Source organism: Hibiscus syriacus, unplaced genomic scaffold, assembly GCF_006381635.1.
Source record: "Hibiscus syriacus cultivar Baekdansim isolate YM2019G1 unplaced genomic scaffold, ASM638163v2 tig00116973_pilon, whole genome shotgun sequence".
NCBI lineage: Eukaryota > Viridiplantae > Streptophyta > Magnoliopsida > Malvales > Malvaceae > Hibiscus > Hibiscus syriacus.
Window position 1 is genome coordinate 397,362 of NW_024063497.1, and position 144,179 is coordinate 541,540.

The following is a 144,179-nucleotide window of genomic DNA, read 5'->3' on the forward strand; positions in this document are numbered from 1 at the left end:
TTTTATTTGACTTAATAGTTGATATGTAAAGTTATTGTGGGTATATTCACATCTAAAACTCAAGAAAACATAATACTTCTTTCTAGAAATAGATGGGAAGATAAAGGTAAAAATCGGAAGTATATGAGCATCAGTAAAAAGGAAAATATATAGAATTTGCCAGAAAACAAAATAAAGATTTCTATGCAATTTCTGAAAAAGAGTGTAATAGCGGAAAATGATTGTTCATATGTAATCATGGAACACTAAGATAAATGTTATAGCGTTAAATTAAAGTCGTGCGAATCATTTAATATCTTTAAAAGATCGATCGAAATATTTGATATCTTCAAACATTTCATCACTGCTAATAAGCTCTTACGCTATTTATCACTGTAGATTTGGTTGATTTGCATTGTCGACTATTTTTCATGAAAGAATAATGGAAGGTAGGGTCTCCAACGTTTATGTTCGTGTTCATTTATGTTCGTGTTCGTTTATGTTCGTGTTCGTTTATGTTCGTTTATTTATTAAATGAACGAACATGAACAAGTTATATTCCTTAATAAACGAACATGAACAAAAATTTTTTTATTCGTTTATGTTCGTGTTCGTTTATGTTCGTTTATTTATTAAATGAACGAACATGAACATACCTTCGTTCGTGTGCGTTCGGTTCGTTTACATGCCTATGTAATAAGATTATCGCGTTTATAAAGAAGACAAGGATATTATCAACAAATTACTATTGAATTTAGAGTTAAAGAATGCTTTAAATCTTTAATATTATATTAAAATATAATAATAATTAGTTAATATAAATTAAGCAATTTTTTATATAATTATATTAAATAAATTGAGTAAATTTTAAACTCATTGGACGATAAATTTTAAATTTATTGGACGATTTTAATGATAAAATTATTCTTTTAGAACCTATTTTTTAACATATATTAATTTATAACTACTCTAAACTATTCAAAAATGAAATAGAATAAAACAAATTTTGTCTTATATGAAAATTTTAATTTTTATCGATTTTAATGTTAAGTAAATTAACTTTTCCAAAGAAAATTAATTCATCTATATTTCGAAATCGAAAATAAATAAATATAATAATCTATGATTAAGGATGGCAAGGATTAGATAGAATTTAAATTTTAACTCTCTCAATTATGGTCCGAGAAAAAAACAATCTCTGTTTACCGCTGGCCCAACTCAATATTTTTAATGTTTCACTCGCCTAAAATTTAAAATCGAAATTCACATTTTCAATCTTCAAAACTTCTATTTGTTGATTTATCATGAAACAATCTTCAAAAATAGAGAATAAAAAAAAATCAATCAATCAAAATTTAGTCATAAAAAATTAAATAAAATACTAACAATGATTGATTCAACCTAGAAAACAATTATGAAATCACTTGTGTAGTTAAACTATAAAATTAGATCAACCATGAAATCAATAACTAATAAAAGACATAATAAATATGAATATTTAAGAAATTTTCTCTAAGAGAAATTAATTGACTTCAAATTCAAAATTAAGAAGATGGAGAACATTTAGGTGGTGTTTGTTTTGCAGAGGTAAAAGGTCTGCAGTCTGCGGACCACATCTGCAGGCATCTGCAGCAAAGAGGGATCAAAAGTCTGCAGTCTGCAAGAAGAAGATTGTTTGTTTTTTAATGTCTGCAGACTGCTAAATGAACTAAATATAAATAAACTGAAATATAAATAAACTGATTTTTTAAACTTAAAAGAGTTTTGCAATACTGAGATTTAAATAATTTTAGTTTTACAATACTGAAATAATCCATACAACTACAATAATAAATTATTTAAAATAAATCAATCCATATTTTAAAATAAATCAATTCATACTAATAAATTATTTAAAATAAATCAATCCATACAACTATAATAATAAATCAATCTATATTTTAAAATAAATCAATCCATACTAATAAATTATTTAAAATAAATCAATCCATACAACTACAATAATAAATCAATCCATATTTAAAATAAATCAATCCATACAAATAAATTATTTAAAATAAATCAATCTATACTAATAAATTATTTAAAATAAATCAATCCATATTTTAAAATAAATCAATTCATATTTTAAAATAAATCAATCCATACTAATAAATTATAAATCAATCCATATTTTAAAATAAATCAATCCATATTAATAAATTATTTAAAATAATCAATCCATACAACTACAATAATAAATCAATCCATATTTTAAAATAAATCAATCCATACAAATAAATTATTTAAAATAAATCAATCCATACTAATAAATTATTTAAAATAAATCAATCCATATTTTAAAATAAATCAATCTATACTAATAAATTATTTAAAATAAATCAATCCATATTTTAAAATAAATCAATTCATATTTTAAAATAAATCAATCCATACTAATAAATTATTTAAAATAAATCAATCCATATTTTAAAAAAATCAATCCATACTAATAAATTATTTAAAATAAATCAATCCACACAACTACAATAATAAATCAATCCATTTTTAAAATAAATCAATCCATACTAATAAATATTTAAAATAAATCAATTCATACTAATAAATTATTTAAAATAAATTATTTTAAAATAAATCAATCCATATTTTATAATTTATTTTAAAGTAAATTATTTATAATAAATTATTTTATAATAATTATTTTAAAATAAATTATTTTAAAATAAATACCTTATTAAATTATTTTAAATTATTTTAATAAATAACTATATTTTATAATTGTTCTTGAAGAGGTTTGAAGACCTTTGAAGACATAAAACCAAGTCTGCACCAAGAAGAGCTCGCGCAGACGTTTGAAGAGCTTCTGTCTTCTAAAAAACAAACAATCTGCGAAGCCTAATGTCTGCGCGTGGTCTGCGCGACGCAGACATAAGTAGTTTGAAGAGCTTGCACAGTGAAAACAAACACCACCTTAAACACCCAAGAACCATCCTATCCTAGGTTCAACTGAACAAGAAACATAGACCAAGCCTGCTGTTAACATCAAGAAGCGACAGTTTTTGTTGCACAGCTCGAAATAGGGTTTGTCTAAGAAAATCAAACTAATATACAGTTAAGAAACAGACTGATAAAAATTTTTAATAAGATAACTAACAAATCCGGTAAAGTGTTTTTGGAAATATTGACTTGCTTATAATGTTGTAGGTAGAAAACATGAAGAATTATTAAAAAATTTGGTAACCGATAAACTTTGGTTATCTGTAGGTATCGATACATACATACATACATATATATATATATATATATATATACTTACTTCACTATGAAAAACATTAATTTAAGGTTAATTTTTTTAGTGAGTTTTAAGATATTAATTTAGTAATTATAAATGTCTAATGACTTATTTTTATGCCACAATATATATTATTATCAAATTAAAAATAATAAATATTACATATTTATTATTATCTTTAGTTAAAATTGTTAAATTTAAATTCTAAATAATATTTTATAAAAATATAAATAATCAAATATTTTTTTTTTGTAAATGAAATTATTAAATTAATGTTGTAGGTGAAAAACATGAAGAACTATTATAAAATTTTGAAACATAAATTGCATAGCTTCTGTATCCATACTTACTCTAAAAGTATGTATATTATTTCGACAATAAGATATTTCCAAATATTATCCTGAAAAAGTGTCCATACCTATATTGTATGTATCAATATTGTAGTCCATTTTCGCTAGGGTGCTATTTATAATATATATATTTTTGAAAACATATATATAATATATAGTTTTTGAAAATATTTTGAAAATATATATAATATATAGTTTTTGAAAATATTTTGAAAGTATATATATATAGTTTTTGATTTTTTTTTGAAAATATATATAATATATAATTTTTGAAAAAAATATATAAAATATAGTTTTTGAAAACATATATATAATATATAGTTTTTGAAAATATTTTGAATATATATATATAATATAGTTTTTGAAAACATTTTTGAAAATATATATTATATAGTTTTTAAAAATATTTATATATTATAGTATTATATTTATTATATTATTGTAATTTATTATTTATTATTTTTTTCTTTTTTTTCTTTTTGTTATTTAGTCCAAATAGGGAGTCCAAGTTCAAGTCCAATAAGGGCATGAAGGAGCCCAACCGGGTGGCAGGCCTGAACCAGCAAACCAACCTGGCCAAGAGTCCAGCAAACCGACTCGACCCAAGTTCACCTGACCTAGCGACGTAGGGTTTTTAATTTAAGTAAAATCGTCGCACGATTCTCAACTGTGGGATCAAGCATCGATCGAACAACCCAGATCGCATATCAACTAGGGTTTGTAAAACCCTAAGAATGTTATCACGCGAAGCTGATCCTGAGCCGTTGGATATGTAGTTAATCCAACGACCTAAAACAGATACTAGTCGTAGGGTTTTCAACAACCCTCAACTGTCGAGCAAAGTGAAATTCGGCCGATTTGAAGAAGTTATCCCCTAGTGGGAAACTATTTTCTCAGCACAATCAACAATCAACCCAACGTTATTTCATATGATTCTAAACAACCAAAAGCATGTATTTCTATCCTAATGGAACTCTAAAACGAACGAAAAAGGGGACTCTTAATGCTATAAATCCATGCAAAAACAAAAGGAAAAAGAGGTTAGAAATTGAAGCAAAAGACTTGTATATTTCCAAAAAAAAGAGAATAAAAACGAGGTATTGTTTATTACCTTTCTCGGCTTTGCACTTGCATGTTGGTGTATGGTTCATTTTTTTACTCGAAAAACCCACGAAAAGAGAAATCGATGATCGAAAGGAGGGGCATGTGAAAGATCTTTCTTACATCTAGCCTTCCTCGAGGTTGTTTTATAAAAACAGTGGGGATATTTGAAAAGAGAAATAGAAAAGCTTTCGAATGGTGTAAAAAGAGGTAGGTTTCACCGCTGATGAACGCCGGCCGGCGAGGCGGAGCATGTCGGATTCTGGGTTTAGGTTGAATGTTCTTTGTGTCATGAAGAACACGAAGAACACTTCAGAGAAAATTTTGAAGCTTTGATCAGTTTTGAAGGGGGAGAGAAAAATGAAGTTTGTTTTTTATTGTTGGGCTTTATAGTCGACCCGAAAACCCGACCGTATCTCCTAAGGATCCGCATGTTTTAACACGAGTAGGGTCTAATTGCAGAGCTGGTCCCCAAGTTATTTTTAAAACCCATTTTGTGCTTTAAATTTAATTTTAGTTTCAATTTTCTCTTAAATTCACCTCACTTTATTTTATTTTTCAATTTGGTCCTTTCTTTATTTAATTCATGTTTATATTTAATTATGTTTAAAGAGTTATTATATTTTTGAGTTCTTGATTCTACATTTTTATTTATTTTATTTTTATTTTTATTTAACTGATTTTTTCTGTCTTCATTTGTACTTGATATTGCTTTTGGTATTTTTTTTAATTAACGTTTTCTTTGCATCATATTCTTCATCGCTTCATGTTTTTAATATGTGTAATTTATTTCTTCACGTGGCATGAAGTAGTTCTGTTTATTTTTTTAGCATTCCATTATGTTAATTTTATTTCTATTTATTTTTCAGCATATATATTTATATATTCTTTTTCTCTTTGTTTCGTTCAAAATTTAACTTTTGTTAATTTTTCCTTTTGATCAATTCAATATTTTATTTTACAAATCTAACATCTTTTTGACCTTTAGGGGTACTTTAATTCGATTAAAGGTAAGTAATTTGGATCGAATTTTTACTTTTTAATTTAACTTACAATTTTCTTAATTAAGACAACTAGAAATTAAATTAGTACCGAAAGAGAAGTACAAGGGTGCTAATCCTTCCTTGATTGTAATCGACCCCCGAATCTGATATATTTTTGGTAAAACGCAGATCAAGTAAGATGGTGTCCGATCAACATAAATATTTTTAAATGATCGGTGGCGGCTCTAACATGTTTTATTTAAGTTGAAGCCCAATTTCGGGCTCACCCGAAAGACGGTTGCGAAAAATTGACGACTCTGTTGGGAAAAGGTAAGTGAGTCAGGCTAAGGCTAATTTATTGTTGTCTTTTTAGGTGAAAATTGTAAGTTCAAATTTTAAGTTAATTTTTCGATCCTTATTACTTACCTTTGATTATTTTTTCAAATAAATAGTTACACTGACGTTTTTTAATAGTTTCAGGTTATTAAACATTTTCATCTCAGGCTATTTATGTAACATCCCAAATTATGGGTTAGTGACCAAATTGTAAAGTTTCAGAATTTGATGACTAAAGTAGAAGAATGAAGTAGTTCAATGATTATTGGATATATATGATGAAGGTTATTTAGTAATTATTAAAGGAAATAAAGGGTAAAATGGTCATTTGAACATTTAAGAAAAAAAATGGAATTATATACACGTGGAAAGTGAGAGAATTCTCCAGAATTCTCTTCTCCTTTCTTCTTCTTCTTCTTCACGTGGAAGCCAAGAGCAAAGGTAAGTTTGATTTAGCTTTTGATTTCTTGAAAGTTTTAAGTTGGATTTGAGTCTTTGAGGGTTATATAAGCTTAAGGAAAGCTTATATAAGTTTAAAACACCAAAGAGATAGAATTAGAAAGGAATTTCTATTAAGGGTTTATAAATGAACTTTTGTTATAGAAAGGTTTTTGAAGTTCTAAAGTTGGATTTGACTTGCCATCAGTTTAATTAAGAAGTATTAAGTGTTAGAATTGGATTTGAAACATGTGGAAAATAGGGTATGATTCTTGAAATTCCTAAAGAGGAGAGGATATTAAGGTTAAAGATGAGATAAATGAATATTAATGAGTTTAATTATGTATATGAAAGTTAGGAATATGAAAGGGGTTGAAATATGAAGGATTTAATCCAAAAGGAAGGATTTTTCGGGTTCAAAAAGAGGTTCTGGGCAGAGTGCATCGATGCATATTCATAGTGCACCGATGCATCAATGTTAAAACCCAGAAATTGTTTGAAGGTGTATCGATGCATTGGTAGTGCATCGATGCACTCTTTTAAAATAAATACATCGAATGCAATTTGTGCATCGATGCATAAATAGTGCATCGATGCATCCCATTAATAAGGAAACATCGAATGCAATTAGTGCATCGATGCATAAGGCATGCATCGATGCATAAGGCATGCATCGATGCATCCTAGTAATAATACAACATCGAATACATTTTATGCACCGATGCATCAGTAGTGCATCGATGCATACCTTCATTAAAAGATGAAATTGACTTTTCTCTTGGTCTAAAGAGTGAACCATTAGAGTATATTAGTTATGATACTGATATAGATCTATGTATGATTATGTAGATATAGAACGTGATTCCGTTCCGAATCAACTGAAGGATTAGAATCGAATCAAAGCAAAGCTAAGGTGAGTGCACATTCTCTAGTATATGAGGTTCAAGGGAAAATAAGACTTGTGATAAGTCTATTTCTAATAGTGAAAAACATGAATTCATAGAAGTATGTATTTGTTATGATTTATATGTGTGCATGGGTATATGTGTTATTGATATGAATATGGTAAGTAAAAGGGATTAATGGTGATGATAAGAATAATAATAAGGATAATGAAGTGATAGGTATATGTGAATATAGGTATTGATATGTTTTGTATGTATTGTAAGATGATATGTCTATGTGGTAACATGATAAGATGACAATGAGTTACATGCCATATGAACACATGAGAAATGTTATGAGCCATATGAAAGAGAAAGTATATGTGATACATGAGGGTGAATCCTATGTGACATATGAATATGAATTCATATGAAAAGTGACATGAATTACATGAAAGAAACTACGTGATTACAGGTATATGTGAATGAAACCATGAGCTTATATGAATATATGATATGGTTACATGAATATGTAAAAGGATATAAAAGATAATGCCCATGTTATGTGTCATGAGAGCTAGGGTATAGTTGGCATGCCAAGAGTCGAGGGTCTATGTGGTCCTTCGGGATATATATGTATTCTTTGGAACATGTGTGAAGTCTGGTGAGACACATACTTGATCCCTAGTATATGTATATGATTCTTAAGGAGTGATATGTGGTCCTTCGGGATATATATGTATTCTTTGGGAACATGTGTGAAGTCTGGTGAGACACATACTTGATCCCTAGTATATGTATATGATTCTTAAGGAGTGATATGTGGTCCTTCGGGATATATATGTATTCTTTGGAACATGTGTGAAGTCTGGTGAGACACATACTTGATCCCTAGTATATGTATATGATTCTTAAGGAATGATATGTGGTCCTTATGGACATTATTATATGGCACTACAGTGCAATTCTACGCGACACTCCGGTGCAATTCTACGTGGCACTTCGGTGCAATTATATGAGCTGTGGTGACAGCATTAGTGCACAACCTCTATGTACTCGCATATCTTTAGTTCTCACATGAGTATCATGGGCTATTAAATAGATAATATTAATAAAGTGATAGGATAATATGTTTGTTCCCTTGTGGAATTTCATGTGTGATATTGATTGTACAAATGGTAACTTATAAGACTATATGATGAAAGGAATCAATGATAGTGATAAAATAAGAAAGAAATGAAGATGATAATATAATTGATTGGGTGTACGTGTTTTATGATAATATATATATATGGTTTACATGACATGGTATGTGTATGTGCAATTGGTTATGGTATATGTTATATGATATGGACATAAGAGATCATAGGAACATGAGATAAGATATATGAATGATAAGGACATATATGTATGCATATATTCGTTACATGTAAAAGTATGAGTGGTATGAAATGATAGTAAGAATTGTTTAGGTATGATTATTAGTTACCGTTTACCTTATATGTTTATATGCCTCACTAAGTCTTTGACTTAGCGTGTAAGTGATTTACACGTAGGTTTCGAGAAGTGGAAAGAGCAATTTGGAGCAAGAAAGGTCAGTTCTCCTTACTAAAGGTCAGATCAGAAAAGATGTGAATAATATGTATTTTAGTATATAAAGTTCTAGTTGGCATGTTTTCCAAAAGAATCTATTGTTTAAGCTATGAACCGTTTTATAAATGTTTCGAATAGTTATATGGAAATAATAAGTGAAAGATACATGCTCTGATTGGTTTTGTAATAATGAAAATGTCTTTTATGTAAACGAGTCATTTATATGTTATAAAAGTTTTAAATTACTCAATATTTTATACGAATAAAGGTTTGAAAAGTCAATGTGACACTTCGGACTCGTATCCGGGTCGGATACGAGATGGGGGTGTTACATTTAATGGTATCAGAGCTACGGTTTAGCCGATTCTAGGCTTAAATCGAAGTCAGAAGTGTTTTAAAAAGTGTACATGCCAACTCAAAGTGAAAAATTCTGATCTGATAGTGTAAGGAGTATGCTGTCTTGCTAATAAAAAATAGATTATTATGTGATAATAGAAGTATGATAATAAGAGCTTCGAAAGAAGTGAAAGGTAATAAACCTGAAGGTAATAGCATTCACCTGCCCTGGCCAGGCAGGGAGAAGAGCGAACACCTCAGGAAATGCCTGTATAAAATTTGGAAAATTATTCTTCATGATTGAAGAATGTTCTGATGTGTTTTCAATTTATACTTCTTTAACTCATAGAATGAATGTATCAAATTAGTTGATAAAGTTGCGAGCACCCAAGTTCAAGTGTGGATTTGAGGAAGGTTCTATTGTTATAGATATTTGGTTGAATGATATGATAGAAGGTTTTCATTTCTTCAAAGTGGAGATGTTGAATTGAGTAGTTTTGTTACTACTTTGGTAAGTTAGAGTATGGTGGACAATTGTCACCATAAGAACGTTAAAAGATTAAATGATGTGATTAGAATTGTATAAGAGTTCAAGAATAAGTGCATTGATGACCAGTTTATAAAACAGATGAAACTGGAATACACGAGCTTGAAACAAGGGAATTACACCTTGTATGAGTATGATTATAAGTTTATTAAGCTAAGCAGAATTGCTGCTGAGTTAATTCCGACTGAAAATGATACATATGATATTTTGTTAGGACTTGCGCCTTAAATTAAAAGAGTGTTACTGGTTTTGAATTTGTTATCGTTTCAAGAAATGTTTAATTATGTTAAAGCTTTAAAGAGAAAAAGCTCAGAACGAAAAGTTTGGAGAAATAAAATCTTAGATGATTAAGAGAATTAGTGCTTCATAGAATTTTAGCACCATCAAAGAAAGGTAGAGATTCTGGTTCAACTTTAAACCAGACATGAATTAGTTGTATTCTCCATCAGAGAATCAAATCAGATGAGAGTTCGACAGACTCCAACAGTAGGGTTGATCTTGAAAGATTAAACAAAGAGTTAATTGAGGATAAGTCAGGGTTAAAGACAACCCTTGTGAATTGGGTTAAAAGCTCTTTTAGAAGTTATGTAAATCGAAGCAGAAAAAGTATTGAAATCTGGTGATTTTTTTAAACAAGTGGAGAAAACATTTATGTGTTTTAAAGAAAATTTTGAAGGAAGAAAATACAAGAAAGATACGATAAGAATGAGGTTTTGTATAAGTGAAGTTGATTAGTAAAATTATAAAGATATAATAAAGACTGGTAATCCGAGATAAGTTTAAGTGATAGGAAAAGAGTATGTGAACATGAAAGAAAGATATGATTGGCGTATAAGAATATTTTGAGTTATGAAGAAAATGAAAGGATGAAGTTTAAAGAATTAGATGTGATAAAGATTATGTTGAGATATAGGTTATAAGTTTAACCAGAAGTAAGAAAGGTATATCAGGTAATATGAGAAATTGTTTAGTTATGCAAAGTGTATGTTTAATCAGTTATGATGAAGATTTAAGGTTATGTTTCTTGGTCAAGTGGATGTAGTCAGAGAAATGAATAAAGATTTATATGTATTAAGGAAGTTTTGGAGTCAGTTAAGTAAGGATGAAATAAAAGTTTGGTGATTCTTGAAAGACAATTGAAGATTGGCAAGGAATTTGATTGATTTATGAGTTTGAGTAATAAGAATTAATGTTATTGTCTATCTGATAAGTGACATGATAGGAGATATAAAGTAAAAAGGTAGTCGAATAATTGAAAAGATAAGAACCAAGTTATTAAAGATGATACAAAAGATTAAGTTCAGAAAGCAGCATGAGAACGTTAGAAGATATGTCCTTTTCAGGATGTGCAGTGAAAATTCGAGGACGAATTTTTTTTAAAAGGAGGGGAGATTTGTAACATCCCAAATTATGGGTTAGTGACCAAATTGTAAAGTTTCAGAATTTGATGACTAAAGTAGAAGAATGAAGTAGTTCAATGATTATTGGATATATATGATGAAGGTTATTTAGTAATTATTAAAGGAAATAAAGGGTAAAATGGTCATTTGATCATTTAAGGAAAAAATGGAATTATATACACGTGGAAAGGGAGAGAATTCTCCAGAATTCTCTTCTCCTTTCTTCTTCTTCTTCACGTGGAAGCCAAGAGCAAAGGTAAGTTTGATTTAGCTTTTGATTTCTTGAAAGTTTTAAGTTGGATTTGAGTCTTTGAGGGTTATATAAGCTTAAGGAAAACTTATATAAGTTTAAAACACCAAAGAGATAGAATTAGAAAGGAATTTCTATTAAGGGTTTATAAATGAACTTTAGTTATAGAAAGGTTTTTGAAGTTCTAAAGTTGGATTTGACTTGCCATCAGCTTAATTAAGAAGTATTAAGTGTTAGAATTGGATTTGAAACATGTGGAAAATAGGGTATGATTCTTGAAATTCCTAAAGATGAGAGGATATTAAGGTTAAAGATGAGATAAATGAATATTAATGAGTTTAATTATGTATATGAAAGTTAGGAATATGAAAGGGGTTGAAATATGAAGGATTTAATCCAAAAAGAAGGATTTTTCGGGTTCAAAAAGAGGTTCTGGGCAGAGTGCATCGATGCATATTCATAGTGCACCGATGCATCAATGTTAAAACCCAGAAATTATTTGAAGGTGTATCGATGCATTGGTAGTGCATCGATGCACTCTTTTAAAATAAATACATCGAATGCAATTTGTGCATCGATGCATAAGTAGTGCATCGATGCATCCCATTAATAAGGAAACATCGAATGCAATTAGTACATCGATGCATAAGGCATGCATCGATGCATCCCAGTAATAATACAACATCGAATACATTTTATGCACCGATGCATCAGTAGTGCATCGATGCATACCTTCATTAAAAGATGAAATTGACTTTTCTCTTGGTCTAAAGAGTGAACCATTAGAGTATATTAGTTATGATACTGATATAGATCTATGTATGATTATGTAGATATAGAACGTGATTCCGTTCCGAATCAACTGAAGGATTAGAATCGAATCAAAACAAAGCTAAGGTGAGTGCACATTCTCTAGTATATGAGGTTCAAGGGAAAATAAGACTTGTGATAAGTCTATTTCCAATAGTGAAAAACATGAATTCATATAAGTATGTATTTGTTATGATTTATATGTGTGCATGGGTATATGTGTTATTGATATGAATATGGTAAGTAAAAGGGATTAATGGTGATGATAAGAATAATAATAAGGATAATGAAGTGATAGGTATATGTGAATATAGGTATTGATATGTTTTGTATGTATTGTAAGATGATATGTCTATTTGGTAACATGATAAGATGACAATGAGTTACATGCCATATGAACACATGAGAAATGTTATGAGCCATATGAAAGAGAAAGTATATGTGATACATGAGGGTGAATCCTATGTGACATATGAATATGAATTCATATGAAAAGTGGCATGAATTACATGAAAGAAACTACGTGATTACAGGTATATGTGAATGAAACCATGAGCTTATATGAATATATGATATGGTTACATGAATATGTAAAAGGATATAAAAGATAATGCCCATGTTATGTGTCATGAGAGCTAGGGGTATAGTTGGCATGCCAAGAGTCGAGGGTCTATGTGGTCCTTCGGGATATATATGTATTCTTTGGAACATGTGTGAAGTCTGGTGAGACACATACTTGATCCCTAGTATATGTATATGATTCTTAAGGAGTGATATGTGGTCCTTCGGGATATATATGTATTCTTTGGGAATATGTGTGAAGTCTGGTGAGACACATACTTGATCCCTAGTATATGTATATGATTCTTAAGGAGTGATATGTGGTCCTTCGGGATATATATGTATTCTTTGGAACATGTGTGAAGTCTGGTGAGACACATACTTGATCCCTAGTATATGTATATGATTCTTAAGGAATGATATGTGGTCCTTATGGACATTATTATATGGCACTACGGTGCAATTCTACGCGGCACTCCGGTGCAATTCTACGTGGCACTTTGGTGCAATTATATGAGCTGTGGTGACAGCATTAGTGTACAACCTCTATGTACTCGCATATCTTTAGTTCTCACATGAGTATCATGGGCTATTAAATAGATAATATTAATAAAGTGATAGGATAATATGTTTGTTCCCTTGTGGAATTTCATGTGTGATATTGATTGTACAAATGGTAACTTATAAGACTATATGATGAAAGGAATCAATAATAGTGATAAAATAAGAAAAAAATGAAGATGATAATATAATTGATTGGGTGTACGTGTTTTATGATAATATATATATATGGTTTACATGACATGGTATGTGTATGTGCAATTGGTTATGGTATATGTTATATGATATGGACATAAGAGATCATAGGAACATGAGATAAGATATATGAATGATAAGGACATATATGTATGCATATATTCGTTACATGTAAAAGTATGAGTGGTATGAAATGATAGTAAGAATTGTTTAGGTATGATTATTAGTTATCGTTTACCTTATATGTTTATATGCCTCACTAAGTCTTTGACTTAGCGTGTAAGTGATTTACACGTAGGTTTCGAGAAGTGGAAAGAGCAATTTGGAGCAAGAAAGGTCAGTTCTCCTTACTAAAGGTCAGATCAGAAAAGATGTGAATAATATGTATTTTAGTATATAAAGTTCTAGTTGGCATGTTTTCCAAAAGAATCTATTGTTTAAGCTATGAACCGTTTTATAAATGTTTCGAATAGTTATATGGAAATAATAAGTGAAAGATACATGCTCTGATTGGTTTTGTAATAATGAAAATGTCTTTTATGTAAACGAGTCATTTATATGTTATAAAAGTTTTAAATTACTCAATATTTTATACGAATAAAGGTTTGAAAAGTCAATGTGACACTTCGGACTCGTATCCGAGTCGGATACGGGTTGGGGATGTTACAATATACCCGAGCTCCAAACATTTTCTTAAGTGGAGGTGAAAGTGACACCTTCATGAGAATTTATTCTCCATATAGGCCTAGCAAGTAACTTTCGGGATTCATATACCTTATGTCTTCGTGTGAATTATTCTCTGTATAGACATAAGGGAATGTATCCTCTCAAGTTTTGTAATACCTACGACCCATATACTTATACCAATACAGGTTATAGATGTCACATGATTTACTTAAAACATTTCCCAATTCAAAAGTGGCTTGAATTTTTTCCAATTATAATAGAAAATATAAAATAATAAATCACATAATTTTTTTATAATATTTAAATATCAAATACGTCCATTTATAAAAGTAATACTACATAATATCATCCATGATGAAATAAAGTAAAACAATTTAGTTTAACCATTACAACTATTTACAAAATAGTTAACAAAACAACTAGAACATTTATAAGTACATGCCACTAAATAAGTCAGAATTACATCAAAGGATGTCTTACTGATATTGTATTATAGTCCTCGATGCCTGAGATTGCTTAGTACTCCTTACTTCTACTCCTGACGTTTACCTACGCGTGAAAATCATCACACGTTAAGTATATACTAAGTGAGGCAATTTAAAAAAAACAATCTTTTCATGCATAAAATTTAAATGTCGTCATCAAATACCATAAGATTTTCTTACCTGCGAAAATCAACATGACTTGTTATAAATATAATCATTAAATCAATAACTATAGCCCAATTTTTTAATCTATGAGGAACCCGATATAGGAGTAAAAAAATTGCGTAATAACGTTAAGGTCGAGCCATGCTCACCTAATAAATTGCACCGTAGTGCTGAGGTCGGGTCTTTCCCACCTAACTTGTACTATGTATCTTCACTATACACATTAGTACTACTTAAATTTTCACAGTTGCTAAACTCTATGGCATGCCATTAATACCACTGAACCTCAATAACATACTTGGGCATCTAGTCATAAATTAAAACATCCATGGCAACATATAACCATGAAACAAACATTACGGCAGTTCATACCCAAAATAACATTCATGTCAAAATTTCATGCTGATAAAACAAGGTAGACTTATCACAAGTCTTCCTGATGATATATAAAACATCTATGTACATGACATATAAAACATCTATGTAAATGACGTATAAAACATATATGTACAATGTCATGCATGTATTGCACTCACCTTGACATTTTATAATTCCAAAAGATTTTGCTTCACTATGCTCCAATTTAGTCCTTTTTATATTTTAGTTGTTTTGATCACAAAGTCAATTACGATCTGTACAAAATCATAAATTCATATCGATACATATGTTAGTATTTTACTAACATAAATACATTTCCAAAATAAATTCCATAATCATACTTAAATTCTATTCACCACCAAATACTTTAACACTTTTTAATTCTTTTTTTATTTTGGCACCAACTTTTCCAACTTATATAAAATGGTCATTCACCATTAAAATCATTGCACATCAAATATAGAAATTCCAACACTTTAATAAAATGATCAAATCAATACCTCAACATTTCAAACATTTATAATTTCAACTCAAACTTTCATAACTTTGGATTTTCAACCACCAAACTTAAATACATTTGTAATTCAATCTCAACTCAATATTTAATTCAAAATTTAGCATACCAATAAATTTTCCATAATTAAATAATTTACTAAAATAATGCTTCTTCATTTGACAACATGCAAACAAGTCCCCAAAGTTTTGGAACCTTTCGAATTCCACCATCTAACCATTAAAATAAATTCTTTTAGAATTCTTCTCAACTTTTCCAATTTACTCAAAATGGTCTCTTACCATTTAACTTCAATTCCAAACATCCAAAAATATATTCAAACATTACTCTTCAACTTCTAATCCATTTCTACTTAAATTATAAAATTTCCATATTCAGACAACTCGCACTACCTTTAAGGAATCAATATTCTGTATTGATATACACATTGGAATTTAATTCCGTTGAAAACTTGTTGAGTTAATCGATTGACGAAATCGGCCAATAGGGGGTGAATTGGCAATAAATGGTGGAAGCTTTTGTAGAAAATTGAAAGAAATTACACAGCGATTTAGAGTGGTTCGACTTTCTCAACCAAAGTCTACGTCCACTACGTTAGCTATCCACACTAAGGATTTTCCACAAATTCGCTAATTTGTCTTTCTTTTGAGGACAAAGAGTAACCTTACAAACCCTCAAGAATTATACCCCAAATTCTTGAGAACACTCTCTCCCAAAGAGAACAATCCAAATTTGCAAACTTATAAGGAAATCCTCACAAGGTAGATTGTTTGCACAATTCTAGAACAAAGAAAAGAACACTCAAGAATGAATACAATTGAGCACACTAAGTGTTCTTGAAAGCAAAAATGAATATTGAATGAAAAATATGCTTGAAATGCTCAAACTTGAGGTTTGATGTTTTCTCTTTGATTCTCTCTTGATTCTAGTTGCTTGATGTTTCTTGTTATTGATCAATGGCTTCTAAGCTTGCTTAAATACACCTTGAATCACTTTTGAACGTTGGGGATCATTAATGAAGATAATATAGCCGTTTTAGTGTGAAATCAATTAATAAAACAGTTTGGAGCGCGGGGGGAATCGGTACCCCTTAAGGGGAATCGGTTCCCTAAGTGTAAAATTCAAATATTTCGACTGTTAAACAGGGGGGGAATCGGTTCCCTCCGAGCATACTGGAATTTCTCGGAGCCAAACCATTAAGGGGGAATCGGTTCCATCTGAGCAATCTGGATTTTTTGGCTTTGAGATGGTTCGAAATATTTTGTAAAATCGTTTTGAAATTATTTTAAGATTAAAACTTAATTTTACACTTGAGTAAGGATTAAAAATGACATTTGAAAGATTTGGAGTATTATTTTGATATTCGAATAATTATATCGAATATACTTAGAAAATCTTTTTGGAAAATCTTAAAATTCATTTAACTTATTTTGTTATATCGAAATATCAAAATGTTTTCAACAATCTCCCCCTTTCTGATATAACAAAATATTTTAGCAATTTTAAGATTTTGAAATCAAGTTTTGAAATTACTCCCCCTTACTTTAGCACTTCTCCCATTTAAAACACTTAACACTTCTCCCCCCCTTTTTGTTAAATCAAAAAGACATTTTAAAAGAATTTAAACAAGGTTATCAAATTATTTAGCCAATTATATATAGTTTAAGATGCTAAGATCACAAGCAAGAGAAACGTTAGCCATTAGTTTCATAATCAATATTCATAATTAATGTGACATGGAAAGATTGGTCATATATCTAACATGATGTAAATGATGCAATAATGAATAAATTTAACCACACAATATATAAGTTCAAACATCCAAACAAATCCAAAGTCTAACAATCCACAAAATCAAACATTCCAAAATATTCAAAATGTTGAAACAATAATCTTTTAGTTCAAAGTTCTAAAGCTAAACACAGAATCAAACATCCGGATCGGAAGGAGGAAAACGAGCTCGCATAGCAGCCATCTCATGTGAGAGTGCATCGATACGTTCATTCATCGAAGCATTGTTTGTGCGCATCTCTCGGAGAATTTCTAATTGTTGAGCTCCCGTTGTGGATAAATGGGACTCTATAGAAGTAAAGCGCGAATGCATGGTAGCATATCAGAAATTGAATGTCTCCATAAAGGATTGAAAATATGGAGGCATTTGATGCGTTTGTTATGCTTGCTCCTCGGGTTGTTCAGGCTCATCTTCGGCTTCATCGATGTCTCGTAATAATTGTTAAAGCTCGGGATTATCGTCACCTTCTGGTGGAGCTCGTGAAGAACTAGCTCCCGGAGTATTTTCAGACGATCGAACCCATTCACCGGTTTCCTTATCCTTTATCCATCCCGCTCTCGTTAAGGAAAGAAGATTAATTTATTTCTATAGAGGAAAGGAGGCATCTAAACCAACTCTAAGCCCGGCTTTAGAAAATAGATTACTCAAAATGCAACCGTAAACTAGAGATGAACAAAGTTTCTTGTTAGGAACAAGATTTATGGTTTCAACTATTTCAACAAAAATGATCTGAGGTAGGTTAATTTTAATATTGTTTTCGAAACAATGTAACCACCAAAGATCCAAGGCTGTAAGAGTAGAATAACGACCTTCGTATGGTCGAAACCACCAAGAAATCATTAGATGAAGAAAACGTTCATGAAGGTCTAAGACACTCGCACTATCCCTTCTTTTATAATGAGATCCTAAAATTTGTTTTTCATTTGAAATACCATCGTTATCTAATCCTAATGCCTTGGCTATGTAAGCTGAGTTAATATGAAAGAATTGTCCTAGGAGGTAGGAACGAACTTCTATGGTTTCGGGTTGAGCTCGGTTTTTGACACAAACGACATTAGAATAAAAGATGCGAACAAGTTGATGATAAACTATAGGTTCAAGGTCAAAAAGTTTATCAAATTTCCACTCTTGTAAAAGAGGAAGATATTTAAAATTAATATCTAACATAGCTTTACGAGAAGAGATACGTTCTTCTCTAATTTTGTAAGAGTCAAAATATTGATAATACCAAAAACGATGATTTCTGGGACCATGATGATTGAAGCATGAATTTTGGATAGTTAAATTGGGATCAACTGGATTAGGATTAGGAATTGGAATTCCAGGAATAGGAGGAGGATTTGGAGGTGGGTTTGGTTGACGGTGTGAGCGACTAGATGATGACCTAGCACGCTTAGGATTGGACATGGTTTAGGAAATCAGAATAAAATGGATAACCTGCAATTTAGAAAACACATGTATGCAATTCAATCAATCCCAAAACTCAATTGAGTCCTCAATATTTCAAGGTTCTCTAAATCAATCCTAATGGGAAAAGTTTTTGAGCACTTTTTGAAAAATACAGTTTTGAGAAACAATATATGTATAGTTTTCATAACAACAACATTATTCAATCAAAACACAATAATTTGAAAAATAAATTTTATTTATTTATTTATTATTTTGAAAATTTCAAATATTTTGGAAAAATCTTGTGTTTTTGATGAAATTAGTTGTAATGTCTAGTTTCTAATCACTAAACAATCAATTCCCGATCACTATTTCTATCTAGAACTAGTTAAAACTAGTCCTATGTTCAAAATCAATGAAAAAGAGATTTTTAGAAAAATTTACCTTGAAAGATGATATTGAGTGGATTTTGATGTTGTTTGCACAATTTTAATGATGCTAGCAAGTTTAGAAGATGATATTTGAATTGAATTCCGATTAAAATCGTTGATTTGAGGCAAAAATGGAGATTTGAGAGAGTAGAGGGAAAGAACGGCGGCAATGAGAGAAAGAAAGGTTTTGAGCCAAAACCAAGGGTTCTGCCCGATAAAACCAGAACCCCAGGGGGGTATCGATTCCCCTGTGGGGGAATTGGTTCCCCTTCAAAGGGGGAATCGGTTCCCACATGGGGGTATCGATTCCCTCTGCACCAAAATGCTAAAATCCGATTTTAAACACACAAAATGCTAAATTAATTTTCTCTAGTGGTATTGGTAACTCATATATTGAAAATTAATCATGTTCAAACAATCAAATTAATCTTTAAATGATATTTGAACATAAAATTAATTTTTCATCAAGAATCATAAACTCCCCCTAACTAATAGCAATGAATGCAATCAAATATTAGCATTTTTCATTTAGTCTTAAAAGTGATAAAATTATTTTAAACACTAAGTGAAGATAGGTTGGTCAAACCTAATTCTCTCCTAAGTGTCCAAAATCTTTCCTTGTCTAAAGGTTTTGTAAAGATATATGCTAATTGGTGCAAAGTATCAACAAATTCTAGAACTACATATTCCTTAATGACATGGTCTCTAATGAAGTGATGTCTTATTTCGATGTGCTTAGTTCTAGAGTGTTGGATGAGATTTTTAGTGAGACAAATAGCACTAGTATTGTCACACTTGATAGGAATGGTACCTACTTCAATTCCATAATCAAAAAGTTGTTGTTTCATCCATAAAATTGTGCACAACAACTACCAGCTGAAATGTATTCGGCTTCAGTGGTAGATAATGCAACACAATTTTGTTTCTTTGAAAACCAAGAAATTAGCATATTTCCAAGGAATTGGCAAGTACCGGAGGTGCTTTTCCTATCTAATTTGCATCCTCCATAATCCGCATCAGAAAAGGCATGCAAGCTAAAGCTAGAGTCTCTAGGATACCAAAGTCCTAAACTAGGAGTGTCCTTATGGTATCTAAAGATTCTCTTAACAGCTAGTAAATGTGATTCCTTAGGACATGATTGAAATCTAGCACATAAGCAAACACTAAACATAATGTCCGGTCTACTTGCAGTTAGATAAAGCAAAGAGCCAATCATTGACCTATATAATTTAACATCTACACATTTACCTCCTTCATCTAAGTCAAGCTTTGTTGAAGAGCTCATTGGAGTGTTGTGAGGTTTGCCATTTTCCAGTCCAAACTTTTTGAGCATATCTTTGACGTACTTAGCTTGATTGATGAAGATGCCATATTTTCTTTGCTTGATCTGGAGTCCCAAGAAAAATGAGAGCTCCCCCATCATGCTCATTTCGAATTCACTTTGCATTAGCTTAGAAAATTCTTGGCAAAGAACATCATTAGTAGAACCAAATATTATATCATCAACATAAATTTGAACTACTAATAAATCTTTACCTTTATGCTTTAAAAAAATGTAGTGTCAACCTTCCCTTTTGAAAAACCTTTTTCAATTAAAAAATTTGACAATCTTTCATACCAAGCTCTAGGAGCTTGTTTTAAACCATAAAGTGCTTTTGTCAATTTAAGAACATGATCCAGAAATTTTGAATCTTCAAAACCTGGAGGTTGTTCCACATACAATTCTTCCTTTATAAAACCATTTAAAAATGCACTTTTAATATCCATTTGATATAATTTAAATTCATGAAAACATGCAAATGCTTATAACATTCTAATTGCTTCCATTCTAGCTACGGGAGCGTATGTTTCATCATAGTTTATGCCCTCTTCTTGAGTGTACCCTTGAGCAACAAGTCTAGCCTTATTTCTCACTATATTACCACTCTCATCAAGCTTATTCCTAAATACCCATCTAGTACCTACGGTAGATTTATTACTAGGCCTTTCAACTAATATCCATACGTTACTTCTCTGAAATTGATTTAATTCTTCTTGCATAGCCATAATCCAATGTTCATCTTTTAATGCTTCTTTAATATTCTTAGGCTCTATGCATGAAATGAATGCAACATAATTACAAATAGTTCTAAGAGAAGATCGAGTTGTTACCCCTTTGGATGGATCACCTATAATCTCACCATCCTTGACATAGTTATACTCTCTTGGATAGGATACTTCCCTTTCTTCAATGGTTGGATTCTCGAGGGGATCATAAGTTTCCTCATCTTTCGTTTCTTCCTTCGATGATGATTCTCCAACGTCATGTCTAACGTCATTTATATTTATAATCCCTACATCATCGTTAACACAAGAATCCCTCCTCGGAAGGGGATTATCATCGAAAACAACCTGTATAGACTCTTCTACAACTAAAGTTCTTTTATTAAATACTCGATAAGCTTTAGAATTTAAGGAATAACCCAGAAAAATTCCTTCATCACTTTTAGCATCAAATTTGCCAAGGTTTTCTTTATCGTTGTTCAAAATAAAACATTTACATCCAAAAGGATGAAAATAACTAATGTTAGGCTTTTTATTTTTGAAATTTTCATATGGAGTTTTCTTTAAAATTGACCTAATCATTACTCGATTTACAACATAACAAGCGGTATTTGTGGCTTCCGCCCAAAAATATTTTGGCAAATTATTTTCACAAAGGATGGTTCTAGCCATTTCTTCTAAAGTTTGATTTTTCCTATCAACAACTCCATTTTGTTGAGGGGTTCTAGGTGCTGAAAAATTGTGACTAATACCATTAGAATTACAAAACTCAGTAAATCCAAGATTTTCAAATTCAGTGCCATGATCACTCTTAACACTAGTTATAGAGTAACCTTTATCGTTTTGGATTACTTTTGAAAATGTGATGAATTTTTCTAATGCTTCATCTTTAGTACTCAAGAATAGAACCCAAGTATATCTAGAATATTCATATACCAAGACAAATGCATATTGTTTTCCACCCAAGCTAGTAGTCCTAGCTGGCCCAAAAAGATCTATATGGATCAATTGTAATACTCTACTAGTTGATACGTCATTAATGGATTTAAAAGAAACTCGCTTTTGTTTTTCTTTAGCACAAGCATCACAGATTTTATCATTATCAAATTTAAGCTTAGGCAACCCTCGAACTAAATTACCTTGAATTAGCCGTTGCAAAACACTCATACTAGTATGTCCTAGTCTCCTATGCCATAACCAGCTATCATGTTCATCCTTAGCAACTAGAAACAAATTAGTCATATCAATAGAATCTAAGTGCACCATGTATATGTTTCCTATTCTATGACCAACAAGCATAATCCGATTAGATGCAATGTCAATGACTTTACAACCATTAATATCAAACATGACATTGAATCCCTTATCACAAAATTGACTAATACTCAATAGATTATGCTTTAATCCATTCACATATAAAACATTCTTAATTTGTATGGAAGAGGTATTATCAATAGTACCAATACCTTCAATGTGACCTTTTGAATCATCACCAAAAGTCACTTCTCCTCTATTTTTGGAGTTAAGCTCAATGAACCGGTTTTTATCTCCGGTCATGTGTCTCGAGCATCCACTATCAAGATACCATGAATTTGGATTTGTTTCCCGTGTCTTGTAGCAATGCTCTTTTTCCTACAAACATAGATTAATTTCTAATTTTTGGTACCCAAATTCTTTTGGGTCCATATTCATTAGTTTCCAAAATCCTAGTCCCCTTAGGTATCTATTTGTGTAGAATATCCTTATCTTTAGTAGTAATGAGCTCTTTAGGAACCCATATACTTCTAACGATTTTTCTATTAGAGGTTCTTTGGGGACCTCTATGAATGTAGTTTTTAAAACTTTTTCTAACAAAGTTGGATTTTGAATTTTCTCCATTTTCAAAACGTTTTGTTCCAACTTTATCAAAAGAAGTTTTAAGATCATCAATTTTCTTTTGATGATCATCATTGATCTTTGAAAGTAAATTTTGCAAATCCAAATTTTTCTTTTCAAACTCTTCTAGTTTGATTTGCAAATCTTTGATTTTACTTTCATGATCGTTGTTGGTTTTGGATATGAGTTTATTTTCATTTTTCAATTTTGAAACATCATTTTTATATTTTAAAAATAATTTCTCATAATCCGTAGCCAACCCATTATATTCCTCTAATAACTCATCATAGGATAAATCATCAAAATCAGATGAGTTAGAGGTTACCTTAGAATCTTCCCCGAATGCCATCAAGCATAAGTTTGCTACTTCTTGTTCCTCTTCATCGGAACCTTCTTCATCGCTCCATGTAGCCATATGAGCCTTGTGCTTATTTTTTGATTGATCATTTCTCTTCAGTTGTGGGCAATCATATTTGACATGCGCCAGCTTTTTGCATTCATAGCAAATGATCGGGTTCTTCTCTTTTGGTTCATTTTTTAGGCCTTCATTTCGTTTGAATTTTCTTCATCGGTAAGGTCTCATCATTTTTCTGAACCGTTTGGCAAACAATGCCATTTCCTCGTCATCGTCATCTTCATCCGAATCACTCTCATTTTTTATGGATTTTAGAGCAACTCCAATGTTTTTCTTCTTCTCATTCTCCTTTGGTGTCTCTTCAATCTTATCAAGGTCCACCTCATCTTCAAGCATCATTTCATGAGTGAGGAGTGAACCGATTAGCTCTTCAAGAGTTAAGGATGTTAGATCCTTAGACTCGATGATTGCCGTCTTCTTTGATTGCCACGATTTTGGGAGGGAGTAGACTAACTTTTTCATAAGCTTTTCATTTGAAATGATGTCTCCATATGATTTGAGACCATTGAAAATCGTTGAGAATCTATCCGTCATAGCTTTGATATTTTCATTTGGTTTCATCCTGAAATTTTCATAGCTATGCGTTAGAATACTAATTTTAGATTTCTTTACCTTATCGGTACCTTCATGAGTGACTTGAAGTTTGTCCCGTATTTCTTTGGCGGTTGTACAAGATGAAACTCTTCCGTATTCATTTGGTCCAAGAGAAAAAAATATGATATGGATGGCTTTGGAGTTGAGCTGGAACATTTTTGTCTCTCATTCACTCCATAATCTTGGATGAGTGAGAGGCTTGAAGTATCATTCTTCTACGACATTCCATGCTCCCATGTCACTTGCTTGAATGAAGTACATCATCCTATTTTCTCAATAGGCATAATTAGCCCCATTGAAGAAGGGAGGCTTGTTGACGGGCATCGAATCGAGACCGGAGTCGAAGTTTGAAGTAGAGGCCATTGATGACTTTGATTATCGATGTAACTCTTCCCGAATCGACTCAAGAGACGATTAAACCTTCAAATGAGTTAGGCTCTGATGCCAATTGTTGAGTTAATCAATTGACGGAATCGGCCAAGAGGGGGTGAATTGGCAATAAAAATTTTGGTGGAAGCTTTTGTAGAAAATTGAAAGAAATTGCACAGCGATTTAGAGTGTTTCGACTTTCTCAACCAAAGTCTACGTCCACTACCTTAGCTATCCACACTAAGGATTTTCCACAAATTTGCTAATTTGTCTTTCTTTTGAGGACAAAGAGTAAACTTACAAACCCTCAAGAATTATACCCCAAATTCTTGAGAACACTCTCTCCCAAATTTTTTATTCAATTTAATAGAAATTTCCATTTTTACCATTAATGAAACTCCATAACTATAACTTTGCCACTCTATGACATTATCCCTTACCTCATCATTTCCAGAAAATATCTTAATTTTGATTTTATAATTCTATCCTTGAAATTTTTGAAAGTTGCAATTTAGTCACTAAATTCCAAATTTTTGGCTTAACATGGAAAATCGACCTCAATTCCTTTGATCCATGTTAAATTTCACTTTTCTAAAATATATAAATAATATTTCCAACCATTTTATAAAATCCTTCAAATTTTCGTAAAATTCCAATTCGATCCGAATAGTTGATTTTAATACTGAACTTTACTGGTTTATAGCTTTTAACATAATTCTCGTGCCAAAAATATGATTCCAACTAAAATCTTTGTTTTAATCCAAACTGTTCATTTATAGGCTAAAATATATATAACTTTTAAAAATTACAATTTTGCTCCCTATATTTTACAAAGTTTATACGTTAGCCACTAAACTTTTAAAACTTACATTTTAGTCACTGGTCAAAATTTGGTGTATTACAAGTTTGGTCCATATGAGCTTGTAATGGGCTTAGAACTGAGGGTCTGTCAAGCCCAAGGGGGCACCAGCAAGGAGAACTCGAGTACCTTTTTTAGAACCTAAATCGGTAGACTACAGGGAATTAGAGCCCACCCAGAAACTCCATTTCAAAACCTATGATGTTTTACTTCCTGTTTAAAACATGCATTTTATCATTTTTTACTTATTATTATTTTTATATTACTAACTGATTTTTCTTTCATGATTATTTTTTTTATCATTTGTATCATAAAAAGAGATAATTGATCCACAAAAAAGTGTTTGTTATACACAAATAATCTGTATTAATGGATAAAGGGGTTGTAATGCAAGAGGTGAAAAATGTCCAGGTACGACTATGGTTTCGAAAAGACTCAGAAAGAAAAGGGATACAATCTGCAAGGAAACTATGTGATAGATCTGGTTTGCTATACTTCTATCAGCCTAAAGCAGAATGATGTTCAAGAACTACAGAGCATTTGGGACAGTTGGAAAATTGACCAGAAAATGAGGTTCTGCCAGCGATATGGTGATATTGCACTTTTACTCTATGTCAAGATAATTGAGCCCCTAATTCGAGCCTTAGTATAATTCTGGAATTCGGGGTACAACTGTTTCACATTTAACCAAGAAGAAATGGTACCCATAATCAAAGAATACACCAGTTTGCTGAATTTCGAGGGAATCAGAATGGATCGGGTTTACATCAAGCACATCAAAAGTCAGTCTTTCAAGAATGGGTTAGCAAAAGTGGCGGGTAGATGAGAAATGGGTAACTGACCGGATTCAATATGAAGGTAGCGGGGAATGAATTGCTTGGACCCATATCAAGCAACTAATGAAAAATCACCTCGATGAATGGAAGGCAATGAACTTTTTCATGTTGGGCATTTATGGTTTGGTTATCTTCCCAAAGACTTTAGGATACATTGAGGCGGTTGTGGTAGAAATGTTTGAATAGCTCCTGAAATGAGTAAATCCAATACTGGCAATTTTAGCTGAAACTATTCATTCCCTCAACCATTATAGAAAGACTGGCGGATGAAGATTTATAGGGTGTACACAACTTCTCCAAGTTTGGATCCATAATCACTTTTGGAAGGCTAACGAGATTTCTTACCGCCAATTCAGCACAACTTATTCTCCTTTGGGGCAATTCCTCACCCTGAAATGGCAAGAAGGTGTCCCAAAAGAAAAATGAATGAAGGTATCCATGCACTTTTAGGATAAGGATATTTTCTGGAGAGCCCCCTGGTTAACCCATAATGACATTCTTTTTCGTTGTGGAGACTCAGAAACTATGACATTATTTGAATTATGGAGAGGAGTCGGATACTCTCCACTTTTGGCATTTCGACAGTATGGGGCACACCAGTTTATCCCAACAACACACGGAATATCTGGATCATAATTCACATATCATGGGGACAACTACAAGAAAATGGTCAAAGAAGTAGCTGAGTCATGGAAGAAAATGTTATGTATGGATTTCATGGCCGCTAGGGACATGCTTACTCTAGACTATTTAGAATGGTGGAGGTTAAGGAAAAATGACACAATCCCCGTGCCAGATTATGAAAACACTCGAACCATGAAAGAACATCTTAAGCATGTTCCCTCCGAACTAGAGATAGCAAGGAATTAATTTGAAGCTGAAAAAATAGGAGCTGAAACAAAGTCTAAGGGAACTCGAGGCTGAAAGATTCCAGTGGAAGTTGGATGTTGATACCCAAAAGGATCGGACAGACAAGTTAGAGAGAGAACAAAAGAAAATTTGTTTTGAACTTGAGGATTTGAATTATTTGAATTATTTGAATTATGGAGAGGAGTCGGATACTCTCCACTTTTGGCATTTCGACAGTATGGGGCACACCAGTTTATCCCAACAACACACGGAATATCTGGATCATAATTCACATATCATGGGGACAACTACAAGAAAATGGTCAAAGAAGTAGCTGAGTCATGGAAGAAAATGTTATGTATGGATTTCATGGCCGCTAGGGACATGCTTACTCTAGACTATTTAGAATGGTGGAGGTTAAGGAAAAATGACACAATCCCCGTGCCAGATTATGAAAACACTCGAACCATGGAAGAACATCTTAAGCATGTTCCCTCCGAACTAGAGATAGCAAGGAATTAATTTGAAGCTGAAAAAATAGGAGCTGAAACAAAGTCTAAGGGAACTTGAGGCTGAAAGATTCCAGTGGAAGTTGGATGTTGATACCCAAAAGGATCGGACAGACAAGTTAGAGAGAGAACAAAAGAAAATTTGTTTTGAACTTGAGGATTTGATAAAAGGATATCAAGAACAAGTCTAGAGTAATTCTAATTTGAAAAGCTTTTCTGAGTACTGAAAAAATGAAGTTGGTAGCCTGAAAATGAAGTTTGAAGGACATGATGAAAGAGAGACCTTGAAAGAACAACTAAAGACTTCTTAGAGACGTTTGTTAGACAACCAGTATCAGAATAAGCATTTGAAGATCCATGTAACTTATTTAGAGAAGTCTCTTCAGAAACAACAAGAGCATGATGACAAAACCATAAATGAGTTGGAGGCTATTGTGGACGGGTTCAAGAAACAAGCAAGTGAGCTTTAGATAGTTCCTTTTGATGGAGGATTTCAGTGGTATTTTCGTTGGGAACGAGCCCAACAAAGGGTGAAAGCTAAAGATGTAGTCATCCGAGATTTCTTGGAACAAGTATAAAAAGCAACTCGTCACTTGCACGATTTAGCAAGAGAAGCTGGAGTGGTCCGACAATGTATTTAACCAATGATAGATAAAGGAAGAAGACTTGTCAACTTGTTAGAAGTTGTTCGGGGTTTAGAGGACTCAGTTAGAATGTACCTTTATGATATTTTTGTCTCTTAAAAAAATAAAAAACTTTTGTCTCAATAATGATTATTTATAATAACAGACATGTTTCTAGATCAATGCCTCTAATTCTCATGCATCATTGTCATACATTGCATTTTATTTTTATTTTCCATGTTTTTACATTCACATTAACTAACAGAAAATGTCTCATTAGAAGAGAGAACAAGCACCGGGTATACCTCCACAAGCCTTGGACACACATCATCCTTACAACACCCACACAAATAAAAGACAAATAGAAGTCAAAATTGCTCAACTCAAAGAGAACATGTTGAGGTTACAAAGGGAGTTAGAAGAGAAGATAAGTCAGAATAATCAAAGTACTCTAGAAACGATCACTAAGAGCCAAGAGTCTTTGGTCAATCAGATTGTTGCCAAGTTATCCGGCTTAAATCAAGCAAGTTCACATTGGGCAGGTTCGTTTGATAGGGTAGTTATGCCGCCTACCTCGCAGGTGGTTATCTCACCTAGAATTTTACTAGGGCTTCAAGGGGACTCGTTCGCTGTAAAAGCGAAGGTCTGGTCGGCTGTAAAGGTACATACTTTTATATCCAACCCCGAGAATAATCCAGATGATTACCATATACCAGATTTTGATGAGGAAGATAAAGCAAAGAAGATAGAAGAGAAAATCAAGCTGCTGGAAGACCAAATAAAGGTAGTTAAGGGTGTCATGATTATTATGGAGTCGATGCTCTAAAGCTAAGCTTAATCCCAGATTTGGTGCTCCCACCAAAATTCAAAGTTCCAGAGTTTGAGAAATTTGATGCGAACAGTTGCTCTTCAGCTCACATTACCATGTTATATCTGAAGATGACAGGATATGTAGGAAATGATCAACTCCTAATTCATTGCTTCTAGGAGAGTCTGTCTGGTACAGTCATCCGATGGTACAATCAGCTGAATCGATCTCATATCAAGACCTGGAAAGATCTTGCCAAGTCATTCTTGGAATAATAAAAAACATATAAAAGATATTAGACCAGATCGATTCATGTTACAAGGCATGAAGAAAAAGCATAACGAGAGTTTCAGACAATATGCACAGAGATGGAGGGATTTAGCTGTGCAAGTTCATCTACCCTTGGATGAGAAGCCTGAAGATTCCTTACTTCAGGCACCTAGTTTCAATCACATCAGGAAATTTTTCAGACTTAGTTATGGCCGGGGAGATTATTGAAATTGTCATAAAACAAGCAAGATCTAGGGAGGGGAATCAAGCAAGAAACCTCATATGAAGAAGAAAGATTGAGAGATTAATAACATCAACACCTATAACGCCAATAAAGGTGTTACAATCTCCAACTCAAAAACAACAGTAGTTGTATCGTCAGGTACTTCTAGTCAAAATTCGAGGGAACCTAGGAAATAAAGAGAAAATGAGCATTTCGATCATATTCCCATGACGTACAAGGAAATGTATCAACAACTCTTTGACAGTCATGTAGTGTCACCATACCCAGTGGAACCTATGAAGCCTCATACCTCAAATAGAATGATGAGAACTCTCACTGCGAATATCATGGTGGTGTTCCAGGCACACTATTGAGAATTGCCTCGCATTCAAGAGGATTATTCAAAGAATGCGTAACAAGAATTGGATTCACTTTGACTCGGGAGCACCAAATGTTTCACAAAATCCTTTGTCTAATCATCAAGAGGTTGGATTAATGCAGTCACCATAGATAAAGGCAGGAAAGTTAAAACTGGTGTTTTTTGAAATAAAGTCTCATTTGGCTTGGGATGGAGATAAATGGTGAAAGTAGGGTTTCTAGTACCACATTTTGAAACATCAATGAGTGGAGATGATAACCACTGTTGTTACGACAATGAAGAATGGCATAAGGTTCATCATTGCCCGAAGTTTAAAGATTTGATCCAGCTCATGATGGATAGGAAAGAGCTGCAATTATATGACGAAATCTAAGACTCTCCAGAAGTAGATGTTTGTACGACTAGAGAGTCATCCGAAAACGAATATGGCAGGTGTCATCCTTTGGTAATTACCCCTAAAGTGATAGTAAAGAAAACACAAGCAAATGTGGTGATCACAACACCCTGACCTTTTTTCCTACAAGGACAGCAAGCAAGTGCCTTAGAAGTATGAATGCCAAGTAAGCACCCTGAAGGAAAATGATAACAAAGTGGGGTATGCCATTGGGAAACGCTACTCCCAAGAGGATAAGTCCCCTCAGAGACCATTTGAACCCTTCAAAGGGGATGTGCTGAAAATAAACGAGCCAATAAAGAAGGAAGAAGCTATAGAGTTTCTGAAATTTTTAAAGCATAGCGAGTACATCATCGTAGACCAATTACATAGCCTATCGATACGTATTTCAATGTTAACATTTCTGTTAAGTTTAGAAACACACATGTAAGCACTTTTGATCATTCTAAATCAGACGTTTATGCCACAAGACATACCAGTCAGCAAGATGGATCGAATGGTTAACAATATTCATAGTGATAATCTCATCTCATTTTCTGATGATGAGATTTTGTCTAGAGGAAGAGGTTGAGCTAAGGCATTACACATCACCACTCATTGTAACGGGCACGCCTTACCAAGTGTATTAATTAATAATGGTTCAACCCTTAATGTAATACCTTTGGTTACGTTCAAAAGGCTGCCAATAGATGCTTTCCACATGAGAACATGCCATAGTTTGGTCCGAGCATTTGACGGGATGAAGAGGGAGGTAATTAGCAAGATTGATGTGTCTTTAACCATTGGACGTGCTACTTACAATATTGAATTTTTTATAATGGACATCATGCCTTCCTACAACTACCTTTTAGGAAGGCCCTGAATCCATCAAGCTGGAGCAGTACCATTTACACTGCACCAGAAAGTCAAGATTTTCATTGATGGTGCTCTTGTAATTGTTAATACTGAAGAATATATCATAGAAAGTGTGACTATTGATGCCTCATACATATAAATAAATGATGATGTGGTACAATGTTTATTCCACTCCTTAGAGTTTGTGAATGTCATATTTGTGGCTGAAGGACGAAGGATTTCCAAACCGCGACTCTTCGAATGCACTAAAATGGAGATCAAGCAAACATTGGGAAGATGTGCCATGGTAGGAAGAGGATTTGAGAATCTGTTGCAAGGAAGGATCAACCATGTCATTCCTATAACAAAGTTAGACCAGTTTGGGCTTGGTTTTCAGCCCAGTCAACAACATAAGATGAAGGAAATTCAGAAAGGCCGAGACAGAAGGTTGGCTAGATTGAACGATAAAGATTTTCATTGGGAACCCATGGTTTTTCCACCTCTTTATGAAATATTTAAATCTGGTGGTTATGAGTTTGATACTATCTCACCAAATTTGGAGGTTGTTTTGAAATATTGGAGTATTAACGTTATAACCACATAGGATGCCAAAAATACGGACAGATCAATAATCCGCCCTTTGCCACCTGGGTCGATGTTTAGCATTTGGATGACATAAGAATTACCTGTGGTTTACAAATTTATTTCAGAGTAATACTCAAACTATCCCTATTCGCCTATACCTGGGCAATAGGTGATCTTTTGTAAGGGTGAATAAATTTTTTTTAATTCAATAAAAGATATAGTTTCTTTCATGGCAAACATTTTTCTTATTTCATTTCTTTTGAATTCAATTTTATTTCATTCAGTAATTTGTTTCATTCTCTTTTGAATTTAATTTTTGGTCATTCCATGTGGTATATTTTCCCCTTACACATACACATTTCATTTCCCCTTCAGGTCCCAAGCGCTGATGATCCTGTCCCGGAAGTGGATTTTGAACAGTTCGATTGTCTAGAGGAAGTTGATGAATATGACAATGAAGATAAGTGCAATTTACCTTCAGAATTATTAAGGATGGTAGAAAGAGAAGACAAGTAAATATTGCCACATGAAGAGAAAATCGAAGTCCTGAATCTAGGTACGGAAGAGGAAAGAAAGGAAGTCAAAATTGGCATAACTCTCTCGATTGAAGAAAGACAAAACTTAATATTCTTACTTCAAGAATACAGAGATGTGTTTGCATGGTCGTATCAAGACATGCCAGGGCTAGATACAAATATGGTAGTCCACAAATTACCTATCAAACCAGAATGCAAACCCGTGCAACAAAAGCTAAGGAGAAAGAGACCTGAAATGCTCCTTAAGATCAAGGAAGAGGTCAAGAAACAATTTGATGTCGGCTTCCTTCAAGTGGCCAAGTATCCGGAATGGGTGGCTAACATAGTGTCGGTTCCAAAGAAAGATGAGAAAGTACATATGTGTGTTAATTACCGAGACCTTAACAATGCAATTCCCAAAGATAAATTTCCTCTACCGCGCATAGAGACTTTGGTGAATAATACTGTCGGGAACGCTTTCTTCTCATTCATGGATGGATTCTCAGGATATAACCAGATTAATATGCATCTTGAGGACATAAGAATTACATGTGGTTTACAAATTTATTTCAGAGTAATACTCAAACTATCTCTATTCGCCTATACATGGGCAATAGGTGATCTTTTGTAAGGGTGAATAAATGTTTTTTTAATTCAATAAAAGATGTAGTTTCTTTCATGGCAAACATTTTTCTTATTTCATTTCTTTTGAATTCAATTTTATTTCATTCAGTACTTTGTTTCATTCTCTTTTGAATTTAATTTTTGGTCATTCCCTGTGGTATATTTTCCCCTTACACATACACATTTCATTTCCCCTTCAGGTCCCAAGCGCTGATGATCCTGTCCCGGAAGTGGATTTTGAACAGTTCGATTGTCTAGAGGAAGTTGATGAATATGACAATGAAGATAAGTGCAATTTACCTTCAGAATTATTAAGGATGGTAGAAAGAGAAGACAAGTAAATATTGCCACATGAAGAGAAAATCGAAGTCCTGAATCTAGGTACGGAAGAGGAAAGAAAGGAAGTCAAAATTGGCATAACTCTCTCGATTGAAGAAAGACAAAACTTAATATTCTTACTTCAAGAATACAGAGATGTGTTTGCATGGTCGTATCAAGACATGCCAGGGCTAGATACAAATATGGTAGTCCACAAATTACCTATCAAACCAGAATGCAAACCCGTGCAACAAAAGCTAAGGAGAAAGAGACCTGAAATGCTCCTTAAGATCAAGGAAGAGGTCAAGAAACAGTTTGATGTCGGCTTCCTTCAAGTGGCCAAGTATCCGGAATGGGTGGCTAACATAGTTTCGGTTCCAAAGAAAGACGAGAAAGTACATATGTGTGTTAATTACCGAGACCTTAACAATGCAATTCCCAAAGATAAATTTCCTCTACCGCGCATAGAGACTTTGGTGAATAATACTGTCGGGAACGCTTTCTTCTCATTCATGGATGGATTCTCAGGATATAACCAGATTAATATGCATCTTGAGGACATGGAAAAGACCACATTCATCACAATGTTGGGAACTTTCTGCTATAAGGTGATGTCCTTCGGATTAAAGAATGCTAGGGTAACATATCAAAGAGCTATGGTGACCTTGTTTTATGACATGATGCATAAAGAAATCGAGGTTTATGTTGATGAAATGATTGTCAAGGCATAAACCAAAAATGAACATGTCGAGAATCTGAGAAATCTCTTTCAAAGATTAAGAAAGTTCCAACTAAGACTAAACCCCAACAAGTGTACCTTCGAGGTAACAACTGGAAAGATGTTAGGTTTCATGGTAAGCAGGATAGGCATCGAAGTCGATCCAAATAAAGTCAAAGACATCCAAAATTTACCTCCCCTGTAAACACAGAAAGAGGTTCAAGGTTTTTTGGGCAGGTTAAATTACATAGCGCGGTTCATATCTTAATTGACCGACAAGTGCAACCCAATTTTCTGCCTTCTTTGAAAAAACAACTCTGGAATATGGGATGATGTTTGCCAGACTGCATTCGAGAAAATAAAAGAATACTTATCTCACATTCATATCTTAATGTCCCCTATCCAAGGCAAACATCTATTCTTGTATTTGTCCATATTCGAGAATTCAATGAGGTATGTTCTGGGTCATCATGATGAATCCGGGAGGAAGGAAAGTGTCATTTACCACCTGAGTAAGAAGTTCACTAATTGCAAGGTCAGATATCCTCCCATTGAAAAGGTTTGTTGTGCTTTAGTCTGGGCTACTTGTAGACTCATACAATACATGTCGTACCACATCACTTGGTTGATATCCAAATTAGACCCACTAAAGTATATGATAGGTGTGTCTGCTCTCTCTGGAAGGTTAGCCCGATGACAGATGTTGTTATCCAAATTTGACATTGAGAACGTGAGCCAAAAAACTATAAAGGGAAGTGTCATATCGGATTTCTTGGCAAGTAGAACTGCTGAAAATTATGAGCCACTGGACTTTGACTTCCCAAACGAAGACTTGATGGCCATATCCTTAGAAGAAACAAGTACTTCCACATGTGATTCCTGGAAAATGCATTTTGATGGTGCATCAAATGCATTAGGACATGACATTGGGTATTGGTTTCCCCTTGAGGAAATCATTGCCCATTCACTAGCAAACTAAATTTCGATTTCACCAATAACATGGCAGAGTATGAGGCTTGTTTTTTTGGGATTCAAGCTTTTATTGGACAAAATATAAAAGACTTTATGGGTAAATGGAGATTTAACTTTAGTGATCTATCAGCTCCGTGAAGAATGAGAAACGAATGATGTAAAGCTGGTGGAGTACTGAAAGCTAATATTGGATCTACTCGAAGAATTTGATGAAGTCTCTTTCCATTATGTGCCTAGAGAAGAAAACCAAATGGATGATGGGTTAGCTACATTGACAGCTACATTCAAGTAGGCGGGGGGTCTAATATGATGTCAATTGACATGCAATCGTATAAGTGCCCAGTTCATTGTTACCAAATCGAGGAAGTAAAAGACACTAAGCCCTGGTACCACGATATTCTACAATACATCAAAAACCGAAGTTATCCAGAGAAAGCCACTGAAACTGATAAAAGAACTATTAGAGGGATGACGACTGGATAAGTTCTTGATGGAGAAGTCTTGTACAAGAAAAGCCATGATCAAATACTGTTGAGATGTGTTGATCCATAAGAGGCAAATATGATATTAGAAGAGGTACATAATGGAGTTTACGGAACGCATGCGAATGAATATATGATGTCAAGGCAAATTATGAGATGCATATATTTCTGGTCCACATTGGAAAGAGATTGTATCAATTATGCTAGAAGATGTCACAAATGTCAAATCTATGGGGATAAATTATTGTTCTACCTCAACCTCTTCATGTAATGATCGCACCATGGCCATTCTCAATGTGGGGCATGGTTGTTATCGGGCAAATTCATCCAAAGACATCAAATGATCATCGTTTCATTCTTGTAGCAATCGACTATTTCACAAAATGGGTAGAGGTTGCATCGTATGACAGTGTCACTCAGTCTATTATTTATAAGTTCTTGAAAAAAAGAGATCATATATCGGTATGATTTACCTGAAAAAATCATTACCGATAATGCCATGAACCTAAATAATAAGATGATGAACGCTGCTTGTGAACAATTTAACATAAAGCATCACAACTCTACTGTTTATAGATCGAAGATGAATAGAGCAGTAGGAGCGGCAAACAAAAACATCAAGAGGATAGTGGAGAAAACAACTGAGATATACAAGGATTGGCATGAGAAATTACCATTTGCTTTGTTTGCTTACCGAACCTCGGTACAAACTTCGACTGGGGCAACCCCGTTCTCATTAGCATATGGGATTGAGGTAGTACTGCACATTGAGGTAGAGATTTCGTCACTCTGGGTCTTGTCAGAAGATAAACTAGATGATGCAGAATGGGTCCAAACTCGATATGATCAGTTGAACCTAATAGAGGAAAATAGGTTGAAAGTCATTCACCATGGTCAACTCTACCAAAACTGAATGATTCAAGCACATAATAAAAAGGTGCACCCAAGAGTATTCCATGAAAAATATCTTGTGCTAAAAATGATTTGGCCAATTCAAAAAGATTTCATAGGAAAATGGATGCCAAACTGGGAATGACCTTATGTTGTAAAGAAGGCTTTCTTCGGAGGAGCACTGATTCTGACTGAAATGGACGGGCCAGAACTGCCAAATCCTATTAATTCAAATGCAGTCAAAAAAATATTTCACTTAGGGTGAAAACCCGAAAGGGCACCCTAAGTTAAAAAAATGTTTAAGGTGAAAACCAGAAAAGATGCCTTAAATTAAAAAAAAAAAGTGGGTCCAAGATGAAAACTCGCAAAGGGCGTTTTAAAACCAAGAATGGATCCAAGTTGAAAACCCAAAAGGGAAATTTGGATGAGGATTCAGGAAAGATTCTGCGTCACGGCATCCAAATCTTCTGCAGACTTAACGATTCGAAGAAATGTTACACTTCCGAACTTTGTCGCATTTTTCGAAGTCCCCTGACAAAGGTTGTACTCAAAAGTCACCTAATGACATATCAGTTCAAAAGCACTTGCATTATTAAGATCTAAGGCATCTACTTATATTTCTTTTATGTATTGACTTTCCAGAATGTTTGTCATATACTTTGTTCCTTTTTTTCCTTATAAATAATTTTCCAGAATGTTTGTCATATACTCTGTCCCTTTTCCCTCATAAATAAATATGGTATTTTCTCTAAGTCAATTCCTTTTAAGCATCTTGGGTTGAATTTAAACTTAATGATTTATTCACTTTTGAAAAGATAATTGCGTATTACTGTATAAAGATTTTTTTTTGAAAGGTACAGATATTTGAAAGTTGATCAAGGCTTATGCACCATACTTGAGATAACTAAAAGGCATTGCCCAAACCAAGACTAAAAATAACATTCTATACATCGGATTTAATCATAATGAAGAATCCAAGATCAAGATAAAAAATTCAAGATTCTAGAATCAAGAGTCATCAAGATTGGCAACCAAAGATTGAGATTTCTCTCCAAATCCTAAAATAACATATTTCACATATGCATTTTAGGCACACATAAGAGCATTGCATCCGTAGCATCGCATATATGCATAATTTTACATATTCTTGTTAAAGTCAATTTCAACTTCACAACGAAAGATATTGAACTCGACGCGATGCAATTTACAAGATTGGATTTCAACTTCACAATGAAGGACATCCAATTCAAATCTCAACTTCACAGCGAATGAGCCATCCACAATTTCAACTTCACAATGAAAGATATTAAACTCGAAGCAACATCCAATTCTAAGCTCAACTTCACATCGAATGAGTTATCCATGATTTTAACTTCACGAAGAATGATATTGTATGGATTGACAAAATGTCACAACAAATGAGTCATCTACAATAACAAAGGGTTATCTCTCAGCTTAGTACATCATAACTCAAGGTGAGAAGAGTTATATGTTAATAAGAAATTTCGAGTTCGATTTCATTCAGCTCGAGGATGTATTTACTGGAAAGTAACAGCAATGAGCTACTTTCCGATCAAGTTTTCATGCCAAGGTCTTTAAACCGAGAAAAAGGCCAAGGATTACTAAGAAGCCACTTTCCTATTCAAATTTCAACTTCACAATGAAGGATATCATTGTTCACAACAGGAAATCGTCCCCCTCTATTCTCAATTCCATAGCGGAGGGTAGTTAAGAAGAATTCAACGACAACCTTAAGTTGAAATTTCAAGCTCAGAAGTTAACCATTATCATAGAAGCAGATCGAACGAAAATTTGTGCCTTTTTGTCTTTGCCCTATTTTCGTTACACAAAAATGGGCAAAGAGGGGCAACTGTAGTCACTCATTTTCGCTCGGGGTGCTATTTAATATATATAAAATTTTGAAAACATATATATAATATATAGCTTTTGAAAATATATATAATATATAATTTTTGAAAATATTTTGAAAGTATATATATATATTTTGAAAATATTTTTAATATATATATAAAATATAGTTTTTAAAAATATTTTGAAAATATATATAATATATAGTTTGTGAAAACATTTTTGAAAATATATATATATATTATATTTATATATTATATATAATTTATTATTTATTATTTTCATTTTCTTTCTTTTTGTTATTTGATCCAAATAGGGAGTCCAAGTTTAACTCCAATAAGGGCATGAAGGAGCCTAACAGGGTGATAGGCATGACCCAACAAACCAACCCGATCAAGAATTCAGTAAACCGACCCGACCTAAGTTCGCCTGACCCAGCGAACTAGGGTTTTCAATTTAAGTAAAAGAACTGCACAATTCTCAGACGTGGGATCAAGCATCGATCGAACGACCCAGATCACATATCAACTAGGGTTTGTGAAACCCTAAGAATGCTATCACACGCAGCCGATCCTGAGCCGTTGGATCTGCAGCCAATCCAACGGCCCAAAACAAAGACCTATCTTAGGGTTTTCAACAACCCCCAACTGCTGAGTAAAGTGGAATTTGGCCGGTTTGAAGAAGTTATCCCCTAGTGGGAAACTATTTTCTCAACACAATCAACACAACGTAATTTCATAGGATCAAAAAACAGCCAAAATCATGTATTTATATCTTAATAGAACTCTAAAATGAACGAAAAATGGGACTCTTAATGCTATAAATCCCTGCAAAAACAAAAGAAAAAAGAGGTTAGAATTTGAAGCAAATGACTTGTAAATTTTGAAAATAAACACAATAAAAAGAAGGTATTGTTTGTTACCTTTCTTAGCTTTGCACTTGCATGTTGGTGTTTGGCTCATTTTTTTACTCGAAAAACCCACAAAAAGAGAAATCGATGATCGGGATGAGGGACATGTGAAAGATCTTTCTTAGATCTAGCCCTCCTTGAGGTTGTTTTGTAAAAACAGTGGGGATTTTTGAAAAGAGATATAAAAAAGCTTTCGAACTGTGTAAAAAGAGGTGGGTTTCACCGTCGATCCATGACGGCCGGTAAGGAGCATGGCCGAATTATGGGTTTCGGTTGATTGTTCTTCGTGTCATGAGAAACAAGAAGAACACTTCATAGAAAATTTTGAAGCTTTTTTTTATCGGTTTTGAAGGGTAGAGAAAAATGAAATTTGTTTCTGATTGTTGGGCTTTATAGCCGACCCAAAAACCCGATCGGATACCCTAAGAATCCGCGTGTTTTCACATAGGTAGGGTCTAACTACAGAGTTAGTCCCCAAGTTTTTTTTAAAACTCATTTTGTGCTTTAAATTTAATTTTAGTTCTGATTTTTTCTCTTAAATTCACCACTCACTTTAATTTATTTTTCAATTTGGTCTTTTCATTATTTAATTCATGTTTATATTTAATTATGTTTAAAGAGTTATTATATTTTTGAGTTCTTGATTCTACATTTTTTATTTATTTTTATTATTTATTTTGTTTTTATTTTAATTTAATTGATTTTTTCTATCTTCATTTGTATTTGATCTTGCATTTGATATTTTTTAAATTAACATTTTCTTTGCATCGTATTCTTCATCGTTTCATGTTTTTAATATGTGTAATTTATTTCTTCACGTGGCATGAACTAGTTCCGTTTATTTTTTTAGCATTCCATTATGTTAATTTTATTTCTATATATTTCTAAGCATATATATGTATATATTCCTCTTCTCTTTGTTTCGTTCAAAATTTAACTTTTGTTCATTTTTCCTTTTGATCAATTCAGTATTTTATTTTACAAATCTAACATCTTTTTGACCTTTAGGGTATTTTAATTTGATTAAAGATAAGTAATATGGATCTAATTTTTACTTTTTAATTTAACTTACAATTTTCTTAATTAAGACAATTGGAAATTAAATTAGTACCGAAAAGGCAGTACAAGGGTGTTAATTCTTCATTGACTGTAACCGACTCCCGAATCTAACATATTTCTGGTAAAACACAGATCATGTAAGATAGTGTACGATCAACCTAAATATTTTTAAATGATCGGTGGCGGCTTTAACATGTTTTATTTAATTCGAAGCCCAATTTCGGGCCTACCTAAAAGACGGTTGCGAAAAATACTTATATTTAAAACTTAACCGGTTAAAAATAAAATAGGTGTTATCTATTATGTTAAAATACCTACCGGTTTGTTTGAAGATTGCTAATAATGTAAACAGTAAAATAAAATAGGCGCTACCTATTACGTTAAAATAACTACCAGTTTGTTTAAAAATTACTAATAATGTATATGGTAAAATAAAATATGCTCTATCTATTATGTTAAATAGGCGCCACCTATTACTTTGAATAAGCGCTACTTATTATGTTAAACTACCTACTGGTTTGTTTGAAGGTTACTAATAATGTAAACGGTAAAATAAAATAGGTGATACCTATTACGTTAAAATACATACTGGTTTGTTTAAAGGTTACTAATAATGTAAACGGTAAAATAAAATAGGCGCTACTTATTATGTTAAATAGGCGCTACCTATTATGTTAAATAGGCGCTACCTATTATGTTAAATAAACGCTACCTATTACGTTAAACCAGCTATTGGTTTGTTTAAAGGTTAATAATAATGTAAATGGTAAAATATATACAACTTAACCGTTTGAAATATTTTTTTAAAATTCGAAAGTATGGATACTTACTCTAAAAGTATGGATATTGTTTCGACAATAATGTAAACAGTAAAATATATACAACTTAACCGTTTGAAATATTTTTTTAGAATTCGAAAGTATGAATACTTAGTCTAAACGTATAAATACTCTAAAGGTTAATAATAATATCTCCATAATAATAATGTATCCATACTTACTCAAAAAGTATTGATATTTGCTAAAGTATCAACCATCAGATCATAGTAGCATCGATATTTATTTTAAAAATAATTGTCATCTAAATATACGTAATATATTAAATCCTACTGATATCATTAAACACAACTTTAATATTCTAGATTGCAACATGCTTCTTTATTCAAAATAACATTATTGGGCTCAACCTAATATGTTAATATTTATTTATAACAAAATAAGAAATTATCAAATTTTGTTGTCACGAGATTTTGAAGGCCCCATCTACTTAAACTTTGGTAATATTTTAGGCGCTACCTAATATGTTGATAATATTAATAACAAAATAAATAATTAATACATTTTGTTATCGTCAGATTTCTAATGTCACATCAGCTTAAGCTTTGATAATATTTTAGACGCTACCTAATATGTTGATAATATTGATAACAAATTAAGTAATTAACATATTTTGTTACCGTCTGATTTCTAAGGTTCCATTAACTTTAAAAATGCGCTACGTATTACATTAAATAAGCACTAATTGTTATGTTATTTTGGTTGATAATGTTTCCAATAATTAACCTATTTTGTTATCGTTGTATTTCTAAGGCTCCATCAACTTAAACTTTGGTAACATTTTAGTCACTACCTAATATGTTGATAATATTGATAACAAATCAAGTAATTAACCTATTTTGTTATCGTTGAATTTCTAAGGCTCCATCAGCTTTAAAAAGATGCTACTTATTACGTTACATAAGCGCTACCTATTATGTTATTATAGTTAATAATGTTTATAATAATTAACCGGTTATGTTAAAGTAAATATTTTTTACACATTTTACATACGTCGATAATATTCCCGGTTATTATTATTATTATTACCAACACAAATAATATTCGGTGAAAACATATAACATTTCCAGTAACACTTTTAACCGGTCACCTATTTAAACTGTCACACCATTTTTTAACCATATATTAATCCATCTCACCACAAAACCTCCCCTCGAAATTAACCCACCAAAGACACAAACTTCACTATCAAAACCAGATTTAAAAAAAAGGGCGACGACTCACCTCTCATCGGCGGCGTGACTCACCCCTCTCAAATAACCAACCCATTAAGTGGCAATCCTTGTTCTCACTTAAAAGAAATTCAGTTCCCAATTATTTTTATACATTCACGACAATCAAATACGTCGATTTCCAATCAATATTATTTCAGTGCTTTTCGACCGTCCAATTATCCGACCATGACGCTATCCGCTTGAGATTCCTTGCTGGATACTTTACCCGTTGGTTCAAGATTTGTGTTGATGATTTGATGAAACAAGTTTTACTTTACTGGGTGAATATGTTTATCTTTTGACAGGCAGTGGGAATATTTTTTTGTTCGCTTCCAATAATCAAAAGGTAGTTATTGCGATTACTAATCGGAAAGGATCAATTGCAGTAATTTTAATATACGGTTAAAATAATATGTTATCGATTTTATTATTATTTAAATAATAAAATTACCGAAAACATTATTATACTATCAGTTTTGTTATTATTAGATATTTTACCGATTTTGTTTTTTTTCTATCGGTTTTTTTATTGTTAAGCACTTTACCAGAAATGTTAAAAAATATTGATGTTTTAAGTAGAAATAATGATGTTTTAGGTAGAAATAATAATATTTTAGGTAGAAATAATAATGTTTTAGGTAATTTTTTATCGGTTTTGTTATTTAAATAATAACAAAACCGATAACACATTTTTTTAATTGTATATTAAAGATGTCGCACCGTAGAACTTTCCGATTAATTTAATTAGTAACTACAGCGGTTAAGAAGATCCCTCCCTGCCCATTAAGTCCACGTGGCACTTCTTCGTGGAGGAGATCCGGGATGAAGCTGATGCCCGAACCATCGGGTTCGGATGATCATTTCCTGTTTTTGTTCGTCGAGTTAGTGTAGACCACTCCATTTGTATTCGAATACAATTCCAAGACCCAAAAATGGCACTACAGAGAGGCAAGGGAATCAAATGGGAACATCCCGAGGAATGATTGCATGCTTCTCAATGCACTTAATAGTCCTCGCGAGAGTTTGGTGGTCGCGATCGGATCTGAACACACCTCACCACTTATTCTACGACCAAGACTCGAAAACGGCAAGCACCAATCGGCTACAACGTTCAACGATCGAAGATATGTGTACGGCGACGGACACATGATGGTAATGAAATCATCAGTGTGGATGGCTCGGACCATAAGAGGGAGGCGAAGGTGTTGAGCAGCATAGAAATGTGGGAGATAAGCCTAAAGAGTGGTAATTGGGAGCATAAGTACAAAATATTTTTTTTTAATATTAATTTTTTAAACGCTTACATTAATGCGAGATAAAAATAATTTTTTAAAAATTATTGTTTGTGTGCCTGAATCGTTACATGTTTGACTAACGGCTTTGTAATGTCATTGAACTTTTAATTAATAAAATAATATATAAATGATTACCAAATAATTCTGAAATAAATTTTTTGTTATTAAATCTTTGAAAATTGTAATATACTCATTAAATTTATAAATTATTATAAAATAATATATGTTTTAAAACAAATATAAATTTTGGAAAATCTTAACCAATCATTTTATATTAATTTAATAAAGTCAAATAATTATTTTATAATCAATGTCAAATATTTTTAAAAATCTATATTTTATAAAAATTTCCTTTTATCTATAATATAAACATGATAAAACCTATTTATTTTAAGATCGCAATAAATTAAAATTCTTAATTTATTTACTGTGGTGAAATGGAGGGTCACATGAAATGAAATAACTCTAAATTATTTACGAGGGTAAACTATATAAATAATCACTAATGTTTGGGTAAACTATATAAATAATCACTAATGTTTGAATATTTTTTCCTTTTTCTATTGATGTCTTAAAACTAACTACTTGATTGCTAACGTTATCGATTTTATAACAAATCGATCACTAGCCGTTAATAGTCATTATTGGAATGTTACCGACTAACCTGACACGTTGATTGATAGTTTGACCGACCATTTGATTCCCCTCTATCCCTATGTTCATCTATTTCCTCCTTACTGTTTCATCTTCTAATTTCATTTCTCCTTTCATTGTTGATCAATATACTTTAGTAAATGATTGTTCTTCTTTATCTCTGTTGTAAAAAAGAATCAAAGCAAGAAAGCACAATCAACATGAGTTTGATTGTTTTTGTGAAGGTTACGTTTAAGATTTTTATTTTACTTCTGGATTATTTTTCTTTCTTTGTCTTCAATTCTTTATCCTGATTTTTTTTAAACATTTACTTTATTTTTGTAGGGTTGAAGACAATCTTTGGACAGTCTCTGATAGTAAGTGGAGGGAAGCTGAATGAACTATTATTTTGTGAATTATTATAGAATTATAGTACATGTCGTTAAGTATCAAACCAATCAACCATATATGTATCATATTTTGTCCATATATATCATATTTTGTCCATATATATCATATTAGACATTTAATCAAACATATATGTATCATATTAAATATTTATCAAACTATAAATATCAAATAATTACTTTTATTTTATTCAAAAGCATAATCAATTAAGTGTTTTTTTAACAAAAAAATTAAGTGTTTTCTATAAAGATTTCATAATGGTAATATAATATAAATAAAATAGGTTCGAGTTAAATACGGTTATATACAAAACAAATAATTTTTCTTTTAATTTTTGTCAGTCAAGTTGCAATTGCATATGTAATATCTAAAAAATAAAAAAAATCTTTCCATATCTCAATTGATGTAGACTGATTTCTATTTATGCTGTTACTTAAAAGTCAATTATGTAAATAATTTTCGTAGTACTTACTTTAATTTTTTATATTATTCTTTTAAATTTTTTAATATAAAAATAATTGTTCAATTTATATATATCTTAAGTTAGTTTTAAATGTTAAAAGAATATTTTTATTAAAAATTTATGTCTAATATATTTTTATAATAATTTTTATACTTATATAATAATTATTATTAAAAAAATCGTTAAATTATACATGTCTAATTTTTATTATTATTATTATAAGCACGCATCATGTATCATCAATAGATAGATTTCATTTTAATTTTAAACTTTTCACTACTTTTTTCTTTTATTTTTTATCCTCGTCAATCGTCATGATTGTATATTGCTAATACAAAGGGTTCATAAATTTGACCTTTAAATTTAAGGTTACATCTTCAAGTCCCGTCAATATTTAATATCTTTCGAAATCTTATTTATCAAATAATATGATAAGACTATATGCGCCCTCTTTAAGAGTGCAAATACTTTAGGAAAAATTATTAATATTTCGATTCATTTTCTATTGATATTAATTTGTAAATTAATCTCGAAAGAATTAAAAGATTTTTCAGCGATAAAAGATACGAGCATATAAGAATGACATGAAATCTCAATATCATATGCTCAGATCTTATTAAACATAATTTTTTAGGCAGAAATTACAATTTAACTTGTTATCATAATTAAAACTGATAAAAATTATATCACGACACAATCCTCTGAACGTTTTCTGCTGTTCCGTTGTCTGGGCGGTGGTGGTCGCTTTCATCACCACCCTTGCTGATTCACGCTATCCTCTTAACGTTTTCTCTCAAGACCTCTAAAGGCCAACACAGTGTCGCTGAATCTCTTTTTGTTCTTTGAATATGGGATTGGTCGGCCCAGCCCTGGTGTTTGTTGGGGAGTAAGGTTCGTTTGGCTTCCGTCCCCAAAATTACTATTCAAATGTTTTGGGTGTTCTTTTCTTGCTTGGTGAGATCGCTTCTTTTTCTACCAGCTGTGATGTTATCCCTGTTTCTATTTTGATTGCTGGTTCGTGCTTCAGATATGGTTATTGCATGTAATAGTTTCATAGTTTTGAGTATCTGCGTGGGTACTAGTCAGCTCCTGGAGTCAGAGCACGTTAGAGTTTTTTGCATGCAAGCTGTTTGTGTAAATGTCATAGTGAAACTGCCTTTTGCTCGCTTGATATATTACAACATGTGGGGGATTGTTTCAGGTCTACGTCAGTTTCTGTTTCGTTTGTGTGGTTATTCCTTTTATACTCTTCTTTGGTAAGGTGTATGGCAGAAAGTGGGTTACAAAGGTGAGGTTCTGAGTGTGTTATTTCAGAGAAGAGGAGTCGAGTACGAGTGTGGTGTTGTTTGTGAGGGGTTGTGAGGCTTTAGGTTATGGTCTTGAGGATGTTTGTCGTGGTGTTTAGAGGAGCTGGAGTAGTTTTTAGAAATAGTTTTTAGTGTTGGTTTTTAGTAGGTTATTTTAGTGTTAGTCTGTTTGCAGTGGTTTAGTTTTTTGGCAACAAGCTATTTTCTGGTGGATTAATTCATATCTCTATTTCCTGTTTGGTGGGCGTGGTTGCCCAGTGGTGGGTGGTCTTGCTCTTGTGCTTTGGTGATCTACCGAGTTTGAGTGTGTGTCGTTGCTGTAGTCGTCTTGTGTTTGCTTTGGATAACTTTTTGTTCTTTTGGTGTTGCTTTTAGATGATGTCCACTGTCCGTTCCTGTGTGTGTGATTGTTGGTGGTGGACAATGGTGTTCAGTAGCGGAGGAAGCATGTGAACGTCTTCGTTTTGTTGAGTTATGGGCTCACGATTTAGTTCCCCAGATAGTGCGTTATGGGGTAGCTGCGCATGTTTTCGTTGTCAGAGAAGTGGCTCGTTTTTTGCTTTGGAGGTGGATTTGTGTGATTCTCTAGAAGACAAAGTGCTTGTTGTGTCATGTGTGCCCATTGTTGGGCTGTCGAAAAAGGGTGCTGATGATAGCATGGAGCGTTTAGATGTTGATTCCCAGACAATGCGTTATGGGGGTAGTGGAGCATGTCTTTCTTTGTCTTTGGGTGTTAGTGTGAGTTTTTGTTGTGGTTTGGGGCATATGGGTGTTTGTGTGAGTTTTGTTGTGGTTTGGGGTATGTATGGGTGTTTGTGGTGTTTTGTTATGTTTGGGGTATGTATTGTTTGTTGCACTGTGGTATCCTTGTATATGTTCTCTTTCACCTCTTGGTTCACTCTTTTCTCTCCATTTAGGACTAGAGATGTTTTTTAATGAGGGTCTTAAGGTGATGTACTTTGCCGTTGTTTATAATATAAAGTACCCTCTTTAAAAAAAACAACTTGTTATCATAATTCAATAAGATAACTTTTAAAAGAAAATCTAGTATAAATAGGGTTGAATTTTGTAAATGGTTAGGAGTATTCATGTTATATTCAGGTTTAGAGTAAAAAATCTCACTGAAAATAATAATAATAAAATTTTATTCTATATATGTAATGACAATTAATATAATACTTCTCTCTAAATAAATAATTCAATTATGTCTCTATTTTATTGAATAAAAATAAATTTTTATATTTATGTTAGGTTTGATACAAGTTTAGCCTTAATACTTGAGTCGAATTTTAAATCTTATTAAAAATCAAATCAAATTAAATAAATATACTTTTTAAGTTAGATTGGATTAGGCATAAAGCTAATCAAGCTAGGGATGAGAGTCCAATTGAGTCGAGTCGAATTAAAAAAATGTAGAGTTATTTGAGTTGACGAGTCATATTTTATAACTCGAACTTGATTTGAAATATTTATAATATTATGATATTATTTGATTATAGTTTAAATGTTTTTTTATAATCATATTCAATACATATATATTTCTTCATCTATTTTTTTAAATATGATATACATATATTATACAGAGTCGATGGACTCAACTCAAACTTAAAAACTAATCTATTAATTAATAAAAATTTTGAAATATTCGAGTTATATTTTATAATTCGATTTGAACTTGAGATTTTTTTTCGAGTTGAGTTAAGTTTATGAAATTACAATTGAATTTCCGAATTAAATCTAATAAAAAATTAAATTTTCTAGTAAAATTATTATTTGTTCCTCCTAAATTAGACTGGTTACGATTACTACTCTTGAATTTCTCTAAGTAGGCTCATTTCTTCCGATAATACAAAATACTTTCAATATATTTTAAACGAGTATTATAGATAAAATATTGAAACTAATTTTCTCCTTCGGATTTATCTAAAAATAAAAATAAAAAGGTCCGTACAAAAATGGTTGTCTAGAAAGAGAGGTAGTGCTCTCTCACTTTCCGTCTTCTCTCAAATCTAAAGCTCTTCCCATTTCATTAAAACTTCTGGTTTTCATAGCTTTTCCAACTTTAATTTCTTTTAGTACAAAAAGGAAGAAAAACGAAGAAAATAAATTTAATTTGAATCATGTCGCTCCACGACTCTGCATCGTCAGCAGCGGGAAGTAGCAGTGGAAGCTCTTCCTCGTTATCATCCTCGAAACCACCACCGTCTTCGCTGCAGCAAGATATCGTTAGACATCTCGCCGGTGCTGGCTACACAATCCGGTCGTCGGACCTACCACAAGTAGCTCAGCGACTTGAAAGACTCGAAACCGCTATGGGCAGTTCTCCCGCAGATTTCTTTCAACTCGCTTCCGACGCTATCCTCTATAACCCTTCTGATCTGGCCTCCTGGGTCGACTCGCTCCTATCCGAGTTCACTCAGCTTCCTACTTGCTGCTTTGAATTCATCTTGGCTCCCGTAGACAACGCGTGGACCACCGCAGAACTTCATGAGCCGCGAGTGCAGCAGAATATTACTTACGAGCAACAGAGTTTGGATCGTCAGTTGACGGTTGTAACGGCCATGGAAGAAGATTCCGATATAAGGCTGGTCCACAAGTTGATGGCTTGTGCGGAGTGCGTCCAACGTGGTGATTTCTCATCGGCTACTTCATTGATCGACGACATGCAAGGGTTACTGGCTCGTGTCAACACCGTTTGCGGTATCCGTAAAGTTGCCGGACATTTTATCGACGCTTTAAGCCGCCGTATTTTCCTAGGAATTGGCGGCGGTTCCGTCGACGGTTGTGGCTCCGCTTTTGAGAACGAGATTTTGTATCACCATTTCTACGAAGCTTGTCCGTACTTGAAATTCGCTCATTTCACGGCTAATCAGGCTATTCTCGAAGCTTTCGACGGCCACGATTGTGTACACGTGGTGGACGTCAATTTGATGCACGGCTTACAATGGCCAGCTTTGATACAAGCACTCGCTTTACGTCCCGGTGGACCTCCTTTACTCCGTTTGACCGGCATTGGATCGCCGTCACCAGATGGCCGTGACTCGCTTCGCGAAATCGGTTCACGACTCGCTGTGTTGGCTCGTTCCGTCAACGTCCGCTTCGCCTTCCGTGGAGTCGCGGCTTCCAGGCTCGAAGACGTTAAGCCGTGGATGCTTCAGGTGAATCCAAAAGAAGCGGTGGCTGTTAACTCCATCATGCAGCTTCACTGCTTACTCATATCCGACCCGACCCTGAATTCTCCTATAGAAACGGTTTTAAACTGGATCCGTGACTTAAACCCGAAAATTTTGACCGTCGTTGAACAAGAAGCGAACCACAACCAGCTGGATTTTCTGGACCGGTTCACGGAAGCTCTTTATTATTATTCGAGGATGTTCGATTCTTTAGAAGCTTGCAGGGTGCAGCCGGAGAAAGCTTTAGCGGAGATATACATTCAGAAGGAAATACGCAATGTGGTGAGCTGTGAAGGGTCGGCTCGAGTGGAAAGACACGAGCCACTGGCAAAGTGGAGGAGACGGCTAAGTGGAGCTGGGTTTATGTCGTTACCTTTGGGGTCCAATGCGTTTAAACAAGCTAGCATGTTACTGACTTTGTTCTCGGCGGAAGGGTATTCGGTCCAAGAAAATGACGGGTGTTTGAGTCTGGGTTGGCACAGCCGCCCTCTCATCGCGGCTTCGGCTTGGCAAGCCATGCCTGAACCGGGGAGCTGTGTTTCCTGCCTTGAATAATCATCTGTCATGCTCGTAGTAGGGCAAATAATCCCATAATTTTATTCTCATAAGTAACTATATATCTTGTAAACTACTGCTTTAAAAAAGTTAGGTTCATGTCATCTTACATTTTAATAATCGTCGGGTCATATCAATTTAACGAAATGTCAATCTTATTTTCTATTCGAATTAATCAAACATTACTGCAATATAATATACTCTATAATAGAAACTTGAAAACCTAGTGCAAGTGAAGTACTTAAATACAAGGCAGTGGCAGGTATGCAAATGCAATGCATGAACATATATGAAATATTAGACACACGTGAAAGGTATGGCTTCATACATGTTTGGTATAAGCAAAGGGGGGTCCACGGGGTGATGGGGTTTGATTTCTTTCATATTTTCCACTTTGCTCAAGAATTTAAAGCATGTGTATGTGGATGGAACCATATAAATCAATAACAAAAGCTGATGATGATTGATGATATGCATGCATGTGGGATTTTTCCAGTCTACTGAAAAACAGAAGATGAAAATTAGGGGGGGGGGGGGGCGAAGGGGACCCCTTTTACCCAAATAATGAAAACACAGAGAGAAGGGGCAGACATATTAGATATAGGTCATAGTTGGCAAAAGAGTGGATCACTGAGTTGACTACTCACACGAGTGGATCTGCTATCTGTATAATGTCCCGTTCCCTCCCCTCTCTTTGCTCAATGCTATATTTTTTTTTATTAAAATTTTCTATTAACTCACTTATTTATCTTCAATCTATCATCCTTTAAATTGTTTAGTTTAATTTTAATATTTCTTAAATGATTTTATTTTTAATTATTAATTTATATATTTTGATAGTTGTTTTTAAATAATTAATTAGCGTGATTTAATATACTTTGATATATTCTCAAAGCGTAAGCGTGGAAGTTGGTGATCCCAAATAGCCAAGAGGCCCCTCTACTAATTAAAGAAACCGAAGAAACGGGTGAGGCCTGGTTTGAATTATTGACATATAAAAAAAGTTTCAATTTATTATATCCGAATTAATAATAATAAAAATAAAAATAAAATTGAATTAAAGATAATTTAAATATTATATTTCTCGGGTCAAGGTAATTTATTCTCAAAATTAATCTAAACTTCAAACAATATAAAACTAAAACTTAGTCAAATTCAAATGATATGAAAATTTAAAGGGTAAAATATATAAATGGTCCCCTGATTTTAAGACGTTGTTTTGCCGATTTTTCCGACCATTTAAAGTTATAAATAATCTCCCGACTATAGGGTGTTACTTTATTAAGTACCAAACTATTAAAAGTAACAAAATGATATATACTGGTAAAATCATTGTCTTCAAGTCAATGGCAGATCCATAAATTTAAGAATGGAGGTCCAAAATTTTAATTTTATTTTCTTAAAAATAATGGGTATGCAAAAATTATAATTTTTTTTCTTTTTTCCTTAACACAGTAAGCTAAATTTAACCACTTTTCCAAAATAATGGGATGCACTTGGCCCCTATGGGGGCTTAGTGCATCCGCCACTGCTTCAAGCATTGTCTCGACAATATAATTATTTAAGCATTGACTTAACAACATAATATAAACATACTAGATCCACAAGATACAACTCCAACAATTCTAAGATAAATTTTATCATATTTCAATAATCAGTCCAACTCATACAACTTTCAATTTTTTAAATAGAAAATGACGAGTTTGAAATATATGAATAATCGATTGACTATTATGTTACTTTCAATAGTTAAGGGACTTAACAAAAAACTACTCTATAGTTTGGGTACCATTTTTGTGCTTTACCCAAAATTAAATTAATTGGATTATTTGAGTTAAAAATCAACTCAACATTTCACTTCATCTAAAATTATTTCTACCATTCACGTGTTGATATGAGCATTGGGATCTTCGAAAATCGAAGTGGGCCAAAAATTTAAAAGGATAAAAATACTTATTTAGTATTTAAAGTTTAATTTTTTTTAAAATCATATGTAACATTTAGTTTTTGTTTTATTTTAGTACACTGTTAAAACCTTAACGTTATATGTGGTTTCGAAAAATATTAAAAGTTTAGGTATTAAAACAGATAAAAACTGATAGTTTAAGTACTAAACATATAATTTAACCTTCAAATTGAAAAGATTAAGATGGGACCCTCGTAAATGCTGATTCATTGGTTCAAAGAATGTCCATGTGTCAATTTTCCCACGTGCCGAGAACACTGTCTGCCCATATAATTTCTCGGGTAAACTACGCAAATAGTCATTGAAGTATGAGTAATTTTCTCTCCTTCTCATTGATGTTTAGAAATTAATGATTTAATCATTAATGTTATCGATTTATAATAAATCAATCACTCTACCGTTAATTGTCGTTATCACAATCACATAAATCTGATATGTAATATTTGGACAACTGAGTTTGCATTGTTTTACCATACTAAATCCCCTTTACCAACCTTTCACTTTTAAAAGATACTACTATAAATCTTGTCTGTCAATATGAGAGTTGATGAGCATTCTCAACCATGATTGAGAATCTTCCTATAAGTTTGATGCAAAAATAAACGCAGAAAAAACAACACAGTTACTGGAGAAACTTGGGAACAAAGACAATAAAATCAGAGGGTGGGTGTTCTTTCAGCTGTTCCAGCAATGACAGTGAGCAATTTGTTGCCAAAATGATCATTGAGGTGCTTCGCAAGGTTCTCGACAGGACCTTCTCCGGTCACGTAAGTCTAGAAGTAGAAGACTAACACGAGGAACATCGGGAGCCTACCATACCACATCAGCACTTCTTGATCTTTTTTTTTTGTACTCTTACTCATATTGATATATGATATCACTTTGTACGTCATACTATTACTTGAGATGACATTGTTGGGAGCAAGATTAGCACTCATGATAATCCTGCATATAACTAATATTACAAAGGTTAGATTCTTTTTGATGCTCCATAACAGGAGAAGGATTATTTTTTAGTGTATTTTTTTTTAAGATAAAGGTGATGCAAAAAATAGAAGTAATAAGATGTAAAATCATGAAATTAATGTCGTCATACGAAGAATTTGCAAAGGCACCTCATTTGAAGTTAATGATAACTCCAAGATTAATGTTGTCGATATTGTTTAACAACACTGCAGTTGTGCCTTGTGGAAACCAACTGGGCTTCGTGCGATTGTTGTCTGTAATTGCCCAAGTAGGAATGTGTATTGTTCAAGGTACCTCACAGTAGATAGCTTCTGATACATGCAGGGAGCATAAATCCTGCACGAAGAAGATGATGATAAGCAGATAATGCCTCCATGCATCTCACGACCATTAGGTCAACAACAGAAGAAATAAGACGAAATAAAAGCCAGGGAATCATCAGAATATCCGTTTCATATGCAAGGTAAGCGTACAGGGAGCATTTATCTCTTGAATGTATGTATAACGCTGTCCAGCTTTCATGTCTATTTCATGTAATTTTCAGCTCCTTTGGACTAACTACATTTGCGTGCCATAAATAGGTGTCTTGTTCTTCGAAGTCGCATTTATGTATTAGGATAAAGTATTGTTTTATTTTCATATATATAATTCAGAGCTTTTGTAGAACAAGGATACGAGACAAGTGCATTTACATACTGAATGGATTAATACAGAGGATATGTTTTAAACTAATTTTTCTGTTGTTCTTATCCACCTTGCATTGCCTGAAAATAGTCGTTGAAGCAGCTTTACGCCCATCTTGCATTTCTATATGGAAATACTCTCTAGTTCGTTTTGTCATGGTTTCTTTTACTTTTTTAAAATACTTAGCATGGCATCTAATGTACGCTTTTACGCTAATAGCAAATGTTTTTCCAAGTAATACTGGTAGATAGCTCCAAGAACAGCCAAAACGCAGCCTTTTCGGATTAGTTGTACAAACCCTACTTTCCCAGGTATCAAAAGCTTTATAGTTTAACTTATTACATTTTACCCCTACTTAAATTGAGAAATATGATCGACATCCACGCAACCAGCACTTGATAGTGGGTTCGAGGTGAATCCAATCCCTATTTGTATCCCGATACCAAGTAAACAACTGGTTTAGATGTCAGCCATTACCCCTTATTTCAAGATTCTTACTTGATTTGTGATCCTTACTCAGTAAACTCCAACACCTCTACAATTCTTTTTCTTCTCCAATCTTTCTACACTTTCTAAATTAGAGTTTTTAAATTAGGGATTTCTGTTCTTTAAATGAGAATCAAATGGTCGGTCAACCGTGTTCTTAGGTGACCAAAACGGTGCCAAGTAAGCAAACCAAACTACTAAACCAACCTTTAGTGACTAGAATAACGACTGTTAACAAATCGTTACATTTAAAATATTAGTGGAAAAAAGAAAAATATATTTATTTCGCTGTAGTATATGTTGCGGAATACTGCTATTGGATAAAGCAAAATCGCAACTGATAATTTGAGAAAATAAAAATGAAGACAAAGAAGATACAAATTTTATGTGGAAAACACCTAAATAATATAGGGTAAAAACTGTAACACCCCCAACCCGGATCTGAGTTCGAGGTGTCACATCAACTTTTAAATCTTTACTTGTTCAAAATAATGAAAAATCTCCGTTAAAGAAAACTTCATATTATTTCAAAATAAAAGTTTTCACACTTATCAGAGCATATACAATTCAAATCGTTTATATTATATGCCAACTACATCTAAAAGAATAAAATACATATCAAACATTTCTTTTCTGATCTGAACTTTGTAAGGAAGATGCTGACTTATCTTGCTCCTCTCAGCTTCTATATTCACTTTCTGAACCTGCATGTGAAAAACTCACACGCTAATTCGATGACTTAGTGAGGCATAAAACATATAATAGAACTCTAATGCGTGACCATGCATGAACCATTTCTACTAACATATTATATACAAGCATAATACACACACATATATATTTATATACACTTCATATCATCTCATATATTCTTTTATAAAACATTTACTTATATACACATGTCATCATTTACGTATTTATCACACTCTTATATTATTATCCTTTATATCTCTTGTCTATTTACTTCTATAGTCTCTTACATTCATATTCTATATCTCATAACAGATTCTTATATCATCCTATAAGTCATTTATATTCATTAACATACATTCATGTATATCATGTAACAGATGCAATCACCCATAACACACATATATCATATCATACAATTCATATTACACATCATATATACATATATATATTACATACGTTGAGTTATCCCTTTATTAGCCAATGTACACATGTGAGAACTATAGATATGTGAGTCTATAGAGGTTGTTCACTAATACTGTCACCACAACTCGTATAAATGCACCGAAGTGCCACGTAGAATTGCACCGTAGTACCGCTTAGAATTGCATCGTAGTGCCATATAAGATTGTCCCTAAGGACTACGTAGAAAATTCCTTAAGAATCATATACATATGCCAAGGATCAAGTATGTGTCTCAAAAGACCACACATATTCCAAAGAAAACATATATGTCCCAAAGGACCGCGTAGACCCTTGACTCTTGGCATGCCAACTATACCTCTAGCTCTCATGTCACACAACATGGGCATTAATATTTATGTTATCATACATTCACATATACACATAGTCTCATAGTTCTTTCACATATACATATAGACACATGGTTCACTTACGCGTAGAACATTTTCATATGATTCACATATCACAGAGCTTATCACATATAATTGTATGCTTTTTCATATAATCACATAGTCATATAATATTTATATGATCTTATAGGTCATATCACATTGATACGTATTCAATACTCATAATCACATATCTTATCTTTTGTTCTAATAAGTTCATATTTATCATTTAACACAGATTTTTATTGCATATTTTATATCATATTCTTATACCACTAATTCATAATATAGTTTAGGTCAATGTCGCTTAACTTATTTTGCTCTTTCACTTATTCATATAATTTCATTACCCTAATTTCTATAATTATTACAACATTATGTACTCCTTTTCGTATAATTGATACATTAATGTCATATAATTTATATTTCAAATTCCTATAACAACCACTACAGCAAAACAGGCTTTTTGTGGCGTTTTTTACCTTTAGCGGCGTTTATAAGCGCCGCTAAAAACACATGCGGCATTAAGACAAACGTCGCGAAAACCGTCGTTGAAAATAACATCGCTAAAGTTCGCGGTGTTTTTTAACAAAAAATGCCGCAATAGGTATTGATATTTAGCGGCATTTGTGTGACAAACGCCGCAATAGGTGTTGATATTTAGTAGCGTTTGTCATAAAAACGCCGCAATAGGTATTGATGTTTTGTGGCGTTTTTCTCACAAACGCCGCAATAGGTATTGATGTTTTGCGGCGTTTTTGCTAAAAATGTCGGTAAAGGTTTGTATATAGCGGCGTTTATAGGATAAATATGCCTCTAAATGTATGGTATATTGCGGCGTTTATTGTTACAAACGCCGCTAAATAACACATAATTTAACAATCCTAAAAATTATGCTTGATTACCCCAAAACTATTTTTTCAACATGTTCCATTATCCAACAAACAAAACAATAATAACATCAAACTCTATATCCATAACAAACAACATCAAATCCAATATAATAAATAAAAGTTTTCATTAACGTAATATAAGTTCAATTAAACAAGGTTCAGTAGAATGCTCATAACATAAATGAGACTACGATGGTGGATTCTGAGGTTACGTTTTCTGAATCATCAACATCATATCATTGAGTCGTTTTTCAAATTCTTCACATCTCTGCTGATATGTTGCTTCTCTCTGTGCTGCCGCTGCTTCTCTCTGTGCTGCCGTTGCTTCTTTCTCTGCTTCTGCTGCTGATCTGCCTGCTTCTCCTGCTGCTCTCTCTGATTCATTTGCTTCATTTTCCGCTTTCAAGTTAGCCATTTGTTGATCCATCTCAGCCAACTTTTCTTTTAAACGACTAACTTCTTGGTGGGAAGATCGAGACTGTGATAACATGTACTGTGATGAACTGAATCCAAAATATTTGGTGGGAGTAACGAATGATCCTTGACAGCGCACCCGACCATATTTTTCAGGACCCAAAACGTCATTAATAGCTTGGTTTTCAATGTCATCATCATTAACAATACCTTGACTCGAAGAAGTAACATGATACTCCGCCTTTTTCTCCCTCAATTTTTCCTAATAAAGTGAATAATTAATTAAAATAAAAATGTCATGGTACAAATATAAATAAAGCCAGGTAAATTTAAAACATCTACCCAAAAAACGTACCATAATTTCTGCAGCGTCAACAGTCATAGGAGTGTCATCCTTCTTCGTATGTGTCATGTCGAAGAGTTGGATTCGACCAACTTTAGAACCGGATGTATTTTCCTAAAATGTACCATAATATAATTACTATGAGTTAGTATGTACATGGAATACAAAAAACTATTTCAATAATATATAATACCTCCTCATGAGCTATACAAGCAAAACTCTTCGATCAAGCCGTGTGTGTAAACTTTTGTTGTTGCCTGCTAACAACACCAATATGCTCTCGGTTCTACAATGTCAAACAACCACTTTTAATGACGATTTACAATTCGTTACAATTATTTATGAAAAATACATTATACCTGTCCTTTTTATGAACTCTAAAATCTGACTGCATTTTCCCATTGGTACCTGAGCATTCCTGGTGGGACTGTTGGCAACTTCTCTTCAAGGCTGAGATCATTCTTGAAGTATTTATTCTTTAAGGAGCTCTTGTGATCCCTCCATCTCTTCCCTAACGTTTGCTTCACATAATCGTCAGAGACCTCTAAAGAAAATTTCTCCTATACAGCAAATAAGTGTGCACTGTAAGTATAAATTAGTATTGAATTTCTATAGAGTATGTATTATAATGACATTATTACCTTAACAAAATCCAACGCTTGCTTTTTGTTACTATTAGGCATTTCGCGTCATGACTCGTAATTGATCGATAATAGATTCGCATTACGTCCAACTATGCCTAAGTAACCTGCTAGAAGACGTGATTCTGGGCCAATAGGTTGACCGACATCGTTTCTTGAAACTTTGACACGATGCCCAGGAGGAAGTTGGTATAATTACTTCAAAGTTGTACGTCCTCGAGTCTTGCGCGTTCCAGCATTTTCAACTATATAAGAAATTATTAAATGCCAGTTTTGAAAATGAACAAAGTACTAAATAATGTTTCGAAGATTACTTTGAATTTTTACATCTTCTTCAACAGTTTTCAAAACTTTGGAAGACTCAAGTGCATTCGATTCCTCGTTATTTCTTTCTTCATGGTCTTCAGAAGCTCAAATAACCCACAAATCATTTATTTTTCTCCTCAGCATGATATCTATAATAAACAAACATGAGTAATAAAAAAATGAATTAATTAATGAATATATTGAAAGACAACATGTTAAAGGTTATAACATTATAAATAAAAAAATGAAGATATAAAATCATACAAAAGTCTTATATAATGTCAGTTGTCATAAATATCTTCATCAACGTCCTCCCGAACCCATTGAAATTGTGTTGTATTACTGATAGTTTCATCTAAGTTTTGTGGTAGTAGAGGTAAACTTTCTGATATAGTTTCAATGTCATCTCTACTTCCATCCCCGATGTCTATCAAGTCTCTGGGAGTGTTTCGAAGCACAACATACCAACCGTCATCCATTGGATTGTGACAATAAAATACTTGTTTCACTTGAGAAGAAAATACATATGGTTCATCCATCAAACGTTGACCCGTGTGAATTAATCGAGAGAAATTCACCATTATAAACCCGAATTTATCTCTTTTTATACATCTGTTTACATCAACCCAGTCACATTGAAACAACACAACCTTTCATTTTCCATAATAATCTAACTCAATATTGTCCGTAAGATTTCCATAATAATCGACCTCTCCTGTGACAATAAAATACTTGTTTCACTTGAGAAGAAAATACATATGGTTCATCCATCAAACGTTGACCCGTGTGAATTAATCGAGAGAAATTCACCATTATAAACCCGAATTTATCTCTTTTTATACATCTGTTTACATCAACCCAGTCACATTGAAACAACACAACCTTTCATTTTCCATAACAATCTAACTCAATATTGTCCGTAAGATTTCCATAATAATCGACCTCTCCCTTCTGCGGATTATTGTCCCTTACAGTAGCATAACTTGTAGTTGACGAAGTAACTACGACTCCACGATTTTGTGTCATTCTTAATCTTTCACGAGATTTCGTGTGGAACCTGAACCCATTAATGAGGAAGTTATTATATCTTTTAACTTTCTATTTGGACCTTGAGAAAGCCATTTAACTTCTTCACTAACTTCTCTCCCACTCCAAACCTATTACACATGAATGGTGAATTAATTTGTATTGACGTCAATGTAAAAAGCAAGACGTATATAATTTATAAGTGTTCCGTAAGATTTAGTTGCTTACCGTCTGACCTAACCATTCATGAAAAGTTTCTGTGAATAACTTATGTAGCTCTCGCTGATTTAATCTTCGAGGGCGTGATCGAGATCTCAATACTTCTTTAAACTCACTATAAAGAATATTATGTCGTTAAAAATTGATAAATATAAAAGATAAAGAGATTTCATTAGGATTGGGTCCGAAAGACTTACGTGCGAAAGGGATCTATTGAATCGTGATGAAAAAGAACATATCGGTGTGCTTGTACCCAAGACGTGTCATCTAAGTGTGCAATTTCAACTTTCCCTAATGGTTGACCATAACTTCCAAAGAAATAATGTTGAGGTAAGTCATCAGTACTTAACACGTCATTTTGATTTGGTCTATTCCATCTTGTTTCAACATCTTCCAAATATCTAGAGTAAAATGTCATACATTCCTCTGCCAAATACCCTTCAGCAATTGATCCTTCCGAATAACGCTTATTACGACAATAAGACTTCAACTTGCCCAAGAACCTATACACAAAACAACATACTACGTAAATACATTTGAGTGAGAGGTATAATCAGTTGTAATTTGAAACTTGTAATTAAAATAACACCTCTCTATAGGGTACATCCATCGATAGAAAATTGGACCACCAACTCTTGCTTCGTGAGGAAGATGAATTAGTAGATGCACCATAATTGTGAAGAATGAAGGTGGAAATATCTTCTCCAAGTTGCATAAAGTCAAGGCGACTCGATCTTGTAGTTTATCAAGTTCTTCAACCATTAGAACTTTCCCACAGATGGCTTTCATTATATTAGAAAGTTCAATGATACAAGACGCCACCTTACTCGACATGCAACCGCGAACAGCTACTGGCAGTAAATCTTGCATTAATATGTGATAATCATGTGACTTTAAACCATAAAGTCTTTGATCTTTAACACTGACACATCGAGAAATGTTTGATGCATACCCATCTGGGACTTTTATATCCTTCAACACCGTGCAAAACACTTCTTTTTCTTTCTTTGAAAGAGAAAAAATAGAAGGCGGTAAGAAATTTCTTCCATTTGGACGTAATTGCGGATGAAGATCATGCCGAATTCCCATGTCCACTAAGTCAAGTCGACTCTTAAGATTATCTTTAGATTTTCTTCCATCATTCAAAATGATCCCAATAATATTCTCATAAACATTTTTCTCAATATGCATTACATCAAGATTATGTCTCAAAATCTGCTTTTTCCAATAAGGCAACTCGAAAAATATACTCCTCTTTTTCCACAAGTCTACCTCGTTTGGATCATCCTTTTCATCAGACTCATCATCAGTTTGTTCGTCAACTTCAACATCTTCATTGACTTGCTTTGCCTTTTTTCTTTGATCGTGCACTACTTGGTTGATTCATCTTTCCATAAGTAAAATTGATATTTTTCAACATTCTGAATATTTGAGAGTCGATTGTTTGGTCAAGAGCAATTCAAAACTATTTATCACCATCAAACATATTTTTTTGACTTTTAAATCTATAATTATCAGGTAACCATCGATGATGTCCCATATAAGAGAACTTATTTCCATTAACCAACCACTTCGAACATGTTTCTACAGCACAACAGGGACAAGCGTAACAACCTTTGGTACTCCAACCCGATAAATTTGCATACGCATGAAAATCATTAATTGTCCATAATAAAGTCGCGCATAAATTAAAGTTCTCATTCGTCAACACATCATACGTTTAGCGGCTGCATGAAAATATCAATATCATTTCCAGTGCCTTTCTCGCCGGTGATTATCATGGATAAGATGAAAGATAATTGTTTCATGCAAATCCAGGGAGGCAAATTGTATGGAACAAGTACAACAGGCCAAGTACTATACGAAGTACTCATGATTTTGAATGGATTAAACCCATCAGTTGCAAGACCGAGCCTGAAATTTTGAGGATCTCTCGCAAAACTTGGATACTTGTTGTCAAATGACTTCCAAGCTAAAGAATCCGCTGGATGCCGTAATAATCCATCATCGGTTCTGCCATCATGATGCCACCTCATAGACTCAACAGTCTTTGAGGACATAAACAATCTTTGTAGCCTAGGTATGAGAGGAAAATATCACAGAATCTTAATCGGTTTCTTTCTTGATCGTTCTTGAGCTTCATCCTCAGTAACATTTTTTGCCTCCCTAATCATCCATCGAGATTTTCCACATATATGGCAAGAGTCCTGATTTTTTCGATCACCCCAATACAACATACAATCATTTGGACAACTATGAATTTTGTCATATCCAAGACCCAAATCTTTTATCATTTTCTTCATATCTTTGCATGATTGAGGGATTTTTGCAAAAGGAAACACTTCTCGTAGTAACTCCAACAATTGCGTAAAGGAGTTACCAGTCCACCCTCCTAGGCATTTTAAGTGGAAAAGACGAATGCAGAAAGAAAGCTTTGAAAACTTTGATCCCTCATAAAGTTGTTCATTCATTTCATTCAGCAACTTGTAAAACTTTGCCGCTTCTCCATTTGGCTCTTCAGCACTTCCAATTCTTACCATCTCAATGAAATCATTAACATCATTCTGACAATAATTTTCTGTAACATACGGCTGATGAATGTGCATATTAAATGCATCTCGTAACATCCTTTTCATGTCATCTTCTCTAAAAGTTGGATAGTGAGAAGGAGCAGGATAAGTCGAATAACTCGTGGAAGCAGATCTATCTAATACAAACTCTCCATGAAAGATCCATTTTCTATACCCCAAACAAATCCAAAAATAACTAGATGCTCGTACACAACTTCACGAATGTGCCAGTTAATGTTAACACAATTCTTACAAGGGCAAAAAATCATATTCTCTTGGCTTGCATTCAGAAAAGCTAAATTTAGAAAGTTTTTGACTCCATTTCGATATTCGACGCTTACCCTTGAGAAATCCATCCAACTCTTATCCATTTCGTATTTCTGGAGTTTCAAATTCGAATGTTAATTGCTAATATTATAGATAAATTTAGAACCTAAACATAAGCATTACATTGAATTCTATCACCGTCTCTCTTTGTGGATAATCTGTAAATTCTAGAATAAATTCCAATTAGGTCTTAGATATACCCTGACCCTAAACTGGAAGAGTCACCCCTGACCTAAACATTTTTCGATCAAACCTTTCAACCTCGACAATTAGTCACCTTTCCTTTTCCTTTTTTATGTGGCCGGGGCTGGCTTACTAAAGGGGCACCTTTGTAGGTCACCGTTATTATAGTTTGGATTCAATCTTATCAGGATACATCCTAAAGGCTCGATATTATAAGATAAAGTTGGAAATAATAATTATATAATAAAAGAGGTATTAAGATTTTACGTAGAAAACTCTAAAATAAAAATATTACGAAAATAAGATAAAAAGTTTTACTAATATCGAGAAAAAAGAATCATGAATATGCTTGACTTAACCAACTTACTGCATAACTTTAATCCATTTTATGTGTTTATAGGTATAATTACTTAATTATAGAGAACACTTTTAATAGAGAACACTTGTGTAGTATGAATTTTACTCCACTTAGGTTTCACACTTTTAATAAAACCTAATACGATAAGTATAACTGTGTCAAAATAAAAATTTGCGTTAAATTCGAACAAGTTCCACCTTGACACGAATTTTAAAAGTATAAAATAAGATGAATTTTTTTAATATGGATCGAAAAACAAATTCTTCATCATGACAAATAAGTTCTCCACCTCTTTCACTAAACACTTTAAAGGGTATTAGTACGCAACAAATGTCAAACGTATCCAAGTCGTGCTCAATCTTGGATGTATAAAATAACTCATTCTTTCCATAAGTAAAATCATTATAAGTATCAACTTTACTAAAAAATGTATCACCGACAATATTACCTATAACATGATCTCAATTATCAATGATAATTTTCTTTAACCATAATGAGTCAACCTTATTAAAAATTTACAAAGTTTTGTCTTTTTTTTCTATGCATGTCTCTAGTAGAACAATGTTGTGAACAAATAATTCTGTCTCTAGCATTATTAATAAAAATATAATGCATAATTAAATAATTAATGCATAATGAGTCAACCTTATTAAATATTTACAAAGTTTTGACTTTTATACTTTTATTAGAACTCTATACAATCATTTGTACTGTATGAACTAATCACTCTAAAAATTACTAAATCTTTATATTGATAATTAAAATATTCTTATCTTTAATTGTGGAGAGATTTAAATACAAATAATAAAATAACCTAACAACAAGTTATGAAGATATAACGTCCATTTATCCATGCCATGGTGAGTTGGTTAATTAGGATCGATTCTAATCATCTAAGAGTCTTTTTGATTATTTGGACGTCTCGAACAATTATAATCAACCTACTAAAAAAATTAGATAAGTATATATAAAATTTAGATCAAATCATGAATTAAATTTTACAATTTTACCATTAAAAGAAACGAGGTTCAAAGAAACAAACCTGGGTAATGTTCACTAAAACTCTCTGAGAATCAACCTTTCAAGAAAAAAAACAGTAGACAAGTGCAAACAAAGGGTCCACAAATGTAGTATTCAATTATTTTGAGCTTTAAAAATCCTAAATTCACAAACACAAATGATTATCTAACATCAGTACAGGACTAACATTAACAAATTGAAAATAAAACAAAGTTCTAAAAGCATACACATTCAAACAAGAAAAAGAATAAAGTCCAAATTCTCAAATGTTACTTCAAGGATTTTATGGTAACAAGCAAATAAGAGTTATGGATTTAGGCTAAGTTCAAGTAACAGTATAAGAAGTTCTTCATCCAAATAGAATTATGTGGTTTGAAAAATATTGTTCGCATAGCAAAGTACATACATAAGAAGTTCTTAAACCGATATAGCATGAAGAGAGATTGTTGTTTCGAACAATTCAGGGTCAAAATACGAATCAAGTCATCAACCATGACTAAAATCAACAAGGTTAAGGCCTGTAGTGTTCCTCGAAAGCTGTTTAAGAATCATTGGCTAACCAGAGCATGTAGAAAGGAAAATTGTGTGTTTATGAAGCCATGCAAATCAACAAGGTTAAGGCCGGTGGTTTTGGAAGTTTATGAAGCCAGAATTGTGTGTTCCAAGGTTCTTCACCCCTTCCCTTAATTCTAACCCCTTTCTATTACCTCTCTGCCCACAGATTTTATTTCGACAAAAAATCATATTCCTTTTTCAATCCAATTTTCCTTTTTTAAAATCGTTTGATTTCATATACCATTAGCATTACCATAATTGTAATATTGCTTTCGTAATATTTTTTCTTTTTCTATTTTTGTTATGTTATTTCGAGTACGGAAACATATTACACCACTAACTTTTCTTTACTAATTACTCTATCTCGACTTAATTTTTTTATCACGAAAACAATATTCACTAAACATAAATATCAATAAAATCAGATGATGGCCCACAACACAAATTAGGGGTCGATACGTCATTAATAGAAGAACAAAACAAAAGCAATACAACCTTACTACACAAATCTAATTAAATATAGACATGAAAAAAGAAAACACATTCAAAGTATAGACAAACGTTACCGCAAGATCATCTTGCTTTTTCTTAGTCCTTTAGGTAGTGAGAGAGCTCCAAGTCAAAAGACGTTTTTTCATCTGTAAAGAACAATCACCGTAAGATCATTAATAAATACATGCAAATTTAAAGATAATTTAGAAGAAAAAATTAACGTCAATTCATTTGATTGAAGGTAAATTTCTTTCCTAAAAGAGATCATACATGTTTAGGATTCTCGTACTAATTAGAAAATAACATCAAATCACGAACCAAATAACTTCCATAGTAAATGAATTGTTATTATTCATTGACGACCCAAATTCGAGCACTATAGATGTCAGGAGTGTGAATGTAAAATATCAAAAGGTTAAGAGTTATCTCTAATCAAATATTATCTTGTATTTACCCTAAACTAATAAAAAATAATACCAAACATACAATGATAATACTAACAAACAAATTATGAACTATACATCAATCCATAACAAAAAATCATCTTAAATTTTTCTACAAAAACTATGATGAGAAAGTAAAATGACAAAAATATTTTAAAAAATAGTTGTTTAAAAAAATCACCAGAGCAATTAAATCATTTGAGAGAAGCTAATGCATTATTAAGAGAAGAGATGGACTCTCAAACCTGTAAAATAAACAAGAACAAAAAAAAACTAGGTTAACGAATTACTCGATGGAAAAAAGAGAGAAAAAAAACAATCGCATATCCTCCTTTTAACCTCTTTGAAATCTCACTGATGTAAGGAGTACTATATCACTCGGCATAAACGAATCTTCAAAAAGGTTGAAAATGGATCGAGAGAGGTAACTTCCATCAAATAACCCCAAAAAATCATTTCGAATTGATCCAAACAAAATGAAAAGAAGAAAAATAAAAAATAAAAAAAATTAAACAAGAAAAAAAGGTTGATCAACACTCGTGAATGCTCCGTTGGAGAATGATTCTTCCTAAGTATAATATGAAAGAGAAAAAAACTTAAAATCAACTCAACTGATAGGAGGTAAATTCTTTTTTTTAAAAGAGACCATATCTGTTTAAGGTCTTCCTCCTAATTAAGAAACAACACCAATAATAGCAACAAAGGGTTATGAACTAGTCCTCGAGCGATAAAAAAATCACCTTGAAATCCTCAATGACTCCGATGAGAAATTAAAATAACAAAAAGATTATTTAAAAATTTTGAATAAGAATTCACCAGAGCAATTAGATCATTCGAGAGAAGCCAATGCATTATTAAGCGAATAAATAGGCCTTCGAACCTGCAAAATAGAAAAGAACAAAAGGAAATTAGGCTAACGAATGGCTCAGTGGGAAAAAAGAGAAAAGAAACAACAACATATCCTCCCTTTGACACCTTTGAAATCGATGCAAGGAGTATTATATAGCTCAATGCAAGCTAATCTTCTAAAGGGGTTGCGGTTGATCTTAGATTTTGTAGTTTTACTGTTTCCTGAAACACTGCGGAGAAACCTTGATGGCGTAACCTTGGAGGTGTAGACGGCTTCAAAAATCGACGAGCAACAAGTGATTTAGTACTCTCTATCACCGGATGAAAACGATGTGAGGCAGAGATACTGGCTAAAATTTTAGGTTAGGGATCAAGATATTTATTAATTTAGGGTTTTAATAGAAATTTGTAGCGTTTGTAATCCAAACGCCGCAATCGTTATACTCTATCGCGGCGTTTTCATAATAAACGCCACTAATGTCTACTCTATTGCGGCGTTTTTACTATAAACGCCGCTATTGCTTAACCCTTCTGTGGCGTTTGGCCTAAAACGCCGCTAAATGTCTACTCTATTACGACATTTCTAATTATAAACGCAACTAATGTTAAAAACATATGTGGCGTTTCTTGCCAAAACGCCACTAATGTACGAATAATTTGTGATGTTTGTTACTAAAACGCCGCTATATGTGAACCATATAGCGGCATTTTTGTCAAAACGCCGCTAAAGTACTAATTTGTTGCGGCGTTTATTAAAAAACGCCCCTATATGTCTAAAGATAATGACGCTTAAATAAAAAAAAATCTGCGGCGTTTTTTGTCAAAACACCACTAATGATTTAAATAATTTGCGGTGTTTGTTACCAAAATGCCGCTATATATGAACCCTCTTGCGGCGTTTTGACAAAAATGCCGCTGTAGTACTAATCTATTGTGGCGTTTATTAAAAAACGCCGCTATATGTCTAAAGTTAATGACGTTTAAATAAAAAACATTTGTGGTGTTTTTTGACAAAATGCCACTAAAGTACGAATTATTTGCGGCGTTTGTGTCAAAAACGACGCTATATGTCTAAAGTTAGTGGCGTTTGAGGTATAAACGCCACTAATTACCTTTATTTAGATAAAAATAAATGATTTTACATATTTAATTTCTACTCTACATCAGCTAAATTTACTGATATATGTAGCTTTATCTATTTAACAACAATCATACATTTTAATTAACCCACAAGTTATGCAGAATAAAACCTAACAACAAAATAAATTAAAATTGATAAACATTAAATTAAATGTATGGTTGAATGTTGTAAAAATGCAACTATATATGAACCTATAGCGGCGTTTCTTGATACAAACACTGCTAAATTTATTGATTTATATAAGATTAACATTTTTTAAATATTTAATTTACGCTCTACATAACATAAATTTACTATCTTGTAGTTTAACCTAATTACCAACATCCATACATTTCAATTAAGCCATAAGTTATGCATAAATATACTTAACAACAAAATACATTAAAATTTAGAAACATTAAAGTTATGCATAAACAGTCTTCATCATATTGTTCACTAGAATATATTTAGTTATGCTCATTCGTGGGGAAAAGACATAGGAAAGTTGTTTTCCTTGTTTGACGACGTATTGTTAAGTTTTTCCTCCCTGTAAACACTATATGGAGAAATTGTTCATCCATTTCACCAAATAAATCTCCTACCTCTGGTTCACCAAGAAGACTCTTTGCGCGCTTCAGTGCTTCACTTGAAACAGATAACGAACTTCCACCTACACTATGAAACTTGATTGGAGGTGGCTTGGGAAATGAATCAAACATTAAAATAAATTTAAGTAGATGATATAAATGTTTACTTTGAGTAACAGTAGAGGCAACATCGTCTTCACTGAGGATAGATATTGCTTTTACAATTGAAGATTCTTTCAACGCCACAGAGTTACCAAATTCGGTTCTAAACATCGAATATTTATCCACTCCTCTATCATCGTTCTCAATAAGCTTCGAAGATCCTACATGCGTACGATCTATGAAATTTTAGTGACCATAGAAAAACAATATATAGCAGCTTAAAGATTTATAGATTATTACCTTCAAGTAGGAGATCAGCCATGGAAGGGTATGGAGCAATAGAATTTCCTTTCAGGTCATCATCGAGTTTCGATGGCGAGATCGGACCGATAGCCTCCCAACGATAATTTGATCAATTGTCAGAGCAAAGACGCCACGTAGACATTCCTACGATAATTTCTCTTACTCAAGGCAACACCTGCTCCTTTTTTCTTTAATACGTTAGTTTTCAGGGTTTTCCCCATTTTTAGAATACCCAGAAAAACAAAAATGAAAAATATCATTAATGATAAGAGGGATCAAACCGTGCAATTGTGTTATAGTTCGTCGATCAGAGGGTCGATTTGGTCACTGAGACATTCAAAAGACAACGTTGCTTGGAATCGTGCTAAGCCTGTTATTGTACCAGAGAAGAATGTTTGAGGGAAGAAGAGTTGAAATGATTTTAGGGTTCAGGTAGGAGAAAAATAAGGACCATATATTTAACATTTTGCAACGTTTAAAAAAACGCCACTAAATCACATACTTTTGCGGCGTTTATAAAAAAACGCCACTATTGATTAACACTATTGTGGCGTTTATCTAAAAATGACGCGAAAGTATTAATAATTACGGCGTTTGAGGTATAAACGCCGCTACATTACCATTATATTATGGCGATTTCTGTAAAACGCCATAAACTTTCTTCTCTATTGCGGCGTTTGTTGTTAAAACTCCACTATATGTACACTATATTGCAATGTTTGTACATAAAACGCCACTAAAAATAACCATATTACGGCATTTATAAAAAAAACTCTGCTCCATTAATACTCAATAGCATCATTTGTATAAAAACGCCGTTAAATGGCTACTCTTTTACGGCGTTTTTTGATAAAACGCCACTAAAAATAACTCTATACCGACGTTTATGCCATAAACGCCGCTAAATTACCACTATATTGCGGCATTTTTTTGTAAAAATGCCGCTATATTATCATTTGGCGGCGTTTGGATTATAAACGCCGCTATATTTCAAAATATTATGGCGTTTACTCTCCAAACACCGCTAAAAACGCTGCTACAGAGCACTTTTGCTGTAGTGATCTTCACATGATTTCAAGTACTTTGATACTATACTTCATATCATATAAAAACCTAACAGTTTTAGATCATTGTTCCATTTAACATATCGACCTTCCTATATTATTTATCTAACATATTCATATACTCATATCACATAATAATTTCATCTGTCTATATCTTATATTCATTTCATGCTTAAATCATATAATATCTAATTTACCCATATATAGTTTACGCTACATATTCAAATAATCTTATTTGAATCTTATAGGTAATTGCTACTTATCTTATCTCATTTCCCTTTTACCAATTTACATAATTTATAACGCTAACCTTTATAATAACATACGACTTATATCACTTATCTCACAATATTTAAATACTAGATTATTCCATTTATTTAATTCAGTTCCATATAGCTCCTATAATCCTTATCATAGGGATTCTATTATTCTTCATTTTATAACTCATATATCATAGTTTCTATAGTGCTTATCCTATAGGTTCATTTCACTATTATATAGTCATGCACACATACTAATAATGTAATACATATAATCACAAATAGCACATATACTCATCTTACACCCATGATCATGCTCATGATTTCATGCATACTACCATAGGAAATAGACTAATCGCGAGTCTTGTTTCCATTCATCATACATCACTAAAATACACTCACCTTAGCCTTGCTTGTTTTGATTCGATCATAATCTTTCGATTGTTCTGGAACAATATTACTTTATGTATCTACATAGTAATACATTGATACATATCAGTATACTAATTAATATATTCTAAACTATCATTTCTTAGTATAAAATAAAGGCTATTTTCATCTCTTAATGAAGGTATGTATCGATGCACTACACAATGTATCAATGCACTACACAATGTATCGATGCATCCCTTAACGTGTGCATCGATGCACTACCTATGCATCGGTACACAAATACCATTCGATGTTTGTATTTTAGGGGGTACATCGATGCACTCCTTATGCATCGATGCACTAATTGCATTCGATGTTCATTTATTTGAGAGTGCATCGATACACATTCAATGTGTACCGATGCACACAACCCAGAAATGTTATTTTGAGCACGAAAATCCCTTCATAATCCTCTCAATACTTCATATTTCACCTCCTTTTATATCCCTAAATTTACCAAAATTCTATTTTGGTCATTATCCCGGATTTCGGGATGTTACAAATCTCCCCTCCTTTAAAGAAAATTCATCCTCGAATTTTCACTGAACATATCAATAAGAACATATCTTCTAATGTTCTCATGTTACCTCCTTAACTTAATCTTTTCTCCCTTTATTTCTTCAACTACCTTTTTCCTTTATACATTCATTTACTATCACTTATCATTTAAACAACAACCAGTAACTTCAATCCATTTCTGTCTTTTCTCTCATTCTATTACGCATTTTCCTTTGACCATTTCTAAAATTTCATATAATGTCACTAATCACGTAAACATTAACATCCATTTTCATCACTTAACCTCATAAATCCATCTCTAATTACCTTATAGCAATAACCAAACTCGGTTTCCATCATCATTTGACCAAGAAAACAACCTTAAATCTTCTTTAAATATGATTAAAGATACACTTTAAAGAATCTTTTCACATCACCTTGCACACTTTTCTTACTTCTATATCAAAATTATCATCTACACTTCCATATAACCTTTATCGTATCTGATCCTTTAACTTAATCCCTTTCATTTCTTTATTCCATTATTCCTTTATTTATTCTTTATACACAAATCATATCTTTCCTTCCATGTTCACATACTCTTGTCCTATCACCTATACTCATCTCTGTGTACCAATCTTCATTGCATCCTCATAACTTTGATAACCTCATTTACTTATACAGAACTTCATTCTTTATCCTCTCTTCGATAGTGTTGATTTTTGTGAGATATGAATTCTCTTAATCCTTCTGAGATCTCTCTAGATCTCTAACACAATTCACCACTTCTTGAAAAGAACAATTTCAATACCAATAATATTCTTTTAGTCTAGGCACAAGCCCTTCAGACTTCACTTACATACATCATTTTCCTTAAACATACAAATCCTTATCTCCTTCACTACGTCACATTTACATAATCGATATACACAACTATATCCATATCCATTTCATATTTGGTTAACTTATCCTGACAATATCTTCAAATCTTTTAACTCCAATACATTTTCCATCTTTTCTTTTCTTTGATTATACACTTACTTTTGACCATTGAAGATCCATATCTTTTCTTGTTATTTCAATACTCTTTTATACTCATCCCTGATGATCAATCTTTATCGTATCTAGAATGCAAACCCTTATCGTATCCATACTCTTTCTTAACCATAGTACTATCATTTTGTCTCAAATTTATAAACTCTATCTCCATATACCTTATACACTTGTCACTAATGCATTTATTCTTGAACTCTTATACAAATACTCACCACATCCTTTGGTTTTTTTAACATTATTATGGTGACACTTATTCACCATATTATATTTTATCTATGTACTAATAAAACTAATCCATATCACCTTTCTGATTCGAAATAATGAAGATCTTCTATCACTATTCTAATATGATTTCAATTTTCTGAAATCAACTTTTGATCTTGCGAGGCACTTCCTGAGGTGTCCGCTCTTCATCATGCCTGGCCAGGGCAGGTGAATAGCTATCACAGTCATGAATATCACCTTTCACTATACTTCGAAATTATCATAATCATACTTCTATTATAACTTAATAATCTAATTATATTAGGAAGATAACACATTCCTTAACGATCAAATCAGAAATTTTCACTCTATGTTGGCATGTACACATTTTTAAAACTCTTTTACCTTTGGTTTAAGCCTAGAATCGACTAAACCTTAGCTCTGATACCATTAAATGTAACACCCCCAACCCATATCCGACCAAGATCTAAGTCTGAGGTGTCACATCAACTTTTAAACCTTTACTTATTCAAAATAATGAAAAATCCCCTCTAAAGAAAACTTCATATTATTTCAAAATAAAAGTTTTCACACTTCTCAGAGCATATACAATTCAAATCGTTTATATTACATGCCAACTACATCTAAAATAATAAAATACATATCAAATATTTCTTTTCTGATATGAACTTTGTAAGGAAGATGTTGACTTGTCTTGTTCCTCTCAGCTTCTATATTCACTTTCTAAACCTGCGTGTGAAAAACTCACACGCTAAGTCGATGACTTAGTGAGGCATAAAACATATAATAGAACTCTAATGCGTGACCATGCATGAACCATTTCTACTAACATATTATATACAAGCATAATACATTTATATATATATATTTATATACACTTCATATCATCTCATATATTCTTTTATAAAACATTTACTTATATACACATGTCATCATTTACATATTTATCATACTATTATATTTTTATCCTTTATATCTCTTGTCTCTTTACTCCTATAGTCTCTTACATTCATATTCTATATCTCATAACAGATTCTTATATCATCCTATAAGTCATTTATATTCATTCACATATATATTAACATACATTCATGTATATCATGTAACAGATGCAATCACCCATAACACACATATATCATATCATACAATTCATATTACACATCATATATATATATATATATATATATATATATTACATATGTTGTATTCAAAGTTATCCCTTTATTAGCCCATGTACACATGTGAGAACTATAGATATGTGAGTCTATAGAGGTTGTTCACTAATACTGTCACCACAACTCGTATAAATGCACCGAAGTGCCACGTAGAATTGCACCGTAGTACCGCTTAGAATTGCATCGTAGTGCCATATAAGATTGTCCCTAAGGACTATGTAGAAAATTCCTTAAGAATCATATACATATGCCAAGGATCAAGTATGTGTCTCAAAAGACCTCACACATGTTCCAAAGAATACACCCTCGACTCTTGGCATGCCAACTATACCTCTAGCTTTCATGCCACACAACATGGGCATTAATATTTATGTTATCATACATTCACATATACACATAGTCTCATAGTTCTTTCACATAGCTCATTGTCATATAAATCACATATCACATATACATATAGACATATGGTTCACTTACACGTAGAACATTTTCATATGATTCACATATCACAGCTTATTACATATATTGTATGCTTTTTCATATAATCACATAGTCATTTAATATTTCACATGATCTCATATGTCATATCACATAGATATGTATTCAATACTCATAATCACATATCTTATCTTTTGTTCTAATAAGTTCATATTTATCATTTAACACATAGATTCTTATTGCATATTTTATATCATATTTTTATACCACTAATTCATAATATATTTTAGGTCAATGTCGCTTAACTTATTTTGTTCTTTCACTTATTTTGCTCTTTCACTTATTCATATAATTTCATTACCCCAATTTCTATAATTTATTACAACATCATGTACTCCTTTTCCTATAATTGATACATTAATGTCATATAATTTATATTTCAAATTCCTATAACATCCTCACATGATTTCAAGTACTTTGATACTATACTTTATATCATATAAAAACCTAACAGTTTTAGATCATAGTTTCATTTAACATATCGACCTTCCTATATTACTTATCTAACATATTCATATACTCATATCACATAATAATTTCATCTGACTATATCTTATGTTCATTTTATTCTTAAATCATATAGTATCTAATTTACCCATATATAGTTTACGCTACATATTCAAATAATCTTATTTGAATCTTATAGGTAATTGCTACTTATCTTATCTCATTTTCCTTTTACCAATTTACATAATTTATAACGCTAACCTTTACAATAGCATACGACTTATATCACTTATCTCACAATATTTAAATACTAGATTATTCCATTTATTTAATTCAGTTCCATATAACTCCTATTATCCTTCTCATAGGGATTCTATATTTCTTCATTTTATAACTCATATATCATAGTTTCTATAGTGTTTATCATATAGGTTCGTTTCACTATTATATAGTCATGCACACATACCGATCATATAATACATATAATCACAAATAGCACATATACTCATCTTACACCCATGATCATGCTCATGATTTCATGCATACTACCATAGTCGCGAGTCTTGTTTTCATTCATCATACATCACTAAAATGCACTCACCTTAGCCTTGCTTGCTTTGATTCGATCCTAATCTTTCGATTGTTCTGGAATAATATTACATTCTGTATCTACATAGTAATACATTGATACATATCAATATACTAATTAATATATTCTAAACTATTATTTCTTAGTATAAAAGAAAGGTTATTTTCATCTCTTAATGAAGGTATGTATCGATGCACTACACAATGTATCGATGCAACCCTTAACGTGTGCATCGATGCACTATTTATGTATTGGTACACAAATCCCATTCGATGTTTGTATTTTAGTGGGTGCATCGATGCACTCTTTATGCATCGATGCACTAATTGCATTCGATGTTTATTTATTTGAGAGTGCATTGGTACACATTGAATGTGTATCGATGCACATAACCAGGAAATGTTATTTTGAGCACGAAAATCCCTTCATAATCCTCTCAATATTTCATATTTCAACTCTATTTATATCCCTAACTTGCATACACCTTCTTAAACTAATTATTATCCATTCAATACCTCTAAAACTTAAAATCCAATCCTCCATATAGAATTTAAGAATCTCACTCAAATTCCAACATGTTCTAAACCTAATTCTAACACTTCATATCCCTTAATCAAGTTGGTGACAAGTCAAATTCAACTTCCAATTTCATTTAAACCCTCTTATTCAAATTTTCACTTGATCACCCCTTATATTAAATCTTCCATAACTTCCTTATCTTTAGTTTTCTTTCTCCTTTTAAGTTCCCTTAATCTTTCCTAATGTTCCATCAATTAAAACCATTCTTTTAATTACAAGAAAATCAATTGAAAATATAACTCACCTTAGCCATGAAGAGCTCATGTTAAGAGGAAGAAGAAACTGAAGAAGACTCTGGAAAAATTATCTCATTCCTACGTGCTTATTACCCTTATAAAAGGAAATAAAAATCTTCCCTGAAAAATGACCATATTACCCTTATTACTTTCAAACTTTGTTATTAAATCCATCATCAAAACTTTTCATTTAAGTCCCTAAACTTTCCATCTTTTCTGAAATTGGTCACTAAATTTACCAAAATTCTATTTTGGTCATTGTCCCGGATTTCGGGATGTTACAAAAACAACGGGCAACGGTAGAAGAATTTCACTATGAGAAAATAGGAATTACAACTTCTCTCGATCTAACAAGGAGAAAAAATAACAATTCTCTCTTGATAAAAATGAGAAAAACTCTCAAGAAAACTCTCTACATTCTCTTGTATTGGGAGAAAGCTATAATGATTTTGGATGGTTTTGAAGCTAAATGGGTTAGGGTATTTATAGTTGAAGCTTAATGACTAATCTTTTAAATACCCTAAAGTACAAGGACTAAATTTAAAATTTTCTCATTACCCAAATTCAACAAAATCAGCTACTTTTGGGTGCCCCTTTTTTAATTCATTCGGTGACCCTTTTTTTAATTCATTCGGTGCATTAACTTTGCACTTTCGATGCATAAGTCAAGCTTTCAACAATCTCTCCCTTGAATATTTGATTGGAACAATCTATCTTTACACCATTCTTTCTACCTTGTACCTTCATGTTGCTTACGTCTCTGACAAGCCACAGGATGATCGACACCAAGGGATGATCGACACCAAGTAAATTATCAGCATTGATCATATTTGACATGAAATATGCTATATTGTCTTTGGTATGGATCTTCTGCATATCTATTATCCATTCTTCCACCTTTTCACGAATGAAGTGGTACTGAACTCGTATGTGTTTTGTCCTTGAATGAAATGCTAGATTCATTGCTAGATGCAATGCGCTTTGACTGTTACAAATAGAGAGATATACTCTTGATTATGCCCAAGCTCCTCCAATAGCATCTTCAACTAAATTACTTCTTTACTGGCTTATGTAGTTGCTACATATTCTACCTCTGTTGTGGACGTAGCCACAACTGAATACAATTTTGAACCCAACTTACAGCTCCACCAGTAACTTTAAACATATATCATGTAGTAGATTTGCTTTTTGCTTATGCAATTCTGGTCTTGTGCATATCATAGCGAACATTAAACTTCTCACTACCGATGCATCCATACTTGAGACATATCCATCCTCTCTTTTTCACGGATAGGACTCATACTGGAGGATAATTTGAAGTTAACAGGAAGAGGGGTAGAAATTGGCTTACAATCTTGCATGTTGAATTGTGACAAGATCTTCTTTAAGTAATTCTTTATGAAAGCCAAATCTTCCTACTTCTGTATCAGTGAATTTGCATCCTAGATCTTGTTTGCCGATCCCAAGTCCTTCATTTCAAATTCCCTAGCTAGTTGTGCCTTCAATTCTTCAATATGATCTTTGTTGGGTCCTGCAACCAACATGTCATCCACATACAACAATATAACAAAATCGTTATCACCAAAACTCTTGAAATAAGCACAAGGTCTACGTAAGTCTGTATATCCAAGGCACATAATGAAGTAATCAATCTCTTATACCAACACATTGACGCCTGCTTTAGACCGTACAGAGATTTGTCAACCTGCAACCAAGTTCTTTTTTTCTTTTTCTTCAAAACCTTCGGCTGGAATGTAAATCTCTTCTTCAGATTTCCATGAAGAAAAGATGTTTAACATCTAGCTGCTCTATATGTAATTCAATGTAGCATACATTGCCAAGACTACTCAAACTGTTGTTAGTCGATCGAACCACAGGAGAAAAGATTTCATTGAAATTAATACTTTCTTTTTGAGCATATCCTTTGACCACCAGTCTTGCATGTTACCTCTGCACTTGATCGTTACCATTTTGCTTGATTTTGAAGACACATTTATTACTAATTGGCTTTCTTCTTTGTGGTATAGGCACAAGGTCCGGTTCGATTTCTTCTTGTATCACAGTGAAACATCTGAGCTGTTTATTGCCTCCTGGAATGTTGATGGCTCCGTCCTTTGTTAAAAGGCAATATGCAATATTTCCTTTTATAACATAATCTGAGTGCCAATTGGGACGTCTTCTCACACGATCTGATTGACGAGTTGTTGGAGCTTTAGAACTCTCTGCTCTTGTTCATCATGTGATGGTTCTGCTTCAGAAGAATCTCCTTGTTCAAACTCCATTTCCACATGTATCTGTGTAGTCTCTAACTTTTCTCTAACTTTCAGCGCTATCATCATCTTCTTATCTTCTTAGTTTATCTTCTACAAAGATAACATCCCTGTTGATGATCACTTTATGAGTAGTGGGATCCCACAAGCGATACCCCTTTACATCATCACCATACCCCAAGAATTTGTATTTCCTGATTTTGGATCCAGATTTGAAATTTCTTGGGAGTTGTACATCACGTACACAATACTTCCAAATACATGGAGGTTTGAATAATCAGTTGGTTTACCAGTCCACATCTTCATTGGTTTCTTCAGCTCTATTGCAGTTGATAAAGCTTGATTCACCATATAATAGGAGATATTGAATGTTTCTGCCCAAAATGATTTTTCTAGGTCTGCAGCCCTCAATATTGCTCTTATTCTTTCTAACAAGGTTTTGTTTATCCACTCTGCCACTCCATTTTGTTGAGGAGTGTTCTCCACTGTGAAATGTCTTTTGATGCCTTCTTTCCTGTAAAAATCATCAAATTATTCACTTGTGTATTCTTTCTAACATTGCTCTTATTCTTTCTAACAAGGCTCTAGAATCAAGTTCCACTCGCGCTTTGAAGTTTTTGAAAGTTAAAAACACATCTGACTTCTTCTTAATAGGGTACACCCAACGTCTCCTGGAGTAGTCATTAATAAATGAGATAAAGTATTTTGCTCCACCTAGGGATGTAATTGATGCTTGCCATATGTCAAAATGAACCAATTCTAGAACACTTTTGCCTCTAGAATTTGACGTGTTGAATTTCAACCAGTGCTACTTACTTGTTATACAATGCTCACCAATTCTAGAACACTTTTGCCTCTAGAATTTGACGTGTTAAATTTCAACCAGTGCTACTTACTTGTTATACAATGCTCATATAAAGTAAGTGATACATTTGTTATGCCTGAAAGTAGCTTTTGCTCCACAAGGACTTTCATTCCTTATTTTGACATGTGTTCAAGTTTTTGATGCCATAGCATTGCAGAATCTGAACTACATGAGGCAACAGAGGTTTCTACTTCTCGCAAAGTCTCTCCCTTCAGCATGTACAAGTTTACTGCTATCTTTTTGCCTTTCATCACCATAAGCACTCCATGGAACACCTTCATGATTCATTTGCTCGCATTATTATGCAACAATCCATAGGATAATAAATTTTTCTTCCGACCTTTTACGTGCACATCTCGAACAACTTTAATTGTTTCATCATACATCTTTAATTTGATGGTTTCAACGCCAACGATCTTTAAGGCATGATCATTACAACTATACACAGATCCTCCCGAGACAGGTTCATAATGATGGAACCATTCTCTTCTTGAGGTCATGCGATATGTTGCTCTCGAATCAATGAACCATATCTGTAAATCTTTTTCTACCTTCCACGGTGGTTGACGCTTCACAACATAGAACATCTCCATCATCTGAAGTGCTTGCGGTATTTCCTTGTGAATTGGAGTTTTTACTTAGACTCCAACAATCATCTTCAAGTGACCATTCTTTCCACAGTTGTAGTACTTTAAATTCTTTTTGCTTATCAACTTCGATCTACCATGTTTGTGACTGCTGCTTTGACTACATTCTGTTGATCTTCTTCTCATCGTTGTCAATGCTACTACTTGTTGCAGATTTATTTGTCTGTCTTCCTTGTTCTTGCACTAATTTTCTTCTTATCGAACAACAGCTACAACGTCATTGAAGACTAGACTGGTGACATTATTGTTTGTCAAGTTGATGATGAGTTGATCATACGAATCAGGTAGACTTTGAAGTAAAAGTTCAGCATATTCTTTTTCTCATATTGTACATCTTAAGGATGTAAGCTGAGAAAATAAGTGTTCAGTGTGTTTAAGTGCTCCGTCACTGAAGTAAATTCTGGCATACGGAGAGTGTACAATTTCCTCTTAAGGAAAATTTTATTGTCAACGATGTGGCCTCGTACAATTTGGTGAGATGACCCCATATATCCCTAGCTATCTCCTCCTCCTCGATGCTTGACAATACTTCATCTGCTAATGCTAGATGAAGGTTTTCCATAGCATTACCGTCTATCTCGTTCCATTTGCTGTCATCTATGAAATCTACCGGCCTTTCACTGATAGCTGCTAGACAATGTTTTTCCTTAGGATGTCATTCATCTTCAATTTCCCCAATGAGAAATTTCTCCATTGAACTTTTCAATATCAAATTTCGTTGTCATAGCTTCTAATACGGATAGCTCCCATTATTTCACTATCGTGAATAGTTTTCTGAAACCTTCAAAGAATGGGTAATACCTTCTTACTTTCTTATGTTGGAGGATCCACCTTTTGGTGACAACCACAAAGACAATAAGTATATATTACACGCTGTAATCTGGCTCTTGATACCAATTGTTGCGGAATACGGCTATCAGATAGAGCAAAATCGCAACTGATAATTTGAGAAAATAAAAATGAAGATAAAGAAGACACAAATTTTACGTGGAAACCCCCCAAATAATATAGGGTAAAAACCACGGGCAACGATAGAAGAATTTCACTATGAGAAAATAGGAATTACAACTTCTCTCGATCTAACAAGGAGAAAATAATAACAATTCTCTCTTGATAAAAAAGAGAAAAAACTCTCAAGAAAACTCTCTAAATTCTCTAGTATTGGGAGAAAGCTAGAATGATTTGGGATGATTTTGAAGCTAAATGGATCAGAGTATTTATAGTTGAAGCTTAATGACTAATCTTATAAATACCCTAAAGTACAGGGACTAAATTTATAATTTTCTCATTACCCAAATTCAATAAAAATCAACTACTTTTCGGTACTTTTTTTAATTCATTCGGTGCATTAACTTTGCACTTTCGGTGCATAAGTTAAACTTTCAACATTTTACACTTATTCTTCTTTCCTCTAATCCTTCCCTCATTTGCCCTACTATCATGGTTCGGTTGGCTTCTCACTAATACGAGTATTATATTATCATTAGATATTTGATTTAATTTAGGTTTAAAAAAAATCATTCGACTCAAATTATAGGTAAAAATCTGTATCTACATTAAACTCAACACAAATATAAAATATATTTTTTCTATAAAATGGCAATTGAATTAAAAAATGAAGGGATGATGTATATTAATTAGGGAACAAAATTCTAAAATTTTAGAGACGTACGGAACTTATAAAATTTTAAAGATAAAAATATATTATCAATAGAAAATATAAAAAAATTAAAATATATAATAATTAAATTTTTTTAAGGTAACGATCACTCCGCTCAATCTATTATTGTATATATACAAATAATTAATATCGCATACTTGTCTAGTTAAGCTAATTAAAAGGCAGCTTAATGGAGCATAAAGGGTCATAATAAATAGTGGAAAAGTTTAGGTGGGAAAAAAGATAAATGTCAACTGGGAAGTCATAGTCATTGTAATATAAAGGTATCCATTTTGCCTGTAAAATTAGGTGACAAATGTGGTGGAATAAATCACCCTTTTCCTTAATCAGATCAAACTCCATTAATATCCACACGATTTTGGTTAATATATAGGTTTAAGCCAGGGGACCGCTAAATTATTGATTTAAGCTGCTGCCCAATATGAAAACTTAATCTAATTAGCTTAAAATGAATTTATTATGGTAATAATTTTTTAATTTTAATTTTAATTATTATATCAATAATCAGTTAGTCTAGTAGAATGAGACATTAGATCCCTTAAGGAATGTTAGAGGTTCGAATCCTGGTGTTTATGAATTAAACAAATTGGGTTGAGAGGGTTGCCCTTGTATCTGTCGTATCCAATCTAAATCAGTCGATCAATAGATTGAATATCAACGGTTATGTCAAAAAATATTCAAATTTTAATATCATTTAAAAAAATCTAATATCTTATTCTATCAAATTAATTAATATTTTTATTTTTATTTCATTTGTGTCATAATCTAATTTGAATTGTCCATCTAGCTCAGTTGGTAAAGCGTAAGACCCTTAACCTTATGGTCGTGGGATCGAGTCTCACTGAGGCAATTCATAACGGAAGTCTTTCACGGAAGCTGCTCTCAACTTGGCGTTTGGGGCAGCCTACTACCCTACCTCCCCCTTACCCCATTACATATAGGAATAGGATCAGCTAAAATTTGAATTTTAAACAATGAGAAGTTAAATTTTGAATTCAGTTCATAATTTATGGGAATGATATATATATATATTTTTTTTGTTTAAGCAAATGGTATCTTAAGAGTCGTTTTCTACATGTTATATTCTTCATGTGAAGTATTTAATGCTTACCTCATATATGATTAAAATAAAAGAAATAAGAATAATATATTAGAAAGTTTTAAAAAGCAAAAAATTGTACAAATTTATTAAAAAGGAAATGAAAAGTATGAGTCGACCAATCTGTAACGTGCATATATAATTTCGATTTCCAAAAATTCAATAAGCACAAGTCTAAAATATTATATTTAAACATATAAAAAATGTATATAATAAATTTGAGATTTGAGAATATAATAAAAAAAATTTGTTGATATTGAGATGTCAAAAATAAATTTTAAACTTAATAGGTTTATATATATACACAAAAATTAAAAATAATTTAAATACTAAAATCTACATATTTTAAAAATAAGCGCATGTCTAAAATATTATATTTAAACATATAAAAAATGTATATAAATAAATTTGAGATTTGAGAATATAATAATAAAAATTTGTTGATATTGAGATGTCAAAAATAAATTTAAACTTAATAGGTTATATATACACAAAATTAAAATAATTTTAAATACTAAATCTACATATTTTAGAGGTAAGTTATACAAGATTTACTTGGGAAAACAATGACAAATATTTGTTTAATAGGGCAAGGCACGGGAGGTACTTCCCGCTAATCTATCCTAAAATATTACACTTTCAAAAGAAGAAGAAGAAGAAGAAGAAATACAAAATTTTGAAATACAAGAAGGAGAAGAAGAAAAAGAAAAAGAAATACAAAATTTTGAAGCAAATTACAGTTCACAGCTAATCTATCCTAAAATATTACACTTTCAGAATAAGAAGAAGAAGAAGAAGAATGAGAAGAAATACAAAATTTTGAAGCAAATTACAGTTTGTGAACTTTAGGCTAAGGTGGGGTTCTCGTTCCAGTGGGCGGAGTATGACCGTCCGATCCTTTTGAAGGATCATTGGACGATTGTATCAATCCAAGCAAATTACAGTTTGTGAACTTTAGGCTAAGGTGGGGTTCTCGTTCCAGTGGGCGGAGTATGACCGTCCGATCCTTTTGAAGGATCATTGGACGATTGTATCAATCCATCATCAGTTTCGCCTCGATTTATATCTTCAATCATGCGTAACACTTGTTGCATGGCAGGTCTTTGATCATGCACCACCGATACACACGTCATCGCAATTTGTAACAGCTGCACCATTTCCTCTTCAATGTTGTGATATCTCATTAACTCCACGTCGAAAACCTCCGCGCTCCATTCCTCTTGAACCACAGATTGGATCCAACGAGAGAGACCGATCCCTTCTTCCCCCAACGATGCTTGATTAGGTTCTTTGCCCGTTAATAACTCGAGTAATAAAACTCCAAAGCTATAAACGTCGGATTGGAACGTAACCTTGTTAGTTTTGATTATTTCGGATGTTCGATAACCTGCGATGCGACTAGGTGGGGTGGTGTTGCCAAAAAGCGTGCTGAGACCGAAATCATAGATACAAGCTTCATGGTCTGGTCGGAGAAGGATGTTGGAGGATTTAATGTTGCCGTGGACCAGTTTTCCTGAAACATGGAGGTGTGCTAGGCCTCTATCCACGGTTAATGCTATCTGTTGAAAGTTGGCAGCAAGGTGGCACCAAAAATTGGCAGAAATTGTTGAAAAAAAAAGAATTAAATTTGTCAAAAAAAAGGGACACCGAATGAAAGCTAGTCAAAAGGGGATGTTTTGTAAAATTTTGGTAAGGGGAAATTAGTAAATTTAGTCCATGTACTTTAGAGCATTTACAAGATTAGTCCTTAAGCTTCAACTATAAATACCCTAACCCATTTAGCTTCCAAATCATTCTAGTTTTCCCCAATATTAGATAATTTAGAGAGTTTTCTTGAGAGTTGTTTTATTCTTTTTATCAAGAGAGAATTGTCATTGTTTTCTCCTTGTATATCGAGAGAAGTTGTAATTCCTATTTACTCATAGAGAAATTCTTCTACCTTTGTCCGTGGTTTTTACCCTATATTATTTAGGGGTTTTCCACGTAAAATTTGTGTCTTATTTACCTTCTTTTTTATTTTCTCAAATTATCAGTTGCAATTTTGCTCTATCCGATAGCCGTATTTTGCAACAATTGGCATCAGATTCAGATTTGAGTGTGTAATATCTATTTATTGTCTTTGTGGTTGCCACCAAAAGGTGGATCCTCCAACATAAGAAAGTAAGAAGTTATTATCCGTTCTTTGAAGGTTCCAAAGAACTATTCACGATAGTGAAATAGTGGGAGCTATCCGTAAAAGAAGCTATGGCAACAAAAATTGATATTGAAAAGTTTAATGAGAGAAATTTCTCATTGTGAAAATTAAAGATGAAGGTCATCCTGAGGAAAGACGGTTGTCTAGCAGATATCAGTGAAAGGCTGATAGATTTCACAGATGACAACAAATGGACCGAAATGGACGGAATGTTATGACAACTTTCATCTAGCATTGGCAGATGAAGTATTGTCAAGAATCGAGGAGAAGAAGACAACTAAAGAGATATGAGATCATCTCACCAAACTGTACGAGGCCACATCTTTGCACAATACAATTTTCCTTAAGAGGAAATTGTACACTCTCCGTATGCCAGAATCTACTTCAGTGACAGAGCACTTAAACACAATGAACACTTTATTTTCTTAGCTTACATCCTTAAAATGTACAATAGGAGAACAATAACCTGTTGAACTTCTACTTCAAAATCTACCGGACTCGTATGATCAACTCATCATCAACTTGACAAACAGTAATGTCACCAGTCTAGTCTTCGATGACATTGCAGCTGTTGTTCTACAAGAAGAAAATCAGCGTAAGAACAAGGAAGACAGACAAGTAAATTTGCAACAAGCAGAAACGTTGACAGGGAGATCAACAGAACGTGGCCAAAGCAGCAGTCACAAACATGGTAGATCAAAGTCGAGAAGCAAAAAGAATTTAAAGTGCTACAACTGTGGAAAGAATGGTCACTTGAAGAAGGATTGTTGACTCTAATCCACAAGGCAATACCTCAAACTTCAGATGACGGAGATGCCCTATGTTGTGAAGCGTCAACCACCATGGAAGGTAGAAAAAGATTTGCATATATATGGCTCATTGATTCAGAAGCAACATATCACATGACCTCAAGAAGAGAATGGTTCCATCATTATGAACCTATCTCAGGAGGATCTGTGTATAGTTGCAATGATCATGCATTAGAGATCGTTGGCGTTGGAACTATCAAATTGAAGATGTATGATGGAACAATTAAAGTTGTTCGAGATGTGCGACATGTGAAAGGCCTGAAGAAAAATTTATTATCCTATAGATTATTGGATAATAATGCAAGCAAGATTGAAACACGGAAAGGAATCATGAAGGTGTACCATGGAGCGCTTGTGGTGATGAAAGGTAAAAAGATAGCTGCAAACTTGTACATGCTGAAAAGAGAGACTTTGCTAGAAGCAGAAGCCTCTGTTGCCTCATGTAGTTCAGATTCTACAATGCTATGGCATCAAAAACTTGGACACATGTCAGAACAAGGAATGAAAGTCCTTGTGGAGCAAAAGCTACTTCTAGGCTTAACAAAGGTATCACTTACTTTGTGTGAGCATTGTATAACAAGTAAGCAGCACTAGTTAAAATTCAACACATCAAATTCTAGAGGCAAAAGTGTTCTATAATTGATTCATTCTGACGTATGGAAAACACCAATTACATCTCTAGGCGGAGCAAAATACTTTGTCTCATTTATTGATGACTACTCCATGAGATGTTGGGTGTACCCTATTAAGAAGAAGTCAAACGTGTTTTCAATTTTCAAAAACTTCAAAGCGTGGGTAGAACTTGATTCTGGAAATAAGATCAAGTGTTTCCGAACAGATAATGGAGGAGAATACACAAGTGAAGAATTTGATAACTTTTGCAGGAAAGAAGGCATCAAAAAACAGTTCACAGTGGCGAACACTCATCAATAAAATGGAGTAGCAGAGCGGATAAACAGAACCTTGTTAGAAAGAACAAGAGCAATGTTGAGAGCTGTAGGCCCAGAAAAATCATTTTGGGTTGAAGCAATCAATACCGCTTGTTATTTGGTGAATCGAGCTTTATCAACTGCAATAGAGCTGAAGACACCAATAGAGTTGTGGACTGGTAAACCAACTAATTATTCAAACCTCCAAAATCCAGGAAATGCAAATTCTTGTGATATGTTGATGGTGTAAAGGGGTATCGCTTGTAGGATCCCACTACCCACAAAGTGGTCATTAGTAAGGATGTTATCTTTGTAGAAGATAAGCTACAAAGAAAAGAAGAAGATGATAGCACTGAAAAGTCAGAGACTACACAGATACATGCAGAAAAGGAGTTTGAACAAGGAGGTTCTTCTAAAGAAGAAGCAACACATGATGAACAAGAACCAGAGAGTTCTGAAGCCCCAACAACTCATCAATCAGATCGTGTGAGAAGTCGTCCCAATTGGCACTCAGATTATGTTATAGAATGAAATATTGCATACTGCCTTTTAACAGAGGACGGTGAGCCATCAACATACCAGGAAGTAATAAGCAGCTCAGATGCTTCACTGTGGATGATAGCGATGCAAGAAGAAATTGAAGCCCTTCATAAAAATAATACATGAGACCTTATGCCACTACCACAAGGAATGAAGCCAATTGGTAACAAATGGGTCTTTAAAAATCAAGCGAAATGATGACGATCAAGTTGAGAGGTATCGTATAAGACTAGTGGTCAAAGGATATACTCAAAAAGAAGGTATTGGTTTTAATGAAATCTTTTCTCATGCGGTTCGACTAACAACAGTTCGAGTAGTCTTGGCAATATTTGCTACATTGAACTTACATCTAGAGCAGCTAGATGTTAAAACAACTTTTCTTTATGGAAATCTTGAAGAATAAATTTACATGCTCCAGCCTGAAGTTTTTGAAGAAAAAGAAAAGAAGAACTTGGTTTGCAGGTTGAACAAATCTCTGTACGGTCTAAAGCAGACGCCGATGTGTTGGTATAAGAGATTTGATTCCTTCATTTATTTGCCTTAGATACATCAGACTTAATACAAACCCTTGTGCTTATTTCAAGAGGTTTGGTGATAACGATTTTGTTATATTGTTGTTGTATGTGGATGACATGTTGGTTGTAGGACCCAACAAAGATCATATTGAAGAATTGAAGGCACAACTGGCTAGGGAATTTGAAATGAAGGACTTGGGATCAGTAAACAAGATTATGGGGATGCAAATTCACCGAGACAGAAGTAATAGGAAGATTTGGCTTTCACAAAAGAATTACTTGAAGAAGATCTTGTCAAGATTCAACATTCAAGATTGTAAGCCAATTTCTACCCCTCTTCCTATTAACTTCAAATTATCCTCTAGTATGAGTCCTAGCAGTGAAGAAGAGAGGATAGAGATCTCTTGAGTGTCGTATGCATCGACAGTGGGAAGTTTAATGTTCGCTATGATATGCACAAGACCAAACATTGCACAAGCAGTGAGAGTGGTTAGTCGGTACATGGCGAGTCCAGGCAAAGAGCATTGAAATATAGTAAAGATGATATTGAGATACATCAAAGGAACCTCAAATATTGCATTATGTTACGGAGGATCAAACTTACTTATCAATGGGTATGTTGATTCTGACTATGCAGAGGATTTGGATAAAAATAAATCTACTACAGGATATGTGTTCAAAATTACTGGTCGAGCTGTAAGATGGGTTTTAAAATTGCAGTCAATTGTGGCTACATCCACAACAGAGGCAAAATATGTAGCAGCTACACAAGCCAGTAAAGAATCAATTTGGCTAAAGATGCTATTGAAGGAGCTTGGGCACAATCAAGAGTATGTCTCTCTATTTATTGATAGTCAAAGCGCCTTGCATCTAGCAAGAAATCCAGTATTTCATTCAAGAACAAAGCACATACGAGTTCAGTATCATTTCATTCGTGAAAAGGTGGAAGAAGGGAAGGTAAACATGCAGAAAATTCACACCAAAGATAACATAGCAAATTTCATGACAAAGGCGATCAATGGTGATAAATTTACTTAGTGTTGATCCTCTTGTGGCCTGTCAGAGACGCAAGCAACATGATGATACAAGGTAGAAAGAATGGTGTGAATATATGATTATTCCAATCAAATCTTCAAGTGGGAGATTTTTAAAAATTGGCAGCAAGGTGGCACCGAAAGTTGGCAGAAATTGTTGAAAAAAAAAGAATTAAATTTGTCAAAAAAAAAAGGGGCACCGAATAAAGGCTAGTCAAAAGGGGTTGTTTTTATTGAAATTTTGGTAAAGGGAAAATTACCAAATTTAGTTCTTATACTTTAGGGTATTTACAAAATTAGTCCTTACGCTTCAACTATAAATACTATAACCCATTTAGCTTCAAAATCATCCCAAATCATTCTAGCTTTCTCCCAATACTAGGGAATTTAGAGAGTTTTCTTAAGAGTTGTTTTCTCTTTTTTATCAAGAGAGAATTGTCATTGTTTTCTCCTTGTTAGATCGAGAGAAGTTGTAATTCCTATTTTCTCATAGTGAAATTATTCAACCTTTTCCCGTGGGTTTTACCCTATATTATTTAGGGGTTTTCCACGTAAAATTTGTGTATTCTTTATCTTTATTATTATTTTCTCAAATTATCAGTTGCGATTTTGCTCTATCCAATAGTCGTATTCCGCAACACTATCTTCATCAGGTTCTCCCAATCTAATGTAGTTCGGTCTGAGCCTCTGCTGCCTGCAATATTTAACACAACAATAAACCTAAAATTAGATGCTACAGTCAATAAAATTAAATTACAGCCCCAACACAATATAAAAGTCGTATTGTAATATTTTTTGAGATCATCATAATATATTAATTACATTCGTATTTTATAAACATAATTATTTTTAAGAAGTGAATCATGTTGTAATGTTAGTAACAATTACAACTATAATAATACAGCTTTATCGACATGAGCAAATGAATAAAATGAATTGAGACAGAGGCTGACCGTGAAGTAGAGCATACAAGCTTCCATCATGCAAGAAATCGTAAACAAGTAATTTTTCGTCTTTAGAGTAATAAAACGTTCTTGAGGGAACCAAATTTTCATGCTTGACTTTACCGATAATTTCCATCTGCATTTCAAACTCTCTTTTATTGGCCGCCACGTCTTTCAGCCGTTTAACAAGCACCGTCGTCCCTTCCTCCAACACCGCCTTGTACGACGCCCCCACACTGCCTTTTTCCAACACCTCCATCGATGCTCACAACAAACTCTCCAAATCGAAAATGTAAACCCCACATTCAATGAACACCAACTTATTCCTTTTCATTTTCATAGCTTATTCATTTCCCTTTCCATGGATGCTCCCGTTATTTCATCCTTCGAAGATGAAGTTCCCGCCTCCGTCAACGGAACATCTCATGTCGTCACCGGCATTGTCGGCTTCTGCTGTGCAGGCCGTCGTTGCCGTCTACGGAGGTAGAGAATGAGGAATAATGATAACAATAACGTTGCAAACGCGGACCTCACGGCAATGCCAATAATGACGCCGGTGAAAAGTCTCCTGGAGTTTCCACCGAAAGTAATCGGTGGAATGGGAGACGTCGTTGGAGAAGGGAAGAAAGGGTTACATGGCGGTAGTGGGCCTCTGCAAAGACCAAGGTTTCCAACGAATGAAGATGCAGAGAATTTGGATAAGGAACCCGGAATTGAACCGTTAAGGTTGTTATTAGCAACATTGAAATCATCCAAACCTACGGAGTTGATGCTCTGGAGCGAACTGGATAATGTGTTATTTTGCAAGAAGAGTCACGCCAATTCAGTTAAATTGTTTACGGCGAAAGGGATTAGACCGGTGAAATTATTGGATCGAGCCATACCAAGCGAGTTTAACGAGTCATACTAGGAGGGAACGAGCCGGTAAACTCACCTTGCAAATAAAGGCTACGAAGGAGAGTCAAGCTGGAGAAGTCGGTAGGAATCTCACCGGATAAACGGTTCGCTCGTAAGCTCAAAACCTGAAGTTAGCTCAACCGACTGATTGTGTTGGGTGGAATAGAACCGACGAGACCCACACCTGGGAACCGGAGAGTGAAGACGAAAGTACGGTTAGTGTCGCATTCTACGCCAATCCAGTCGCAGACTGAGGTCGATGAGTTCCATTGAATTCAGTTCTCATGTTTGGTTTGTGAAAGGAGAGCTTGCTTATCTTGAACTGGTTCCGAGTTCACTCCAAAACATAGTATCATAACTGAAACTAAAAAAACACAGACAAAATTTACGATCATTTTGATATTTGAGTTGAATAATGAAACACAACAAGAAATGATGAAAAATGGGGATTTATTTGGTTGTTGTTTCGGCCGGCATCTGGCAAGGAACGGTTTGGACAGAAGTCACATAACCGAAAATGATTTTCCGACGAGAAGCCATAAAAGAAAGAGAAACGGGAGAGTGATGGCAGGGGAAGCTCTGTAAGGAATCACGAGTTTACAAAGGTGAAAGATAAAAGGCTTAATATAAAAAAAATCTCAAACTGTACCCTTTTTTCTTAAATGGTGCCAATTTTTTTCAATCCAGATTACCATTTTAATTGCCTCGACGTTAACAGTCATTAAAAAAATAACAAATGTTGCATTTTATTAAATTTGAAATTTTTATTTTTTTAAAAAATAAGTATTATTATATTTGTACGATGACAAAAGCGGAAGTGAAATCTGACGATTGATGGGTGGGCTTGGACGACAAGAAAATGGCGACTAGCGGATAGGGCTAAACTCACGATATAATGCACTCAAAATAAATAATTCACGAAATAACGTTCTCCCAAGATTATTTGTTGAAATAGGGCGAAATCAACAGTGTGGCCGTAGGTCGCCATGCCTTCCGGGCGACCTACGACGTGGCTTGCTTCTGTGCATGGGACATGCACAACCCAACCATAGGTCGCCATGCACTCCCAGCGACCTCTTAGGTCGCCATGCATGCCCGGCGACCAAGGAGGTCGCCATGCACTCGGGGCGACCAAGGATTCATGCATGGGGAGATCGTGCCATGCACTCGGGGCTCGGTTCATGCATGGGGCACTCGAGGCGACCAAGGATGACGAAGGATCGGTTCATGCATGGGGCATTCGGGGCGACCAAGGATCGGTTCATGCATGGGAAGAATGAGGAGATCGTGCATGTGTAGGTCGCCATGGAGTCCCGGTAAGGTCGCGAGCATGCGAGCATGCAGCAGGGGATGTCGCCGCGAGTGCATGGCGACCTCCTTGGTCGCCGGGCGTGCATGGCGACCTAGGAGGTCGCTGGGAGTGCATGGCGACCTACGGCCACTGTTGATTTCGCCCTATTTCAGCAAATAATATTGGGAGAACGTTATTTCGTGAATTATTTATTTTGAGTGCATTATATAGTGAGTTTAGCCAGCGGATAGTGCTGCTACGGTGTTGGAAATATTGTTGGGGCTTGTCTCCATCACTATCGACGACGATGGTATTTCCCTATCACCGTTGGACTCGTTGAGAATGACTTTGGTCAACTAAATATTAATATGGTGGGTGAAATTAGAGATTTAAGGAGTTTGGAGTTTTTTTGGTATTTAAAAAATTGGAGTTTTTTTTAAATAAAATATTTTTAACTTTTTTTAAATAAAAATTTTAAATTTATCGACACATATCACTTAACGGGTTTTTTAACTGTCGTTAAGGTTGATACACTTAAAGTGGTAATGTTTGTAATGTTAGACACTTTGATTGACCGAAAGAAAATTTATGCACCACTTTAGAAAAAACGATATAGTTAATACATTTTTTTATATTAAGCGTTATTATTATTATTATTGTCTCAATGCCGTAAATTGAGTTTTTTTTAAAAGTAAGTTATAAGATAAACAATATCAAACATAATCTTAAAATATCAAACATAATCTTGAAAAGGTCCAACTCTTTATATGCTTGTAAGTTGTGATAGTGTAGTCCTTGGTTTTGGCCTTTACCATACTGGAGTTATGTAATATAAGCTTGAGTTGGCAGCATAATTAGAGCCTGAAATTCTATACTATAGACGATGTTGTTGTTAAGCTCAAAGGGTTGGAGAGTATATAGATAATGGAGTTGACAACATCGTCTTGTGTTGGTGGCCATCCATGTTTACTTTATACCCAACCGAATCTTGCACATCCCACTAACACACATGGGTGGACCTGTTGCTTTTAGGCTTTTGAGCGCTTTTTTGCCAACCCCCCAATCCATGTTTTACATTCTTGGCTGCCTAGCTAGTGTTTTTGCTTTCCGAGTTGAATGGTTGGATTGACTAGCCGAGGGTCATTCATTTGACTGCAGGTATCCATAGAAACATTGTCTTGGTGTGTTGTTTGCAGTTAGTGTTGTTTGCATGGCGCTACGAAACTCTTTTCACTCTCATCTTCATTTTTTGTTCTTAAGTAAAAGACATGCCCGCTGGCATTATCTTCCACTAACATTCTCCTGGTTTTTTCTTCCCTTCATGCAGGTGGCCTTGGAGGAACACACCAATTCCTGTGGATGATAAAGATGATTTCATGGAATCACTGTCTATCACTGGTTTTTCCTCTTTTATTTCTTTTTTTTTTATCAATCTCATCTTTATAGACAATTTTTTTTCAAGGAAAATTTTCTTGTTTTTTGAATCAATAATTCGAATTCGGATTAATTTCAAATCAAGACAACGTCTGTCCTCATTAGTTTGTATCTACACCTGCGGTGGGACTTCCTCAACCTAAAATCTATCATTATCTCCGACCGAAGAATCAGAAGCAAGAAGATGAAACTGAAATCTCATGCATGCAAAGAGATAGCCTTCTGTTTCACCTCCCAAGTGAGAGAGCTGACCTTCGAACATTCAAGGGCCAGGAAGCAATTTTGATGACCACCGTTCTAGCATCACCTTCAAAGATCACTCGCGGAAAACCCAGGTCAACAACAAGCTCAACCGCATAAACAACAGCTCGAGCCTCCGCCTCAAACACAGTGGTAACTCCATCAATGTTAGAAATATAACTCAACTTTGTAACCATATGTCAGCAAGAATTATGTAGAAGCTATTAGAATTGAAACACGGGAAATGAATTGCAGCAGTAGCTTAAGAAATGGAGTTTGGCATCATGTTACACAAAGGTTGAAAAGTCAAAGGTGACTAATAATGTATGGATATGACCCACGTGGATAATAAAGTGGCAGTAGCTTGAATTGCAAAGAAATGCTTAATTATTAAGAGAAGTGAGGCGGCAAAACAAAGTAAAAAAAAGACTACAATAAAGGAAGAAAATGGCAGCTTCTAAAGGCTTCAATTAGTCTATTTAATTATCTTATAAATATATGTAATGTTTGAAATGTAATACAAGAAAAAAAAAAATAAGAATGAGTGAAAGCTTAGAAAAGCTAGAGAGAATCGAGGAATGCTTAGCAAAGCATAGAATAGTGAGATTGTGTTTGTAAATTAGCCGCAACTAGTGTTTTAATATTGGGGTAACGTCGTTGTAACATATTTTGCTTTATATCAATAATAGTTTGAGTTATAAAAATTATTGAGTGCCCACCTACGCTTCAAATAAGTGGTATCTAGAGCTTGGTTCAAGTTTAACGTGGTGGAGAAGATGACCAACATGATTCAACCTCAAATTCCGAAATTGACAAAGACGAATTATGGCAATTAGAGCATTCAAATGAATGTGTTACTAGGCTCCCAGGATTGTTGGGATATAATCGAGGATGGTTACACCGAGCCTGAAAATGCAGCAGCAGAAGCAGCCCTGACTAATGAAAAAAAAAGTATTGAAGGAATACCGAAAAAAGATAAAAGAGCGTTGTTCTTTATTTTTAAAGGAGTAGACAAATATACCTTTGAAAAAATTTCTGATGCGAAAACCACAAAACAAGCATGAGAGATCCAAGGTGCCAAACAAGCGAAAAATGTACGCTTACAATCTCTTAGAGTTGATTTTGAAATGTTAAAAATGAAAAATACAGAAAACATCAATAATTACATTAGTCGTGTAAAAGCGATAGTGAATGAAATGAAAAGAAATGATGAATCACTCGACAAGGTTATAGTGATGAAAATATTTGCAGTCATTGACAAGAAAATTCAATTATATTGTTATGGCAATCAAAGAATCGAAAGATTTATCCTAAATATCGATCGATGAGCTTGTGGGTTCACTTCAAGCCCTTGAGCAGAAAATAAAACAAAATGAAGATTCTGAAAATTTGGAGCAAGCTTTACAAAGCAAGATGAATGTCAATGAAGGAGAAGCTAGCAGCAGCTACACACGAGGCCGAGGAAATCGTGGTGGTTATCTTGGAAGATACAGAGGATTCAGAGGCCAAGGTAGAGGCAGATATCAACAAAGAAATAAATCTCAGGTACAATGTTATAATTGCAATAAGTATGATCATTATAATTATGAGTGTCGATCAACTCCTAAAAAAGAAGAAAGAAATAACATAGCAGCAGCTGATGAAGAAAAAATTGAAAAATCTCATGTATTCCTCACTTATAAAGCAAATGAAGAATTCAAGAAAAATATTTGGTATTTTGATAATTGTGTCAGCAACCATATGTGTGGTCGAAAGGAATTGTTTGTGAAATTAGATGAAACAATCCATGGGCGAGTAACTTTTGGAGATGACTCGCACGTAGAAGTAAAAGGAAAAGGTGAAGTCATGATTACTTAGAGAAATGGAGAAAATAAATACATTTCAGATGTTTATTATGTACCTGCTTTGAAAAACAATATCATTAGTCTTGGTCAACTTCTGGAAAAATGATATGAAGTACAAATGAAGAATCACTCGCTTTCCATTAAAAATAAAGAAGGATAATTGATAGCCCAAGTTGATATGACTCGAAATCGTCTCCTTATAATTGATATCGAGTCGAAAGAAGTCAAGTGCATGAAGATCGCGATCAAATATGATTCATGGTTTTGGCATCTAAGATATGGACATCTTGGATTTTTCGGATTGAAGTTGTTATAAAAAAAACAAGTATGGTGAAAGGACTACTAGAGATCAACCCTCCAAATCATTTATGTGAAGCTCGCATAAAAGGAAAGCAGCATAGAAAAAACTTTGAAGCTGGTATATCCTGGCGTGTCTGAAGACCGCTAGAGATAGTACACACAGATATAGCATGTCCTTTTGATATACCATCTCTTGGCTGTAACAGGTACTACCTAACTTTTATTGATGATTTTAGTAGAAAATGTTGGATTTATATCTTGAAAGAAAAGTCAGAAGCGTTAGAAAAATTGAAAGAATTTAAAGCAACGACGGAAAAACAAAGAGGTCAATATATGAAGATAATCAGATCAGATAGAGGAGGCGAATATACATCAAATTTATTTGAAGAATTCTATAAAGAGCATAACATCATCCATCAGCTCACAGTTAGATACACACCACAACAAAATGGAATACCAAAAAGAAAGAACCGCACAATTCTTGACATGGCAAGAAGCATGATAAAAGGTAAACATCTACCGATAAATTTCTGGGCAGAAGCAGTTCGATGTGCAGTGTACTTATTGAACCGATGTCCAACAAAAAGTGTGAAGTATATGACGCCAAACGAAGCATGGAATGGTCAGAAACCAGGAGTTGGACACCTCAAGATTTTTGGGTGCATCACATATGCCCATGTTCCTGAACAGATTAGAAAGAAGCTTGATGAAAGAGGAGAAAAATGTATTTTTATTGGCAATGACGAAAGAAGCAAAGCTTACAAATTATATAATCCTCTTACCAAGAATATAATAATTTCAAGAGATGTCGAGTTCAATGAAGCAGAATATTGGAGATGGAGCAAAGAGGAAAAGAAAGTTGAAGGACTATTTTTTAATGAAGATAAAGATAAAGATGATGATCTTATCAATCAAGATGAACAAGCTGATAATCAATGTCCTAAACAAAATGTACCAACGTTATCAAGCAGCAACAACGATGCTAGCAACATAATAGAAAATTCTGAAGCACCTCCCACTAAAGTTCGAAGATCCACAAGAGAGAGAAGAATACCATAAAGGTACAACGATTATGAATTAAATAATGTTTCACTATTCAGTCTCTTTGCAAAGAGTGATCTCATAACAAATGAAGAATCGATTGAAGATGACAAGTGAAAAAAAGCTCGAAATGGAAAGTCGAATTTGAGAGGGAGTGTTATAAATCAAACTCAACTTTGTAACCATATGTCGGTAAGAATTATGTAGAAACTATTAGAATTGAAACATGAGAAATAAATTGCAGTAGTAGCTTAAGAAATGGAGTTTGGCATCATATTACAACAAAGGTTGAAAAGTCAAAGGTGGCTAGTAATGTATGGATATGACCCACATGGATAATAAAGTGGCAGTAGCTTGAATTGCAAAGAAATGCTTAATTATTAAGAGAAGTGAGGCGGCAAAACAAAGTCAAAAAAGACTGCAATAAAGGAAGAAAGTGGAAGCTTCTAAAGGCTGCAATTAGTTGGTTTAATTATCTTATAAATATATGCAATGTATGAAATGTAATACAAGAAAAAGAAAAATAAGAACGAGTGAAAGATTAGAAAAGCTAGAGAAAATCGAGGAAAACTTAGCAAAGCATAGAATAGCGAGATTGTATTTATAAATTAGTCGCAGCTAGTGTTGTTGTGTTGTAATATTGGGGTAACGTCGTTGTAACGTATTTTGTTTCTTATCAATAATAATTCGAGTTATAAAAATTATTGAGTGCCCACGTACGCTTCCAACAATCAACTCGTCGCCGACACACTCTAAAACAAATCCATTATTGTCTCTCAAAGTAACTGCTGACCAGGAGATGTTTCCCGATTGCATATATCAAGCACCGAAGTTCGCTTTAACAAACAACCTCGATGGAGGGAGCCAACGAACTTGACTTGTCGGAGCAACAACGAACAAGGCCACAAAAAGCTTTGATGAAGGTACAGATCTCAGCCCCGCTAGACCTCTTCCCCTAGCTCGTGTAGCAACTTATTTCGCCCAGATCATAACACTCATGATTTTGTCATGCTTTGTAAAGTGATTGTGTTCAAATAACCAATTAAGCTGGAAGTCAAATTGATTAACCAATGAAGGCCAATGGAAGCTCAATGAGGTCCATACTGATTTAGCCAGTTCACAATCGTGAGCTATGTGGAGGCCGGTCTCAGGCATGGTTTGAAAAATCTGGCAGAATTGATAAGTGACAATACGACGAGCAAAGAGGTTTCGTCTCGTGGGAATAAAATTCCGGGAGAACTTCAGATTTGAAGTTTAATTTTAAGTTAATAATGCGCACCCCAAATTCTTATATATAGGGAACGAGACCGGGGGATTTTTTTTGAATTAATCACTGGTATCCGATTTATTAACCGACTAATCCAGATCAGGTATTGTAGAAATGAGGGCGACCCTCCCAACCCAATTTGCTTCATTCGCAAACGTCAGAATTAGAACTCCTAACCTTACTTAAAGGACCTCTTTAATTTGTAGCAAAAAATTGATATCCACTTCGAACACTATGTTACCCGACCGCTCACCACATAATATCCTGCAATCCTCCTGAGTGACACGTGAAAGAGGAGTTCAAAAATTGACATTCGAATCTTCCATGCAAAAATTGTCGAGAACAACCTCAGGCTTCCAGATTCTTAAAACATGGTCTATTAAATCTGAAATCATCATGATTCCATCCACACAGGAGACACAACCTTCACCGGAGGGGACGATGGCAGTCAAAAATCGTTCTCGACGGAAATCAGCATTCCCGTACCCACCTTCCAATGCATGCCCTTTTCCAGTAGGCCCTTTTCCAGCAGGCCCTTCACCATTATGTATAAATTTTAAGAACTGAAACTATTATGATGTCAAATCATATCATTATTTCTATTAAAAATTGAAATTTGACAATTATTGATCAATTTAAAATAAAAACGTAACATTAGTAGTGAATTTATAGAAAAAATAATTTGGTATGCAAAATATAAATAGTTATAGTTAGGGTGACCAAATAGAAAATTTACCCAAATTTTATTGTTTTATCAAATAAATTAATCTTTTCCCAGATTTTGTACCAATCCCCAGAAACTACTAAACAATAAATCTACTTTTAGAGTTGTCGTATTAAGAATAAACATAGTATAAATATGACGTGGAATGAATAAATAAAATTAATTATATTATAAACATTTTTTTATATTAATTATAATATAGAATTAGTATAAAAGTAAGAGACGCTGGTTGCGTGAAAGTGTAGTCAACCATTTCTTAAACCATTTCGGCATTTCCTCGCATGATTGAACACTCATTGCTTTAGATTGCCTAACCAATTTCCTTGCATTGTTTAGGGGTTTACGGATTTTAAAGACCCAACTTTCCTAAACAAAATTCTACAATCATGTAGCAGACTAACTGGGAAGCAGATAAAATGTAAGTTATTTTTCCCGTGTTTTTTGCTTTTTGGGGTTCTTTTACTTCATCTTCTTATTTTGAGTATGGGTTTCGAGTTTTAGCTTCACTGTTTGATGGGTTTTAATGAAAGTTTTCATTTAGTACGATATACTGATTTAGGATTTTGTTGGAGACCAATGAAAATGGTTCTTAAATTTCCCCATTGTTATATTTTTCACCTTTTTTGTTAAGAAAATCATACTAAATGGAGCAGAACTGAGAGCATGATGTTTTTTTGGTAAATGCTTTTGAATTCGAATGAAGGGTTGTGCTTGTGAAAGCTTCTTGCATTATGTAGTAATATATTACCTTTTGGCTAATGAAGGTATGTTTTGAATCTGAATTTACTACCTTTTACTGTTTTTAAAATCTGAAAGCTCAAATTTTAATGTTTGTTCCTTATGAGCACAGGCTGGATGTGTATGTATATGATTACCTGATGAAGAGGAAGTTAAATGCTACTGCAAAGGCATTTCAAGCCGAAGGGAAAGTATCAACTGATCCAGTGATGTAGAGGGATCCGAGACATATGATACTGAGCTGTCAGATTACACCTTGATGGCGCTGAGATATTATGAGTTGACAGATCAGCGCAAAGGTAGGAATTGATTGTGATATGTTCTTCATTTTGGCCGTTTTAGTGTACTTCAGTCTTTTGATTATAATTTTGGCTATCGATGTCAGAATCGCGCATAAGATCCTAATTCGGAAAGCTCTTTTCGACGCTGTTCACATGTGGCCTTTTTTTCGACCTTAAATTCTACCGTTTTCCCCTCTAAATCACTAGTTTTAAATATTTTTTACTATTTATTATAATATTTCGATTGTCAATTAGAAAGTCATTTTAAATACGATTTCGACCGGAATTTTTTCAGATTGTTTATTTTATTTTGAATTTCAATTTAAAGTGATTTTCGAGATTTTGTTATTTTTAGTAAAATTTTGATAAACAAGATTTTTTATTATAACAGTCCGGCTTGTGGATTGATTTTGAATAATTTTTTATTTTATAATATTTTATTAAATTCTAAAAAAAATTTCACTGATTTTTTGAGAGAATTATCTGTTGTGAATCTCCTGTTAAAATTAGTCTACAGGATAATCGTGGTTCTTTATCCGGTAGGTACGATGTCCCCGATTTTTCTTTTCTTTTCTTTTCTTTTCTTGCTTTGATAGATGACTTTTTAAAATCTTAATGATTCTGATTTTTTATTGTGTTTCCCAGCTATCGATGCGCCTGGTGGTTTTCTATTCGAGTGGTGGTCTGTATTTTGGGATATATTCATCGCACGGACAAACGAGAAGCATTCAGAAGTTGCTGCGTCTTATATCGAGGTGTGTTTCTGCATCTTGCAATTGCTGTTTTCTGCGAGTTAGTTGAGCAAGTTTGTGCTGTTTAATTAATTGTTTAAGAATGGCAGACTCAAATGGTTAAAGCTCGAGAACAACAACAGTATCAGAAGCCTCAGCAGATGCAGATGCAGCAGCTCTTATTGCAGAGGCATGCTCAGCAGCAGCGAAGAGAAGGGACTCAGTTAGCAAAAGATGCTGCCAATGGGCTTGTCGGTGAACCTCTCATAAAGGATAGCACTACGGGTGCAATTTCCGTCACAAGAAAGATGTATGACGAGAGTTTCAGGTTTCCACGTCAAAGGGATTCCTTGGATGATCCAGCTCTGAAGGTACATTAGCTTGATAGGAATTGGTTCCATCCTTTTTCGCCTATTCTTGCATTTTCTGACATCAGATAAGTTGCAGCAACTAGGTGATAATTTGGGCCAGCTTCTGGATCCTAATCAAGCTTCAATTATGAAAGCAGCCTCAATGGTTGGCCAACCTCCTGGGTACTTCTCAATTCTCTTGTGGTATTTTTTGTTTTAAAAGGATCATTTATGTTTTCTTTATTTGCTTTGTCATGTTTGTGCTGTGTAAAAACTGTTAGTGATATACTTGCAGGCAAACACTGCATGGAACACCTGGAAATATATCAGGAAGTCTTCAGCAAATGCAAAATCGAGGTCAGCAGGTTTCAGTTCCCGCCCAGGTACTTAATTGTCATTTTATCCTTTTGTGTATATTTTTGTTTTTAACTCAGATTGCAGTTTTTGTTAGCCTTTAAATACTTTTGGTTGTTTTATATTCCGTATGCTGATGCAGGATTCAAGGAGTGAGATCAATTCAATGTTGACTCAAAGAGTTGCTGGTCCTGATGGATCATTAGTTGGAGTTCATGGTAAATTTTTCACCTCAAGAGAGATGCTTCTTAAGGTATAAATTATTGCTTTTATTAACTTGTATCGTTCTTCAAGATCAAATCAAGCTGGTGGCAATTTGACACTGAAAGGATGGCCTTTAACGGTAAGTCTTTTGACATAGAGTTGATATGAAGTCGCTGTTTCCTCCATATTCACAGTTTCATGTGAAGACGATGAATGTTCTTGCTAAATGATGGAACATGCTATTGAATAAATCATTTGCTAAGAGCACTTGCGCATCTCATCCTGAATACAAACATAGCCCATAGAATTAAATATTATTCTTCTAAATCCATCTTGTGGCAAGGAGAGTGGAGTATAACAACGAAGATTATTAAATCCTTTTATCTACGGTTGAAATCTTATATGATTGTTGACACTACTGCATAAAAGTGTATCAGGTTTATTTGTGGGTTTGTTGTTCAATTTTGTTAGTTTATAGTAAACTTAATAAGGCTTTCAAGATCGATGTACGAGCTCCTTTTCTAATTGTATCTTACCAATTGTAGGGACTGGATCAACTACGATCAGGGCTTCTCCAGCAGCAGAAAACTATCATTCAGTCCTCTCAGCCATTCAGTCAGCTTCAACTACAGCAACAACTTCTCCTTCAAGCACAACATAACTTATCATCCTCATCGGCAAATGATTTTGAAAGCAGAAAAATGCGTATGCTTCTGAACAATCAGATTATGGGTCTTGGGAAAGATGGCCAACTAAATTCTCTCGGCAACGCGGTTCCCAAAGTTGGATCACCTATGCAAATTGGCTCTCCTGTGTTGTCTCATGGTGATGCTGATATGTCTGTTAAGGTATCTTTGTCTGTGCTGCGCATCATTGACACTTTTTACAATTCTTGATGGTTGCATTAGATTTGGAGCTGTTGTAGGCATGTAGCTTCCTCACCCTTGATAAATGGTGTTCATATGTTTCAGTTACAGCAGCAACAAGTGCATCAAACTCATCCACATTCACAACAATTTGCACAGAATCCACTTTCAAGTCAGCAGTCTCAGAATACAAATCCCCAGCTCCAGCATCAAGATAAAATGGTTGGTACCTGCAGTATGATGCCTGATAGTAGCATATCAAACACCTTTAGTGGAATGACCGGGTTTAACATATTAAACACCGATATGTTATTCTCTCTCTCCCCCCCCCCCCCCCGGTTTTGTTGTTTGTAGATTATTCATTCTCCCAAAATATCTACAAATTTTGGATGCATTACTATAACCACTTCATTTGTATGTAAGGTGAACCCCATTTCGAATCAATATCCTGCCAGCATTTCTAACTTTAATATTACATCTTTGCTTAAGGCTTCAAAAAATCAAGTTGGCCGAAAGAGGAAGCAGCCTGGGTCATCATCAGGTCCAGTCAATAGCTCAGGAACTGCGAACACCACTGGACCATCTCCAAGTTCACCTTCCTCACCTTCTACTCACACACCAGGAGATGCTATATCAATGCCCACTTTGCCACATAATAGTGGTTCCTCCAAGTCGTTGCTTATGTTTGGCTCTGATGGTTGGGTTCCCTTGCATCAGCTCCTAATCGATTGGTAAAAGCTCCTATCCATCATTGATTAACATTGTGTCTTGCTTTTGTATTTTCTTTAAGTTCTTATTTTCCTGCAGTGCTGAAATTTAGATTTTGGTTCTTATCATTTGTATCGAAAGTTCCTGGAGCAAATGAGTTGGAAACCTAAGTGTATATATCATATGCTTGCCCTGATTTTGGTATCACCTGAGAGGAAGCAAGAAATATAGTTAGAACCTCCTAGAGGTTAAAAAGTATATAGAATAGACAACATATTAAAGAGATGTCTATTTTGGATAGGCTCTTTAACTTAAAGAAACAAGTTAAACAACTTGATTTAAGAGGAGATGCTATCAGAAGTGAAACCATTAAAATTGACAATCTACTCGTTAGTCCTAGATTGGATGCATTAATAGGAAGAAATTTATGGATTGCTTCTAGTTATTTTGATTGATATTCCATTCTGCTGTGGGGTAACTTGAGATAGTACATCACAGGTTGATATAGACCGTTTCATGGATGATGGGTCTCTAGATGATAACATAGAGTCATTCCTGTCTCATGATGATCCAGAGCCTAGAGATAGAGTTGGTCGGTCCGGTGATATCAGCAAAGGTATGTTAATGTTAGTTTTTTTAATTATCGGGACATGTCTTCCCCCACAGAATTACCAGCAATTTCTTACAATGAGTGGAATGTATAGGTATTTAATAATATTGTAATGTCATGTTTAACATTTATGGAAGTCCAGCTCATACAGGCTAGTACAAGTAAAGTCGAATGTTGTCACTTCTCAGCAGATGGGAAGTTGCTCGCAACTGGTGGGCATGATAAAAAGGTACAGCCGTAGAGGATTGTGAACTATTTAAACCTTTTATTCCAGCTGAAGTTTTTAGTTTTTCTAGAGAATAAAAAATAAACGTGTTTGCTTGATAACATCATTGCACAGGCTGCACTGTGGTGCACGGAGTCTTTAGCATTGAAGTCAACCCTTGAAGAACATTCTCAATGGATAACTGATGTTCGTTTCAGTTCAAGTATGTCAAGACTTGCTACCTCTTCAGCTGACAGAACAGTCAGGGTCTGGGATGCTGATAATGTAAGCAAGCATGCATCCTTTTATAATGGAATGTCTCTTGGTCACATTGAAGCTTGGTCTTTATTAGATAACATTCTGTAGTTGCTTCGCAAGTGACCAATTTTGCTGTGCATTTTTTGGTTTATTACTTTTGGAAACTGCTTCATTATGCAGTTACTGTATGACCTAAAAGAGCTGACCGCCAGGCATTGAGAACATAAAGACATTTTCTTTAAATTTTGTCATGCGAAGCGATTTGCTCATCGGAATTTGCAAGTGAAGTTCTCTCTTATATTTCTTGACTTAAGAATGCATGGTTCTATTTTGCAGCCTTCTTATTCACTGCGTACTTTTATGGCACATTCCACAACTGTCACATCACTCGACTTCCACCCGACCAAAGATGACCTTATCTGCTCATGCGATAATAATGAGATTCGATATTGGAGCATTAAGGATGGTTGTGCTGGAGTTTTGAAGGTATATAACCTTACTATTCATTCTCAAGAAATGGTTATGGAACCTTGTTTTACTTTTTTCTTTTGCAGATCTTATTTTTACAGTTAATACTTAATACCTTCCTTTTTCCCCTTTTATCAGGGTGGTGCATCCCAGATAAGATTTCAGCCTCGGTTGGAAGGTTTCTGGCAGCTGCAACTGATAATTCTGTATCCCTACTTGATGTAGAAGCCCAAGTTTGCAGGGCTAAATTACAGGTTAGTTGGGACTTTTCTAGTTATTTTCTATTTTTATTTTAGCCTTTTGTCCTACAGTGAAATGAGGTTTTGGTCATTGTTAATGGAATACACTTACATTACACCCTAGCCTTATTGAATATAGAATAAGAAAACTAATTGATCATGATGTTGCACGGTCTTGGTTTTTTTGTGATGCAAGTTCTTCGGAGAAGTCTTGACTAGAATGAATGTAGTGCTTTAAATGTTGAACGTTTGTATATGCTTTTTGCCACGAAGGCTTTAGATGAATACGAGTCGACATGTTCTAAAACTTATACCTCCATGTTGCACAAACTTCTCTATTCAACGGTTTGATTTAAACATTTGGCATCCTGTATGGTGCTATTCCCTTTGCTTCCTTCTTTAACTACCCTCTGAGCAAGTCGACATTTTCTCCGAGTTGTATGACTTTGGATATGGAACAAAAAAATATCTTTTAATTTTGCTTCATTTTTTCTTCTCTTTGGATATTTTATACGGAGTGCCGACTTTTGCCTGAAACAGTACACACATTAAGCCTCAATTTTAATTAATCATTGCAGGGGAAAAAGCGCTGTCCATTCTGTTTCCTGGGATGCTACTGGCGAGTTTTGGCATCTGTAAGTGATGACTTGGTGAGAGTGTGGACGGTTGGATCTGGTGGCAAAGGAGAATGTGTTCATGAAAGCTGCACTGGCAGTGGCACCAAATTCAACACTTGTGTTTTCCATCCTTCTTATTCTTCCCTGTTGGTCATCGGCTGTTACAAGACTCTGGAGCTGTGGAACATGATCGAGAACAAAATATTGACCCGCCATGCCCACGAGAATCTAGTGTCGGCATTGGCAGCATCGAATAGCTCTCACATGGTAGCCTCAGCTAGCCATGACAAATGTGTGAAGCTCTGGAAGTGATCAACTCCGGGCGGGGCATTTTCATATTTGGTATTGTTAAACCGGTATAGTTCCTTACACTATATATATCATATATAAGAGGGTTTTCTGTCATGTCAACTAATCTTGATGCAGCAAAAATAAATGGGGTTTTTAGAAATTTTTTTGCCAAGAGAAAAAGAAAATGTCACACGTAGGCCTAACAAGTGAAGGTGAATGTTGTTTGTTGGATAGAGAGGAATCACAGTTTCTTTAGTTCACTAATGCTTTATCCACTCGTAAAATTCTATAAGAATTATTTCTGAAAACTGGTTGTTGTTCCAACGGATTAAATAGAGAGTTAATGCTATGCATACAAGTATACATATTCTTTTGGAACCATGTATTGTCAACGAGATGTTTGATTCCTTAATAGTTCTCACCTTTTTTTTTTTCCTTTCAAGTTTTATAATTTTTATAAATTTCACAATTTTTAATAATTTAATATCATATGTATATTTTATTTTTTCTAATATTTTTTTTACAAAAGGACAAAATAACTAATTTCAGTCTTGACATACAGATAAAATAATTGGTATCGACTCAACGAATTTGATACTTTTTTTCCCTCGGTTATTTAATCAAAATTAAAATATATTGTTTAAAAAAATTGGAGTGATAAATATCCTTACACAAAAAAGTATATACAATTTTCAAACACCAAGTATCTAATGCGATGATTTTCAATGCATTAGCCATTAGGGTCATTTTTCTTAATCTGGTTTACATTGACATTTAACTATTGAGATATTGAATTAATTTAGAGCTGAAATTTTAAATGTATCTTGTAATTTATTTATTTCTTTTCTAAATTACAACATTTTTTACATTAAAAAAACAAAAATAAAAGATTTCACTATCGAGCCAGAAATATAATGTAATTCCTATACGGAGTCATGCTTACCAGAAACCTGAACTGCATGAGATTATAGACGACATCATGCATACTCTCCCTCGGTTCAGGTCAGATCAAAATCTTGTCTATCTCCTCTGGAAATTGAAGGCTTTGATAGCAAAACCGAAAATCAACGCAAAACAGACGAAAGAAGCGACCATTACAGCAGTTACACCCAAGAAATCCGATACCCGAACACTGCCTTGAGTAGCAGTCGTGTAGGCATCGAGTCTACTCCGTTCGATAGCTTCACCATCTTGTCATCATCTCCGTATTGCGAAATCACGAGTCCATACAAACTCCAGGCTATGGGGTTGGCCCAGTAATACCATCTCCACCATATAGGGATTCTCTGGAGAATTACACGATCTCAGTTATTTTATACATGGCGGAGTAGGCAAAGGTGGAGAAACGAACGGTCATTCATTCGTTACCTTGTGGGGAATCATAAAGCCGCTGAAAAGGTTCCAAAGCATATAAATGGAGAGGCGATGATAGCGGCCACATTGTGATTCGGTGTGACGGCTGTCGTCATCATTCCGTAAAAGGTGAAATATAACAAAGTTGCGTACATGAAGACAAGTACCAAATGAACTTCAAAGCATTCCATTCGAATGAGGCCAGGGAGTAGAAAATCGAACAGTAGTTACTGATTGTGCAAACACATAGGGGAGCTCAATGGCAACCTGCGAAGAAGTAGCAGAATGAATCAAAGGCTAATTTCTAGAAAATTAAAGGACACCCAGTTTTGGATCATGTGTAATGGCTGGGAATCAGAGATTGACCTGAGCGAACGCGAAGGCTAGGCCTGAATACATTCCGGCGGCTTTTTCACGGTATGAAACAAATCTCTCGATGGAACAACGGGTTGAACCGCTGTTGCATTTGTGATACCAATGAAGAGGACTGCGGCATACATGGACCCCATGGCATTGAATAAATCTTGCTGGCTCTCCCTGCAAGTGAACCAAATTGAAACAACAGAGTAGAGATGAGCAAACCATAATGGAAGATGACATTCAAGGCACGAAAGACAATCCATGAACAGACTGGAAACGCATAAAATAAAAATGATCTGTTTGTCGTTTTCGATGGACAATCGGATTTAAAAGGATGCTAAGTATTAACCTTTTCGAACCGAATTTCCAGCATATTGTTCCAAGCATCAACGAGATGACAACAGTATAGAAGAATTTAACTGCTGTATATTGGGGGTTTCGCCAATAAGATAAATTTTGCTTCCAAAGACATGTTAAGAACTGTTCATAAACGGAATGGGAATACTTGGATGGAAATTTCAATTCTTTTGTATTGCTATTTTGCTTGCTTAGGTTTTCAACCAACTCCCTATTGCGCCTGAAACAAAGTAGTCCAACGAAATTAGATCAAGTTTTTGAAAAGATGGTTAAACCTAAACACTAAATGAATAATCAAATGCAACAGCTGGAATTCCAAATAAGTATCCCTTACTGAAATAGATTTGATCTTCGATAAATTTCTGCGAAGTCCACCGCCAAACGATTTTCTTCAGCTGATGAAGTAACCTCAAGCATCCAGGTAGCAGGATTATAGCCAGGTCTGATCTTAGGCACTCCTTCAACTGCCTAGAAGACAACTATAGAGTCAGCATGAATGAGACCAACCTCCTTTTTTCTTTTTGACAGTGGCCAAGTTCATAGTTCAGTAAACATGAGTAAACATTTAGGAGATAAACAATCACAATCCTACCTCAAATACTTTATGAGTTCGCAAGACTTGGGGCCAAGTGGACCAGCATATATGAGCTCTCCTCCGCGCTTCATAAATAAAAGCTGCAGTCATAGATTAAATAAGAAGCTGAATGAGGAAGGATCAAAATGGTTAAATAATGGTGAAGTACAAAATACTTGTCTGTGGCACAGAATAATTTGCCAATTTGTGATCATTTCTATGTGTATGTATGTGCGTGTACATAAGGATAGATCATCTCTCATCCAAAATTTTAAAGAGAAAAATACCTCATCGAAGGATTCAAAAATGTCTATGCTGGGCTGATGGATAGTGCACACGATTGTTCGTCCGGTATTCACAATGTTTCTGACAGTCCTCATTACGATGGCAGCCGACCTAGCGTCCAATCCTGATGTGGGCTCATCCATGAAGACTATAGAAGGTTGGCACCAGTTCAACAGCAATAGTGAGCCTCTTTCGTTGTTCAGTAGACAAGCCATCAACTCCTGGCAGACCAATCAATGCCCCAGTTAATGAGTAAGCTCCACAAGTTCCATCACCTCCTCAACAAATGCCTGAAAATTCATCCACAAGTCAATATGATAGACTAAGCTGATAAATATAATTAAAATGAAAAAAAAAGCAAAATAAATGTTTTCTATATTTACCCTTTGTGTCTCGGCATCAACATCTGATGGTAACCGAAGCCAAGCAGAGAATAGAAGCGATTCCAGAACAGTCAAACAAGGAGAATGAATATCATTCTGCTCACAGTAACCTGAAATTCTTGCAAAAGTTTCTTGCCTTTTAGGATAACCAGAGATATGTATGCTCCCTTCTGACCCCTCCGTTTTTCGACCAGCTAAAACATCCATGAGTGTTTTACCAGCACCACTGACACCGACCAAAGCTGTAAGCACACCAGGTCTAAATGCTCCAGTACATTGACCAATAGCTGCAATCTGTCTTCTGTTATTCCTTGTTGCTTCAATTCTGAAAAGATCTATCGATAAGAAATTGACCAATGTATCTCCACAAAACAAATAAAAGGGAAAAAGGCCAATAGACTATACCGCAGGGATATCTACAAAGTAATTTATATTGCTGAAAGACATAGAAAGTTGTTGAAATGGGAGAACCATTCCTCTCTGCTTGAAATATTTCCTGCCCAGCAGTTGAATGGGAAACTTAAATGCGGCTGAATAATGATACATAAAGATCTAAAATGTCTATTATTTACCATTTAGGGAGGCTGAATTCTGCAAATAATATCTCAATTCAGTTACAACGCTTTCACCCTTCCTTCTCCTGTTTCTCTCTTGCAGCTCTTCCTTGGAGAAAACAGCCTGTTGCTTCCCCAGAGCTGTAGTAAATGACAAGGTATAAAATTAATTATATTTAGACCAGATATGTTAAATGTTTTGCTAAGAAAGGAAGTTCAGGATCGATAAAGTTTGATGGAACAGGATAGCTTACGGTTAAAGTTAGCCAGAAAGAACGTGAACACAGATTCAACAAAACTGTGTATCCCAGCAAGCACCAATACCTATCCAATACCAGTAGCTCTCTGGAAAATAACTTCGTGCTTTCAACAATGCCTCACCCAATGATAAGTTTGTGTAGTTTCCAGCTCTCTACAAGCAAGGAAATTTAGTACAGTGGGCTTCATTTTTCAAGTTTCACCCTAGACCAATAATGCTGCAACTGTAAATTAAGAAACAACTTTCTGTTGCTTATATCCAAAGTTGATCTACTTACATAAATTCAACCCAAATCCAACTTGAATCATCTCACAGTTCATAGAACGTATTTCACACATGACAGAGCCCAGAGAACAACAAGACAAATATTAATATAGAGAGCCTAATTTTAGCAAAATAAACAGATGGAGTTCCAAGAACCATTCTCACGAGCTTAGACATGCATGGACATGGCACCATTAAACATTGAAGTATGAAGTATCAACCCTTGTTCAACAGTTATTTCTGCTGATTTTATTCTTCTCCACGCATCATTACTATTGCCACAATGATTAAGAAACATGCATCAAATGTAATAATAAATATTTTATGATATTACCTTATGCCAGGAATTTCCAAGGAACTCATTGACAGAAGCTGCATTTTGAGCATACATCAAGGAGAAACCCAATAACCCCAGATCCACCATCTAGGTATTTGATCTGTCAGATTGAACAAGAGTAAATAATCTTATAGCATCAGCAATTACTATACACACACACACAAAATGGCAAACATGACTGTCTAATTACCTCTTGAAATGATATAGCCTCCAGAGCCATGACGACCAACATAGCAAAAGATCCAAAAGTGTTGGCAACTATCATATTTCTACCCAAAGATCCCATCACACGGAAAAGAGCTATAGACATCTGGTGCAGACAGAAATACAACAAGAACTGTCGAGAAATCTGCATTGTTTAGAATTAAAATGACAATTGACTCTCTAAACTTCCATAACACAAGCCAAAATTTATTTGAAAGCAAGATTACCTGGTTACATCAGGATCATAACCAATCACATAGTATGTAATTGCCACCCAGAAGCCAGACTCATAGAGTGATGTTGGAATACTTAACAGCCAAGAAGGTATGTATAAGCCCAGCTTGGATAGAAATGCAAATCCCTATGCTTGTAAGAACGGAAGTTTTGCCACCAACATTGAAACCTCCGTAAATCCATTAAAAAGAATAAAACCATGGAAAAGTACAGTGCCCCTAGATACAATCCCCCATCATCAATTGTATTATGGTGCAGTGTCGTCCGCATGAGAACACTCATTGTGATTAAGGCAACAAAAAAGCTGGGAAAGAGAAGACAATGTTAGTAAATCAGTTTAAATCTCGTGGAAATTCACTTTGAAATTAGTTGGTATGACGAAGATAAAATACAAAACAGATTGATCTAATGGATCAATAGATATGTGCTGGTATGTTGCGGATAAAGTTTCAGATTTACCTGAATAATTTGAAAATATAGATAGCTTCAGCAATTTTTCCTGGTGGAATGTAACAATAAGGGCGGAATGGAACAGACCAATACTGCTCTTGATCCTTTTTCGACAAAACCTGCGTGCAGAAAACTTGAGCAAACACAATACTCTTTGCTTTATGTTCACAAAGCTCTAGCTTCATACCTCTTGCAAGAAGTCTGCCACATTCTTTCTTTCCGACATTTAAATCCCACAAAAGAAAAGAAATCAAGGGCTGCATCACGAGGACCCTGGTATAATATCTCGCCTCACATAAAAGTATAATATCATCAAACACTCATAGGTTTCTGGAGCTGGCTGAAGCAGAGAAATTACAGTAGTTCCATCCAGTGCAGAAGTTGAGTGTCTCAGATATTTAATAATTTGATAAGTAGTAAACTATCAAGCCCATTTGATATTTCATCCATGAACAACATTCTAGATGGCCCAACTAATAATTCACCTGAAATAATAGTTGTGACAAATCAACATGAATGAAAGGCAGATAGCTGCTTAGTAAGCAAGAAGAAAAAGTAAAAGAATAAACCTGTTGTGAGCCGCTTTTTCTGCCCCCTGATATACCTTTAAGCATTTCATCGCCCACCAATGTGTCGGAACATATGTCCAACCCTAAAATCTTTGTCAGATGAATGAGATATTAAAAGACAGAATGGGACATGATCTTGCAGTGATCAGCATCTAGGGAATACCTTCATGATGTATTCTACCACAAGGCTTGTTTCTTTGCCCCCCAAGGCCAGTGACTAGAACCAAGAAAAACCATTAATAATTTCTTAGCATACTGAAATAATAAAATGATAACATAACAACCCAAGTAAAGTTGGCAACTCATGGCACTTACCTTCATAAAGATATCGAGATCTTCATCAGGTTTTATCCCAGCATTCTTTTCCCTTCTTGCAAGTTCCAAAAGCATATCTTTTGCAGGTATGCATAAGTAAGCAACGAGGAATTATGAGTTAATGACATAAAGATGATTTCTCAATGCTTACCATATTTAAATCCACACCTTGACACCGTCGAGCAAATTCAAGTGTTTCCCTCACAGTCATTTCAGCCACATGCAAGTCCTGTTGACTGACATAAGCAGATGTCCTCGGAGGAACAAATTCCTTTAGTCCATGTCCATTATATGTAATTTTCCCAGACATCTTCAAAGTAATAAATATAATAACTAACAAGAATGGAATAACAAAGGTAAATATTTGTAGAGAACTAAATTCCTCAGTGGAAGATAAAGAGAAAATATACATTAATAATATCACCAATTATGTCAGGTTAAATGGGACTGACATCAAGCTGAATGGAATTTAGCTCCATACTAACCTAATGATCCTACTCTTGATTCTTACTGTTAATTAAAAAAACATATTGGCAGCCCAATGACATATTCTGTGCCCACTTAAGGACATAGGATCACTAAGACCATCTTCATGCCTTACTTCACTCACTACCAGACTACTACTATCCTATCAATTCTTAACAATGTAAACGGTAGAAAATGCAAGTCTTCTGTTTTTTGCCTTTATTTTCCCCGCTTTCAGGTTTAGGACTCTAATATGGACCAAAGTAATTGGTAGTTTGACAGTTAACATAGAACCTTCCTAGTATTCGAATACCTGCAAATGTGATCCAAGGCGTCCAGCCAAAGCCAACAAAAACGTTGTCTTTCCAGAGCTTGGAGGACCCAATAGTAGAGTTAATCTGCATTTATTAAAGTAATAAATTATGTTGTACTTCAACATAATTCTAACCCATTCAGAAAAATAGGAAATAGAAACTCGTTTAAACACACCTTGAAGGCCTTATAATCCCGCTACATTCATCTAATATAGTTAACTTGCTTCTTCTTCCTTGATATATACGCAACTGTCTCAAAATGCCTGAAAAAAAACACTTTAATATTAGCTCGGCCATTAAGAAAATAACATTACATGTGCTTTTTGAAAGGGATTATTTTTTACCTCAGCCATGTTAAATATAAAATTGGGAATGGTTGGTAATGCAACATGGACAAAAGATTCAACAGTCTTCTGGAACCGAACTTCAATCTTCGGGAATTCCAAATCCACTCTGCAACACCACAAACTTAAACAACAATGAAGACCACTCCGGAGGAGAAAAATAAGAAAAGCAACCTCAACCAAGAACATCAAAATAAAATGCTGAAAATTTTACCAGAAGAAATGTAAATTCCAGCTTTTGTTCTAGTTTCCGGAAAATGTTTAAATTATAAAAACGAAAAATGTGTCGGCATTTAATTAATTATAAAAACCCAAGAATATAAGGTATCTTTTTTCTAAAACAAACATGATAAATACAGTTTACTCGACTAACGCAAATAATAACACGGTAAAATTGCAGAATTTAAATGTAAAATATCTATACTCATTATCATTTACAGAGAGTTCAATAAAATAGGGAGACTGATTTCAACTTTAAATGAAAATCGTCGCAAAAGAATTTTCTGTTAAAAGATATTTCCATAAATTGCCATAGCTTAACCCCAGTTAAAACTTACGGTCAAGCTAACGTCAGATTTTTTAAATAAAAAAGCGCAAAACTCTAGAAATCTTGATTTTCTACTCTCATCAATGTTCTATCATCACAACAAAAATTCTCTTTGTTCTTTCTGTTTAAGTTAACAAACATTAAATAACACGCAGCAAAAAAGCAATTAATAAGAGGGAGCGGGCAATCATTACGCGTCAAATCGTTTCCTCATACGATCGAAGAACCGTTCAGGATCATCATCAACAGAGCTAACGAGCCGTTCGAGTAAAAGCTTCTGGTCAGTCATCTCGAGCTCGCTCACATTCATTTCTTTGGAGTCACCAACTATGTTCTTGAATATCCCCCTTCGAAGTCTCGAGTACGTCGGCAGCCTCTCCAGCGCCGCCCACCTTAACGCCTCCTCGTCGTCGCCGTCCTCCCTGAACGACGCCGCCCTGGAGAACACGTTTTCCGCCGAGTTCCACATTGCCTCTGATCAAAGATCTAAAAACACCAAAAAGAAGACGAGAGTTGAATGAGATTTAGAAATGTTGCGGAGCTTCAATGAAAGTGAAAGAAAGAGAGCTTACATTGGTCTTATAGACGGGTAGTTGAGTTGCGGCTTTGTTTTTCCTTTTTCCTCTCTCTCTCTCTCTCTCTGTTTTACTAAATTTTCTTTAATTTCTTTTGTTTTGAATATTTTTCAGCTAAACTTGTGGTTCACTTCGTTGTTTATATATATATATATATCCGTTAAAGTTGTGAGAGGGAAGGCCTTCGCGAAGAAGAAAATATTAATGACGATACAGCCTTTCGAGTACATAAACTGTGTACTCGCTCCATTTTTGTGACACGTGTTCAAGATATGTATGATCGCTGATCTGATGAGATCATTTAGCGGGAGACTACGCATGTGGTGAATGGTGACGGGTTTCATGATCGGTAGACCTGCGAGTGCGGCTGGGAATAAATGTGTTGCTGCTTTGAAATTAAAACTGTTAGGGAAAAAAGCTAGAATTTTTGCACCGTTAATTTTACCGCTCTTCTTCTTACCGGCAAAACGGGGGAACACGCCAAAACCAATATAACTAATTATCACTTTTCATGAATAAAGAACCTTTTAATCTATTTTTTTCAATTTTTACCCCTAAATTTTTTTTCAGAATATTTTTAAAATTTATTTATTTTAGTATGATAGCCAATATCGGGCGATTTTCTCGATATATCACCGGTGACTGGTAATATTATCGATCTAACACTGGTCAGATTATATTTCTCGATCTAACACCCTTAGCAGTAAAGCGCGCCCCTGTACTGCGCTATACGATGATTTGGCGCCACGTGGGGTATAGTGTGCCCCCTGCACCGCGCTATACGGTGAGTTGGCGCCACGTGGGTATAGCGCGGCCCCTGCAGCGCGCTATACCTGTATATTTGACACGTGGGATATAGCGCGGTGCAGGGGGCGCGCTATACCCCTAACTACCGACCCCTCCTCCCTATAAATACCCCAATTCTCAATCAATTTTATCACACCAAATTCTCTAAATTTCTCCCAAATTCTCTAAATTTCTCTCAAATACTCTCTTTTTAAGATATATTTTATAATATTTTTACTATTATATTTTTACTTTATTTAATATTTTACTAATATAATTCTTTTACAAATATATAATGGAAGGCAGTCTACTTCTCTCGGATGGAAATCATATATATCTACACTTTGTTGATACGGTAACATTTTAACGTTTTAATTTAATTTAAATTATTAGTAATATTTAGTTATTTATTTAATGCATGATTATTATATTAATAATTAAATATCTCGACACTTTGCTGATACGGTAACATTTTAACGTTTTAATTTAATTTAAATTATTATTAATAATTAGTTGATTCATTTAATGCATGATTATTAGATTAAGAATTAATTTTTGTAATTATTTATTTTTAGGAGAAGGACCGTGTATTAGATCATTTGATTAGGAATCTTAAGTTAGTGATACCCAGTCGTGTCTTGCCGTATTTAGTAGAGGCTGGATTCGGTTACATAAGTAGATATCAGGGTCACTGTAAAGATAGAGCCAGACTTGATTTCTGCCTTAGTAGAGCGGTGGAGGCCGGAGACCCATACATTCCATCTTCCGTGCGGAGAGTGCACGATCACGCTTAAGGATGTTTCTATGCACCTGGGGCTTCCGGTGGATGGAGATGTGATATCGGGGATAGCTTCCGGTTCTTGGACTGCTTTGTGTCGGGATAGTCTACGACGTGTCCCGGAAAATTTTATCGGATGTAGGATACCGTTAAATTGGTTAGATGCCAATTTTCGGGAGTTGAAAGCAAACGCCTCTAGGGATGAGGTTAAGATGTATGCACGGGCATGCATACTGCAGCTGATAGGAGGGTTGATGATGCCGGACAAATCGCGCAACCTAGTTCATTGCATGTGGTTGCGACATCTTAGCGACTTTCGTCTCGCCGGATCATTCAGTTGGGACTCGGCAGTTTTGGCTTTGCTGTACAGGGAGATGTGTGGAGCCACTGACTACAGGCGTAATGCTATCGGCGGATGTCTCCTGCTGCTGCAGTCTTGGGCATGGTATCGATTGCCCTTTTTATGTCCCGTTGTGAAGAACCCATTCGTATTTCCACTACTTCTGAGGTAATTATAAAACTGATTTTGTATATTAATAATTTTATACAACGTATAACAATTGTTTTCCTTGAATAGGTGCTCTACTGATAGGAAAAATCATCAGGAGCTACATGATGATTTAGAAAAGATTAGGGTGCTAATCGATCAGAAGGATGGCATACAGGTATGAATTTTAATGTTTAAAAATGGATTTTAGATTATAGTTATATAATTAGATTATTATTTTGATAAAAATATATTTGTTTTAGTTTGAATGGGTGCCATATTTTACTGATGATGTGAGGGCAGTGATCCCACCTGAGTTGAGGGGTCCATTAGATGTTTGGATGGCTATGGTCCCTCTGATCTGTTATGCGACCGTCGAGTGGCACTCCACTGATCGCGTGCTCCGACAGTTTGGTTGTTTTCAACCAATTTCGGAAGCACCTCGCAATATGGATGAGTTGCATACCTTAGATAGACACGGCAAGACAAATACAGATTGGCTGGTGAGGCATCATGAGTGGGTCGTGTTGTGGGAGGATCGACATCGGCGCCTTCCACGTAGAGAGCCCATTTTTACTGACTTCTTGATGTATGCTGAGGATTATTATAAGTGGTTCTGTAACACCCCCAACCCGTACCCGACCCGGATACGAGTCCGAGGTGTCACATTGACTTTTCAAACTTTGACTCTTGACAAAATTCAAAGAAAATTTAAAACTTTCCTTAGAGTAAAAGCAGTTAGTTACATAATTTGACCGCAATAACCAAATCGATCAGAACATATTTAACTCAATCAATTAGTACATGCCAACTATATTCAAAATAACAAAAATCATTTAACTCATCTATTTTATGATCTGAAATCTTGTAAGGGAGATGCTGACCTGTATTGCTCCTCATAGCTTCCATATTCACTTTCTGTAACATGCGTGTGAAACACTCACACGCTAAGTCGATGACTTAGTGAGGCATAAAGAAAACACATCTAATGGAATTCATACCCACTAATCATGCATGACTGTTTTATGCTATCAAATTATACAACTTATTTACATATACATCAACATATATTCATGTATATTATGTAACAGATACCATAACCCCTATCACACATATATCATATCATGCACACATCATATCACACATCATATACATATATCACATACATTGTTCTCATATCACCAACCTGTTTATCCTTACTAATTCCCTTGTCATTACTTCAATTCCGTCATATGAGCATATAATGAATATAAACATATTATATATTTTAATAAACCACAATACATTACTAATTTCTATAATCATATAATATATAAACACATAGCATCTCATATCACCATGACATATATGCACTTCTATCATGTCACGAGAAACACACATATCATTATATCAAATTATGTTCTCTTTTCAAAGCCCATGTACACATGTGAGAACTATAGATATGTGAGTCTATAAAGGTTGTGCACTATGCTGACACCACAGCTCGTATAATTGCACCGAAGTGCCACGTAGAATTGCACCGGAGTGCCGCGTAGAATTGCATCGTAATGCCATATAATAATGTCCATAAGGACCACATATCACTCCTTAAGAATCATATACATATACTAGGGATCAAGTATGTGTCTCACCAGACTTCACACATGTTCCAAAGAATACATATATGTCCCGAAGGACCACATATCATTCCTTAAGAATCATATACATATGCCAATGATCAAGTATGTGTCTCACCAGACTTCACACATGTTCCAAAGAATACATATATGTCCCGAAGGACCACATAGACCCTCGACTCTTGGCATGCCAACTATACCCCTAGCTCTCAAGACACATAACATGGGCATTTTCTTTTATACTTATCATTTCACATAACACATAGTTCAATTACTCATAGAACATTTTCATATGAGTCACATTTACATGTCACATAGCTTATATACTTTCTCACGTAGTTACATAGATCCATATCATATAACATATATCCCAAAGTGCACATAATCACATATATCATATCATATAGCTTAGATCATTTCTCGGATATTCATATAAACATACATATCATAACTTGTTCACATATGATCATATATGCTTCATATAACATATAGAAACACCTATAACACTTTCTCATAGCTTATATCAATTTTCAGAGTCCTTTCATATTACCTGATGACATATATCATATAGATATATAATAACGGATATCATATTATCTACCTTATGCTCCATTTCTTTGTATTCCCTTAGATTATAAATTATGTCGTATTTCTAAACATATATCATTTAATAGTATTTTTATTTAGGTACTAATTTAATCTCTTTACTTAATTCAATTTCATATATTCATTATAATCTTTTCATATAGCTCCATTATACTAATTCTCATAATAAATCATACCACTATGTACTTGTCAAACTCATGTTTCCATTATGCATATACTGTTACCCATGTTTACCTAGTTCATATCACTTCTCATAAACTTTCATCATATTTTCCTATTATTACATATTTTATCTCATAACCATGTATTCACATAGTCTTATATTTCATTATCATATTACTTATATTTATTCTCATATGACTCTTAATAAACATCTATTTCTATTTCCCTACATCTCTCGACTTATCTTCTATATTCCTATAATTTCATAACTTATTTTATATTCTCTTAATAACACTTAATCGTGTTTTTACATAACCACATGGCACATACAAAACATATCAATTCAGATAATCAAACATACATACACTCATATTCAACTCATGCCTTTAATCATGAATTCATATGTAACACTTCAGGAAATAGACTCATCGCAAGTCTTATTCCCATCACACCATATACTATTGAATATGCACTCACCTTGGCCTCACTAGTCAATTCCAATCTCTTATCTTTCCCTTGATCGATCTTACTTGCCAAATGTTCTGAAATTGTTTTACGCGCAGAATCTACATAAATGTACATTTTAAGGCAATCATTAGATACCTACACCTTGTAATTGGATACTAGCAACTTAAACGAACTTATTAAACCCATATTCACAATTTTCCTTTAGGGGGGTTATCGATTCCCTACTGGGGGTATCGATACCCTCATGACATTCTGTAATTCTGTCATTTGAGAGGGTATCAGTACCCCTTTGAATGGGTACCGATTCCCCCTAACCCAGAAATTATTTTTCAGCACAAAAATTACTTCATTTCCTCTCAAACACTTCATATATCATCCCCTTTCTTATTCTTAACTTACATATACATGCTTAAACTCATTACTACTCATTCAATACATCTTTAACTTCAAAATCTAATTCTCTACATAGAATTCAAGAATCACACTAATTTTTCTTCTTGTTCTAAATTCAATTCCATCACTTCATATCTCTTAATTCAACCATTGACAAGTCAAATTTATCTTCCAATTTGAGTAAAGAACTCTATTCCAGAATTTCATTCAAAAACTCTTAATCTTTAATCCCTCTTAATTCCACCATCCTTTGTTTTAAGATGATTTAAGCTTTCCTTAAGCTTAATTATCATCCAATAATCATAACCAAACCTTTAGTTGAACAAATAATCAACTAATGAAGAAACTTACCTTTGCTTATGGCTTCACGGTGGAAAAGAAGAAAATGAAAAAAAAAGTCTGGAACTCTCTCATATTTCCCACGTTTATAATACTCAAAAAGGAAGATAAAAATCCTTCCCATGAAAAGACCATTTCGCCCCTTTAGTTCATCCATCTTTGCTATTTAATCCAATATTAAAATTCTTTACTTATATCCCGAGACTTTTAATTTCATTTCTAAATTGAACACAAAACTTTCAAAGTTTGCAATTTAGTCACTGACCCTGATTTGGGATGTTACAGGTTCAACAGTAATGGGAAACCGTTTCTACTTCCCGAGGATGCACGAGGGCTGACCTTTCCACGATGTCGACAGAGACGTTCACCGACACAGTACCATCATCCCCTGACTCGTGGACGGAGAGCAGGTGCTTCCGGTTCATCCTCAGTTGCACCAGCAGGACCTTCCCAGCAGCCACCGTAGCCATATATGATGCCGCAGCCATATATGATACCGCCATCGCCTTTCCATTACCAGATGCCGCCGCCGCCGCCTTCACCCGGTTTTATGACCCCGCCACCGCCACCGTCACAGATGACCCCTCCTGGAGGCTATTATGGGTCTATGTTTACAGACCCGACTTGGGGTTCATATGCTAGATATTTGGCGGGTTCAGCCTCATCACCCATGGCCGCAGCACAGACACCGCCTCCTGTACAGTTTTCACACTCAGCGATGTCTGGGTTTTATGACTTTTCCCAGTTTTCGTAGGCCGGTGGGATAGTCAGTCATACACCTCCAGGGTCCTTATTCTACGGAGGTGCTTCATCATCATCAGCTCCTCATGTACCTGCGCAAGACGACGACGACGACGACGGTGATGATGATGACATCGAGGAGTCAGAACCAGTGATACGAAGAAATCCTCCTTGAGACCGACGGCCACCGCCCTGCGGAACACATTCGCGTCGCAGGCATCGATAATTTTTTTTTATTATATTTGTATTTACTTTATTTTGTTAAATTGTAAATTTTTTATTATTTCTCATTTAATACTTACTTTATTTTGTTTTTTAATGTATTTCAGTTCGTTTTTTTATTACCATTTAATATCAGTTATTATAATTTGGTTATCATTTACCATTTAATACTTATTGTTATTAATTTGTTAAAATTTAATGATTGTGTTTTTTTTAATCTTCATCGGTGATTATCAAATGACATTAACTTGAAGTAAATGCAAATTAAAGTAGAAGAATTATTATTTGATAATAAAATACATCATTTCCTCATCAATTGTTACTTGATGACAACAGAAGTGAACATGTTTTTCTAGTGTGTCCTGGGTTTCTACAATGCCCACATCTTCTGTCTTGTCTAGATCTTTCTCTAATATCCATATCGCAATGAATTCGATTGGATTTTGGATGACCACGCTCCCTCAATAAACTCGGATTTGGTACAATCGAAAGCCAATCTTGAACCTCATCAGGGTCTTTATCATTACCTATGGGGGGAAACTCAAATTCGTATACCTTAAAAACTTCATATAGTAGGTATACGGGATCCACAAAATGGTTATAGTCTTTGACGTGTATGCGAGCAAGATGCTATCACATGAGAGCATGGATACTTCAGAGCTTGAAAAAACCCGCAGTCACACGTTCTGTCCCTTAGATTTACTCTTAACAACACAGCTTCAATCCCTTGAAGAGGTCGCGGTAACTCTATGACACAAAACATTTCATGCCTTCTAGAGAAGCTTGTTACAGACATTCCATTTGATGCAGCAATTTTTTTTCTGTAGATCTGCAACTAATCTAGGGTGATAGACATAACCACCTTGCATCCAGGTTTGAGCTTGTCCCCCGAGTTTCGCAAAAAGCACCCCCAAACAAAAATATGTAGTCTTTAACAAAAGCCGCTACAGGTAAATGACATGCACCCTTTAAGGTTGAATTGATTGCCTCTGCCAAGTTGGTCGTCATGTGTCCATATCGATATCCACCATCATATGCGTTCATCCACATTTCTTTATCGATGAGGCTGATGTAATCATATCCTTCCTCGTTCTTTGCCCGCAACTCTTGAAACATTGATTCAAACGTTTGAGGAAGTAGTTCGTAACCTGATCAAAAAATATATAACTTACTAACTTGCTGTCTTTGCAAAATTAAAACGATCGAAAGATAACAAACTTGCTAAGTTTCACTTACCCATGCACACAATTAATTGACGCTCATCATTCTTCTTGTACCTTCCATGGTAGTTCGCGGCAATGTGTCGAAGACAATACCTATGTTGGACAAAGGGTGGTTGCCACATTGGACCCAAAGACTCCATTGCTGCTTTGATCCCAGCTCCGCGATCTGAAATGACACAGATGTTTTCCGTCGTGATAACATGTGCCCGTAAATTTCGGAGGAAAAAAGCCCAAGAAGCTGTATCTTCTCCTTCGATAAGAGCAAAAGCAACTGGAAGAATGTTGCGATTTCCATCTTGGACAACTACCAATAATAAAACTTGCTTGTATTTTCCATACAAGAAAGTTCCGTCGATCTGGACCACAGGCTTGCAGTATTTGACAGCATTAACGCACTGTGGGTAACTCTAAAAAACCCGGTAGAATTGGCATCGATCGCGAAGAACTAGATCATTATGGTATGCATAAGAGGTTTTGAAGTCCACAATTGTCCCAGGATTCAACGTCCGCACCAGCCTAAACCAACCTGGAAGTTCGTTGTAAGATGCATCTCATTCGCCATGAAGTTTGACAATGGCATTTTGTTTTGCCAACCAAGCTTTTTATAGGAGACAGTGTACCCATATTGCGATTGTATAGCTGAAATCAACACTGCAACAGCTATATGAGAGCTTGCTTTGACCATGGGCATGATGGCTTGGCATATCACTTCAGAGTCCAAGTTGGGATTATCTTGGTTGACCCCTCCAACACAACATGTGTGAGGACCGTTGTATATTGTTAGTTCCCATCTGTTTTTTTCCTCTTCCTCTTCGATACGCGAACCATCCAATTGCATCAGTTTTCGCGCTGGGCACAGTAGCATACATATTTTTCGGTCATGGAGCGGTCTACTCTAGATTGAACAGAATTACGAATATTGTAATTTTTTATAACCATCATCGCTTCTTCTTTGCTTGAAAACTCCATGCCTAAATATAACTCACCATTATTTATTGATGAGTAATACCCATAGTCTCCGAGATGAGGCATATCCGCAAATTATGGTCCGTACATTGCACCATAATCAGCTTCATACATGTGTGCAGGAGGGTCAGTTTGTGCCACATTTCCTGGAACTTCATCATCATCGGAGTTGAATTGCGGTGATTCTGGGTCAATGAACAGTCCAGTCTCAGCACCATCCGCACCAGGCTCACGAAGCGTTTCTTCTAGTGGAGATGATGGTTCCTCCATGCTCTTCACATTTAGGTCGAAGAACCTACTACTTGCACACCTTCCCCTTGAACTAGAAGGCATATCAATATTGAGATCGAAAAAGCTCGCAGTCGAATGCCTCCCCCTAGAGCTTGAAGCCATCGCGTTAAATGGAAACTGCACAGATGGTTGCGTCGATGGCATCTCCATATTAAGGTCAAAAGGATTTGCAGATGAATGTCTTCCCCTTGAACAAAATGTGCATACATCTCAATAGCGGCGTCTGAATAATTTCTTTGAACTTCAACCATCATTTCAACATCATCATTGTTCTAAAGTTTGAACGCTGTATAAGTTAATGGCAACAATGATGTTGGAAATCTATACTGCAACGACGATACTATTCTACTACTTCCAACATGAATCTTCCTCGAAATCTTCGTTATAAGCTCCTCAAGAGTTATGTTTCTCTTGAATGATATTTTAACACGCTCATTTGATACGAAAACAACGCCGGTTTCATCTTCTCGAATTTTATCATCATAATAAACAATAGTTGAAAGTCGCGCCATTATTTGAGTTTAAAAGATCGGCACTATTATATCTGAAAAAAAAAATAAATGAAACAAACCTGATTTAATAAATTATATATGAACAAACATATAACACAATAAAATTTTTACACATCAACGTAAATAAATTAAATAATATAATTTAATATTATTACCTGCACCGCAAAACTATTTCGACGAATGCTCCCGCTTTCCAATTTTACAAACACAAAAATTAATTGAAAATAATTAGTATAATATTTTTTTCAAATAATCATAATAAACAATAAATATAAAAAAAATTATAACAAAATTACCTTATAACGAAAAATCGCACGAACTTCTAAATAAAATATGAGAAGATTGTCAGAATTATTGACTCGTTGACAGAATTATTGTATTAATTTATAAGTTGAGATGAGAGATGTGAGAAATTAACCGGCGTAGAATGGTATTTATAGCGAGGAAAGTTATACAAAACGCGGTACCTGCCCCGCGCTATATAAAATTATGGAGTAAAGGTATGTCGCGGTACCTGCCCCGCGCTATATAAAATTATTATGGCGTATAGCGTGCTGCAGGGGCCGCGCTATACCCACGTGGCGCCAGCTCACCGTATAGCGCAGTGCAGGGGGCGCGCTATACCCCACGTGGCGCCAAATCATCGTATAGCACGGTGCAGGGGGCGCGCTTTACTGCTAAGGGTGTTAGATCGGTAAATATAGTCTGACCGGTGTTAGATCGATAATATTATTGGTTACCGGTGATATATCGAAAAAATCGCCCCAATATCGTACTGGTACGGACCGTACCAACCTATACCACTCGTACATGTCTTAAGTCCATATCAAATAATTTAAGATTTATTTCAGATAAAATTTTTGTACATTTCAATAGTTTGAATTTTTTTTAAGATAAAAGGTTGGTTTTTACAATAGCAATTATATTTAGTTGGTTGTCAATATGTTCATTTTTATTTTTTATATTTTTTCAAGTCATGAGTTCTAAATTTATTACGATCACTCGTCTTCTTTCTCTTATAGTCTCTTATTTCCTTTCACTCTAAGTAAAATTAAAATTAAATTTATTTTTTTTAAAAAGGGTTTTCATAAGTGTATGCCAACCAATGACGTTTGTTATAAGATTTGAATATTTTAAATTAAATTTTATATGTATTTTAATTATTTTTACATTTTTATAATTATATATAAAAAAAATATAACAACTTAATTAAATTATTAGATTAATTAATATTTTTAAATTATATTTTTATACAAATATATATATATATATGTATGTAATTGAGGTATAATTATATTATACAATATATGTAGAATATTTAGATAAATAACGATATATTTAAGAATAGTACATCAAAACACATCAAATATTCTTATATATCAATATTAGAAAAATATTATATTTATTAATATTGTGCTGAATATTTTAATTTTTAACTATTTGATGATGACATTCTAATATTGTAACACATGGTATAATGTTAGAGTATTATATTATAAAAATAAATAAAATTTAAATCTAAAATTAATATAAAAATCTTATGAGTTAAATTAAAAATTTGATAAATTTAAGAGTTAATTTTCTTTTAATAAATTTAAATCTAATCTTTATTTTATCTAAAGAGAGAAGGAAAGTTTTAAAATAAATAAGGGTCGTATTCCGATCCTAAAATTCACGATAGTTAAAAGTTGATTTATCTTTTAGTTTCTTCGTACATAGCTCTTTAACTTTAAGTCTTTAACCGTGCATTAATCTACGCAGGGTAACGCTTACATCCACTGTTCCACATGATAATTTATATAATTTACAGTATAATAGCTGCATATATTTTATATTTCTAATTTTTATATTAATGACACGTATTAAATACGTTTTGAGACATTTAGATATTCGTGCTATTATTTGTTTAACCGTCTATTTTAAAATTCTAATATTAAACTTTTTACTTCAATGTCATGTGACATGCATCATGTATGTATGCTTCAATGGATTGGAACAAATTATCTGTATTTCAAATTTCCAGTGCATTTTGCAAATTTGAAATATATATTTAATATGTAATAATTTACACACATGAAAAAAATGTTAAATTCGTTTTTGTTAGTTTAATGTGATTACAAGAGGTAGTATCTATTTAAAATATTATCAATCATTTAATAATGAACGTTTAAACACATTTATAAAATGATATGTTTGAATTCAAAATCTCTAAAGATAATAATCATTCTTTTAATTACTGATGTCATTTGATTAATGCAAAATAATTATTTTTTTAAATTAATTAGTATTTATTATCTCTTGAATATTTACCTTTTTTTTTTCTTTAGTTTTAAGTTAGATTGGATGAGCCAAAAACTTTGTTCAACTCGACATATGTTGTCCGTAATTATAAATGGAAAGGGTCATAACCCTCAATTTTAATGGTTTAATTGCATTTTAAACAATACATAGTTTTGAAATCATTGACATCAATTATCAATTTATTCCCAAATTTATAATTTAATCTTTTTCAGGACATTATCAGTTTAAAAGTTAATTCGACAATTAATTTTCCGATTAAAGATTTTTCAATTTAAAAATTAATGATGTTAAACCTCAACTTTCATATTTTTGTTTAATTATTTTTAAGACATTATTTGTTTAATTAACTTTTTGTGCTTTAATTATTTTTAAGACATTATTTGTTTAAAGTTAATTAATTTAAATCTCTTGTACTTCAATTATGACCAAAACAATCCCGAACATTTTTGGGACCCTAAGCGAAATTTTAAAATAGGTTCTTATAGAACAACAATATATTATATTATTTTCAACCATTAATTTAACATTATATAAATAAATCATAAAAAATGATTAAATTTTGTCAAACATTATTTCCATTGTTTTGTTAAGTAAATATCTTAAATATGACTAAGAGAATAAATAAGTAAATAAATAATAGTGTATTATTTTACCGTTAGATTGATATTGGAGAATATTAGGAGTTAAAGAATATTTGATAATATGGAGAGTGCAATTTGAAAAGAAAAAAAAGGAAAAATATGATTAGATCTGATTCGAAATTAAATAAAATAATGAGAGAGATGGAGAAACGGACACAGAATTAAGAATTTTAAGGAATTTAAAAGATTAGGGGCATCAATTATAAAAGCAAAAAGAGAATTTTTTTTTAAAAAAAATTATAGTCCTCAATTATAAAAGTAAAAGGTGGGATTGAAAAAAATTAAAAGCCTCAATTATAAAAGTAAAAAATGAGATTAAATAAATTATGAGCCTTAGTCATAAAGGTAAAAAGTTGGATTAAAAAAATTATAGGCTTCAATTATAAATATAGATAGTGAGATTGAAAAAGTAAGGGACCTCAATTATAAAAGTAAAAAATATGATTAAAAAAATAGATGCCTCAATTGTAAAGGTAAAAAAAATGAGATTGACAAAAATTAAAAGTATTAATTATAAAAATAAAAAAACTAAAATCTCAATTATAAATATAAAAAATAAGATAGAAAAAACGAGATCCTAAAATATCACTCAGAATGTTTCCTATTAGTCTGCTCCGATCATGACTTCGTCCCTGAGGACAAATAATACAAATATAACGTGATGTAAAAGTGTCTAAAAAATTCTGAATACATGTTATTATACACAAGCTGATTCATGAATGATCAATTCTATATAATTGGATGTAGTGATAAATTACATTGTTATTTTTAAATTTGAATTCTAAAAAAATATTATTGGAGAAAACATAAATAGTAAAATAAAAATAAAATACATTAAAAAAATCAAAGTAGGTTGGAACTTTCAAAGGATTGAGCAAACATGCATTAAATTCTGGAGACAAATCTAGTTCCACCTAATGCAAATTCCATGGCCAAATCAAAGACTGGAACATATGGATTTCTTGTTTACCTAAATTTTGTTTAGTTGTTCATTTCAATCATGACATTGGTCGTGCTTGTTGCTTGACTTTTGGTCACTGCTACTCACTATTTTCAATCATGACATATGCTTCTTTATGAATTATTTAAAATAATATCTTTTTTCCCTAAGTTTATTCATTTTTAGTTATCAAACCTACCAAAGAATTTCATGGAATATTGTCCGAACTGTTCTTTAACTTCACGTATACTCTATTATGTTCTTCTCATCATAATTATTTTTAATTTATGTTATTAAGAAGTTTTCTTTTATAAAATATTTAGATAATATACAATTATTATTTCACACGTTCATATATAAATAAATATTTTACAAGTGAGATTGTATTGATATCATTTGTCCTATTTAGAGTTGAAGATTTATGATTATATGTTTGGAATTTAATTTAGTTATAAAATTGATACGTAAAGTGAAATTCGAAGGAAATAAACGACCACATGATCATATTTTTAATGATTTGACGACACGGTAGCTTAATTTGACATCAAATTAAAATAATTTAAAATTTAGTGATAAAAATTATAAAATAAAATAATATTCAATGATATTCAACATAATTTACCGTTTATTTTATTACAGCTGATTTGTTTGTTGCAAGTTGCAACCATAGATTGAGCCATTTTCCCAACGAACCAACACAACAAAATTGAAGTTCGCTAAGAATATAGAAAGCTTGTATCACATGTAATGAGTAAGTTTATAATTAGATTGTTATATTTTTTAAAATTATAATTAGATTATTTTATTTACTGATTGTAATAATTACATTATTTTATTAAATATATAAAAAATGTTGATTTTTTAATATTCAGATTATTCTATATATAAATTGTAACAATCAGATAATTTGAATATAATTAAAAAATTAACATTCATTACATATTTAATCACAAAATGACTTATTATTATAATCTATAAGTAGAATTCAATTATTTTAAGGCCGCGACCACTTCCATTAGTTTAATGAGCGTGGAATGACTTATTAGTTATTCCCCATATTCGGAAATAAATGAGAACGAGTAATTTCCCTATAACCAGATTAGTGAGAATGCGAAATAAAAGCGGAAAAATAATACCCGAAATTGATAACGGAGTTCAGCCAATTATGCCTACGTCTACGGACTGCTGCAGATCTTTTGCTAAGAGAGAAAATTTACAGGTGTTTACAAAACACTCACTACTCGTAAGAAAGCTCTCTAGTATTGGGATAAAAAAATGATTTGGGATTTTGAGATGATTTTGAAGCTAAATGAGCTTGGATATTTATAGTTGAAGCTTAGGGACTAATCTTTGAAAATACTCTAAAGTGCAATGACTAAAGTGTAATATACCCATTTCAAAAATTCAAAAATATTTATTGCACCGAATTCGGTAGAATTCGGTGTCCCTTAACCGCACTAATTGACTTCCCCCTTAGCTAGCCGCACTAATCGGGGATTGTCTCAGGAAAGGCGGGTTAATATATGGCTAATATACAGCATTACCGGATACATTAAAATGTATTTAATAAATTCGGTTTAGCGGTACCTATTATGTTGACAACTAATAATGTTTTAGGTAGAAAATATGAAAAACTATTAAAAAATTTGGTAACCGGTAAACTTTGGTTATCGGTAAGTATATATCCTTTTTATAAAAGTGTCCATACGTTTAACATATCAAGTAAATTTTACCGGTTTTGTCATAATGAATCTGGTTTTGTCATATTTTTACCTGTTATATTGTAAATTATCTATCATTTTTATAAAAGTGTCCATACTTATTTCACTGTGAAAATATATTTATTATTATCTTTAGTTAATATTGTTAAATTTAAAATCTAAATAATATTTTATAAAATATCAAAACAATCAAATAATTTTTTGTGTAAATGAAATTATTAAATTAATATTGTAGGTGGAAAACATGAAACACTATTAAAAAAATTGAAACATAAATTACATAACTTTCAAAAAAGTATATATCATTTTTATAAAAGTGTCCATACTTATTTCACTGTTGAAACATATTTATTATTATTTGGTTAATATTGTTAAATTTAAATTCTAAATAATATTTATAAAATATCAAAACAATCAAATATAATTTTGTGTAAATTAAATTATTAAATTAATATTGTAGGTGGAAAACATGAAACACTATTAATAAATTGAAACATAAATTACATAACTTTAAAAGCAGTTTTAAATCCTAAAAAGTGTCGATACTTTTAAAAAATATATCGATCCAAAACGATATACCAGGTAAAAATATGATAAAACCGGTAACAAAATGATAAAACCGGTAAATTTAAAAGTGTCGATACGTTATATAAGGATCGACACTTTGTGAATTTAAAAGAGAAGCAGTTATAGCGCCTATAATGTGTCGATACTTTAAAAAAATATATCGATCCACAACGATATAACAGGTAAAATATGATAAAACCGGTAACAAAATGATAAAACCGGTAAAATGATACCGGATATATTGAAAGTGTCGACACTTTCGTAAGTACGTGTAATAAATTATCGACACTTTCAAAGAAATAGGTAATTATCCTTTCGAAAGTATCGACACCTGACATAAAAGTATCGACACTTTTGTATTTGTATCGATTAAATATAAATAACATATCCGATGAAAATATAAAGGCCATAGCTAAATATCCTCTGAAAAAAGATAGAACGGACGAGTTTTTGAAATCGAAGAGTAATTGTTGCTGCATTTCAGAAGGCGTTTCTAAAGCGAAGTTTGTTTGTTTGTTGCTGCAGTCGAATCGAAAAGTATGTTGTCGAAACCCTAATTTTTTATTATTACAGTAATCGCGATAGGGTTTTTTATGTGTTGTTTGGGGTTTTGGAGTAAGGAAGCATTTGGGACCGATTGCAGGTAGAAATAGATATTCAAGGAAAAATATAAATGTCGATACTTTTATTAATATATAGGTAGAAAATGATATTATAGGTTGTATAAATGTGCCGACACATTTTGGTGTGGCCATTCAAATTCTTTTGAAGAAAACCGTTTTACCACAAGAGTAGTTATCTATATTTGTATATTGAAAAGTGTATGTAACAAAATAATTTGATTTGCGTAAACTGATATATGAAGGAAAATGGAGTCAATGGGTTGGAAAATTGTTGGTGGAGCAGATGACTTTGAAATTGAGGCCGAGACTCGAAAGCAACCAAAGGGTGGATATATGTACTTCTAGTAAGTATCAATGTCTTTTTGTTATTATTGTTGAAATGGTAATTGGATTAAAGTATCGATAAACTTTAAATTGATTACAAATTTTAAATGTTAACAGTATGGCCGAATGCAAAAGGATGAAGGGAGATGGCACACAGAGCGGTTCGGTATGTAAAATGAAATTGACATTGAGTAGTATTAGTATTTAGTGTTAATGTATTGATTAAGAAACGTTTATGTTTAATATTAGGTGAAAAAGATGTGAGGTCCAAATGGAATTCAATGAGTGATGCTGAAAAGGAACCTTACATCACACAGTCAAGGAATGATAGTAAGAATACAAAGAACGGAGGAAAGCACATGAAAATAAGGTATTCATTAAACTTGTAAATACGTTGATACAAAATATATAAGAACTATAACATTATATATTGTTAAAAAATGTAGGAAGTGTCGACAAGGTGCAGCATTAAAAGGGTGAATTTATTAATTAAACACCTTAAGGAGAAGGGTCAGTTGAATGTGCTGGGAGAAATAGGTTTTGGATCGTTGATCGGAGTAAGGGATCGACCTATTCGGAGGGAATTGTGTCGATCCTTGATGGCACAATTTGACGTCAGTCAATGTATGGCTAAGTATGGTGATTATTCATTCCCTCTGGGGGTATCGACTGCTGCAGCCGTATTGGGGGTACAAAACAAAGGCAAAAGTGTTATAGAAGTCTGTAGGAGTAAGAACTGGAAAGCACTTGCCTCCAAATATGGTTTGAATCATAAGGTGACATATACTGAAGTTGAAGAGGATATCAAAAGTGGATCTTACTTGGGGATGAGCTGAAGGCCCGAGTTCTATTGTACCTTGTCGGGATATTTCTTTGTCCAACGGGTGATACGTCAACGAACAAGGAATATATGAAGCTCATTTGCGATGAAGGCTTGAAGGGTGAATTCAATTGGACTGAATATATCCATTCGAGATTGATTGAATCAATAATCACCTTTAAAAAGGGCAGCCAGAGATACCTCAAAGGGTGCATAGCAATCTTAGAGGTAAATGAGTTGAATCACTTTTTGTGTTTTTATATAAAAATATAAATTTTATTATAAATGCAGGTTGCACTGTTCGATTTTTGGTCGGGCTGTGAGGCAGTGCCGCTTATGAAAGAACCGGAGTGGCACGCATTCGTGCATGGGGGAAGGAAGAGGTGGTTAGAGTGATGGTGAAGTTGAAGTTGGATAGAGAGAAGAAGCAAGAAATGGTAATAATGTAATTAAATAATATTAAGAATATAATCAATGTCTTAATATTGTAATTTAATTTTTGAAGGTTATTGGCAAGGATGTAGAGGAGGCAGTGGAGGCAGAGGAGAAGAAAGGAGGGATGGTTGTATTGGGGGATGAAGGTGAGTGGGACGACGGTGAAGCAAACAGAGTAACTTCGACATTTTGATGTCTGAATTGGCTGATATCAAAAAAATCCAATTTGAAATCATGCAAAGACAATCAAGAGTCGAAGAGAAACTTGATCAAGTCGTAGAGAAACTCGAGAGAGTCGAAGATACACTCGAGAGGAATAGGGGTAGTGGAAGGAAAAATAGATGGAGTGGTGAAAGAAGTAGAGGTGTTGAGGGGTGAAGTGGTGAAAGAAGTTGGGGTGTTAAGGGGTGATATTAAGATGGTGACGGGAGAAAAATTTGAGGGAGTGGTGAAGGAGGTTGTTGATTTGAGGAGTGAACTTACGGGGTGAAGGGGGTGGTTGATAAATACTCGGATGAAGGAGCTCAATTGAAGGGTGAAATAAAAGATATGAAGAGCTATGTAGAAAAAAAGTACGATGAACTGAAAAGATATGAAGAAGAAAAGAGGGAGGAGGAAGAAGAAGAGATGGAAGAAATGAGGAGGAAGGAAGTCGATGTCATGTATACACCGGAGAGTGTTATAGCAGCAGTTTTGGATTCGGAATGTCCTGCACCCCAGAAGAAGAAGCAGAAGGTAAGTTTAATAAAAGAATACTTAATTTGATTTTTATTATGTTGTTGTGACAAAAATTTGTATGCAAAATTGTAGGTTGAAAAAGCGGATATTCCAACCGGAATCGATGACATCGAAGCTGCAATTTGTGATTATTTATGGAATAGCGAGTTAGAATCGGGGTAAGTGAAATATATTGTTTTGTGAGTGATATTTAAATATTTCATGACAAGATATTAATCCTAATGATTCATACAGATATTCTGTAATATCAATGGGAAATCATTCGCTACTGTATACGACGTTGCAACGTTGAAGCCTACGGAATGGGTTGGCGGTGTGTGGTAAGTAGAAAGTAGAAAATAAATAAAACTTATTGAATATGTTCTGATTGTGTAATTAATTTTGTTAGGTTATCGATTTGCTCGCCTGGACCATATGCTACGATTCTCAAAAGTCACACCGGAGGATTGGCTACCTTCCATACCTCTTAGTGGTGAGTTAAATTAATAAATATTGAAAAGTAGTGTTATAGACGGTAAATTAATAATGTTTGTTGCGTAATTACAGCAACAGGCGTTGGAAGCCAACAACAAAGAAAGTGTTGAGAATATTTCTACCTTCTGGGGTGTCATATTGGATAACTATGTGAAATTCACCGACTGTGAGAAGGTAAGACACCATACCAATTGCAAATGATGTTTTCGGATATAGAATGTTGAATTTTGTCAAATTGGGTGTGAAATTTGTTGCAGATAATGATCACAATAAACTACCATAATTCACATTGGTATCTGTTGGTGTTGGATATGGTAGATCATCATGTTTCTTATAATCAAAGTAGGCAATAAGCGCATTCACATCCCCATCGACGATTTCCTTTGCTTTACCTCTTTGAAGTGCATTGTAGAGGTCTTTATGTGTAAATCCAACATTATGATAGCCCCCTGCCTGCTGCGTTAAATAGTTCATTACTTGTGACGTGCCAACACCGACCTCTTTCAATGTTGTTGCCTCATCGATATCAGCCTTACTTACAGCTCGATTAGAACGCATAAATGGTGTCATAGCAGATGTGCACAATGCATGATTATGTTTCTGATCAGACTTACTTATAACCCACTGATCGTTTGTATTTGTTGCTGTAACTACGACTCTAGCCTTACATCCTGTTCTTGTGACTGGCGTATGAGCACGTTGACGATCAACAGTATTGACTTTTGATACTCGAAACCCTTCTTTGGAACAACAAAATTCTTGTGTCTTCACATTCCCTTCCACGTCAAGCCGTGTTGTTCCCTTACGTGCACTAAACCCATGTTCCCGTGCGAATCCCTTGTAAAAGTGCCAAGCTTGATCACGTGAACAGAAGAGCTGACCAACCAATCTGTCAGATTCATCAACATTATGTACTTCATGGCATTCCTCGTTGGCTTAACATTGTCTACATCAGTATTATCCATGGCAAAAATTTTGTTGTGCAAGTTCAGTGCTCCAGGAGTTGATGGATATGTAAACGAAGGTTCATTTTGAACATGTTTCTGTCGTGCTGCTTTCAATAGGATGTGGCATTGGTAGTGGTAGTTAAAGGGTGGGTACAACATTAAATTCGCAGTACATATTTAGGTATGTACAATAACTACAAGTATATTATCATTTTAAATTCGCAGTACACTGTTAAAAAATTGAAACATAAATTACATAAGTTTTAAAAAAAGTATCGATCCTTTTTATAAAAAGTATGGACACTTTCAATATAATAGGTAAACATATGATGTAATAGGTAGCCCTTATATAATGTAATAGGTATCGTTTATATAATGTAATAGGTATGGTTATATTGTAAAGTGTCTATCATTTTTATAAAAGTGTCCATACTTTTTTCACTGTGGAAAACATTAATTTAAGGTTATCTTTTGAGTGAGTTTTAAGATATTAATTTAGTAATTATAGGCGTCTAATGATTTATTTTTTACGTTACGGTATATATATTATTAAATTAAAAATTCTAAATAATATTTTATAAAATATAAAAACAATCAAATAATTTTTTGTGCAAATGAAATTATTAAATCAATATTGTAGGTGGAAAACATGAAACACTGTTAAAAAAATTGAAACATAAATTACATAACTTTTAAAAAAGTATCGATCCTTTTTATAAAAAGTATGGACACTTTCAATATAATAGGTAAACATATGATGTAATAGGTAGCCCTTATATATGTAATAGGTATCGTTTATATAATGTAATAGGTAGTTGTTATATTGTAAAGTGTCTATCCTTTTTATAAAAGTGTCCATACTTTTTTCACTGTGGAAAACATTAATTTAAGGTTATCTTTTGAGTGAGTTTTAAGATATTAATTTAGTAATTATAGGCGTATAATGATTTATTTTTTACGTTACGATATATATTATTATTAAATTAAAAATTCTAAATATTATTTTATAAAATATCAAAACAATCAAATAATTTTTTGTGCAAATGAAATTATTAAATCAAATAATTCAAATTGAAAATTAAACAACAAATCAATTAAACATGTTGTGGGTACATTAATTGAACATTGTTATGGGTACATTATTTGGATTAATTTCGTTGAGATGGGTTATGTATAACAAAACAATCTATCTCGCATGTGAGTACTTTATTCCAACCATGTGACAAGTGTGACAACTCCATCAACTCACAACTCAGCTTTGAACTCAATCAATATTGTCTTTTAGCTTGATGGTTCATAAAGCATGTTACTTGAACAGTATGAATCAATTATGCAATTTCATGTTCAATTTAACACTGCATTTCAAATTCATTTCATATGTAATTGGAGTTTGAATTTAAATTTCAATTTGAGTTTGAATTTCAATATATATTTCGGCTCCACTATAAATATTAGCCCAAGCCAATATGCATGTTATCATTGATTATTCCTAATTTCCATTGTTTTTTTCCAACGTATAAACGCGAGGGAAATCCCGACCATTTTATTTTTTGGTCAACTTTAAAGCGTCAGAAACGTTTCGGGCGTATGATCTGGGTGGTATACAAGAAATGTAACAAATAGCAACTAAAATCATAAGTTGAGTACCACCCAAATCATAAGTCTGAAATACTTCCGATGCTCATCAAAATCCAAAGCTCATATGGTGCCAAGCAAAAGGAAATCAAAATCCAAATCTCATATGATGCCAAGCAAAAGGAAATCAAAATCCAAATCTCATATGATGCCAAGCAAAAGGAAATCAAAATCTACAACTTGAGTTTGAACATTGATATGATATGTTCAGTTGTTATCATGTTGGGATTTTCTCGTTTTTGATTGCTTGGATAGTTGTTCTCTTGCTTCTTCAAGTGTTCTTAAGGTTATCCTTTGAGTGAGTTTTAAGATATTAATTTAGTAATTATAGGGTCTAATGATTTATTTCTTACGTTACGATATATATTATTATTAAATTAAAAATTCTAATATTATTTTATAAAATATAAAAACAATCAAATAATTTTTTGTGCAAATTAAATTATTAAATTAATATTGTAGGTGGAAAACATGAAACACTGTTAAAAAAATTGAAACATAAATTACATAAGTTTTAAAAAAAAGTATCGATCATTTTTATAAAAAGTATGGACACTTTCAATATAATAGGTAAAAATATGATGTAATAGGTAGCCCTTATATAATGTAATAGGTATCGTTTATATAATGTAATAGGTAGTGGTTATATTGTAAAGTGTCTATCCTTTTTATAAAAGTGTCCATACTTTTTTCACTATGGAAAACATTAATTTAAGGTTATCTTTTGAGTGAGTTTTAAGATATTAATTTAGTAATTATAGGCGTCTAATGATTTATTTTTTACGTTACGATATATATTATTATTAAATTAAAAATTCTAAATATTATTTTATAAAATATCAAACAATCAAATAATTTTTTGTGCAAATGAAATTATTAAATTAATATTGTAGGTGGAAAACATGAAACACTGTTAAAGTATCGATCCTTTTTATAAAAAGTATGGACACTTTCAATATAATATAATGTAATAGGTAAATTTGCAATGCTATCGGTATAAATATACCGGTTTACTTATAAAATAGGTAAATATAAGCGCTACCTATTACATTATTTAAGCGCTACCTAGTATGTTATTGTACTTTATAATATTTCCGGTTAAATAATATAACATAACCGGTCTAAATTTTAACCGGTCACTTGTTTAACCGGTCACGCCGTATATTAACCGTTTTTTAGGCGCCGCACCGCAGAACCACCCCACTAATCGACTTCTCCCTTAGCCACACTAATTGACTTTACACCCCATTCTTTGTTTTCCTTTTTGGTCAAATTACAAACATTTACAATGCAAACACGATACTACACAAAATGCACGCAGAGTTAAACTCGAATTCAATTAATAATCAAGTTGAACTAAATTAATTGAATTAACCAATTTTTTTAAAGTTTTAATAATCAATTGAATCATATTTAAAAAAACTAATTTTAATTAATTTGATCTATTTACAATTCATTAAAAGTTTACTATTAATTTATACGAAAACAAAATTAAAACTTTTCTCGACCATACAACAAAAGATGAGGTCAACATTAAAAAAATAAATTATACGATTTAACCTAATAATTAAGTGTTGAACCCTTACTTTTAGGTCTCCGTTTTAATTTCTATCGATCTCAATTACTTTTATCATAGTAAGTAGTTTCAATCAAAGTTTAGCGTAAATTGTTTTATTCGATAACAATATAATAATTGAATAGTTTTATCTAAAGGCTAAGTGCTGAATCTTTATTTATGTCTTGAGTTTGATTTTTTTATTTTTAAACTATAAAGGAGTTGGAATATAAAATTGAGAATGTTGAAGCTAACCTACTAGCTCAAAGAGTTAATAGTGGTGTTTTGGATGAGATTAAGAACCTCAAAGCATTACTATGGACCAAGTATAGAAGGGAAGAAAGGGAGTGACTACAAAAATCTAGATTGAGATGGTTTCGTAAGGGAGATAAAAACACTAAGTTCTTTCATTTAACAGCTACTTTGCGCGGTCGTGCAAATACTATTCAGTTTATCAGGTGTGGTGATGTGCTGAGGCGGGATACAAAAGACATTTTTGGGGCTTTTGAGCAACACTTTTGGGATAATTACAATTTGGTGAAAACCATACTAATTAAAAGGTTTGAGGTTCAATTTAAGAAATTGGGAGCTACAACCAAAAATGCGATTGAAACTTCGTTCTTGGAAGCTGAAGTTTGGGCAGCCATTTGTGCTTTTGACGAATCTAGAGCGCCAAGCCAGACGACTTCAATTTAGATTTCTATAAAAAGTATTGACCCTTACTGAAAGGAGAGACCATGCCTTTTTCGATTCATTTTACAAAGGGATCCTCAAAGAGAGAGTTTAATCAATCTTTCATTACGCTAATTCCAAAGAAAATTGCTCCGGAGTGAATAGACGATTTCAGACCTATATCTCTCGTTAGTATTTTGCACAAGATTTTGGCCAAAGTTTTAGGGAGAGGGCTAGCAGGATGCACGAGCGAAGTGGTAGGCGAATATCAATTCGCTTTTACAACTGGCAAGCAAATTATGATATGCTCCCTAATACCAAACAAAATAAGATTTGAATAGAAGGAAACGTCAAGCTGTAATTTTCAAGGCCGATTTCAAGAAAGCCTATGACACCGTTGACTTGGATTGCTTAGACTTTGTTTTGAAGAATATGGGTTTCGGGCCGAAGTGGAGAAAGTGGATGAGAATGTGCATTTCTTTCGCTTCTATTGCAGTATTGGTTAATGGATCTATGTCAAATTGGTTTAAGATAAGACATGGCCTTAGGCAAGGATGTCCATTATCACCCTTGTTATTTAACTTAGTGGGAGAGACTCTTAGCAGTCTGTTGAGGAAAGCCAAAGAGGTGTCTTTGCTAAAAGGCGTTTCGGTAGGTTTGAGTGATGTAAGCATTTCCCATATCTAGTTCCTAGATGATCTGATCATATTTTTCAATGCGAAGCTTGAATCAATGGTAAATATGAAGAGAATTCTTTGTATTTTTGAAGTGGTTTCGGGTTTGAAACTCAACCTCTGGAAATGTAATCTTTATGGGATTAATGTTGAGGAGGGTCGTCTTTCTCGTTGGGTTGTATTCTTAAAATGTGGTCATGATAGGTTTCTTACAAAATACCTGGGGCTGCCCTTAGGTCTTACAAGAAATTCGGTCGAACTTTGGAAGCCTGTGGTGGATAAGTTTCTTTAAGACTTGATGGTTGGAAAGGGAAGTTGTTGTCTTTCGAAGGTCGATTAATATTGGCTAAATCAGTTCTTGCTAATTTACCGGTTTATTATTTATCGTCGTTCCAGATGCCCGCGTTAGTAACTTACAAGCTGAATAAATTGATTGCTAATTTTATCTGGGGAGCGAACTCGAATAGAGCTATCCACTGGGTTAAATGAGAGAACATCTGCAAACCCAATGAGTTTGGTGGCTTGGGCATTTTTTATATGAGACTGAGAAATCGTTCCCTACTTAATAAGTGGGCCTGAAGGTATGGAAGGGAGTCGGAGAACTTATGGCGTAAAATTATCGATGCCAAATATGGATATGATAGTTCGTCTTTGGTTCCGAAACTACTGCATCCCAGAAAAATATCCTGGCAATGGAAGAATATTATCAGCCCCTTATCTGCCAATAATGATGCATTTTTAAAAATATCAAGCTTGTGGTCAGTTCTTTCTGATAATCATATTGACTTCTAGAAGGATAGTGGACTGAGGTGTCGCCTCTTAGGCTCTCTTTCCCAGAATTTTCAATATTGCAGTTACAAAATCCAGCAGAGTTAGTGAGTTCGAATATAGTATTGATGGTGTATGGGTTTGGAATATTACTGTTAGGAGATCTTTTTTTTTAATGGGAATTAAGTTTGTGGGATAACTTCTTAAATACAATTAATAGAGTTGTGTCGGCTCAGCATGCAGAGGATGGTTGATCTGGATTAATGACACATCGGGGTAATACTCTCTGAGTAATTTATGTCGTTCTACGACAATTATGGATTGTGGGAAGGATCCAATATGGAAGCTGATTTGGGCTAACTTGGCACCCCCGAAAGTTGAAGCCTTCGTATGGAGGGTTATGCAACACATAGTTCCGGTTCTTGTGGAACTGCTGAAGAGGGCCGGTTCTTGTGGAACTGCTGAAGAGGGAGATGTTTAATGTTGTGTCTACAGTGCGTCATTTTTGTAACATGGATCAAGAATCAGTAATGCACTTGTTTTGCCATTGCAAGGTTAGCTGGGGAGTTTGGAAAAAATGGAGTTCGATGTGGAGCAGTCTCGCTTTTCGTCAGTCGGTTAAACCAATTTGGAATATGGTGTTTTTTGTTTTATTTGGACTATTTGGCTTTGTCGTAATGAAGCCATTTTTATCGAGAAAAATGGTGTTTGAACCATTTTTTTTAGCTCTCTTAAGGATTGGTTTCTGGGGTAGATATAAATGACCATTAACCTTTTCTCATATTGCTGATTTTGTTCATTGTCCTAAAGTTATTATGACTAGTGTTTCATGAATAGTCTTGACAATCAGTGTACACCCATGCTTATGTTGTTGTTTTGGAGAGGGAATTAAGTGTTGCGGGTTAGAGACAGGTTTGGTTGGTGTTTAGGATTTTCTGGTATTGAAGTGATTATGAGTTTTTGCTTATATGGTGCTTAGTTGTGGATTCCGTTGATACATTTCTAAATTTGCATTATGGTGGCTGTCATTTTAGTAGTTATTGCCGTTGTTGGTTTTTTGCATTTAGTTTTCTAATAAGATAGTTACCCATGGTGGTAATGGCGTGATGAGGTCTCTTTATTGATGTTCTTGCCATGACTAGAGTGCCTTTCTTTTCTTTGCAACATGCTTTTAGCTATGTGGTCGGTAGTTAACCTTGGGTTGTTTGATTGTTTTTACCGTTGTTGGTTGTTTTATTAGGCCTTTGTTTATACAAATTTGTTTTAACAATTCATGGTGCACTCTTTTTTATCCATTTAGGTGTAGGAAGGTTTTTTAACGAGACTCATGTCTTGTTCTATTTTGTACGTGTTTCAATTAATACCATACAAAATCCTTTAAAAAATATTTTATAGCAAATTTCAAGAACAAAATATTTTTTTTAAATAGTCTAGCGTGATTACAAAGTAACATTAGTTTATAATTTTTTTTAATCATCGACATCGTCTACATACACCATATAGATAAAACTATTCAAACCTAAAATCTCAATAAAGAATAAAACTCATTTTAATTACAGAATCATTCAATGAACCGGAAGAAAGTGCATTTTAATAGAAATAGAATCCGCAATTTATAATTGTGACAAACTTATTAATATTGATTCAAGGTTTATATGGCCCAATGGCAAATAGGAGAAGGAAACAGAGTAGTAGAATACTTTGAACTCGATTTCAGGTTTATATGGCCCAGTCGACTCCTACTTTCCCCTTTTTATTAGCCTCGACTCAAAATCAAAGGCGCTAAAGAAACAACAATGGAGGGCGTCGCGGCTTCTGCATCTGCTGAAGCCATAATAGATACCCTAAAGACCAGAGGCTGGTGTTTAGGGGATCTGGACCAAGTCAAAACTCTCGTAGTACTATTCAAAGCTTTATCCGACGACGTAGACTTGTCTTCGATCGCCGATAAGGTTGAATCGGAGCTCATTAACACGGACCTTAGATCCTACGGTGGAGTATCCTTACCCGAATCCAGTCTTCGGAAATCTTCTCATATTCTAGTCCCAAAGTGCTCCAGGTAAATCACTTCCTCTTCCTCGTTCTTTTGGATTTTGTTTTGGCATAATTTTGAATTGATTTTTGAACCTTTTTTTTTTTGCTTTAGATTTCGTCAGTTAGGGATATATCTAAAAGCAGCATAGCCGAATTTTCGGGGAATTCAAATGGTTCACGTTTGCTGAGATTGGGTCTGACTGATGGGCATAGTGAGATAACTGCCATTGAGTTCACTCATGTTCCAGCCATTCCAGACGATGTGGTTCCTGGTACCAAGGTATTATTACATTTAATGTTTACTGAGGCTTGCTCTATTTGTTCCTATGATCATTGTGTAATTTGAAACTCAAGTATAAGGGATTTGTTTGAATGCTACGCAAGTAAATCGGCATTGACTTCTTTAATTAAAGATAATTGAATGTTCAGCCATCGTTTATATATTTATTTGTGAAGTAATGCTAAATTATCGTTATGATAGCTTCCTGTAATTTGTTCATTCTCTCTAGAAATTCTTCATGATACATTATGCACCTAACCTGAAAAATTTTAATTGTATCTCTTATTGTTTTTGAATTATGGACTATGGTTGGCAGATTCGCTTGGAAAATAAAACCATGATGAAAGGTGGCATATTATGCCTGAACCCTAAAGTGATAACTGTGTTAGGAGGCGTTGTTCAATCACTCTATGATGAATGGGAGATGATAAAAAGTATTCAGGCGTCTCCCGTTCATCCAAGGAAAGTGGTACCTGTGGTCCTCCCCCATTTGAGAAGTTGCAAATTGAGGCCCACTCGAGCAATAGCTTTGCTCAACAAGGCAGATCACATGGTGTGTATTCTGAATCATTTTAAGTGTCTGGTATTTGATCTTGTTTTCCTTTTGCATTGGTGTCTTTGCATGCCGTTTATTTGTTTTGCATTTAGAGTTCGTCCCAACACTCTTTAATTGCTTCAATAAATACATAGGAGGGGCTTGGTGCCTCCTAGAGTGGAGACCTTTATGTGGCAGGTGATGTATCAGAGATTGCTAGTAAAACAAGAATTACAGAGGAGAGGAGTTTCAGCTAGTGTAGATGTTGCATGTCCTTTCTGTAAAAAAGAGGCTGAATCTTCATCACATTTATTTTCACTTGCTCCGTAGTGTGGTCCTATTTTGAGATTTTGGGAAGTTAGTTCGGTTTTACAGGCCAATGCTCAAAGTTTTATGTTAGCTTGGGAAGATATGGTTCCTTATTCTTCTATTTGGTCCTTCATTCCGGGAGTGGTTTTTTGGACCATTTGGAAATTTAGGAATGCCATTGTGTTTGAAGGGGGAAGGTTAGATCAGATTGATCTATTTTTTATGGCAAGATGTAGGCTCGCTACTTGGTTCTTAGCTAAGTTCAAGGATGTGTTTATTTTAAAGGATTCTCTCATTAGTGATCCCTCTCTTGGGGATTCTTGCTCTCCTTCAAGGTTTTCAATCATCAAAATTGTGTCTTGGTCTCCTCCTCCAAAGGGCTTTTTAAAATTGAATGTGGATGCAGCTGTGAGTGGAGATTGGAGGAAAAGTGGTGTTGGTGGCATACTAAGAGTTGAGGATGGCTCGGTGATGGGTTCTTTCCAAGAGGCTGCTGGTCCAGGTCCTCCTCTTTTGATAGAGCTTATGGCAATCAAGAAGGTTTAATCTTCTTTGCTTCGATTCATCAGAGGTTTAAGGAACGTTTGATTGTTGAAAGTGACAGTAAACTAGCAGTGGATTGGGTCAAGAATTATGATTGTTGTCCCTATGTCTATATAGACTTAGTGAAAGACATTGTTACTATGTTAAGAGATTTGAAGGGTATTATTAGATGGGTTGCTAGGTCAGCCAATATTGAGGCTGATAGCTTAGTTAAGGCTGGTATTGGAGATGGTGGCTCAAGTTATAGCAGAAAACATTCTTGATATGTATGCCAATGTGAAGAGATGAAATGAAATCCTTTTGCCATTGACTACTTTTTCATATTGGAAATGCTTGGAATGCTGTGGATTCTTTCAGTAGATTTTTATTTCTTTGATAACTGGGAAACAATTATTGGCAGGTTCAAAGAAAAGGAAACTTTCATTTGATTACTTGGTGTTGAAGAGAAATAAAACTTCAGACTCTTAGGAACATCTAAATAAGTTCACAATTACAAAGTCCTGAGTTGTATTCTTGAATGATGAAAACCACAGAAAAACAAATATTCTCCTTGAATCTCATCCTTCCATAATGAATAAGCACCAGCCATCCATTGTTGATGGTTAATTAGTGGCAGATGGACTTTGATTTGCTTCGTCTGTTGTTTTATGGTTTTAGTAAATTATCTTGCTTTTTCATCAGTTATCTAATTTTCTTTCTTTATTGTTCAAAATTTTAAACTGCTAAGAAAGTTATATGCAATTTTGTGCAACATTAAAGGTTAAGCTTGAGTATGAACAGTAACATTGAGAAGCTTTAACTTAAGGAGCCATTGTTATTCAAAAGGCCTCCTAAACAGTTCCTTTCCTTAATTTTTCATGTATGTGCAGTTCTTTTGTAATGCAAGCTTTAGATGACTCTCAAACCGTGATTATTCATTATACTTTCTTGATGTACATTGGGTATATAACTATATATGCTGTTCATTATCTAATGGTGATATTATGCAGATTTTCTGAGTCAACATCCAAGAGAGCTGGACCTACCGTGACAAGTTCAGTTGGGAATACTGAAAGCAGGTGGAGCAGAAAGAGCCAGAATGTTGAAGTAAAACCAGATAATGTGGATAATGGTCTTAAGACAGCTTCCATAGCTGAAAAAATGGAAGAAAGTAGCTCTGAAACAAGACCAAAAGAAGGTGCTGCAGCTTTATCTTCTATTTTATTTTT

The 144,179-nt window shown here is 33.8% G+C and overlaps 1 protein-coding gene, 1 long non-coding RNA gene and 4 pseudogenes across 2 annotated transcripts; 3 read left to right on the forward strand and 3 right to left on the reverse strand.

Moving 5' to 3' along the window:
* Positions 1-26,128: 26,128 nt before the first annotated feature.
* Positions 26,129-52,914, reverse strand: LOC120192261. Its single transcript, XR_005522766.1, has 3 exons — positions 52,746-52,914; positions 28,377-28,391; positions 26,129-26,141 (listed from the first exon to the last, which is right to left on the reverse strand). It is a non-coding gene; the product is annotated as an uncharacterized LOC120192261 (long non-coding RNA).
* On the forward strand, positions 48,418-50,288 carry LOC120192260 (DELLA protein GAI-like). The gene has a single exon (XM_039195060.1). The coding sequence runs from the start codon at positions 48,557-48,559 to the stop codon at positions 50,162-50,164; it is 1,608 nt and encodes a 535-aa protein (XP_039050991.1). The 5' UTR covers positions 48,418-48,556; the 3' UTR covers positions 50,165-50,288.
* A 30,060-nt stretch (positions 52,915-82,974) lies between the features above and the next one.
* LOC120192251 lies at positions 82,975-91,101 on the reverse strand (annotated as a pseudogene).
* An 8,708-nt stretch (positions 91,102-99,809) lies between these two features.
* Positions 99,810-105,272, forward strand: LOC120192224 (annotated as a pseudogene).
* Positions 100,534-113,803, reverse strand: LOC120192252 (annotated as a pseudogene).
* A 27,263-nt stretch (positions 113,804-141,066) lies between these two features.
* The window catches only part of LOC120192225, a 3,971-nt pseudogene continuing 858 nt past the window's right edge, over positions 141,067-144,179 (forward strand).

Bases quoted from the DNA above. Each gene is read 5' to 3' on its own strand.
- LOC120192260 (XM_039195060.1), top strand. From the start codon at position 48,557: ATGTCGCTCCACGACTCTGCATCGTCAGCAGCGGGAAGTAGCAGTGGA.